This window comes from Arvicola amphibius, chromosome 13, assembly GCF_903992535.2.
Source record: "Arvicola amphibius chromosome 13, mArvAmp1.2, whole genome shotgun sequence".
NCBI lineage: Eukaryota > Metazoa > Chordata > Mammalia > Rodentia > Cricetidae > Arvicola > Arvicola amphibius.
The window spans coordinates 66909870-67054048 of record NC_052059.1 but is presented as its reverse complement, the minus strand read 5'-3'; the positions used below and the strand labels follow the sequence as shown (position 1 = coordinate 67054048).

The window sequence follows — 144179 nt, the reverse complement described above, 5'->3', positions numbered from 1 at the left end:
AAACAGGGTTTTTCTGTGTAGCCCTGGATGTCCTGGAACTAACTCTTATAGACCAGGCTGGCCTTGAACTCACAGAGATCTGCCCACCTCTGTCTCTGAGCACTGGGATTAAAGGCGTGCGCCACTACCATACTTGGCATCACACCAAGCTTTCTTTTTACTTTTTTGGTTTTTTGAGACAAGGTTTCACTGTAGTTTTAGAGCCTGTCCTGGAACTAGCTCTTGTAGACCAGGCTGGCCTCGAACTCACAGAGATCCACCTGCCTCTGCCTCCCAAGTGCTGGGACTAAAGGTGTGCGCCCCACCACCTGCTCACACCAAGTTTTCTAATTACTACAAATCCTTGAGCTAAGTTGCTCCTCAATTCATCATAAAATTAGTTATTGAAAATGTTCTCAGTCTAAGCAAAGTTGCTTCAAGCAGTTGCAAGCAGAAATGTTAACAGAAATATGAAGCTCCCTCTTTAATTCAGGTCGTCTCTTTAGTGGTGCGACTCATAAACACAGTCAGTGTCTGGGCTAATGTCTGGAGCTAGGCTGCAGTAGACCGTGCCTAGTCTTAGGGACGATCAGAAGGACAGTTAGGAATTAACAGGGTGGCATTCCATCTGGCAATGATTCGTGTGTGGTGTTTGGTAAATGATTTATCCTGTTTTTTTGCCTATAAAACTAGGTTGGTAGCCCAGATGGCCTGTGACTCACACTCTGACAGGGCAGAGTGTTTAAGAGAGACTGGCATGCAAACATCTGGGTTAGGGAAGTCTGCCAGTGCTGTGATGCTCAGGGCTCTCTCCAGCAAAGTGTCTGCAGGACGCTCTTCCTGGGCCTGTCACTTCCAACTTTTCTTCCAGAACTGTGCTTTAGAGGCCAGTGCTGACTTCTAATTCCTTAGTGCTATGGTCTGGATGCTTGTGTCCTGGTGCTCAACGTGGGGTCCAGGCCACAGGTTTTGGGATCAGTCTACCAGCCGCATGGCACATTGGGCACTGACTCTCCCACCGCAGCTCTAGCTGGCCCCCGGATACAGCAGGCTGGCCTTGAACTTACAAAGTTCTGCCTGTCTCTGCCTCCAAGTGATAAAATTAAAGGCATCTGCCACCACGGCTTGAACTCACAGAGATCTGCCTGCCTCTGCCCACTTGGACAACTGCATCCACATAAAGCCTGAAAGAGCTTGGGAAGTAATTCTAGACAGAAAAGAATAGATTTAAGCATAACTTATTGATAGTAGCATTTTTTTCAGGTGGGCTCTGTTTGCTAGAAGCAAATGTATCTCATTTAAGAGAGGCTTCCTGACTCAGCTTTAGCTGCAAAAACTTTGCAGCCCTTTTAAGAGGCTCTGCCACAAAAACACTTAAATGGTGTTTATAAATAGCCTACAGCATGTTTCTTGGTGGCTGCATAGACCTTGAAATGCCATAGAATTTTGGCAATCAATATAGCTCTGGCCATGAAGATAGGTTCTCAGAAAGCTAAGGAATGGGGTGGATCTAGCCATAATGGCTTTAATCCTAGCCATATTGTTTAGCAAATTAAAGACTCATGTGGTCAGAAAAAGAGAGATATACAGAGATATACAGTAAAGATAGATTCAGATGAAGAAAACCTCTAAATGGTTTACAGTGTGTTTAAAAATATATGTAGGCTTGGGAGAGAAAAGAAAAAAGGATAAAGTCCTTCAAAAAAAGAAAGAAAGAAGCCAGGCGATGGTGGCGCACGCCTTTAATCCCAGCACTCGGGAGGCAGAGGCAGGTAGATCTCTGTGAGTTCGAGACCAGCCTGGTCTACAAGAGCTAGTTCCAGGACAGGCTCCAAAGCTACAGAGAAACCTTGTCTGGAAAAACATTTTAAAAAAACCATTTTGAAAATGCCTTGACTTCAGAATTGAAGTCAAAAGATATGTTACTTTGGAGAAAAGGCTTTGCTTTTGTTTCCACAGGTAGTGAGAAACTGTGGATTCATTCTGGGTTAAGAAAAATCAGGTTTGATCAAGGAAGACCTCCCTGAGAAATCTCTGCTAGGAGCAGATGACCCAGATGTCTGAGTTCTACATCCAGAACAGTTTTAAGACTAAAACTGTTAAAACTTGGCTAAGATGATCAAGCCTTACAGGATATTCCATTCAGGACTTGACAATAATTCAAATTTTTCTTTAGGTCTCTGTAAGATTATCAGTGCCCCCCCAATCAGCAGGAAGTAGCCTAGAAAACTCAGCCCACATTCCCAAAAGTGGATTATGGATGTTTTTCTTTGTTTAGAGTGTTGGTTACAAGTTGTGTGGATAATGGTCAGAAAGAAAGTTAAACAAGGGAGATTCGACTCAGAGTTCTTGTTTTGAAAAAAAAGGGGGGGAAGTGTTGTGGGACAATGGTTTTACCCTGTAAAGATTTCTTTCTTTCTTTCTTTTTTTTTTTTTTTTTTTTTTTTTTTTTTTTTTTTTTTTTGGTTTTTCGAGACAGGGTTTCTCTGTGGCTTTGGAGCCTGTCCTGGAACTAGCTCTTGTAGACCAGGCTGGTCTCGAACTCACAGAGATCCGCCTGCCTCTGCCTCCTGAGTGCTGGGATTAAAGGCGTGCGCCACCACCGCCCGGCAAGATTTATTTCTTGTATTTGTTTAATAAAATGCTGATTGGCCAGTAGCTAGGCAGGAAATATAGGCAGGGTGACCATGTAGGAAGTAGAGGTGGGGCAATGAGATCAGGAGAATTCTGGGAAGAGGAATAGTCAGTCTGCAACTGTTACCCAAACACTGAGGAAGCAAGATGTGACTGCCTCACCTAAAAAGGTACCAAGCCACGTGGCTAAGTTATAAGAGTTAATAAGAAGCCTGAGCTACTAGGTCAACCAGTTTATAATTAATGTAGACCTCTGTGTGTTTCTTTGGGACTGATGGGCTGTGGGACCAGGTGGTACAGAAACCTCTGTCAATAGTGTCTCTTCCAAACTATGCTGAAATCCTATGCTGCAAGGTGATGGATGTTAAGAAGGAGATTTGTGTGTGGGAGAAGGGGTGAGAGGCAGAACTATGGCTGGAATGTAAAATGAAACTTAAAAAAATTAAAATAAAAAGAATTTAAACTACTTAAAAAAAAGAAGAAGAAGAAGAAGAAGTAGACCTGTGGATGATGAGTAAGAAATGAGATCAAAGCTCTCACAAATAGGGCCTGGAGAACTATCTGCCTCTTTCCACCATGTCAGGGTGAAGCTAGAAGGTGCTGTTGACAGAGAAAGGGGGTCTCCAACAGGGCCATCTCTTCGGTCTGGAGTTCCCACGCTCCTTAACTGTGAGATTGAAATATTTATTTATAAACTACCAGTTGGCGGGTTTATTTGTTTTGAGAGACGGTGTGTTAGGTAGAGAAACAGAACTGGTAGGATTAATCTATACATTTATAGAAGGGATTTATTAGAGTAGTTTACAGGGTATGGTCCAGTTAATCCTATCATGGCTGTCTCCTGATGGAAAGTCCAAGAATTCAGGAGTTGTTCAGTCCATGAGGCTGGATGTCTCCGTTGGTTCTCAGCATGCACCAGGATCCCAAAGAAGAGGGCTCTAAGGCCAGTGAGCGAATGAACATGCCAGCCAGAGTGAGGTCAAGCAGTAAGAGCAAGTGCCTCCTGCTTGCCTGTCCTTTATATAGGCTGCCAGTCACCAGGATTTAAGGCAGATCTTCCCACCTCAAAGATCCAGAATTAGGCTGGGTCTTCCTATATCAAATGATTCAGTCAAGAGAAATTCCTCACTGGTGTATGGCATCGGGTCTTAGTTAATTCCATATGTAGTCAAGTTGACAACCAAGAATGGTCATCACTGAGAGTCTCACACTGTTGTCCAGAGTGGTCTTAAGTCCTGGTAGCCACTCTGTTCCAACCTCCCACATGCCAGTATTACAACTGTGAACATTATGTGTCTGGCCTCAAAGTACAGAATATTTTCAGGATGTGTATGAAAAAACCCCAAAACACCCACCGTACCTCCTGCTAATCCAACATTATTGTGTTTAATTTGGGTTCCTGAAAATGTCACAAATTCTTTATAAAGACATTTTTCGGAACATTGAGAGAAATCTAACCTAAAAGAACAAAAGTGCTCATAGAGCTGTCAAGTTCAAGTAAAAACTGTGGTGAGCCTTTAAAAAATAGACTTCCAGGATGGCTGGAGAGATGGCTCAGAAGCTAAGAGTACTGTTACTTTTGCTAGGACCTGGGTTTGGCTCCTAGCACCCATATGGCAGCTCACAACCACCTGTAACCCGAGTTCCAGGGAATCCAATGCCTTCTTCTGGCCTCTGCGGGTACTGCATACATGTGGTGCACCTACATTCCTTCAGGCAGAACGATTAGACACATAAGAAAAGAAAGATTCTGGGCGGTGGTGGCACACGCCTTTAATCCCAGCACTCGGAGGCAAAAGGCAGGTGAATTTCTGTTAGTTCTAGGCCTGCCAAGTCTACAAGAGCTAGTTCCAGGACAGGTTCAATGGCTACAGCAAAACCCTGTCTTGAAAAACAAAAAAAGAAAAGAAAGAAAGAGATTTCCAGGGCCAGCATGATAGATCAACAAGTAAAGGCCACCAAACCTGATGAGCCCAACCCTAAACCCACATAGCAGGAGAGAACCGCCTCTTGTAAGATATCCTCTGACTTCCACATACCTCCATGACACATGTGCATCCCTCATAAAGAAATTAAAGTCACAATACTTGCAGCTGGGTGTAATAGCGCAAGTCTATAATTCCAGCACTCAGAGGCAGAGGGAGGAAGATTATAAATTCGAGGCCAGTATAGATTATATAGTAAAAGCCTGTCTCAGAAGACAGCAATAACAACACAAAGCACAAACATTAAAAAACACTAAAATGAGTCGGGTGGTGGTGGCGCAAGCCTTTAATCCCAGCACTCGGGAGGCAGACACAGGTGGATCTATGTGAGTTCGAGGCCAGCCTGGCCTACAGAGCAAGTTCCAGGGCTACACAGAAAAATCCTGTCTCGAAAAATTGAAATAAATAAATAAATAAACAAATAAGTAAATAAAAATAAATTTTAAAAAAGACACTAAAGTATTCACATTTAACTTCTCTGCATGCTCTGTTTCTAGTGGGCCATGCTTGAATGTCCACCACAGTTACCACTGAGCCACAGTAGGTCAAGATTTACTTTGTATTTGTTTTAAAAATGATTCCCTTCCATTTTTGGTCATCAAGAAAAATTTTTACGTCTAGGGGATTAATTTTAGTAAGTGCATTTGCAGATATTAATAGAGAGATAACCATATATACTCTTTTTATTCTTTTGGGGGTCACCACCCAGCTCCCAAATAAGTACACATGGGAGACTTATTCTTACTTATAAACTGGCTTATTTCTTGCCAGTTTTTCTTAAATTATTCTAACTAACTTTTGCATCTGGGCTTTTACTTTTTTTTTCTTTTTCAAGACAGGGTTTCTCTGTAGCTTTGGAGCCTGTCTCATAACTAGCTCTGTAAACCATACTGTCCTCAAACTCACTGAGATCTGCCTGTCTCTGCCTCCCGAGTGCTGGGACGAAAGGCGTGCGCCACCACCATCTCCCCACTACCTTTTCTTACTTCTGTATATCTTACTTTCTCTCTTACTTGGTAGCTGTCTGTGTGGTTGGGTGTCTGTGTGGTTGTGTGTCTGGGTGGTTTGGTGGCTGTGTGGTTGGGTGTCTGGGTAAAGGTTTGGTGGCTGTGTGGTTGGTGTGTGGGTGTCTGGGTGGCTGTGTAGTTGGGTGTCTTGGTGGTTGTGTGTCTGGGTGTTTGGGTGGCTGTGTGGTTGGGTGCTTGAGTGTCTAGGTGTCTGGGTGGTTGGGTGTCTGGGTGGATGATGGCTAGGTGGCTGGTCCCTGATGTCCTCCTCTTCTTGCTTCTCCTTCTTCTTTTCCCCCCAGATTTCTCCTTCTATTCTTTTTGCTTGCCAGCCCCACCTATCCAATCAGGTTTTTTAAAAGTTTATTTATTATGTATACAGTGTTCTGCCTGCATGTATGCCTGCCTGCCAGAAAAGGGCACCAGATCTCATAGATGGTTGTGAGCCATCATGTGGTTGCTGGGAATTGAACTCAGGACCTCTGGAAGAGCAACCAGTGCACTTAACCTCTGAGCCATCTCTCCAGCCCCCCAACCAGGTGTTTTAAACAAGCAAACAATCATAGCTTCACAGAGTTAAACAAATGTAACATAAATTAATACAACACATTTTTGTATCATTAAAACAAATGTTTCACAGCATAAACAAATATAACACATTTTAAAATAATATTCTACAACATAGCTCAACTTTTTTACATAATATTTTTATCAATTATTTGATAATTTTGTAGTGAGGGGCTGCGGGCCAGCCTGCTTTTCATCCTGCCCGGCTCCCGGCCACCGGCTAGCTTATGCCCCGAAATAACAACACACAAATTGTATTCTTTTAAACACTGCCTGGCCCTTAGTTTCAGCCTCTTACTCACATCTTGACTAACCCAGATCTAACAATCTGTGTAGCACCACGAATGGTGTCTTACGGGGAAGATTCAGCGCGTCTGACCTGGGGGCTGGCTCCATCGCATCTGTCTCCCTGGTATTTTCCATCTTATACGACTTTATTTTAACCTCTATTTCAAACTTTACATCATGAACCCTGGTCACACTCATATCCTAGTCCCCCCAGGTCCACACATCCCACCCTTGTGAGACCTCCTCTTGACGGGGTGGGAAGAAGAAGAAAAAGAAAAGAACAAAACAAGTCCAATTTGGGTTGCTCATATTCTCACTGGAGCGTAGTCAAACTCCCAATGGTGAAACCCTTAAAAAAGCTGATCCCTTCCCCACCACAGCCCCTGTTAGAAGCCATCAACTGTAGAGAGCTACACCTCGGCCTTCTTAATACACACGTTTTAAGAATTCTTTTCAATGGCTTTCTGTCTAGGCTGTAACTCTTTGGGGAGTAGGGTAGAGTTAGGGGTGACACAGAAGCTTTCTGGGTCCCTCTTTCTCAACTGTGAGCCTGCAGTCATCTATCCATACCACTGCCCTTTACAGTCAGTGGGAACATGGGTCACGGACTTCCACATGGCTTCTAGTGTCGGCACTTGCCACATACCTCATGGTCTCCGGTTGCAGTACAGAGCACGAACGTCAACATGGCCCTTTGCGGCAGCATGGGCCACCGACACCATCATAGCCCTAGGCAGCAGCACAGGCCTCAGGTCATCAGCCCAAGTCTACACAGCCCAGCCCTCCCCATGGCAGCGCAGACCACCGCAGACAGCCGCATGGCCTACAGTAGTCACATGGGCCACTGACATCAACATGGCCCCAGCTGCAGTAGGACCATGGACCCAATGTGGTCCTCAGTGGTAGCGTGGACTTTGGACATCAACATGGATAGCCCAACCTTTTAAGCAATATTTTTAATATGTGGGAGATTTTCTTTGCCTTGGCCTTATAAACTGTAAACAATACAGACTTCTCTAGATTCTTAGAGTCACTAGTGTTTGTAAACAGTGACGTTATGGCTTTTTTTTTTTTTTTTTTTTTTTTTTTTTTGGTTTTTCGAGACAGGGTTTCTCTGCAGCTTTTAGAGCCTGTCCTGGACCTAGCTCTTGTAGACCAGGCTGGTCTCGAACTCACAGAGATCCTCCTGCCTCTGCCTCCCGAGTGCTGGGATTAAAAGCGTGCGCCGCCACCGCCTGGCTACGTTATGGCCTTTTAACATAAATTTATCATTAAACTTAGCTTACTTAAATCAGTGATGGAAACAGAGTAGACTGAGAAAACAGAACATGATCATCCTATATACACATTGTTTATTATAATGTAACATTATCTGCCTGGGGCTTGTATAGATATAATCACAGTCTATTTATTGTTAGCCGGACTGAGGTCTGGCCAACACATTGTTCTAATTTATTTGATCTTTTCTGATTCCGCCTCTGTTTTGTTTTCATTTCTCTCTTTTTTCTTTTTTTTTCTTCTTCTTCTTCTTCTTATTTTTTTTGGAGACAAGGTTCCAGGTAGCCAGGCTGGCATCTTTATATGTTTTCAAAGCTGGTCTTGAACTCCTGAATCTCCTGTTTCCACTGCTCAAGTGCTGGGATTACCGGCATGCACCACCTCACCTGGCTCTTCCTACTATTCTTCAGAAGTGCTCCTGATGCTTTAGATGTCTACACCTTTATTAAAGTATCTGTTGGCTACCACTGTGCTTTAGAGGTTGTGATTGAACTTGAGCCATGCAGTTGAATAAGGCAAAGTCTCAGCGGGAGACCGTAACTCTGTATCAGGGGATTTAACATTCTCTTCTGACTTCTCCTCAGAAGGCATGAACATGGTGAACAGATATAAACACATATAAATACAACTTAAAACATAGTCGTCCAGGAAGACAGAGCAGAGCGTGCGGTACAAAGATGTTTCCATAGCTTCCTCAGGAAAGGTGAGGAATTCAGAAAGGTTGGGCGATGTTGGTGTGTCAGGAGAGTCGATGGGGGAGAATATAAATTTGCATGAATACAGTAGCTAGTGCTTAGATGCCACCACTGTAAACAGTTAACAGACTGTCATTTAGCACCATAAGGTATTACGATTTCCATCTCCATTTGTGGAGATTTGAAAGAAAATGGCCCCCACCAGAGTGGCACTATTAGGAGGTATGGTATTTTTTTTTTTTTTTTTTTTTTTTTTTTTTTTTTTTTTTTTTTGGTTTTTCGAGACAGAGTTTCTCTGTAGCTTTGAAGCCTATCCTGGAACTAGCTCTTGTAGACCAGGCTGGTCTCGAACTCACAGAGATCCTCCTGCCTCTGCCTCCCGAGTGCTGGGATTAAAGGCGTGCGCCACCACCGCCTGGCAGGAGGTGTGGTCTTGTTGGAAGAAGTGTGTCACTGTGGAGGTGGGCTTTGAGATCTCATATATGCTCACCCACACCTAGTGTCTCAGTTTACTTCCTGTTGCCTGCACACTGCCATGCTCCCCGCCATGGTGATAACAGACTGAACCTCTGAGACTGTAAGCTACCACCTCCATGAAATGTTTTCCTTATAAGAGTTGCAGTGGTCACGGTGTCTCTTCACAGCAGTAGAAACCCTAACTAGGACACCATTCTACATAGAAAGCTAATGTGGTGCCATTCAAATTTGCCCACAAAATGTCTGGTTCTTTTAAAGACATGAGCCCTAATCCCACCACCCTCTACCTAGTGAAATACAGCAGAAGTATGGGAAGCCTCTTCAAACATCACAATCAGCAGTGCTGATCCATGCGAGGCCAGAAGGAAGCCTGGTTCAACACGACTCAGCCGGTGTTGGTTCAGACTTCTAGAGTCTGATTTTGGCCATTTATTTTAGGCATATTTAAGCACAGCGCCATTTTGGAAAAAGTTTCCTGATGATAATTAACTCGAACCCACGTGCACAACAAAGCTTAAGACATGTTTACCTTGAAACTCTTTTCAAAGTACCTGTGACTTCTTCCATAAAGATGGATTCTATTGGCTGAGAAACGATGCTCAAGATATGAGTCTAGGATGGATGACTGAAATAAACAGGAGTCTGGGGTAGGGGACAGATGTGGCTTGGCTGTACATATAGTGCGAATCACCAGGCTGTGAACCACCTCCTCTCTTGTTTGGAAAGTACACATGACATCTCCCATCTCCTACTGCCTGAGACATAGTGCTTGAGATAAAAAGTCTAGGGAGGAAGAGTGGGGGATTAACATCAGAGTTTGGGAGAGCCAGGTGTGTCCTTCCTGGCCCTACAGATAACACGGGTCACTAGGCTATTAACCACATACATCCCCAGCCTTCTGGGACAAACAACCCTGCCTGCTTCACATCCCTGATTTTCATAGTGCTTATCTGTGAACGCAAGGACCTTGTGCCCTCTACACGGAGTGACAAGTTGTGACTCCTGAGACTAGGCTGTAAAAGGCACTGGGGCCTTCTTGTCCCCTCTCTGATGGATTGTCCACTCCAGGGGGAGGTTAGGGGCCGCAGCTGGAAACACTGAAGCAGCCTTCTGGACGGAGGAAAGCCCTTTCGCTAAGCCCGGCTGGACCTGCTGCTGCTCTGTCTTAGGAGCAGCGACTTCGGGAAAGTCTTGGAATCTCAGTGTCGCTTTCCAATGGCAGCAGCTCCAGCCTCGACTGTCCTCAGGACAGACCCTGAGCAACCAACCCAGTTAGGACTCTCCAGATTCCTGACTCAACCATAAAGGCAGTAGATATTGGCTGTTTTGTTGTTTTGTTTCCTTAATCTTAACCATTTTTTAACCAAGTTTTGGGCAATTTATGATGCAGTGCTAGATAATCAATTGCAACATTAGCACATTAAACTGTGCTTTCAAGCTCACATGACTCATATGTTATGTTAGATTTCTGAGCAGCATAAAGTGACAGAAGGTAGAAAAAAAAAACAGTCTGACCTTGACAGACTGGACTGTGTTTGTTAATGTACTCAGCAAGGGGCAGCTGCTCTCCCATGGAAACTTGAGTCTGCCAAGGAAGAAGCTGCCTGGGACCCTTTATAAGAGTAGGTGAAGGGCTTGGGAATCAAGGGGCTGTTGCAGCGGCAGGGGCTATGTGTCTCTCCCACCGTCCCAGCCAGCCAAGGAGTAAGAGTGGGAGTAAGGTATACATTGGTAAGAAAAGGAAAACACCCAGAGGAAAGGTAATCAAGATAATTTAAGTTAAAAGCTACCAAGAAACAAGCTAAGCTAAGGCTGGGCATTCCTACGTAAGAACAAGCCTCTATGTGTGATTTATTTGGGAGCTGGGTGGTGCCCCCTTCCCCAAAACAGTCAAAAGAGTGAAGGAGTAAAACACCACGCAACAATTCTCAACAGAATGTTCCTGGAGAATCAGAAGAGGTCTCAGAAGCTGAACAAGTCCATGGAACCTGCCTGTTGTGGTTCCAGACCTCTCTGGAAAGAGCCATAGGAAACCCTTCCCTACTGGCACAGCCGGCACCAGAGCCCCTACTTGTTCAACTCCAACAAACACTTAACATTTCACAGCTGACTGGCAAGATGGCTCAGCAGGTAAGGGTGCTTGTCACCAAGACTGACGACCCGCGTTCAATCCCTGGAACTCACATGGTGCAAGGAGAGAGCCAACTCTTGAAAGTTGCCCTCTGACCTCTTCACTTTGTGCACCTGCCCCCGCCCCCCACGCAATAAATGTGAAGTTTAGCAATGACTAGGCACATAATAAACAATTGTTGAATGAGCAAATACTTTCAAGTGCGTCGTGAGGTTGCTCAGGCTGCAGCTTTGTTTATGCATTACATACAGAAGTCACAAGACTGCTAAGTGAGTGAGTCCTCTTGACTCATGGCATTGCCTCGGATTTGAAAGGAAATCCCATGTCTCCAATGGTGCAACAATTTTTGCCTCTTCTATGGAAGAGCTGTTAACTTCAAGGGCTTATGATTCCAGAATGTTTCCAATTATTCTAAGATTGAGTTTAAAAATGTTTAAGAATTTGTCCGGCGGTGGTGCACGCCTTTAATCCCAGCACTTGGGAGGCAGAGGCAGGTGGATCTTTGTGAGTTCGAGGTCAGCCTGGTCTACAAGAGCTAGTTCCAGGACCAAAGCTACAGAGAAACCCTGTCTTGAAAAAAAAAAAAGCAAAAAAAAAAAAGTTTAAGAATTTGAGGTGCTTCGAGTCTGGGCTTCAGCAGAGTGGCGTGTGCTTCTCCAGCTCCAGCTGTCCATCTGGGAGTCATTGTTTTCAAAGCTCGCATTTAGGTAAAATGGAATCGTGTCAGCACCTACCTTTCTTGCTAATTAGCTGTGGTGATTAGAATCTCTTCTTAAATTATGCTCAAGCCATGGCAAAACCATAAAATAATAGGTCATCAATAAAGTTTTAAAGGTCTGAAAACTTAGGGAAAAAAATTAACAAAATTGAATTAATGTAGCAATTCTCTTCAAGGCAAAAAGTTTCCCACATATTTAAATAATTAAAACAATTAGACAGCTGTAAACCAGGTTTCCAATTCTGTGGTTTTTTTCAGTAGGAGGGTTCTGTTGTAAACGCTTTGTTATTCAAGGATGACCACTGAGAAGGACACAAAGCCAGTGCCGCCTGCTGAAGGGTCCTGTAGGCTCTTGTTTTAACTTTTTTTTTTAAGAAAGAATTAATTGATTACATCTGGGGAAACCTTGCTCCCCTACTCTTCAGGGAAACCTTATCCTTAACTTCCGCCTCCTCCTCATTTTCCAGGCCACTCTTTCCCGAGTCTTCTCGCCTGCCATGCCCCACTGTATTCGGTATCCAGCCCCTTGGCGAGGAGGTTTCCATGTTGGCATTTTCGGTGTTTCTGCGGTGATTTCCTGGGTGCTGCACATAGGCTTTGTCTCAGGAGTTAGCTTTTCCTTAAGGCCAAATGGAAGGTTAGCTCCATTTCCCACAATGCTTCACTACCGTCCTGTCTCCAGGTCCCCAATGGTTAATTTTTTCCATCCATTCAGCTCTGCTAAGGTGTTCAACTGTTTGGTTAAACACTAGTCATTGGTCATGGTATTGCTCTGAAGGTATTTTTAAGACGCAACATTTAATTCAGTAGAAACTAAGTGAAGCTTTTATGACAGGTGAGCCCCATCCAGTGAAAGCCACAACTGGAGAACTGAGTGTCTCTGCGGTGGAAGGAATCCCACGTAAAACTGCAGCACAGCATGGAGAAGAGAAAGAGGAAGGGAGGGAGAGGAGGGGAGAGAGAGGAGAGAAGAGAAAAGAGAGGGGAAGGGGGAGAGAGAGAAGAGAGAAAAGAGAGAGATTGTGTGTGTTTTGACTGCTCTGGAGAACTGGCTAATAAAATTATAGAAAATCTACCCAAAGGAGAGAGCCAAGAGAGTATGCTGAGCTCCCTGGATGGGACCTTCGAGGAAGCTACCAAGTAGTTAATCTGTTGTGATCAGATTGAGGTGTGATGAGGCACATCTGTTATTCCCAGCGCTGCAGAGACAGAAGGCTGGTTGGTGCATGATGGAGGAGGGTCATCTGTCTATGTGTTACTTTAATTGGTTAATAAAGAAACTGCTTGGCCTGATAGGTCAGAACATAGGTAGGTGGGGAAGACAGAACAGAATGCTGGGAGGAAGAAGGCAGTGAGACAGAAACCATGGAGCCAGCCACCAGGTCAGACATGCTGAATCTTTCCTGGTAAGCCACCACCTCGTGGTGCTACACAGATTATTAGAAATGGGTTAATCAAGATGTGAGAGTTAGCCAATAAGAGGCTAGAGCTAGCCGGGCGGTGGTGGCGCACGCTTTTAATCCTAGCACTTGGGAGGCAGAGGCAGGCGGATCTCTGTGAGTTCGAGACCAGCCTGGTCTACAAGAGCTAGCTCCAGGACAGGCTCTAAAGCTGCAGAGAAACCCTGTCTCGAAAAACCAAAAAAAAAAAAAAAAAAAAAAAAAGAAAGAAAAAGAAAAAGAAAAAGAGGCTAGAGCTAATGGGCCAAGCAATGTTTAAAAGAATACAATTTGTGTGTTGTTATTTTGGGTGTAAAGCTAGCCGTGCAGGAACCAGGCAGGATGAAAAGCAGGCCTGCCCGCCTCCTCACTACAAGTGCAGGCTTGCAGGCACCATTGTAATCTCTGGTCTCAAAAAAAAAAAATCAAAACAACCTCCCTAGAAGCAAGCAGGTACACTCTGCCTCCTCCAAAAGCTAAGAACTTGGCAGCTACCACCACTTTCTCTAAACCAGAAAAAATGTAGGTGTCACTGATTTTAGCTTTGTATTTGGTTGTAACTTCAAACTTTTGTAAAAACAGCAAGAATAAGAATATTGTGCATGTACGTACATGTGCACACAGACACGCACGCACATACACACACATACACATACACAATCTTGTAGCTTCCACCCAGCTTCAACTAGTCTCCCCATTTACTTTATTATCTTTTTCTTACACACGCTCTTCTTCCCTTTTTCCCATTTCTTTTCTTTTCTTTCTTTCTTTTTTTTTTTTTTAAAGATTTTGTTGTTTATTATGTATTCAGTGTTCTGCCTATATTCTGCCTTCAGACCAGAGGAGGGCACCAGGTCTCATTACAGATGGTTGTGAGCCACCATGTGGTGGGAATTGAACTCAGGTCCTCTGGAAGAGCAGTCAGTGCTCTTAACCTCTGAGCCATCTCTCCAGGCCCCCCCCCCCCATTTCTTATCCTTCCTTCTTTCTCTGTTTGTTTTTCTGTGCTTTGGATTAACCTATGGCTTCACAAATGCTGCTCCAAGTGCTCTACAATGGAGACACTCCCCACACCTTTCTCTTCCTGTGGGGCTAGAGAATTAGCTCAATGGTAGAGAGTTAGCCTACCATATACAAGCCCTGGGTTTGATTCCTAGCACTTCAATACACACACACACACACACACACACACACATACACACACACACACACTTTCTGAACCATTTGGAAGTCAACAGCATACACTATAACCATTTCTCTTCAGATGCCACAGCCTGTATTTCTTGAGGACAGAACTTAACATTGAACAAACTCATCTATTCCAGGAGCCATGTTCAAAGGAATCTGTTAGTGTGATCTTTTCTCTTAAAGTGTTAAACCTTAGGTTGGTAGATAAACCAGCCTAGGCTGTAGTTTTCCTCCTGGCCCCCTTTGTCCACTCACAGTCCTGGGCAGGACACATGCTCTCGGGAGGCTTTGATTAGCCAGTTCTCTGGCCCATCCTTGTCCTCATTCGCTCTTGACCTAAGCACAGTCGGGAGGCACCACAGCCTCTTGTCTAAGATTCTGTGTCGAACGGCTCATTTCGAATTAGAGATGGTCTTGGAAATTAGAACCAGATCTGGTTCTCTCTCTCCCCATGAATTTGTAACACAAACTCTAAGAGCAGGAGTTAACAAATAGTCAATGAGAAAGCACTGAAGCCACTGGGCATGGGCTTTCCCAACATATGCGCTCTTAGGATTTATTTAATGTATTTTGTAGAAAAATAATGCAATTAGAGTAGATTTGGCCCATATCAAAACTCTGGCTTTGTTTATCTAGAAAGGGGAGCGTTTGATTAAATTACTCTTCGTCTGAAAATAACACGGGGTGGGGAAGCCCCATTAGGTGTACAAAGATGGACACACTGAGCAGTTAATTGGGACCAACAACTCACATGATGTCACAGGCTTAAGCAAGGAGAAAGTATCTTCATTTGGAAATACTTTGCTACACCTGAGAGAGTGTCTGGTTAAAATGACTCGTCAGAGAATGCTTGTTTTGGATTTAAAAATGGAAGTCATGCAGTGAGCATGGTCTTTTCGGCTGACTCACATGGCATGGGTTTTCCGCAGATGCAACTGGAGAAGGTTCACCACACTGCGGAAATTAAGGGGACTTCTGAACTAGCTTTGTTTGTGTTAGTGTATATGAGCATGTGTGTGGTGTACGAGTGTGTGTGAGTATGTAGAGTGTGTGCGGATATGTGTGTGACTATATGTGAGCGTATGGTATGTGTATGTGCGTGAGTGTGAGGAGTATTATATGTATGTGTGCATATATGAGTGTGTCTGAGTGTGGTGTATGTGAGAAAGTGTGATATATGCGTGTTTGAGTGTGATGGTATATGTGAGAGAAAGAGAGAGAGTGTGTGGGGTGTGATTGTTGGGGGGGTCAATCAAAGGTTTTTCTTATTCTAGGCAAGGGCTCCTCCACTGAGTTACTGAGTACATCCCCACCCAAGTTACTTAAAAGCATTTTTTGGGAACAATGAAAAGAATTTAGTTCTTTAAAAAAAGGAGTGAGTTTAAGTTAAAAATCTGATAGGGAAGGGCACACACATTTAGTGTTTACTAATCAGAAGTCTGAAGAAGCCAATCCCCCCCTTTGTGGAAAAAAGACTTGTGTATTAGAGGAAGTGTTAGGAAACTTGATCCAGAAACGAATTGCCTCTTAGAAGCTGAATGTGGTGGTCCCTCTCCAATGCAGCACCTGGGAAAGCAAGAGGCGCCAGAATGAGCTCAAGGCTAGCCTCGTCTGTGGAAGACCCTGGCTCAGAAAACAAAACAAAATAAGGAGAAGGCCACTTGAAAACTCAAGACCAATCTTACCTTAGAAACCAACTAATAGGGGCTTAACCAAAGCCAGGAAGTTACTAATAAAGTTTATGGAGACAAATGGCAGTTACCCGGTCTAATCCACACCACCTTGTTCAGATGGCTTTGAGTCCATGGGAGGCCTGCTGACTAAGTGTGACCCTCCCTGATGAACCCTAGGACTCAGCACACTTGCCGTTAGCCACCACACCGGAGGTCAGGTCTAACGCCCACATCAGGCCGTTCACTTCCATTGGTGAGAGCCAGTGACACTTCCTCGGACACCCCCTTTCTCATCGCCTGAAGGAAATAAACTGTTTCCTTTTGAATGAGGTTGTAGAAAGTAGTCAAGTGCCTAGAGAGAGGTCCTGGATTTTTCCTTCCTTCCTTCTGCAAGTGGTTTTCTACTTCTTAATTTCCCTGGAATCCAGAAAGACTGTTCCTCACTTCCTCCCACGGTGGCGGCCTCAGCAGTAAGCCATTCAGACATGTGTTCCAATTGCTGGGCGTTTTCTCTGCTAAGAACAGAAGGGTTGCATATAGCACCCACACCGTGTGTCATCGGCAACATCAGCAGCCTCCTCCAGTTTCCCAGAGCAGTCTAGACTACACCCGGTGCCATGTCCCCACCAGCCAAGGCACAGTGTCCTGCAGGTGGGAGGGAATGAGGACAATTGTCTGCTGTGTTTATTTCACAAGAGCAGCAGAGTTGTGAGCATGGGCTGCTGTTCAAGACTGTATGGCCAAACCGTCATCACTAAGCTTCTTTTGTTTGTTTGTTTGTTTTTGAGAAAAGATTTCTCTGTGTGTTGTTTTGGAGCTTGTCCTGGAACTAGCTCTTGTAGACCAGGCTGGCCTCGAACTCACAGAGATCTGCCTGCCTCTGCCTCCCGAGTACTGGGATTAAAGGCGTGAGCCACCACCGCCCGGCTTCATCACTAAGCTCTGGATCTATGTTGCTTTCCTAAGAGTTTCAGAGTTAGCTCTCATATTGAAGTCTTCAATGCACTTTGAGCTCATATTTTCACATGGTATAAGGTCAGAGTCCACTTTCATCTACTGCGTGCAGATAACCCTTTTTCCAGCACCGCTGGTGGAGAAGTTTGTCCTTCTTGGTGTTGAGTGGTCTTCCACGGGCATTGTTTTATTTTACCTTGAGAAAAGGAAACTTGGTGAGTTAGAATTTATACCTCACCTTCTAGATTGCCATTCATGTTTCAGTAGACTTGTAAAATCTATTCACAACTTTTTTTTCTCAAGGGACAATGAGAGTAGTAGGTTGATCTGTCATAAAGGACCTGCAAGGGGTCTGCCAGACTCGGGCGTGCCTCCCACGCGTGCCTGTGCTGGAAGTGTGTCCAAACTTGGGCATCCCTCACACGCATGCCCGTGCTGGAGGTGAGTCCAGACTCGGGCACGCCTCTCCCGCGTGCCTGTGCTGGAGGTTGTCCTGAGTGCTGGGGTGTCCAGGTCGGAGGACATTTAAGAGGTGGAGTCTGGCGAGGGGCTGCTGTCTTTAGGGCCTGCCTGAGAAGGGATCAATCAATGTAGTTCCCATGGAGAAGGGTTAGTTTCAGAGAATTCGCCTGGCTCCCCGGCAGCCTCTTTGGCATCTCTCACACCTACATCATCTCTCTGTCACCTCGACTCCCATTATTGTGATGCCACCCACCATGAGGACCTCACCGTAGCCAAGCTCAGCCTCCAGAAGTGGGAGCTAAATAAACACTGCCCAGCCTCAGCTGTTCTTTTTCTTCTTAGTTCATTCTTTTTTTTTTTTTTTTTTTTTTTGGTTTTTCGAGACAGGGTTTCTCTGTGGCTTTGGACCAGTATTCTACACTTGGAGGTCTTCCCTCGTGAGGCACACATTCCAGGAGGAATAAGAAGCATTAGTTCCACCAGGCAGTGGTGGCGCACGCCTTTAATCCCAGCACTTGGGAGGCAGAGGCAGGTAGATCTCTGTAAATTCAAGGCCAGCCTGGCCTACAAAGTGAGTTCCAGGGACAGCCAGGGCTTCTATATAGAGAAACCCTGTCTTGGAAAACCAGCCTAGCAAAGCAAAGCAAACAAAGCCTTGCAGTACACACTTGCAGAAGCAGATGCATTCCTGGAACTCACTGGCCAGCCAGTCTGCATCTCTAGCTGGGTTCAAACTTGTTAAGTACACAACAGTGGTCTTGAACTTCTGGGCCCCCTGCCCACACCTTCCAAGCATGGAAGCCACCATACTGGCTTCATGTACTGCTCAGGTTGGAACCCAGGACCCCGTGTGCTAGGTAAGTGCTCTAGACAGCTCTATACCCCCACTTTCTTTTTATTGCTTAGAAAGGCCCTCACCATTGTTGCCCAGGCTGATTCATCTGGACTCTCTATCTTGGCCTCTGCCTCTGTCCTGCCCCCTTTTGTCTTTACCTTTATTGAGTTCTGGGGAGAAGTGAACAGATGGGAAAAAAATTCTGCTTTAGGGACAAGTCCATATTCCATGGAGTGCCGGCCAGTGTATGGGGCCACCCTGGTCACCCTGAGGCAGCAAGTTCCTCAGGACCCAGGAGAGAGGACCAAGGCTCAGAAGGGGAGGCAGGGGAGTCTCAAGATAGACTGTGCACAGCTGTACCAGGGAGAGGCCCTAGGATAAGTGGAATATCCCGAGAGGTGCTGGGGCCTGTCCTTTCATGGTTATTTTTAAGCTGCTCAGGCATCAGTGCGTGCTTTTCTATGCTAAGAAACACTGGTGTTTGTATCATCTAAGCAGGAAACATGAAGGACCAAAGTGCCAAAAACCTCTAACTTTTTTCCTCCTGTGACTCTCGCATCTACCTCTAACACACGTGTGCACAAGACAATTCTGTTTTAGGGAAAGGGTGGCATGATTTTATGATCTAATTGAGTAATTAATCGCAGAGCAAAAAAAAAGTGAGGAGTTGGCATAGGCTTTTGCTGTGCAGCCTATAATTGGGGCTCACCTTGCTGTCCAGGCTGACAGATCTCCCTGTGAAGCCTCCCCAGTTCTGTCACTACAGGGGTCCGGTAAATAGCATATCTTTGTTTACTTGAGATAGTGTCTCTCTACATAGCCTTGGTTCTTCTGGAATTCATTGTATAGACTAGGCTAGCCTAGAACTCACGGAGAGAGATCCACCTGCCTCTGCCTCCTATGTGCTGGGATTAAAGGCATGGGCCACCACGCCCAGTTAAACAGCAGATATTTAAATTGTAGATGAGTTACCGATATTGGGGCAAATACTTCAATTGTCTGTTTATAGCTTTCAAGAATGGGATGTCCTTGGAGTGCCAGAGGCTGGGGTTTGGCTTGGAAACATCTCTACTACATAAAAGAAATAGGTGATTTTAAATTTGGCTTTGGAGCCCATTGTGGTGGAACAAACCAGCAGGCCCAGCCTTGAGAAGCAGAGACAGATGGATCAGAAGCTCAAAGTCATCCTCAGCTATGTAGGGAATTCCAGGGCAGCCTTAGCTGTGCAAGACTGCCTAAAACAATATTAACACCAACCACAAAAACCAAAGAACTTTGTTTATCTCTGAGATTCCTTTTACTTGTGTTATATTTGGAATTTGTGTGTGATTAATATCTCTTTAATCATTAATTTGGCCATGAGGAGCCCGGCTAGTACTACATGTCAGTCTCCTACCACTAATGCCAAAGGACCGCTGTTCTTATCTTCCTGCTGAGAGCTCTCTCTGTAGCGCGTAGCTAGCCATGCCTCTCTTGTTCATCTCCATGTTGTTACAAAAGTTGACTTGAGACTCGGGTATAAGATGCCAGAGCTGCTCTAGCTAACACTTGTTCTCTTACACATCACATGACTGTTTCTGAAACCAAGAGAGGCTTCTTCTGTTATCGTTAGGAAGTTGGGGTTTCCCCTTTCCACTATTGCTCCTTCTATAGCTACTCTTTTTATGTTGTCCAGTGCTTCATGAACTTAAATCTTATAAAATTGTCCTCCTTTGCAGACAAGATGGTTTTGAGAACACCTTGGTTTGGGGAGATGGCTCTACGGTTAAAAGCACTTGCCATAAAAGTATGAGGACTGGAATTTGGGTACCCAGAAACTCCTGTAAATGTGGGGTGGGCACAGAAGTCTGCATGTAATTCCAGCCTTGGAAGGTGGAGCCAGAGCCATGGCAGCAAGCTGACTGCCAAGGTTACAAGAAGGGGCTGCTTGTTTGTCCCGGTTGCCCGGCTAGCTTAGCTCTGAAATAACAGCTCAGAAATTGTATTAATTAAAACACTGCTTGGCCCATTTGCTCTAGCCTCTTATTTGCTAACTCTCACATCTTGATTTAACCCATTTCTATTAATTTGTATATCGCCACATGGTAATGGCTTACTGGGAAAGATTCAATATGTCTGTCTCTGGTGGCTCCATGGCGTTCCTCCCAGACTCTGCTTTCTTCCTCCCAGAACTCAGTTCTGTCCTCTCTGCCTACCTCAGTTCTTCCCTATTAGGCCAAGGCAGTTTCTTTATTCATTAATCAATGAAAGCAAGACGTTGACAGAAGGACCTCCCACATCAAAGGTCAGCCATACTGGCAATCTCCGAGTGTGATGGAGAGACCCTACCTCACTAAGGTGGAAGGGCGAATGAGGAAGTTTCTTGATTTCAGCCCCAAGCCTCCATAGTCACAGTTTATGAATACACACACACACATTTGAGTCCCATCCACAGAACCCATGTAAAAGCTGCAGTACACTAGGCAGTGGTGACACAAGCCTTTAATTCTAGCACTCAGGAGGCAGAGGCAGATGGATCTTTGTGAGTTCAAGGCCAGCCTGCTCTACATAGTAAGTTCCAGGGACAGCCTGGGCTGCTATACAGAGAAACCCTGTCTTGAAAAACCAAACAAACAAAGCACAGCAAACAAAGCCTTGCAGTACACACTTGCAACCCTAGTGCTGGGGGAGGCAGAATCAGATGCATTCCCGGAACTCACTGGCCAGCCAGCCTGGCCTAAGCAGTGGGGTTCAGGCCACACAAAGGAGATCCTGTCTCACAAAGCAAGGTAGATGGTTCCACCATGCCTGAAGCTGACCTTTGGCCTTCACACACGTGCACACATGTGTGCTCATAGTCACACACAGACCTGCATATACACGCAACAAACAAATAGAATAATGGTGGAAGACTTTCATTTATGACTCACGATTTGCAGCGTAAGATATGCTACCAAAACAGAGATTCATGAAGCAAACTTCTATGGTTCAGATAGGTAGGACCCCATCTTTAAAAAACTATGGTAGATGTCAGGTGTGGTGGCACACACCTTTAATCCCACAACTTGGAAGGCAGAGGCAAGTGGATCTCTGTGAGTTCAAGACCATCCCTAGTCTGTATAGTGAGTTCCAAGATACTCAAGGCTATAAAGTGAGATCCTGTCTCAAAATAAATAATAAATAAATAAATAAAAATAAGATAAAAAGTCTAGATTATCTTTGAAGAAAGAAATCGAAGAAGATATCAGAAAAATGGAAATATCTCCGTTGTTCTTGGATAGGTAGGATTAACACTGTAAGAATGTCAATCTTATTAAAAACAATCTACAGATTCAATGCAATCCCCATCTAAATCCCAACACAATTCTTCACAGACCCCAAAAGAACAATTCTCAACTTCATACGGAAAAACAAATCCTGTACAATAAAGGAACTTCTGGAGGCATCACCATCCCTGACTTGAAACTACTGTAGAGCTACAGTAATGAAAACAGCTTGGTATTGGTGTAAAAACAGATAAGTGGAACAATGGAATCGAATCAAAGACCCTGATATTAATCCACACACCTATGACAAAGAAGCTAAAATTATACAATGAAAGAACAAAAGCATCTTCAACAAATGTTTCTGGCATAACTGACAGTTAACATGTAGAAAGAACGCAAACAGACACATATCTATCGCCATGCACAAAACTCAAGTTGAAATGGATCAAAGACCTCCATGTAAAACCAACCACACTGATCCTCATAGAAGAGGAAGTGGGAAGTATGGTTGGCCACATTGGCACAGGAAACTATAGTGATATTTTATTTATGTTTTATAAATAAAGCTTGCCTGAAGACTAAAAGGTAAAACTACGCCACTAGAGACCAGGTAGTGGTGTCATACACCTTTAATCCCAGCACTGGGGAGTCACATGCCTTTAGTCCCAGAACAAGAAGGGAATATAAGGCAGGATGAGACAGAAACTCCCTCTTTTTCGGTCTGAGGATTTCTTGGAGGTAAGAACTCTCTAGTAGTTTGGCTGCTTTGCTTTTCTGATCTTCAGGTTGAACCCTAATTTCTGTCTCTGGATTTTTATTACTCATGCTACAGGAGACCACTTCCTAAAGAAAACACCAGTAGCACAGACACTGAGAGCAACAATTAATAAATGGGACCCCCTGAAGCTAAGAAGTTTCTGTAAGGCAAAGAACATGGTCAACAAGACAAAATGGCGTCCTACAGAATGGGAAAAGATCTTCACCAACCCCACATCTGACAAAGGTCTGATCTCCAAAATATATAAAGAACTCAAGAAACTAGACACCAAAATACCAAATAATCCAATTAAAAAATAGGATGTTGATCTAAACAGAGAATTATCAGCAGAAGAAACTCAAATGGTTAAAAGAAATTTAAGGAATTTCTGCTCAACATTCTTAGCCATCAGGGAAATGCAAATCAAACACCTCTGAGATTCCATCTTATACCTGTCAGAATGGCTAGGAACAAAAACACCAATGGTAGCTTATGGAGAGGATATGAAGTAAGAGGAGCACTCATCCATTGCTGGTGGGATTGGAAACTTGTACAGCTGTTTTGGAAATCAGTATGGCGGTTTCTCAGAAAATTGGGAATCAATCTACCTCAAGACCTAGCAATACCACTCTTGGACATATGCCCAAAGGATGCTCAATCATGCCACAGGACATTGCTCAACTATGTTCATAGCAGCGTTATTCATAATAGCCAGAACCTGGAAACAACCTAGATGTCAACTGAAGCATGGAAATGGAAAATGTGGTATGCCTGGTGGTGGTGGTACATGCCTTTAATCCTAGCACTCGGGAGGCAAAGGCAAGTGGATCTCTGTGAGTTTGAGTCCAACCCGGTCTACAGAGTGAGTTCCAGGATGGCTCCAAATCCCTGTTTCAAACAAACAAGAAAGGAAGGAAAGAAGGAAGAAAGGAAGAAAGGAAAGAAGGAAGGAAGGAAGGAAGGAAGAAAAAGAAAGAGTGGTACATTTACACAATGGAGTACAACTCAGAGGTTAAAAAAACAATGACTTCTTGAAATTTGCAGGCAAATGGACAGAAATGGAAAAAAACCATGCTGAGTGAGTTAACCCAGACCCAGAAAGACAAATATGGTATGTACTCAGTCATAACTGGATATTAGGAATAAACAAAAGATGGTCAGTCTACCGTCTACAACCCCAGAGAGTCTAAGTAACAAAGAGAACCCTAAGAGACATACATACATGGATTCACCTGTTGGGGCGGCTGACCAATCCCTGCTCTGAGGGGCGTGGCCACTCCAGGGGCAAAAGATACCTTTAAAAAGAACCGGGTTTGGGATAGGCACCCCTGTTTTCTTCCGCTTGGTTCTCTACTTCGCTGGAACCTAGGCTTTGTAAGTGTACCCCACTTTCTCCTTTTATTGAAACTGATTCATTTTTAAAAGGCTATTTTGGTTATTTCAAATCTCCGCTGCATCATTCACCTAGGAAGGGGAAATAGACATGATCTCCTGAAACCTTCATCTAGTAACTGATGGAGGCAGATGCAGAGATCCACAACTAACCACTGGACAGAGCTCTCAGAGTCCAGTCAAAGAGAGGGGAGCAATAATATGAACAAAAGGGTCAAGACTATGATGGGAAACCCACAAAAAACAGCTGACCTGAACTAATGGAAGATCACTGACTCCAGACTGACAACTGGGGAGCCTGCATAGGACCGATGTAGGCCCCCTGAACGCAGGTGGGACCAGGAGCAATCCCTAATGAATGATCTGGCTTTTTGGAGCCCCTTTCTTTCTTATGAAGGGAAACCTTGCTCAGCCTAGACACAAGGGGGAGGGCCTTGGTCCTGCCTCAACGTGGGTGATGTGACAGAATTTGTTGACTCCTCATGGGAGACCTTACCCTCTCTGAGGAGCAGATGAGGGATGGGGTGAAGGGAAGATGTGGGGAACGGGAAGAGGGGAGGGAAGGGGAACTGGAATTAGTATGTAAAAACAATAAAAAATTCAATAATTACCAAAACAAAACAAATTCTATTATCCTTCAAAAAAGATCCTTTTTTTATATGGACAACAGAAAGGTAAGTCAAAAAGAAAACAACAGTATTTTCAACAAATATCTATATGCCCACAAATTAAAACAAAAAACCCTCCAGGGCCAGTTATTATAGCTCAGTGGGTACAGTGTTTGCCTAACGCATGTAGCCTTGGGTTTGGTCCTCAGTACAGAATGCGCCACGTAGGGTAGGTGGTGCCTATCTGTAATCCCAGAATTTAGGAGGTGAAGGCAGGAGGATCAAAAGCTAAAGCTCTTTCTTGGCTACATTGAGAGCAGAGGCCAGCCTGGGCTAGATGAGCTAGCTCCTATGTCAAAACAACAACAACATCAATAAACACATCTCCAAACAGAACAACACATTTGACCAACTCCAACATCAGTGGACAAAGGTTAACTTAAAATTGCTGAGACTTTCACAGGGAAAGGTACCTGTGTTGTCAGCAGCCCAGGACCCTCTCTCTTCAGGGAGATGAAATTACAGTCACTTCACACTGTTAGGGTGGCTACAGTGGAAGACTGATAGCCTCACAATGTAGGCACCCCAACAACGAGGAGACATTTAATATAGTGCATCTGTGACCCCCCCAACTGTTGGACCCCCTAGTAAGGATGAGATCTCCGTCCATGATGTCACAAAGCAAGGAAGATAAAATGAAGTTAAGCAACACAAGTTTATTCAAGTGGTCAAGGAGGGGAGAAGCAGGCAAGGCCCCCACACACCTTCTCCAGCACTTTGAGGAAAGGTCAGTATAGATAAAAGTAGAAGAAATGTGGAGGACAGGCTGATGGAAGGAAGCACAGGTCCTTATTTCCTTAGGCTGTGAGGACATCCGGAACTCCTTTTATGGTCCTGGCAGCTGGTAGTTACTGTGACTTAATATAGAAATTAGATTATAATGAGGTTGGAATTGATTTGGGGTCACTCTGACCTCATCTTACATCAAATTAGTTTTGGCTAGGCTACCTGAAGAGGAATTTCTGCCCTGCAGACAACTTGTCCTCAATGATATGCAAGATTAGGGCAGGGTAGAAATCCAGTCAGTTACCTAGGCAGAACACTGTAGGTGGACTTTCTTTGGACCACCAGTTCCCAAATGACAGATAGACTTCTTAGTAAGTATAAAAGCTTGGCCTTAGCATAGGCTTATTCCCAAGTAGCTCTTATAATTTAAATTAACCTGTTTATATTAATCTACATTCTGGCTCATTACCTCTCCTTCATACTGTACATCCCACTTGCTCTGTGTCTAGCTGGTGAAAATCCCTACCTCTCAGACTCTTCCTCAAAGTTCCTCTCTCTCTGGAAGTTCCACCTATCCTCTCCTGCCTAGTTATTGGCCATTCAGTTCTTTATTAAGCCAATCAGAATGTATTTATGCAGACAATGTAAAACAGTGACATATTTTCACACAGTGTGATCAAATATTCCAAAATAGAATACCGGCAACATGTCCACTTTGGAAAAATGTTTAGGACTTTTACATAAAGTCAGACATGTATCTTCCAATTTACAACTTCCATTTCTAGGGGAAATGGAAACACATGAAGATATACATACAGGGGGAGAGGAATATGAGACAGAAGGGGCAAGAGATTGAGAACAAGCTTGCACAAGAGGTTCCATTCCTAGCAGCCCATGTTGGAAGCATCCACCAATGGGTATCAGTAGGACAAAGCAAAAATGATGGTGCATTCAACAAAAGTGGATAAATCTCTAAAACATGCTGAAAAAAGAGAAAAGAATAGACTCAGAGAATACTTGGTGAAAGAAGCCACAGAACCTATGTAGTAGGAAGGTGAAGGCTGGGGGATGACCTCATGGTGGTTGCTTTGGGTATGAGGAAAAATGACTAGGAAAGGACTATTTTGAGAGAAAGTTTTAAAATAAAAGTGAACAAATGAGTTAAGTAATTTCTTGAAGGTGAAATACAAATGCCCAGCAAACATTAAAAAAAACGAATAACAGAGAGTAAAATTACAGAATTCCTTTGGAAACACAAAATACTCCAAATAACCGAATTACTCTTGGGAAAAAAAAAGAACAAAAGTGGAGACATCAAATTACTGATTTCAAAATATATTACAGAGCTGCAGCAAAGTCGCATGAAATCTGACAGAGACCAATGGATGGAAAGGAAAACCCAGACATGAGCGAGCATAGACATCTACAGCCAGGTGTTGTCTACAGAGGGGTCCACCAGGTGCACCTGAGTAGGACAGCATCTTCAAAACAATGTTGCTGGAAAACAAGACAACCACACTCCCTCCTTCCTTCTGAGTGGGATAGTTTAAAAAAGCTGTCTTCCAGTTCAGCCTAATGCTTGACCTGCTCAATTGTAGAGACCTTCACCTGTTTGTTTTTAATTTGACTATGGAGAGCTGTTGGAGGGGGCTGCTTAGCCCCGAAATAATCACACAGAAACTGTATTAATTAAATTACTGCTTGACTTCTTATTGGCTAACTCTTACATCTTAATTTAACCCATTTCTAGTAATCTGTGTATCACCATGTGGTTGTGGCTTACGGGCAAGATTCCAACCAGCGTCTGTCTCTGGCAGGGCTACATGGCTTCTCTCAACTCCACCCTTCTTTCTCCCAACATTCCCCGCCTAAGTTCTGCCCTGCTAATATGTCCAAAGCAGTCCTTTATTAACCAATGGTAATCAGAGCATACAGAGGGAGATCCCACACTAGAGAGCTTCATGTCCATGGTTTCTGTCTGAGTCCCTTTCAAAACCACTATCTCTGCTGAGGCTCCTGTCGTACCCAGCATCTTCATCATTTCATTGAACTGCTGGTGTGTGTTTTTGTATATTGTTGAGGTATTCTGTCATAATTGATATTTACAGAGATACTAGCTAAGCACTGTCTACAGCTTTTAGGGGGAAGTCATCTTGGTATTTTCTTTTCTTTTCTTTTGGAGCCTGTCCTGGAACTAGCTCTTGTAGCCCAGGCTGACCTCAAACTCACAGAGATCCGCCTGCCTCTGCCTCCTGAGTGGGATTAAAGGTGTGCGCCACCACCGCCTGGCTGGTAAGTCATTTTCTGATGTGCGTCTTGGAGCATCAGTTCCTTAGACAGTGTTGGCTTTGGAGCACAGTCTCTTACAGTTTCCTGGGCTGTATTATTAGTGATTTTGGACACAGCACAGATGTAATGGGTTTAGAGACCTATTGCCTCCGTGGGCTGTCAGTGTGGGCCGCCTTAGCAGTACAGGCAGACTGTGTGGGTGTTGGATATCCTTGCAATGAGAATGGTGGCCCGAGGCGATGATGATGTCCTCGGGTGCTGCTTATGTTGTCCTGGTATTAATAGGGCCTCTGGTAGTGCGGCTCTGGCACTGACGGGGAGCCAGCAGCACTTGGTCTCTGATGGGTTGGTAGTGCAGGCCCAAACGCTGCCAGGGCCGGGGGTAGGGGAGCTGGAGTTGCTTCCTTTTGGCACTCCTGACAGCAGTGTTTAGTAGACCAGATACCTGGATGAGGAAGTGGCAACCATAAGGGCAGGGCGGCGACAGGAACTGGTGTCCCTGGCTCCTGACTAGGAGCGGGACTATGACCAACACCGGTAAAGCTCCTGGCGGTGGCCAGGCTTTGTCTTGGCTTTACCGCATCGTTCGGCTGGTGTACCTCCCTAGGAACGCGTGGTTGCGGAGTACAGGCTGGGCAAAGTTGCTCTCTGTGTCCTCTAGCTGTGCAGGTCCAAGGGTGGACGCAGATTCGCTCAAGGTCTAAGAGTGCCGCTGTGAGCAGACCATCAGTGGAACAGTAAAGTTCCCTCTGCTTCCTGTCAGTGATGAACCCGGGGGGCGGGGCGGATGAACCCGGGGGCGGGGCGGATGATCCGGACCACAAGGCTCTTAATCCCGGCCTGGGGCTGTGAGACACGCAGTTTCCACACCCTTATTCTAAGAGGGCAAAGTACTCAGATCTTTTGGTTCTCATAGAGCGTGTCCCCTACAACGAACATGGCACACACAGTGGGCTTAGGTCTCAGTCTTTCTCCTGGGCAGCTGTCCCTTGAGCCAGGGCAGTGGAAGCTGCCCTGAGACCCCACAGGTGCGAATATGCAGGGGTTTCTAGCCGGGAGAGTTGCCCAAGCTCAGGTCATAGCTCAGTTCTCAAAATGGTTTCTGGCTACACCTGCTGGGACAGTGGAGTTCACTGGGGGATGATGGGAGATCTCCTCAGAGGCCAGGTTGGTGCACAGAGTCAGGGTCTTACCCAGGTAGCTGCACTGAGTTTATGGGGACTCTCAGGCCCCTGGCCCCCTTCCGGGGCTGTGGAGCCCGGTGGCAGACGTCAGGCTGCTCTGACTCTAACCAGGTTCTGGTCTGTCTTGCCTATTTGTGTTCATTTCGGAGTGTGGCTGGCCGTATATATCAGCTGCTTACTCCTTGGGGGTCTGGAGATGTGTTAGATGCCTCTTTCAGCCATCTGTAATTTTAAAAAATATATTCCTAAATGCCTTCGGGAAATCCTTTTGCTTAATTACGGCACGGCTTTCTGTTGCTTGTGGAGTGGGTGTGATACAGTCTTGTGGGAGCTTTGGTTGGGAGGAAATTAGAAAAGGTTTTGGAGTGGGCTCCTCTTTGGGATGTTAACTTGAGAATAAATGCCTCCGTCCAGATGAAAGTGCCCCCCCTTTTTTAATTTTTGTTTTTGTTTTTGAAACAGGGCTGTCTTGGAACTCACTCTGTACACCATGCTAACCTCAAACTCAGAGATCCACCTGCTTCTTCTGGGGTTAAAGGTATGTGCCACCACCGCCCGCTGAGAACGCCTTTTTGCATAAAACACATATCAGGATAACCCAGATCATCCCTGTTTTTGTGTCCCCCCCCTTGTTTGGTTTTGAATTTGAACTTGTGTTTTTCTCTTGGAAGCACCTGCCTCCAAAAAGCTCTGATGAGGCCATTATTTAAATTGGCTCAATTTCCTGACTTCAAAACAGTTAGTAGCAGGGAGGGAAGCTAAGATTTTGAATCTAAAAATAACAGGATAAAAAAACAAAACAGAAACAAAACCCTAGTTGGCTAACAAAAAACCAAGTATAAAGCTGTGTTTAAACTCGGCCTGAAGGCAGTTTCCTCTGAGCCCTCCGGCACTGGCTAGTTCTAGGACTGAACCCAGGCCTTGCGCTAGGGGCTCAGCAGACATACCACACCTCAGCCCAAGTAAGTCACCAGGCGCTTTCTTAAAGCTAATCCTTTTCTTTGTACCTGGATCCTGCCCTTTCTTCGCTCCAGAAGTTTGTGCCGAGCCACTTTGCATGCCAGACTGTGTCAGACCCTGGGCATGTGTGGCCCCGATGTCTGCTTCCTGCTTCCAGGGTGGATACTCTGAGTCAGCAGCAATGCCTTGTGGGACACCTCGTGGTGGGCTGTCAGTGATTTATCCTAAGAAGTCATGATGGTGGTGAGAGCTGCTTCCCTAGGCTTGGTTCTTTAGAGTCTACATGGAATGTGCCAGAAAGAGCTGTCTTTGAAGACTTGTTAACAACAGTGATCTTTCTCAGTCACTTCAGAAGTGTCCCTGAGCAAACAGGACTCCTCTTAGAGGAGCAGGGGGCCCAGCTGCTCCGGTTCCAAGGTCCCTGCACCGACCTCCTGTTGGGAACATTCCCACGATACACTGTCCCCCGTCGGGCTGTGCACCCTTCCCCTCTGCCCTCCTGGAGGATGAGCTCGGGGTGTGATGTTCCTCATACTCGATGAAGAACATTTTTGAAAAATGCAAGCTGGCTTTCCCACGGGTATCCCACGGGAACCTTGCTTCTGGAACCTCCACTCCAGGATCCTGTATCTCAGCCATAAAAACTCTCCGGCTGCTTTCTCTTCCATGTTCCTCCACTGCCTCTTAAAGCCACAGGCATTTAAATTGACTTCGGTTATAGCTGATTCTTACATGGACATATGATTGATTGGCTTTGTTTCTCCAGGATGATTTTTTGAGACAGGGTTTCTCTGTAGCTTTTTAAAAGCCTGTCCTGGAACTAGCTCTTGTAGACCAGGCTGGCCTCGAACTCACAGAGATCCGCCTGCCTCTGCCTCCCGAGTGCTGGGATTAAAGGCGTGCGCCACCACCGCCCGGCCAGGATGATTTTTTTTTAATGGATCCACTCCCTGGAATTCTGGTTTTCTCATCTGCACTTCAGAATCAAGCTAAATTTAGCTGTATTTCAGCCACTCAGACATCCCTCATTGCTCCCCATATTTTTTTTCTTTTCTCAAGCGTTCATTGAGGTTTTGAGGGCTATTTCTCCAGATTCTCTTTTTCCTTGGGGGGGATGGGCTTTGGGTTTTCTCATTTCCTGCCCTCTGGTCTTCACACCCTTCCTGCATGGCTTCCCTTGGGCCCTCGGTCACACAGTTTTCCCAGGGCTGTGCCTTGTGAGCACTTATTGGCTCCATTGCTGTAGTTAAGTCATTACGTGCTGTGACTCTGCAGTCCTTCTCAGCCTTACAGCTGTAGTTACAGGCTCCCAGTCTCTCCTCCTCCTTGCTTCTTACCTACCCACTTTCAGCAGTAGTGACATATTTGAGTCTGAATGCTTTGGGAGAATGAGCTGAGATCTCTGGGAACAAAATGAGCTGGCTGGCTCCTTCAGTGACCCGTGACCTTCCTTAGAGACAGCCCCAATTAACTAGATACCTAACAGCTATTTTGTTCCTCCCCATTCAGAAAAAGGGGAGGCCTACCCTACTGCCACAGGCATACCCTCAGGCTTTGCTGGGACACAGCTTCTCAGCTGGTTGCTCAACTATCAAAGAGCAGGGGCTCTAACCACACTTTCCGGGTCTAGACATCATTTCTGTTCAGAGATCAACAGGATTTGATCTGTAGCAGGTCTTAGGGTTAGAGGAAAGGCTGCCGGGTTCCTGGTGTTTGCTACTAAACAAACACCAAGCAGACAGCGCTCAGAAGGTCTCCATTCCAGCACTTCATCTTCAGTAGTGAAGATGAAAGGGGACGTCTGAGTTTCCTTTTCAGAGACCTTCACAGGAGAATTAGGGGCATGTGAAAGGTCAGGGTCCCAGTGTGGGTCCCATCCACCATACAGCAAGCATGGCAGGGAATTCAGTGCCATTTTCTAGGTCCAGGCAGAAGGTCCCTTCTGTGTAAGAGGCTCGAAGAGGTGTCAGCAGTTTCAGTGATTGCTCAGCTGTGGCTTAGGTGGCTTTGGCAGGTTTGTGCTGGTTCCCACAATCCTTTGGGAAGAAGGCCAGTTTGCATGCCAAGGCCGACTGTGAGCTTCATTTCCCAGTGTTCACTTGTCCTGGGAGTCTTGGTGTAGCCTATGAATATGAGGTAAGGTCAACTGGACCTTGAGGAACTGAACCCCTGATCCCAGGCTTACTAGCTAGCAGTCACCCACTCCCCCTGGCCTCTGGGGACTCAGGGCCACTCTGTTTCATATGGGACATCAGAGCTAAAACATCTTTCACTACAGTTTGGAGGTTGTCGAGATGGTGCAGTAGGGTGAAGCGCTTCTAACGGGAGCCTGAGAACCTTAGATTCCAGAATCCACGTGGGGTGGAAGTGGAGGACCTTCATGTGCTTGACCCCTCCTTCTCAATAATAACGAAAATTTGGAAGCACACTGTCCTCTACCATGAAAACTACATTTTGAAATCCTGCAAGTTTCTGCTGTAACTCTTTATTCTATTGTTACATATCTGTTTCCAAGTCACTGCCGCTTTATGTAGTGAGCTCCATGTTTTCTTTCTTCTTCAGGGTTAGACACTCATCACAGGACTCTGCATGCTGGGCAAGCACTCTACCACTGCCAGTTTGTTCTTTCTCTTTTCTTCCATCCTTTTTTTGGGGGGAGGGTGGGATAGGGTCCAGGAAGTGGGGAGAGACTCCTTCGTAGCCCAGATTGTCCTGAAATCCTGATCCCACTGTCTGTACATTCCAGAGTTACACAGCAACACACTTCCCAGCCCTTTAGGCGTTTTGACACAAGGTCTAGCTAATTTGCTCAGGTTGGCATTGTGATTCTCCTGCTGCCGCTTCTGAGTAGATGGGATCACAGACCTGTGCCATCATATAGCTGTGCCATGCCCTAGAGCGTGGTTCCCGGTGTGCGTGAGGATGCATTTCGTTTCTCCAGATACATAATTCATAATAATGGAGTCGAGATCCTCGGATGCGTGATTTTACCAGAGGACAACAGACGCTTCTGATGATGTTGGAATTTATAATTGCGCCAATAAATATCTTTGTTATCCCAGCAATGCTTGACACCACCAGATCTTAACTAAGTTACCAATCTGATAGACAAAGTGCTCAATTTCCATACTACTGTGAGGCTGGGCTGTTGCTCACGTCAGGCTTCCACTCCAGTGAAGTGACTATCTCAGGGTTTTGTCCATTTCCTTTTGGATTGGTGTGTGAGTACAGACATGCGCTTTTATGTTTATAGTCTGGGCACTTATCTTCAGTCAATTATGCTACAATACCGTCTCCACATTTTATTTCTTGTTTTGAGACGAGGTTTTACTATGTAGCCTCAAGCTGGCTTCAAACTCATTATCTTGCTGCCTGTCTTTCACTCAGTAGTTGAGAGCACCTCACACAGCGTGCACTGTGTGCTGCCCCACGGGAGCGTATACCAATATTCCTTCCCTCATTTCCTGTTTGAGCTTCAGTCCTGATCCACCCGGAACTTATTCAGGTAACCGCACAATGAGACGAAGTGTGGTCCCTCTGGGGAATCTTTTGTGGCTCCTCTGCACACGGTTCCAAGTCTCTTGACTCTTCAGTGAGTGTTTCAGTCATCTCTGCCAACATCAAGCTTTTTGTTGTTGTTTGTGGGTTGTTGCGTTTTTTTTTTTTTTGAGTCAGGGTCTGTGTAACCCTGGAACTCACTATTGTACATCAGGCTGGCCTCTTCATGTTGGGTGCTGGGGTCAAGTCTTGCAAAATGTGCGCCACCTTACCCAGAACTTTCTGTGTTTTAACTTTTTAAAGTTAGGGTACCTTACTGAAACTGTGAGAGGGAGTAATGGTAGTGTCCTACCTGTGCTTTGACTGTCCTACCTGTGCTTTATGACTGTCCTCCCTGTGCTTTATGACTGTGCTCCCTGTGCTTTAAGACTGTGCTACCTGTGCGCTTTAAGACTGTGCTACCTGTGCTTTATGACTGTCCTCCCTGTGCTTTAAGACTGTGCTCCCTCCTCCCCCACTGGCAAAGTTGGTCCCTTCTGCTCTCATTCCTCAGGAGCAGTTTTGGCTCTTGCAAGTGTTCTGAGTGCTGAGTAGATTCAGAGTGGATCTGTTCACCTCATGTTACTTGGAAGCCTGGAAACCTGGATGTTAGAAGTCCATGCTCAATGTTTTCTTTTCATGCATTTGCCAGCGATTCCGACACGACTGTAAGCTTGTTTGGTTCACTGTGCTGTCTGTAATCACAAATTTAATTAACATTGAACTTGGACCAGTTCCCAGAGCAGTAACATGAATAATTCCTGACCAGCGAAGCCACAGGAGACTATAATTAGATCTCATGAAATAATGGTCTCAAATTATTTTTAAGTGCTTGTAATTTTTAGTAATATTTAGGCCTAGGTACAAACAACAAAAGGAAAACTCAACTGGGAATGTTCTAGTAAGAGACGGGGCTCTTGACATACATGTGCTCTGCCTGGGAAACTTTATAATTTAATTAAATAGAGCAGAGGAATCTGCACAGTGGGAAATAAGGTCACCAGATAAGCTTTTGACCTCTGTTTCCTGTTCTGGGTGGCTCTGCAATCCACTGAGAATTTCACTGCCCTTACCCGGATTTCCCATTTCCTGTTGGTTCTCTCTCCCTCCTTCCCCCACTTCTTGAGCTGCCAAACCAAATCCTCTCAAACAGATAAAGACTCAGTTAATTTGCTGAACAGCTCAGTGCAACTGGGAAGGGACAGCTTCCTGAATTGCTGTGTAAAAAGCACGAGCAGAATAAAAACCGGATCGGTTTCTCCTATGACAGCCTTTCGGGGCTGTACCCATAGAGCAAGTCAACTCATCCTTGCCTCAGCGCTGCAGCTACATGGCTACAACAAGAGGAACTGGCACTGTGGCCACAAGTGTTCTGGACATGGCAAACACCTGAGCCAGTGTAGATGGTAGCTGTACAGGTCACGCTCTCTGGACAGGCAGTCCCGGTATGTGATGACATGAAGCAAAGGGACTGATTTAGAAAGCTCTCTCAGACTGAGGATGTGCCCATGTTTCAAGTGACTTGGATACAGATATAGCACAGAGAAGTTGGAGAAAAATGCTTTACTATTGTGTTCACTATTGCTAGTATCTACCCTAAAACACTGAACCGTGTCTTTTCGCTAAGGGTCGGAACCCAGGCCGGCCTCACACTTCTTTATCACTGCTAATTTACCCCCCCCCCCCACACACACTTTTTTTCCCCTAGACAGGGTTTCTCTGTGTAGCCTTGGCAGTCCTGGAATTCGCTCTGTAGACCAGGCTGGCCTCGAACTCAGAGATCTGCCCACCTCTGCCTTCAAGTGCCTGCACTTAGGGACAAAAGTTGTGCTTCACCACCACTGCCTTGCTCAGACCTTTTACTAAGACATAAACCACAACTAGACAACATAGAAAGAACTAGTCGGTCTTGTCTTTGCCTTTTGGATGTGTGACATTAAAGAGTCAAGAATTGCAAATGTCTTTCTTTCAAGATCACAAAACTGAAAGCAGTCTAATCCCAGCACTGGGAGGCAGAGGCAGGTGGATCTCTGTGAGTTCGAGGCCAGCCTGGTCTACAAAAGCTAGCTCCAGGACAGGTTCCAAAGCTACAGAAAAACTCTCGAAAAAATAAAAAAACAAAAACAACAACAAAAACCACAAAGCTGATATCACATCAGAAGCCTCTCGTAGGGCACTAGCCTGTTCACTGAGAACAGGATTTGTTTGGAGTTTGGATAGTCCCTGTTCCTGTGCCCTTGTGAACGTGAATCACAGGGAACAGAAACTCAAATGTAGGTCCCTGGGGGTTCCTAGACAGTGTTCTTACAAAGTGCCTCTCTGGTTTGAGGATGCCACCCACGGGTTTGCCCTCCCCGTGACTGGACAAAGGGACAGGAACCTGGGCTTGGCACCCGTTAAGTACATTTGGCAGCTCAGAGAAGGCAAAGTGCACGCGTGGCTCCAAGGCAACTTAGGGGTTATTTGTGGTAGAAAGGCAGACACAGATTCAGACAGGTGAGGGCAGGTGCAGGGCTGGGGGTAAAGATGGGTGAGGGGTAAAATGTCTAGGTGGCAGTTAGTTCTCAACCTGTGGGCTGCAACCCCTTGGGGAGGGGGTCAAACGATCCTTTCATAGGGTCACCTGAGACCATCAGAAAACAGATATTTATATCACAATTCATAACAGTAACAAAATTGCAGTTATGAAGTAGCAGTGAAAATAATTTTATGGTTGGAGGTCCAACAACATGAGAAACTGTATTAAAATGTCACAGGGGCTGGAGAGATGGCTCAGTGGTTAAGAGCACCTGGCTGCTCTTCCAGGGGACCAGGGTTCAATTCCCAGCACCCACATACCAGCTCAGAACTGTCCAGTTCCAGGGGATCAGACACTTTCACTCCAATGCACATAAAATAAAGCTAAATAAATTAAAAATGAAATACAATAAAGTGTCTCAGTGTTAGGCGGGCTAAGAACCACTGTAGCAGGCAGTGTAGGCTTTGCTTCATGTGCATAAGGAAAAAAGCACCAGGATTAGAGTCAAGGGAAGGAACATAATCCAAAGTTTGAAGTCTAACTGAACAATGAAGCATGCACCTTCGAGAGAAAAGCTCTTCACCCAGGACACGGCCTAGCACCAGCAGCCGTTCTAACAACGCAAGATATAGGTAGTGTTGAGAGATCAGAAATACAAAAGAAATGTTAAATAAAAGGTTTTGCTTTTATTTAAAATAAATTGCATTTATACAGTCTTTAAATCATGGATTATTGGAAAATACTGGTAGGTCCACCCCTCCCTGGCACCCTCTGGGCTCGTGAGCTAGGGTTTTCTAGCTAGCACCAATGCAGACCGTAACAGCGCAGCGACCAGAACAGAGCCAGTGCAGGCGGTAGAGTTAAGGACATCATGGCAAGTCATGACCATCATGAAGGCATTCTTAATTTAGCAGATACTGAAACTGCATATTCATTATATACTTTAAGAGCATTTAATTAATGCGAGGATGCTACACTTAAGCCATTTCCTAGATGTGAATAGTTTTTAAAAAAACTGTACAATTTTATAAAATTTGTGTTTGTACATTAGTTACACAAAATGCATACTTCATAGAACTTTCTTCATATCGGAACAAAAAGGTCGCATATTTTAGCAGACAGTGAATAGGCTGGTGAATACTAAGAGTGTTGTAATACAGTCTGGTGCAAAGTAAACACGGAACAATGTACAACATGCTTCTTCAAGGAGAGAAGATCAATAGCACTTCCTTCAAGGTCAACGATGTCACTGAACACCAAGCATCTACTGCAGACCTGATTGTATATTAGGAGAGGAGCTAACCGGCTACCAGAAGTAGGGTATTTGAAAAGAGGGCATCAAATTAGACATACATTAAACACATGCATTATACATGATAAATAGACTTCATATAGGTCACACCCTGGGTAACTTGAGTAGATGGCTTGTTTCTTGTTTGGCTAGTGTCAATCAGCGACAGCTGGCTCCCGGTTCACCTACTGCTTCAGATTTCAGTGTGTGGCCCTAGGGAACATTCTGTACTCCACAGTCCACATACTGCATCATGGTAGCAGGTTAATAACCATGCTTGTTAGTGTTCATATTAACCGGTCTGATAAGGCAAGGAATTTTCATGATAAAATGATAAATCTCAAGCTTACTTTATTAAGCAGCATATAAGAAACAATAGCTTTAAAGTTAAATATTGTCATGGCTGTGCAGTTTCTTCACACAGTTTCCTACTCACACCCAACCACTGGTGAGTTTGTAGAACATCTCCTCATCTAAGCTCTCATTCTGGTCTTTGGCCCGAGTTGAGAGAAATATGTAACCACCAATGAACTCATGGACCACCTTGCAGTCTACTTCAGTACAGATGAAGGACAACCGGACCTCATCTGCAAACTCCACGGTGACCTGGGACAGAGACAAAGAACCGTCAGCATCCCCAGCAGCTTCTGTAAGGAAGCACTGTCAGTCCCCAGAGGATTAGCCAGGGACAGCAATGTCTGTGTGTCCAAACAATAAAACAGTGCATCATCCCTTCCCCCATTCCTTTAGTTTGCAAGTTCTCAAGGGATTTAAGCCATTAAGTTCCCAAGCAGTCTCTGGTAATGCAATTAATAAGAATGTCTCTCTTCAGGTCCTGGGAGAAAAATCTACTTCCTGTGTTTTATTTAACATTTGCTTCAGAATTCAACCTTTAGATATTCTGATCAAATATTTCAGAAAGACGCGTTTTCCTGATAGCAACTGATACAACAGATCCAATTGCCAAGCCAAACAGCCTAACAGTAAGACTGTTGCTTTTTTTTGTTTGTTTGTTTGTTTTTTTCCGCCTGAAACAGGGCTTCTCTGTGTAGCCTTGCACGTCCTAGAGCAGGCTGGCCTTGAACTCGGAGATCCTCCTGTCACTGCCCCCAAGTGCTGGCATTAAAGGCTTGCAGCACCAGCACCAGCACCAGCACACCCAGTAAAGACTGTTTTATATGATGTCCATGTAACAAAGAAAATGGGCCCTATCGTGGCTACACAGTGCTACAGGCAGTGGGCACTAGAGTGCAAGCAACTCTTTCAAAGCTGAGCCGGCTACTAAGTGAGCACTCGGACAGTGACCACACCCGAGGCTTCCAGATGGGAGTGAAGTCCAGGCCACCTGCCTGCTTTAGAAGCTGTGAGGGGGCTGTGAGAGGAGCAGGAATGTAAACACCCAGGCCTGGCCAGAGGCCTAGAACATACTCTGACTGCTGCTATGGGAAGGGGCTTAGCTATTACAGAGAGAACATTATGAAATAGTTAAGTTTAAGTGAGAAATGAGTAACAACCATGGTCTAGACTTTAATCCTAAAGATTATTATTTTTTCTTTTTTTTGGATGCTAGGCAAGCACTCTCCCAGTACCCGAGCTATTCCTAGGTTGGCGCTTTCTCTTTCTCTCTTCCCAGTACCTGAGCTACCCTAGGCTCTCTCCTTCCTTCCTTCCTTCCTTCCTTCCTTCCTTCCTTCCTTCCTTCCTTCCTTCCTTCCTTCCTCCCTCCCTCCCTCCCTCCCTCCTTTCATGTCTGGAGTTGTAGATGGTTGTGAACCTCCATGTGGGTGTTAGGAATTGAACCCAGGTCCTTCAGAAGAACAGCAAAGTGCTCTTTGCTGCTGAGCCACCTCCCTATCCTATTCGTTTGTAAGCAAATGCAGACTACCCTGCAGGGCCCCATTTGGATGAGGCTGTAGCCTTGGAAGTTTGGCTACCCATCTAGCACAGGAGCCCAGCTACACTACACCCTGGGCAGAGAGGGCTGTCTTCCCCACCAAGTATGAGAAGTGAAGGGGGCACCAGAACCCAGCAGCCAGACCAACCAAACCAGCCCAGCAGTTAATGGGGATCAAATATCAGTCAAACGGCCTCACAGAACCCAGGGTTCAGAATTTATAGGGCTCCCCCTCTTTGTTTTTCTTAAGTGCTGTGGAACAAATCCAGACCCACTGAACTACACACCCCTCAGCCATCCTCACACTGCTGCCAGCTCACCATTTTGATCTCCCAGTTGACATTCCACTGCTTCATGTTGCTGAACCGCCATGTTTTGATGGCATCTCCCGTGCTGGCATCCATCCGAATCAATCTGTTATATGCAATTCCAATAAGTTCTTCTCTCTTGCCACCTTGAAATCTGTAATATTAAAGAAAACCCCTCAGAATACGGGAGGGGCTCCAACCTTAACAGCTGAACTACTACAGGTAAGGACAGAATCACAATTCTGTGAGCTGTTAAGGGAAGGCCTAGACAATACCATGTTTTAAATTTTGCTGTAGAAGAGGTTACTATGTAGCTCTAAGTAGCTTTGCCTTCAGTGTTTAAGATCTAATTACACGAAGTAGACAAACAACAGCTGCAGACCACAGCAGCACACTGACCTCGCGATGAAGTGTGTGATGCCGAACTCAGGCAGAGACTGCCAAGCTTGAATGAATCTCATCTTGGCTTCAATCAGACTCATCTGGGCTACATTCTGGTGGGCCTCCAAGATTCTTGCTGTTATCTAAACATGATTAAGTATTAAATAATTAGATATTATATCTTTTGTGATAGAAACCAGATAAAACATTTAATTATGTGCCTCATAAAATCATGTTGAATTAGAATTAAAAATTATCTAAAGTTTTTTTTTTTTCGGGATTTCAATAAAGTAATATTGTTAATTTCAGGTTTTATGTGTCACACAAGAAGCATTTAGGATTCTAGTGTGTGCCTGCCAGGACTGAGAGGTTCCTGTCAGGACTGAGAGGTTCCTGCCAGGACTGAGCAGACGCTGGCGAGCGATGACAAGAGAGCGTGTTCAGATTTATATTCAGATGATGGTTGGCATTTAGCAACAAAATGCACCAGGGCTCCAGTCAGGAGACCTGAACATGAAGAAATAGTGGGTACCATCCATGTTCTACGGCAATCAAACAGAATAAATAGTTTACCTACACTCACTTTAGGATGAATTCCCCCTTGGCGGAATAAGGGGTCAGGGTAGGGTGGCTATGAGTACGGCTTTACCATGTTTAATTTCTCTCTCTTTGTAAATATCTCCGTATTACCAACTTACCAAATCTCTTATATAGCCTGGCTGTAGATGGCAATGCGAAGAAAGAAAAAGGGAGCAGAAAGAAAAAAGGAAAAAAAGAAAAGAAGAGGTGATCAGGAAAACAGCAATGAAGCAAAGCAAAGGCCGTGGAACCTGCAATCCAAAATTCTAGCAGAAAACCATGCAGAAAAAGACACTCAGGTGAAACACAGTCAAGGCAGGAATGAGAATGGAAACCAGGAAGCAGCGATTACTGTGCATTCAGAACACAGAAGTGCACACTGCAGATAGTCACTCAGTTAAAGGTGGAAACTCACAGAAGAAAGGGCAAAGCCCTTTCTCCCCTCATGTGCTGTTCTTATGGTGAGGGCAAAGCTAATTATTTTAGTGGCAAAATAAAAATGAATAATCCAAAGCCACGACAGCTTCCTCAGCTCTAGGCGGAGGACATGAGGCATGCACAGGTTCGCAGAAAGATGCTAAGGCTGCACATGAGCGCAGCACCACACTGTTCCTTTATTTGCACAAAAAGGCAGCAGGCCCTCAATTACCATCTGCTTTTTGCATCCTTTTTCCTGGAAGGAGAAACACAAGTTTGCCAAACAGGGCCCTGGGAGCTGTGGCCACACATGTATTGTTTTCAGTTTGGTATGGCAGGACAATTCTTTATTTACAGCTAAAAACTCATACTCACTCAAAATAACCCTGGAAAAGCTCAGCTAAAATATGCATAATTTGGGGGGAAATGCAGATTAAGTATCAGAGGCTATGCTGATATGTGCCTTGGCAGGATCCCCTGCAGCCAATCATTTGATCTCGTGCCTGTGAGCACTGGTAGGGGTCAGGGCAGCCATGCAAAGGCCTGAACTTGAGGGGACAAGATCTGGGCCTACTTAGAGAAGGAGGGGTTGGAAAGGTCTGTGTATTTTACTCAGCTCAAAGTCCCGGAAAGGTCCTTAACCATAAGCCACACACCGCCTTATTGACACTGACAGAACAGAGGACTTTAGGTCACATTCCTGTCCACAACACAAAAGCAGAGAACTATCATCTGTGGACAACAGACACTGAAATAACAGAACCACTAAGGTTTGAAATCATTTGAAGGTAAATAAGTTCATCTGTAGAAACTAGTCTCTTTGCACACAGCTCTCTGGTGAGTAAGGGAAAGCCAGCACCTCCTCCCTTTCTATGGGACTCCCCTAGGCGGCACTTCCGCAACCCCTCACCACCCACTCCCACAGCCTTAACTGGACACACAGACCATTACTGATTAAAGTTCTGACCGGTTCTGTGGAAAGCAAAACTGTTTCAGATTCATTTAATAAAGTAACGTTTAAATTTAAGGAAGGTAATGTTCTATTTAATTTGAACTTTAATGTTTTAAAATGATCCCTTAAAGACAAAAACAAAACTTGATAAAAATGATTTATTTATTTTAGAGGTCTTCTCTCTCCCCCATCCACGCTGAAGCCTTTCCTTTTAAGGCCTGCTGTTCAGTGTAGAGAATCCTGGGGGCTCTCAAGTCAAATTCCCCTCCCTGCAAAGGACCTCGAGTAATTCACCAACATGCCATTCTCCTGGACAGCAAGCCTTTTATGGTATTACTCTCCAGGACAGGAATTCCAAAGAAAGTGGACAAGAGAGTGTTCTATTAGGGTTAAGACAGTGATGGAGATATAACATTATATTTCTCACACCTTTAACCCCAGAAGTCGGGAGGCAGAGGCAGGCAGATCTCTGCTACACAAAGAAACCCTGTCTCAAAACACTCTCCTTCACGACCCCCCCCCCCCCCAATTTATTTTCTCGGTGTTGGTTAATCTATCTCGGCAAACACAAGTATTAAAGATACTTTGGGGGAAGTGCTGAGTGTGCTTTTTTGGTCTTATCTTGGCAGGGACCAAAGAATCCGGCCTTTAAGAGCATTTCAGGTCTTGAGGGTCCTTTGAGAGTGCTCTCCTTGGATTGCGTAGAATAAACAGGCTGCTGATGCTGCTTCCCAGTATCTATCCTATTAACGTTATAGAAGATTAACAACATTTTAAACAGACCCTCACCTCCTCCATTTCCTGTTTTATACGCTACGAAAGCTAGTAACTTTCACTTAAGAGGAGAAACAGCATTTAAAGCATGAGGACACTATTATAAAACTAGCTAATTAAGTAGAATGAAATACCTGTTTGTTCTTGTACTTTTTTAGGTAGCGAGGGGATACCAGGCACTCGGGATTGATGTCAGTTGTGATCTGCTCTGGAATTAGCTGAGGATCTGGGTTAAGATGCTGCATCTTCAGGAAGGAGAGGATGTTCTGAACCTCTAAATTATAGGAACTGTCCGCCATGGTCTTGCCTTTGGAAGCTAATCTGCAGGCTGCCATCCAGTGTGCGTACTGCTTCTCCTGTGGAAAGAAAGAGGGGGATGAAGCCACACAGTGCTCGGAACCTAGGTGTAAAATGTAGGCACAGCTGGCCATCCAACTCACATGAGAGCCAGAGAAAAGTGACTTTAATTGGAAAACTTACATTATCACAACGAAGCCAAATTTCATTCATGCCCTCTGCAACCGGAATTAGGAGTTTTATGTTAAATTTTTGGCCCGAAATGTTTACATCTGGGGTAACTTCACATCCTGTAATAATAAATTAAATTATAAAAGTGTATAAAGGAAATCCTGAGCCAATAAAAATAGCCTCATTTTGTGAGATCTTAACACGGTGAATTCTGCCACAACACTTTAAGAACACCTCAATACGACGGATGCCACTTTGGCACTCACACTGGAGCCAAGGACTCAAACACATACATTTATCAACTCTAAGAATCCAAATGGTCATCTTGGCCTCCACGTAAATGTTTAAATATTAAAGGAAAGGGTACTGTAGGTAAAGAGATCTCTCTTCTTTCCAGGAACATTACCACATACAAACAGCTGTCTTGTAAATCCTTCTGTAGAACTTTTCAAACACGTGGGAAGCTGTGGTGAAATTAAAACAGGTGTGTGAAGACACACAAATCTCACTGGTCTCTCAAGGTGATTCTGCAAACAGTCTTTAAAAAACAGAAAAAAAAAAAAAACTGGCCAGGAGGTGGTGCACACTTTAATCCCAGCACTCGGGAGGCAGAGGCAGGTGGAACTCTGTGAGTTCAAGACTAGCTTGGTCTACAAGAGCTAGTTCCAGGACAGCTAGGGCTGTTACACAGAGAAACCCTGTCTCAAAACAAAACAAACAAACAAAAAAACCCCAAAAAAACAAAAATAAAAAACTGAACTGAATTAGGGAGTCTTTTCTACTATTAATTAATCATTTACCACTCATGCAGCCATGACATCAATATCTGGCACATTTTAACATTTTCTCCCTAAATCCTGTTTTATCCCAACCTCTCTATCCCCTTTTCTGTCCAAATGCACCAGCAGGGAGTTTCTGCTGGGAAGACGCTTCCGGCCAGTGCAGGCTGGATTTGTTTGGCGGGCCTCCCGCAGACTCAGATGGGATCCAGGCCTCTTCCACATTCCCAGTGCGTACAAGTGAACTCTACTAGGATCCCTTTTGCATCTTAAGCCAGACCCCATTAACACCATGACATTCACCACCTCACAGAAGAATAAAAATCAGCACCTCTCACCACCTCCTTCCCTCGGAACCTTCCTAAACTGTCACTGCCCACACTGGCAGTGATTTACAAAGGGTGCTAGGAACTGAACCCAGGGTCTAAAACACATTTGATACACACTCTACCACTGAATGTCACTCCTGGTCCCCAGATGGAGAGGTAAGTCTTCTTCCACCAGAGGCCCCCAACACGGTGCATGAGGTTCTTGCTCTAGTCATAAGCCTGAATGAGTAAGAGTGCTAGCTAGGGCTGGAGGAGGTGTGGCTGAGTAGTTCCAGATGCATAAGGACAGGAGTTCAGTTCCCAACTTACAACTGCCTCTCATTACAGCTCCAGGGGATCTGATGCCCTCTTCTAGACTACTCAGGCACCTGCACATACAACACACACTTAAAAATGAGATACTTTTAAAAAATATTAAATAAAAAAGCAGAGCTAACAGCTGAGCCCTCGCTGAAGCATGGCCCAGGCTGCAGGCACTCAATGAGGAGGCCCATATGCCTCAAGTTCCAGCTTTCACTGCTCACAGCTTTCAATCTGACAAGGCAAAAGGAAACTCATGCTGGCTGTTAGGAGCCTAGCAGGAACATCCTGGACTTGTCTCAGGAGCTGGGGGAAAACAGTGAAGATAGAAGAACAGGGATGGAAGAGGAAAACAGGCCAAGGCTCCGCCTGTGACCAGGATGAAGGGCAGAGGGTGAGACAAGGACTGCAGATGAGGGACCCGAACAACATCAGTGGTCCTCATGTTTTCTGACCTTAAAGATCAGGAGACATCACAAATTTACCTGATGAGAGAGCTAAATGTCGTGTACTTCAACTCGGGTCCACCCAGAGATCAGAACAAATACCCACATGCAACTGAACACACAAACTGGAGAACCAAGAACACGGCAAAGCCTCCAAAGGTATATGCAATTCCACAGGTCACACGAGGCCCCCTTACCTCTGAGGTTCATCTGATGAGCAGGTGTACCACTGGACTCTTCTCGGCTCTTATAGCAGGAGATGGATGTGTCTTTGAATGTGCACCAGTACTGCTTGTACCCTTTTAAAGTCAACTTTTTTGGCCTAGATAGCAAACAGAATTGAGACAATAACCACTTTGACGTGACTTTATCAGGGCTGTTCTAGCAGTTAAATTTCACAGTGCTGAAAAACACAAAGCCAGTTTTACAGGGCTGACATCATCTGCCTTTGGCCAGCTTGGCCTGGTGTGGCCCCCTTCTCAGTCTACTCCAGAAGATAGCAAACACCAAGGGTAGAGAGCCCCAGCCCGCACGTCACCTTTAAGCTGTCCATCTGGAAAACCCTGCAGATGCAGTGGTGCCCACAGCATCATGGCTGTGGAAATCTCTGCACATGTATACTCAACATGACCCATGACACGGACATGCCACTCCAGAGCTGAACACAGAATGCGGCACAGTGAAAGTGTGGAAAAGGGAAATGGGGACATAGAGAAGTTTTGAAATTGTCCTTTTCTCAGAAGCGCTCTATTCTGTGAGCTACAGCATTTCCAGCCTCCCTCGTGAAGTGCTTATCCCGCAAGTTTCCCAGAGCACAGCAGGCAAGTGGAGAATCGGCACCACAGCTGTCTCCCACCTACCTACTGCTCAGCTCTCAGCTTTGAAGATTACAAATGGATTGCTTCAAAGTCTAGACAAACTCACTGGGACCTTACAAGAGAGGGTCCAGCGGCACATGAACATAAGGCAATGGAGTCTGGAGCTCTGAGCAAGGACGTAACACTGGCATTCCCAGGACACCATGTGCCACTTTTAATGCAGACCACTGATGTCAGCCACTACTACCAACTATGATACAATCAGCCCTGATGACTTTAAGATCAAATAAAGCAATGATTTTTGTGGTTTTAGTTTAGTGAACATGATTTTAAGTGTATATCTAATTGGTAAATCTTACAGATTTATTTTATAAATAATTGACAATCGAATTACTGTAAATTTAAATGAGAACCTGATCATAAAACTGATAGTTCTTCTTGATATTTAAAATCCATCCCACTTTTGTACTTACTTGAAAACTTTAATATAGTCAGCAAGTTCTGGAATTGAAGTAATGTCACCCTAGGTAAAGGATTAAAATAGTATTTTTCTTAATCTTTTAAATTTAGTTTGGTATCTGATTTTAAAACTGCTTATTTAATATTAAAAATACAGTTGTTAAAGATATAAATGATATGATCATATTAGATGGTCTTATTACAAAGGCATTTTCAAATATTACACAAAGCTAATAAAAATTTGAACATGACATTTGTACAACTTCCAAGAATGTATTGTTACTTCTAAATATAGCTGAAATGGTTTACAGCAATATATGAAAAGATTATAAATCATAATGGCACCAAGAAAAATGTTTCTTCATCAATAACTCCTTCCTCAGTTTTAAAAAAAACTGAAAAAAAAGAAGCAATATTTAGGTTATCATGAGGCTCATTTCTCTTCCTTCTGTTGTGTATCAAGTAAGCTGACTTACCACGGCTTGATGATGCTTCCAAAACAAGTACTTAGAGAGGGCTTCAGAATGGGACGCCCTAGAGGTCAGTGACACTATTTCCTCAGTAAAGGTTTTCTGGGGTGGAGAGTAAGGCCCTGGCGTTGATCCTTCCACCACAAAAAACTTCTCTGAAAATCTATGACAAACTTCTGGAAAGAACTGAACACTTTTCTCCACCTTCCAGATGCCATAGCTGGCCATGGAAAACCCACAAAAAGGTGAGCCTCAACTAAGTCAGACATTAGCTGAAGAGCCGCTCACCAGAACGGTTGCTGTCTTCCCGCCTTCCAAAGTGATCTCCAGGTCGGAAAGGGCAGCGTCCACTTCGTCCACGTCTTTGTCACTGTTGTTCAGATGGTTCTCTGACGTCATGATCGACAGCTTATTGATATGATACTGAAACCACACAGCATGTTGTTGAAAAGATTGTTCAGCTGCAGAACTTTAAGATGGAATTACTACCTGGCTCTATACTGGATGCTTTTTTATCTGATTTGCAAAGACAAAGCATCAGGGGAGGATGCTGGAGAGCTGATGGCTCAGTAGCTAAAAGCACTAGCTGCTTACAGTGAATCCGGGTTTGATTTCTAGCAGCCACATGGCAGCTCACAACCTTCTACAACTGCAGGTCCAGTGAATCCAGCGCCCTCTTCTGGTCTCCACAGATACTGCACAAACATGTGCACAGACAAAACTGCAGATAAAACACCTCAACACTTAAAATGTCCTGAAACCTGAAGGGTAAAAAGCAAGGGCCATGGCACCAGGGAGCAGTGTGACAGACCTGATCAGAAAAACTTATCCAAAATGAGTGCAGTCTCTGTGTACATACAAACGGATCCAGTTTCTGCCTCCCTGGGTATGACGGGAGGCATTTACAGAGCTGAGTTTTGGTTGTTTTGTTGCGGGGTGGCTGGCTTTCAGTGCATTCTGTCCTGTGCCTTGAACAGATAGATGCACATCCCAGGAAGCCTCAAGTCACGCATGAAGTCTCCTGTAGAGACGAACTCACTAGCTTGTCTCACATCACTGAGAAAATGAGCCCTCATTGGCCTACAGTCCTAATCACTCAGAGCAAAGCATCACCATCCTAACTCCACTAGCTCCACTTTCCCCAGTTCTGTCTTCAATACTCCATAGTCTCAGCCATCGAAGAATAAGAAACCGTTCATATGTGTGAACAGAGAATGTGTAAGTGCAATCAGACTTCTATCTAGCTAGGAAACAGTCTTAGGCATAGAATCTTCTAAAATATAAAATAGCTGTTTTTAGGGCTGAAGAGATGGCTCAGAGGTTAAGAGCACTGGCTGCTCTTTCAGGTACTGAGTTCAATCCCCAGCAACCATGTAGTGACTCACAGCCATCTGTAATAAGATCTGGTGTCCTTTTCTGGCGTCCAAGCATACATGCAGGTAGAACACTATACATAAAGATTTATTTAAGAAATAGCTATTTTAAAATACACTTGGTGACTCAGAATATTAAAAATCTATTAAGTTTTGCTATCAAGTCTGAGAGATTTTATGAGAGATCAACAGCATCTGGTGTAATTCTCATAAGCTGCTACTCAAGGCATAAGCGGCTCTGAACTTCTAAAGTATCCATTTACTTGACTATGTGTGGGAACACCTCAATTCATGGACCCAAGGCCAACTACCAGTCCTGTATTCTAAGACTCAGTAGCAAATAGTTATACCTTCAAATTGGGCAAGCAGATCTTTGTGGGGACAGAACTGTGATAACCAATGAGAACAAGGGAAGCAGAGACTGTCAGGCACATGGACTTGTAATAACCAATGAGAACAAGTCAGGCCTGTGGCGCCAGGCTTTCCTCACGCCCACAGGAAGCCTGTCCCTTTGGGAATGGAGACAGAGGAGTGGATGGGGAGGTGGTAGATGAGAATCGGGGAGTGGGGGAGAATGGGAAGAGAGGAGGGAGGGAAACTGTGGTTGGCATGTAAAATAAACAAAAAAATGTTAATAAAATAAATAAACAAACAAATAAAGAAAGCAAAAAGGATTATGTAAAGAGCTGGTTAAAATGTAGACCCCCTTTCCTCCCACTATCCCACCACAGAGATCCTGACTCAGCAACTGTGTGGCTCAGCCTGAAATCCACATTTTAAAAAGCACTTTGGCTGATCCTGATACAAGAGGTCCTGTTATCATCTTAATAATTTTGCAGCTTTTTTTTAATCCAGTTTATACTAAATTATTTTATTTCTTCTTGCTATAATAAGCCTAATTTACAGAGATCTAGGTGCCCCAAAGACAGAGCAGTTCAATGTGTGGGTTGTAGGCTCCACCATACTTTGTTCTCAATGGTGAGGAGCAGAAAAATGAGTTCTATTCAGTGTGGTAACACTGGGAAGGACAAGAGTCCATCATCCATCCATCCACCAACCCACCTATCCATCATCCATCCATCCACCCACCTACCCATCCATCATCCATCTACCCACCCACCCACCCACCCATCAATCCATCCACCCACCCACCCACCCACCCACCCACCCATCAATCCATCCACCCACCCACCTATCCATCATTCATCTATCCACTAAAATGGTCCAAGAGAGCTATGCTTTGAGGCCCTTCAATTACTGTGAATAGAATCTAAGTTTTGCTGGGATATAGCCCAGTGGTACAAAGCTTGCTTAGCATGTGCAAGACTATGGGCTCAATTCCTAACACAATACCTAAACAACAACAAAATGATAAAGAATACTGTTATAAAATTTAAACCTATGGTTTTTCACAGATGTATTTTACACATCTTATTCTTGCTTTTGGCAAAATTTTCCACCAGAAAACAATGAGTCTGTATTCAAAATGTGAAAGATATATTTAAAGAGTCACTCAGGTAAGAGCTTCCCAGTGAACTGTGCCAGATTTAATTCAGGAATTTCTCCAGACAGCTGGAAGGACCTGAGAAATGTAAGATTTTTTTTTTTTAAAGACAGGGTTTCTCTGTAGTTTTGGGGCTTGTCCTGGAACTAGTTCTTGTGGAACAGGCTGGCCTTGAACTCACAGAGATCTGCCTGCCTCACCTCCCGAGTGCTGGGATTAAAGGTGTCTGCCACCATCGTCCAGCTAACTTAAAGTTTTTTTAAATTGATTTTTATTAAGTTCTACATTTTTCTCTGCTTCCCTCCCCACTTCAACCCTCTTCCAAGGTCCCCACGCTCCCAATTTACTCAGGAGATCTTGTCTTTTTTCTACTTCTCTAACTGTTAAGATTCTAAACCAGCTGCTTAGTCAACTCTCTGGAATAGCTGATGAATTCACCAACCCGCCAGCAAGGATGTGTGCCCTGTGTCCTCTACCTTCCAACGGTGACCCTGGGTTGTAGCTAAACTTTCTGGTGCTTTGGTGCATTTGGAAGGTTGGCAGCATTTTTGTGTTCTGAGAAAAGTGAATCCTTACAGTTAGAGATTTTTCACTGAGGACCAGCCTTGTGTCTCCCACTTCTATTTAAAGACTATTAATTGCGCTGGGACCTTAGGGAAGACTAGAGTCCCATCACAACCCAACAATACTTGCCAAAGCCCTACTCATACAGACATACTGAAATCTGAAAGAGAATCAAGCTGCTGACAATGGACCTCAGTGCTTCTAAGAACGCTGGTTTGTCTACAGCCATACTGGAGGGTGGATCAGTAATGGGAGTGGGGTAATTTAATTCTGAAACATGTGTTATCCAAGGCTCACATTTGGAGAAATACTGGCTTAAAGAAACATTAGCTTTCTACTTAATAATATTGTAAAACACATTTATCCTACTCTCCTGCCACTGTGCAATGTACCTTATCATCAACTTAATAGTATTAGTATTTTATTTCCAAGAGAAAACTGACTTAACTTCAGGTTACTATAGGCTAGAAGGGAAATGACATTTTTTCCCCACAAGATCAAAAGTACCACTGATTCCTTTTTCTTCTTTTATTTCTTTTTCTTTTTCTTTTGTTTTCTTCAAGACAGCATTTCACTATATAGCTCTGTAGACCAGGCTGGTCTCGAACTCACAGAGATCTGCCTGCCTCTGCCTCCTGAGTACTGGGATTAAAGGCGTGTGCCACCTTTGCCTGGCAATTCTTAAATATATATATGTATATTAAGATTTATTCATTTATTATATATATAATATTCTGCCTGTATGTATGCCTGAACACCAGAAGAAGGCACCAGATCTCATTCTAGATGGTTGTGAGCCACTATGTTGTTGCTGGAAATTAAACTCGGGACCTCTGGAAGAGCAGTCAGAACACCTTAATCTCTGAGCCATCTCTCCAGCCTTGTTTCTTTTTTGTATGTTTGTTTATTTTTTGAGACAGGGTTTCTCTGTATAATAGTCCTGGCTGTCCTGGAACTCACTTGGTAGACCAGGCTGGCCTCAAACTCACTGAGATCCACCTGCCTTTGCCTCTTAAGTGCTGGGATTGAAGGCGTGTGCCACCACCACCCAACTGACTCTTAAATATTTTATTTATTTATTTATTTATCTATCTATCCATCCATCCATCCATCCATCCATCCATCCATCCATCCATCCATCCATCCATTTATTTATTTAGTTAGTTTTTCGAGACAGGGTTTCTATGTAGCCTTGGAGCCTGTCCTGGAACTAGCTCTGGTAGACCAGGTTGGCCTCGAACTCACAGAGATCAGCCTGCTTCTGACTCCCGAGTGCTGGGATTAAAGGTGTGCACCACCACCGCCAGGCTGATTCTTAAATATTTTAAAACAAAATGAAACAAAAATAATCATTAGCTGGGCCTTGGCGGCACACACATTTAATTTCAGAACTAGGGTGGCAAAACAGGTGGATCTCTGAGTTCGAGGCCAGCCTGGGCTACACAGTGAGTTCCAGGACAGCCAAGGCTACACAGAGAAACCCTGTCTAGAAAAAACAAAATAAGAAAAAAATAATAATCATGCTTGTTTCACTTTTGTAAATGTCCACTTACGATGTTTACAAATTTTCATTAGTGTGTTTGCATGTCCAGGCACATGTGCACATGGAAGTGAGAAGACCACATTAAAACAAAGGAGTCTCACTACGTAGCCCTAGCTGCCCTAGCCTCACAGAAATCCACCTGCCTCTGCCTCCCCAGGGCTGGGATTAAGGGCGTGTGCCAATATGCCCAGCCTCAGATGATTTTGGGAGTTGGTTCTCTCCTTCCACCAAGTAGATCCTGAATACCAAACTTGGGTTACCATGCTTGGTAGCACACATCTGCTTGCTGGGCCAGCTTGCCAGCTTTGTGTGCCACTCCCTACACAGCAAAAACAACAATATCAAATGCTTGTATGGTTACTACAGCGCTCTCTTCTTCCCAGTTAAGAACCAGTCACTATGTTACATTACCTGCAAGGCTGCAAACATCATCATCTCCTCCTCGGTGCACTCAATCTCTTCCAGGAGAAGAGCCCACTTGGCCTGCTCATAAAGTTGATTGATTCTGATAGCATCGTACTGCAGAACGAGGGGAAACACGGGTTTTAACACACAATATTCAATACCAGAAAGTTTTCAGTGTTAAATATTCACTTTTGAGGCTTGAGAGATGGCTCAGCAGTTAGGAGTGCATACTATTCCTAGCACCCATGTAAGATGGCTCATAATTGCCTGAATTCTAGATCCCAGGGGTTCTGATATGTCTGGCCTCTGTGGGCTCTTGCACTCAAATACACCTAAATTTTAAAATAGTCTCCTTTTTAATAAAATTATTTTATGAGTGTTTTGTTCTTGTGTACATGTATACACTATATGCGTGCCTGGTGCCTGCTGGGTCTCCTGGAACTGGAGTTAATGCATGGTTGTAAGCTACCATGTAAGTCCTACCATGTAGGACTTGCCAGGTCCCCTGCAAGTGCTCTTAACCAGTAATCTATCTTTCTAGCACCCCTTCTCCACATTTTGAGACAAGGGTCTCACTATGTAGCCTTGGTTGGCCTTAGCTTGCTGTCTAGACTAACTAGTCTTGAATTCAGAGATCCTCTTGCCTCTGCCTCCTGGGTGTTGCCATTAAAAGCTTGCACTACGGCTTTAACACCATAAATACTCATGTTTAAAGCATGACAAAAAGTAATTTTTTTCAATTTTTTATTATCAAAATGGTTAATTCTAAAAAAGGAAGAGATCTATTATGTTAGATATGACTATAGATACATCTAATTTTCTATTTAAAATGACAAACTATGACAAGAAAATTACTCAGGGATTTAGTTCAGTAGGCAGAAGGGATTGCCTAGCAAGAGCGAGGATTTGACCCCTAGCACTGAAGGGAAAAAAGAAGGTTCACGTAACGACCATGTGTTCTAGTTTGAAGGAGGGCGTGGTGGCTCACGACTGCTACGCTGGCACTGGGAAAGCTAAAGCAGGAGGATCCTTGGTTTCTACGCCAGCCCAGGCTGCACAGCAAGGCACCATCTCAAAAACAGAACAAACCCCACAAAACTGGGTACTGATCTATGCTTGTAATCCACACCCAGAGTCTATAGTTTCATACTAAGTTCCACAGCCTATGCAGAATGGCTGGATTCTGTCTCAAAAAGCAAACAAAACACCAGATAAAGAAAGGAAGGGGGGGGGGGAGAGAAATCTAGTTGGAAAGAATTAAAACAAGGTACAAATATAGATTGATTTTAACATTATTATTCTGACTTGCCACAATAGAACTCAGTGAGTACAAATTAATTACTTTGGGAAATATCTCACTCACAGAGAAACACGAGAAGGGTAGACCCTTGGGAGGAGGAGCTATTTTAAATGTCCAAAACAGGAAGACAGAGAAACTTTTGGAAAGTATGTGTATCCATATCATTAGACTGTCCATTTAATTATATTAGCGAAAAGAAACACTCTCTTAAAACGCTAACCAAACATTCCACTCACTCCCCAACCTACAACTAAAAGTAGATATGATGTGGCCAAAAAATAAAACTTTGATAGTTCTGTACACACAGGTTGCTGTATACATGTTATACACAGAATTGTGTGAGCACATAATGAAAGACAAGACACTAGATCAGTGTTTCTCAACCTGTAGGCCTGCATAACTGTAATTTTGCTGCTGTTATGAATTGTAATGTAAATATTGGTTTTCCAATGGTTGCAGGCCACCCCTCTGAAAGGGTTGTACAAACCCCAAAGGGGTCAGGCCCACAGGTTGAGAACCACTGATGTAGTGTCTTATCTTTCATTATGTGCTCACATAATTCTGTGTATAACTTGTATACAGCAACCCTAAGAAAATACCAGATTTATTCAGAATACACACACTTTTGCTTAAAGGTCTGGGTTTTGAATATTATTCAAGACTTGCTACAGTGTCTTAACATTCAAATGAGAATGGAAACAGGCAGAAAAGACTCCTTGTGATCCTTGGTACCTTTGGATTCAAATCAAAAAAGCTGTAATACTTGAATCGGAGTAGCAAGGCCTCATTTTCCTTCACATCCTGCTCCATTAGCGATCTCGAGGAATCAAGCCACCTGAACAAATGGAGAAGAGCGCTGAGCAAAGCAAACACAATTAACCAAAACACCCCACCCCTACCAGGTACAGTCTTTCCTTGTGCCTGGCCCCCTAAAACTTACCCTTGGGTAGGCCTAGTGATGAATGCTTTTTAAAATCCCAGCACTGGGGAGGCAGAGACAGGTAGATCTCTGTGAATTTTGGGTCAGCCTGGTCTACAGATTGAGTTCCAGGACAGCCAGGGCTACATAGAGATACCCTGTCTCAAAAAACCAAAAACTTACCCTTGGTTCGTTTTTGCTTTATCAAGAAGAGCTTGAGGCTTGAACATCTTTGCCAGTATTTCTGGTGATGTTACCGGCTGACTGACAGCAAGTATCCCGGGATTGCCTTCTGACAGAGCACTGTCACCAAACCAGGCAGAAGTTGGTGACAAGGGGCTTCCATCATGAGCATCGTAAGTGGGCGTCATTGTTTTGCTGTAAAGTCCGGGGCTGGAGTATATGCCTCCTAGTAAGTGAGAGGAGACAGCTGTGAGGGGGACTCAGACTCAGCTCAGTAAGCACACACACTATGGCAGGAAGCACAATGAGCCACAAGCTTCAATCTGGAAGGAAAGCTTAGCACATTATTTGCCTGCCTCAAAACACAAAATAACTGTGCTCGTACAACAGAACACACAGTACCAAAGCCGTGATGTGATTAAAGTGGTGGCGGTTCTGAGGAGAAAGCCAGCTGAGGGAACTAGGATGAGGCCATAGCTGAAGCGCACAGACCAACACTGTGTGTGTGATTGTGGTGAGGCTCACCTTTCAGAGGGCCAATGTAAAGAACATCGATGCCTATAGGAAAGGAAAGAAAGGAGTTCAGAAGGCAAAGGAAAGGCAACATCAGAAGACAAAGGAATGAAGAGGAAACGGGGAAGAGGGGAAATAGACTTGTCCCAATTGTGGATCATGGGTAGGTGCATTAAAATCTCAGGAGCTTCAACAGAAATACAGTATTTTGTCCAATGCAAAAATGAAGCTGTCACCTCATTTATCTAAGGGTACCTCAGTGTGACAGGGCGAGGCATACAGGAGAGGCTACATAAATGAAGCACCCTAGCTAATGATACAACACATGCTCTTTCACCTGAAAAACAGAATTAAGGATATCAAAGACATGTCTCAATCTGTTATATTCTATCCGGTCCTGTCCTGTTTTTAGAGACAGGCTCTCACACTGTGGTCTAGGCTGGCCTCAGACTTAGGGCCATTGTCCTGACTCATTTTCTGCTGCTACACTGTCACTGGATGTGGAAAGAAGAGGGTTAATAATCCACCCTCCCCCAGTTATCTAACTGAAGAATAAGCTTAGGCATCCTCCTTCCTCCCACCCCTGTGAGACTGAAGGACTTTCACTGAACGTATCTTGTCAGCCATCCATATCTGACCCACTATCCCTGAGTCCTGTGCTGTGTCCATGGCAATGCTGTGGGGCCAGAGAGGAGGCAGGAGCACAGTCAGTTCTGAGGCACTGTTCTCTAGGGGGTCACTGGCAAACTTAAAATCAGGACCCCGTGGAAGGGTAAGGGTTCCCATCCTCACCAAAGGCAGGAATCTCTTCTCCAGCTCATCTGCTAAGGGAGTACACATAAACGCAGTACGGAAGAATATTAACTACTTGGCAGAAACTCCTTTACTTAAAAAACCTATTTGTTGAATAAATCTTTCACTAAGAATGTTGGAATACTGACATTTTTCCTACTAGATGTACTAGAATTACTTAGAGCTGAGCAGTTAAAATGGATGACTCTCAAGTTTCCAATAGAGAAAAGTATGTCAACAGAGCCCACTCTCCATCTACAGCCTGCATTTTACAGAGCACAGCTCCACTTGTCTACAGATACTACAGGACAACAACTCATTTAGTGTCTTGACAAATTTATTTTCACCCTGGAGAACAAAACTGAGAACAGAGGCTAAAGGACGCGTTCTCGGTCAAGAGCCAGCAAGCTGCCGGCCATGTTGGACTAGCTGGTGTTGCCTGTTTGCACACTGCCTTCATGCAATACAAGTCAAACCATTCCCAACCCACATGCGTCTGACTGTTGAGCGTCTCGGGGGCAAACGGAGCTTCTGTAAACAGTTCTGTGCTTATTTCCCAATGTTGGCCTCACCGCTGGGTCAGAGGACATGCATAGTTTAGATTCCATCAGGGCCAGCTCAAAGGCTAACCCTAACTTGTCTTCCTATGTGCCTGCTCTCATATCTATTTCAGGCAGAAATCAAACAGAGTGAGATGAAGAAAGAGATTCAGTCAGCAACAAAATATGGAGAGATAACTTTCATAAAAAGGAAATTTGTCCAAAAAGCACTATATTCTGGGCTACTCCACACAATTCACACATGGCTCTTGGGAGGGTTGCTGTATTAGAACACAGTAAAATGACCACAAACATAATGCTAACGTGCAGGTGAGACTCTAGAACATAAAAACAATATCACTAAAGACCAAAATATAAAGAAGAAGGAACAGTCTAGGCATGTAAAAAAAAGATCAATAGAATAAGAAGAGCTACTGGCTAATACAAGAAATATTCTACCATCCCAGTGTTTAAAGCATCTATCAAGGAAATGAGAAATAAAGTAACCCTGAGATACTATTAACTGTCAAAATGGTAAAAAAAAAAATGTATAAAGATTTACAATACTCAACACTGGGAAGGCTGAATGGAAAGGGTATATATTCATATATACTACTGATGGCGATGTAACCACAGCAACTTTCTGCAGTCCATGCGGTACAATAATACCACGCAGGTAGAGAACAGATAAATATAGCTTTTGTACATAGAAACTTTTGAGAGCATTTAAAAGGACTTGAAAGAACTCTCTTCTTTGCTGCAGAAAAAAACATCAAAATATTGGTCATTGAAAAAAAAATCAAAACGGAAGTACAATATGCAGTTAGTCTTTCTCTGGACAGAGTCTGAGGGCTATACAGCGAGACCCAAGCTAGCCATGGCTGTGCGGCCTCATCACAATTAGAAAAGAAAGAAAAGGAAGGGAAGGAGGAAAGGGTACTGTTAAGCTGTAGTCCAAACTGTTACAACACACTAATCAAGAAACAGTTCATTTTTGGGGGCTGTGGAGATGGCTCAGTGTCTAGGAACTCAGAGCTGCCTGTAACATCAGCTCCAGGGGATCCAACACCTTCTTCTGGCTTCCATGGCCACCTACACACATGAGACACACATGCACACACAAATAAAAACTGGAAAAAAATGGCTGAGAGGGAACAGCAAAAGAATAGTTTAAAAGGGATAGTCACATTTGGCTTGGCTTATTTTGTGCATTATTTGAGTTTATTATAATGAAATTATATTCAGTGTATGACTTCTGTAATAGAAAATATCAGGCTCATTAGAACATTTTACTGACAGAAGGAAACAAATATAATCATACTTTAGGTGGGTAAAATAATTTGAAGAAAATTTCAACCTTTAATATTTGAATATTTAATATTATCTACCTACCTATTTATCTATATAATCTTTTCTTCTTCAAAGAATGAAGGTTTTTTTTTTGTTCTTTAAAGAATAGGTTTAAGGTGCTAGAGAGATGGTTCAGTGGTTAAGAGCACTAACTACTCTTCAGGAGGACCTGGGTTCAATTCCCAGCACCCACACGGCAGCTCACAACTGTCTGTAACTACAGGGAACTCAACACCCATGGCAAAACACCAATGCATATAAAACTTTAAAAAATAAATATAAAACAAGAATAGGTTTAAAATATTTGATACTTAAAAAACTGCATCCTATGTTAATAATTTCCCTAATAAAGCGAAACAGAATATTGACCTAGACTTTTTTCCTTTCCCAGATGCTGTCCCCCAGTTTTTTTTGTTTTTCTTTTTTAAAGAAAATATTTTGTTTGTATGTTGAGATGAGGTTTCTCTGTGTAGCCCTGGCTGTCCTGGAACTCGCTCTGTAGACCAGGCTGGCCTCGAACTCACAGAGATCCACCTGCCTCTGGTCCTGAGTGCTGGGATTAAAGGTGTGCACCACTACTGCCCAGCTCTCAAGAAAATTTCTAATAAGATAATTTCTACTTGTATAAATTCTGATGTTACATTTCTTTGAAAATCAATGACTATGCTGCAAAAAGTGAAAAACTGCTTTCAGTGTGTGTGGTAGCGCACAGCTGCTGATCCCAGCACTGGGGAGTCCACGGTAGGAGGACCGTCCAGAGTTTGAGGTCAGCTCTGGCAACAGTGAATTCATGACAAGCAGGGCAATGTAGCTGTTAGAATTTACAGTGTGTAATAGTGTATAGAATTTATAGTGCCATGGCCAGGCAGCATGGACTCTGATGGATACAGGCTATCTATCTATCTATCTATCTATCTATCTATCTATCTATCTATCTATCTATCTATTAAAAATGACCTATTTGCATTGATTATAGATAGCTACAGGTTAGCCATTACAAACCAGACAACTATGGATAATAGAGCCCATTTCTCTACCAGACTATCTTCTAAAAAGGGAATATCAATCTGAACTACCATGGTTTAATCATGAATACTCCAAAGCCTAAGACTCAGTGAGAATCGAGCTGTTTGGCATGGGCTTAGCCAGCTCTCTTATACCGTCACTATGAGCATAACTGAGGGTAGCAGGGAGAAGAGCTTAAGCAGTAAGCCACGACAACATTACCCAATGCTTCCGACTCTACATAAACAGGGCTTTCTTCTCGTTCTCATACTCAGAGGCTACTTCTAGCCACTTCTGGATAACTGAAATGATTGTGTGTCTAAGAATTCCTATATACACTGGTGGCCACCATTGGTTTCTGGGCTACAAAGCTCACTGATAAGATCTTCCATGTTGCAGTTTCTAATGTGGAGGACCTCTAACTATTCTGATTATTACAGAGCGTACAGTATAGATTCCTTAAGGAATCAAAATGTATTTCTTTTCTTCAAAGTAATCAAAGTTTAAAAAAGAATCAGTAAATGCTAGACTCTGGCCTTTAGTTATTGAAACATTGCTAAAATTCAGGTACTTTGTGTCCTCAGGAAGGGGGGCAGGGGCATGTGGCTAGACAGTCAGAGCTTAAGTATGTATTCCACAAACCTTGGCTCTCCCTTTCCTGGGTGTCTGATCGCAGGCAACAGACTCAGCCTGAATTTCTCATGCTACCTCTTAGAATGAGGGGAGAGGCAAACATTAGCACTGCATGTCCTGTTTGGGGAAATAAGTTGCTCAGGGAACATGGCCTTCAACAGCAGCAACCTCTCAACACAACTCTGGTTTCCTCCTTAAAAAGATTTCCTGAATGAGAGATGGCTCAGTGCGTGAGACCTCTTCCAGAGGACCGAGGCAGATCCCAGCACACACATGGCGGCTCACAACTGCCTTTGACTCCAGCTCCAGAGGTTCTGACACCCTCTTTCTGGCCCCCGTGAGCCCCGCACACATAGTATGCAAAAACATGCATGTAGGCAAAACACCCATACATACATACAATTAAATAAATAAATCCCCAAAATGGTAATTTTTTTAAAGGTCTCTTGTAGGCAGGTGGCAGTAGCACACACCTTTAATCCCAGCACTAAAGAGGCAGAGGCAGGAGGATCTCTGTGAGTTCGAGGCCAGCCTGGTCTACAAAGTGAGTTCCTGGACAACCAGGACTATTATACAGAGAAATTCTGTCTTGAAAAACCAAAAAAAAAAAAAAAAAAAAAAAACCCAAAAAACCCAAAAAACCAAAACCAAAACCAAACAAAAACCCCAAACAAACCAGCAACAAAAACCAAAAAAGTGTCTCTTGCAAAGCTGTCCAGTAGTGTCCTTAGCATACTCGGAGCTTTCTGAAAATCAAGCCTGAGGGAAGAACTAAAGAATGACACAGTCCAGAAATAAGCAGCAGCTGCAGAGCTGTAGTCAGAGTGGAAAGGAACTAGCTAGACGTCAGGCAGGGGAGAAGATCATGAGGTCTAAGCTAGAGTGAGGTGTGTGAAGAGTTCCCAGAGAGGGCACAGATGCTGTAGTGTGTCTCCCATCCAGCCTGGATGGGCTCCTATTGTTAGGAGCCCCAGGAAAAAACAACAAAACAAATGACCCTCTATACCCTGCAAACTTTTGCAGCCAGTTTAGTTGTTGGAGTAAAGCTGAAAAATACAAATGCAGAAAGCACGGGGCCTGGGAGAGCTAAGTTTGTTCTGGGGATATGACGAAAATGAACAGCTAGAACAACTTCCTAGCTGGTGTGACGGTGTAGGTCTGCAGACTGCAGGGGTGTGAGGGCCACCCCTGCTATTTGTGAGAGATCAGAATGGTCTACACAGCAAGGTCCACTCAACTGAAAAACAAAACCAACTTGCTGGTTCAGGTGAGGACCAGTAATTACAAAAGACCATGAAGAAAGAGATGCAAAAAAATCCAGATTTTGGTGACTGGAGTATCTATCTCAGTGCTAAGAACTCTCGCTGCTCTGTTCTTTCAAAGGACCAGGGTTCTGTTCCAGCACCCATTTGGGTGGCTCACAGCTTCAGGAAATGTTCAGTGTTCTGGCATCTGTGGGCACTGCACACATGTGTCGCCGTCCCCACCTACATAAAAGGCTTCAGGACTCTGGCCAGCAGACACACACCAAAGGCTTCCAGCCTTACATAAAAACGTGAAAAGGAGTACGCATGTGTTTATGCTCTGAAGACATTACCTGGCCTAAAAGAACCCTCCTTTCGGTTGGAAGAGATCTTCCCCTGCTATCTGTTAAGATTGGGTGATCTCTGAGGCCACATGTAGTCCACGCCTCACCTGAACGTCTATCCTAGCTCTACAATTCCTTCATAATTTGTTAGTGTGGCTGACAGAACTTGGAAACTCTCTCACTACAACACTAACTCCTAACAATAGGTGCCCATCCAGGCTGGATGGGAGACACACTACAGCATCTGTGCCCTCTCTGGGAACTCTTCACACACCTGGGTAAGTTCACCAACCTGGAGGCTTAATTACAAAGGTACAATGGTTCCTAGTTATCACCAAGGGTTTGTGTGACTGTTCTCCAGAGACAAAAGGGAGGAAGTTTGGTTCCCAATGTGGCAACATTAAGAAGTAGCAAGACCCTGAAGAGACAGGGTCTAGGACTGAGTTTCTAAGGTCACTGGAACACCGCCTTCAGAAGGAAATGATATAATGCTTATAGAATTCTGAGAAGTCTTTTTTGAGGGAGTTGATTTAAAAGTCTAACCCCTGAGTCGTACTTTGGTATCTTTTCCTTCATGCATAGTAATGTATGTCATCAGACTCAAGATCCGTAAACATGTTTGCATCACGTCCTTGAATCACCACCATGCTATCAGCTAAAGAAATGTGTTTTATGAGCTACTAGCCACGGGTATTTCATAACTGTAACAATGCTCAACTCAGCCTCCTGCCCTTTTCCTTCCCACAAGAAGTCTGGGAGGTGTGGGTGGTACCAAGGCTTTAATCATATAGTTGGATTCCCAGATAAGCAGTCCTATCCTGAGGGGCTTTTCAAGCGTTACCTCATTCGGGTCTATAGAAGGTGCTTGTTGTTGCAATAACCTTCTTCCTGGCTTTTATTACAAGAGTTTTATTTAGGACCTCAATCAGTAACACTGGAGAACCAACATGTCTTTTTAAAAATGACATCACAATTCTTTTACTGTGTGCGAGCTACCACCCATTTCCTCCTCCAAAATAATTAGAAGTAAATCCAATAATCTTTCTAAAATATATTTTGCTCTGTAAATAACTCAGAAACTAACTCCTCTTTAATACACTAGTAACTTCATCGACTTGCCATCACATACCCTCCCATTATGGTCTTGAACTGCTCTGGAGGCTTCTCCCCCAAGAACTGGCTCAGCTGAACTATCTAACTTTTGTACTTTACTTTTACCAAGATGATCTTTGTTTCTGCCATTTCTTTGCAATAAAATTCTAATCTCTGGCACCTTTATAATCCAGGCACTTTATAAGGAGGCAGATGCAGGCAGATCTCTGGGTTAAAAAAAAGCCTGGTCTATGTAGAAACCTTGTTTCAAATCTCAAGCAATAGCAGGATGTGGTGGCACACGCCTTTAATTCCAGCACTTCAGAGGCAGAGGCAGGTGGATCTCTGTGAGTTTGAGGCCAGCCTGGTCTACAGAGCAAGTTCTATGACAGTCAGAGCAACACAGAGAAACCCTGTATCCAAACAAACGACCCAACCAGACCAAAAACCAAACCAGACCAAAAAACAAATAAACAAACAACTCACAAACTAAATTTCTAAACCCATAAAACTGAATATTCCCTGAGTAATGTTAGTCTCTGAATTCCTATCATGTTTTCTAATTCATTTAACATTTATGTATAACTTCTTTATATATAAAAACTGTTTTTCAAACAAGCAGCTTAAGAGTAGTAAGTGGCACATGCATTTAATCCCAGCATTCGGGAGGCAGAGGCAGGTAGATCTCTGTGAGTTTGAGGTCAGCCTAGACTATAGAGTGGCTTCTAGGACAGGCTCCAAAGCTACACAGAAAAACTGTCTTGGGGAAAAAAGAAAAAAAAAAGAGCAGTAAGTACAATGAATTGTTTGTATTTCTCGAATTACAGCCAATATATAAATATTACCAGAAAACATACTTTCCTAACTGTCTTGTGCCATAATCCCAACCTCCTTAAAATGTGGGCAGTTATACATCTACCTCAACAGGCTGGGGGTAGGAACCCAGTTTTTATAGGTAAAGTGCATTGCTGAGGTATGGACAGTGTGTGGTCTATACCTCATAAACGTTGGCTTTATCATCACCACACCAGAATTAAATGGCAGGAATGAATTACACCAGTAACCTGAGTTGCAACGCCTGCAGCAGGGAGGGACCCGTCCTAGTAATGAGTGGTCACTGGAAACGTGGCTGCCATGACATTCAGACATGTTGGTGTTCGGATGAAAGAAATATGCGACCTCTGTCTTCCAGTGACAAGTCACTGCCCTCTTGCCTGATGTGTGCCATTTGCTGAGCAGGTCTTGGTAGACAACAAAAACAAAACAAGTGGGAGACTCCCTTTCTGCAGGGAATGCACAATTATTAGGGTAGACAACTCTGTATATTACACAGAAAGGTCTTAACATAGGAGAACACCTAATCCAGCTCGGGGAAGGAAGCAGTAGGAACATGAGGCTGCTTCTCAAAGGAATGACTTTAAAGAAAAAGGCAGAGATGCCAAAGACCAGGACAGGGAAACCACAGAAAAGGTCTTCAGTAATTAAGACTTTAGGGATTAATGTGTCAACAAAAGAGGGATTTGGTTTTTTTTTGACAGTTCACCTGTCAAAAAGCTTTCAATTTTTGCAAACAAAAGAACTGAATCTAGTCGGGTGGTGGTGGTGCCTTTAATCCCAGCACCCAGGAGGCGGAGGCAGAGGCAGAGGCAGGCAGTTCTCAGAGACTTCTAGGTCAGTCTGGTCTACAAAGTGAGTTCCAGGACAGACGAGGCTGTTACAGAGAAACCCTGTCTTGAAAAACCGAAAACAAAACAAAAACAAAGACCTAAGTCAGTCTAACTATGGAACTATCCTTTTCAGACCCGAGAAGAGAACTAGGTTCTTCTTCACTGAGTCCATTATTAACATACGATGGCCAGCACACGAGAGGACCTGAATGGCACTAATATGGCTGAAGACGCGGTTGAAGGGGACTGGCCCACTCTCCCGACCTGCATGACCCACGTACCCTTACAACACACAGTGCAGGCCCTCATGCCCTGCCTCTGTTTAGCCAGGGTCTCACCTGATCCAGGAGTGATAAGCGGTCCTTCCAACTCAAGCGCTTCATCTTCAGACTGGTCATCTAGCTTTTTCTTTTTTTTCTTTGTGGGATCTCTGGGTTTTTTTAAGAGAGAAAGTTCTTCAGGGTGTCTTATATCTGTTGAGAAATGGATTAAATAAGTTAGTACAGTAAGTTTAGTTAGTCTATTTTGAAATGTGAATTTGTCATTTCCTTCTGCCCAAAACTGACATCACACAAAAGAGTGATGGACGGCAGGCCAGAAATCCCTAAAAACCACAGTAGGAGTGTTTGGCTAGCCCACATAAGGTGCTGGACTCCATTCCAGCACTGGAGGAAAAAAAAAGTCTACCCAAAGCACTAAATCATTATTAGCTAAAAGTATAGTGACCGCAGAGCAGGCAGAGAACCCACTGGGGCAGAAGGAAAGCCCACGGGAATGATGGTTCGTGACTTTTATCTTAGGAAGGTGGGTGCAAGCGACTTCAAGGCCAGCCTGGTTTACACAGCAATTCCCCGTCAGTAAGAACGTGTCTAAAAACACTTTCCAAAAGCCAGAGAAAAATTCTATAACTTTTCTTTATATACTCATTTTTATTTAAGAATTTATATTATTTGGCATCAGCCATTCTCCATGTCATAAGGTACAAAGCTTATGTAATAGATTACCTTAACAAACAGGTATTTTCTTTTAACTTTATATGTATGGGTATTTTGCCTACATGTATGTGCACTGCTTATGGGTGTGAGCCACCATGTGAGTGCTGGGAATTGAACCCTAGTGGTCTGGAAGAACAGTCAGTGCTCTTAGCCTCTAAGCCATTTCTCCAGACTCAAGCTGGTATTTCTTACACATTAAATACAGTATACGCCATGTTCCTGAACTACAAGTCTCAACATTATCACTCACCCCAAATCAGTGGGACCTCAGTCAACTCCCCCTACAGTTGAGAAGAAGGTTGTGTGTGTGTGTATGCACACGCCTGTGAGTGGATGTGTGAAGACCAGCGGTCAGTCAACATCAGTTATCTTCTTCAACTGTTCTCTAACCTTTTCCAACATAGTATTTTTATTGACTATTGAGAATTTCACATTATGCACCCCAATCACAATCACTTCCCAGTCCTTCCAAGTCAGCCAGCCCCACTTGCACCTATCACACTCCCCCAAAAGCTCAATTTGTGTTGCCCATGCACTCACTGGTGCTTGGCCAAACTCCTAGCAGCCAGCTGAGTCCTTCCCCACCTGCACTCATGCCAGAAGCATCAGCGGTGGAGAGCAGCGCTTCAGCATCCTTACCATGATTTTCATGAGTTCTCTTCCATGGCTTCCTCTCTAGACTATTTTTTGGGGGGTGGGGTTAGGTTAGGGGTTGTCACAGAAATGTTCTGTCCCTCTTTCTCAACTGTGAGTCTTCAGTCATCCAAACCACTGAAAAGGTAGCTTCTCTGCCCCTACAGTCAGTGGGTGCATGGACCACAGCCATCCACAGCCATCCACAGCCATCCACGAGCCGCAGACCTCAGCCGGCCTTAGGTGGCAGCACAGGCCAAGGACGTCACATGGCCCCTGGTGCTCTGCCTTAGTTTCTAGACAAGTCTCCCACTGAACTTGGGGCTTACTGCCTGGCTAGGCTGGGTAGCCAGTGAATCCTTGTGACCACCCAATCCAGGTCCCAGCATTGATGTTAAACGTGCATGCCAGCGGGGTGGTGGCGGAGCACGCCTTTAATCCCAGCACTCAGGAGGCAGAGGCAGGTGGATCTCTGTGAGTTTGAGGCCAGCCTGGACTACAGAGCGACCGGGACAGGCTCCAAAGATACAGAGAAACCCTGTTTCGAAAAACAAAACAAAACAAAACAAAAAACCCAAAAAAACAAAACAAAAAAACAAAACCAAAAACACACACACACAAAAACACATTAATTCTTAATGAATTATGGCCCTATATCCAACAGTGGAACTAGAAGATCCAGGTTGCTTAGAAAGGGGAGTGGAGTTTGAAGGAGACAGTCCCCCAAAAAGATCCTGTACTTGAGCACCAGGGTCCCAGCTGGCGACGCTGCTGGCAGAGGCTGTGGAGCCTTGATGAAGGCCTCTATCACTCTGAGGTGGCACTCACAGAGGGCTTTGAGGGTTTATAGCTGCCACACCTCCCTGCATGATGGACTCTTATCCCCTGGAACTATAAGCCAAAATAAACAATTTCACCTGTAAGTTGCTTTTGGTCAGCAGAAAAGTAACGAATACAGATGCAAACCCTCCCATCCCCACCCATAACCTGCCTTTGGGGCTGGAGAAATGGCTCAGCAGTTAAGAGCTCTTGCTGTTCTCTCAAAAGCCCCACATTTAGCCCCCAGCACCCATACTAGGTGGCTCACAACCACCTATAACTCTAGTTCCTGGAGATCTGATGCTCTCTTCTGGCCTCTGCTGGCATTGGCATACATGTGATACACATACACACATGCAGGAAGATACACATAAAATAAAAATTCATAAATCTTCCTTTGTAATTCTGGTTCCAGGAGAGCTAATACCCTCTTCTGGCCTCCGAGGGCACTGTATACATTTGGTACAAATGCATGCAAAACATACATACAAATAAAATAAAATTAAAAAATCAACCAACCTGTTCTTTGAAAGGTACTGTTCAGAAAATAAGGTAAGAAACACACAACCAAATTACTTGAATTCAAACCCCAAATCCATGTTCACTGGATCTCAGGGAGGCTACCCAGCCTGCCAGAATCTGGGCTTCCTTTATCAACTGCTATAAAAATTAAGGGACAAGAACTGTTTTCTCTTAAGACATTTTACAAGCCTCTTTTTGTCCATGAGACACACATTCCACAACCCCAATGGATACCCTGCAACTGCAGTGGTATCAAACTCTACAGTGACTATAAATGTTTCTTGTACAGACATACCTGTAAGAAAGCATACTTCTAAATAAGACACAGTAAGAAATTAAATGGCAGCCAATAACAAAGCTGAAGTTACTAGAGAAACACTAACAAATAAAAGTTACACAAATACAGTGTTGCCAATATCTGTGTTTGTTCTTCCTGTGGTATCTGAGATGTTTCAGGACTGCATCTCTCGCCCTCTGAGGCCACTAAGACAAAGGTTAAATGCGAACCGAACCGTGACAGCTGATCTGGAACCTTGACGGCTCCTGGCTGACTGGGGAAAGGGTGTATAGAGAGCAGACACACTGTGCAAAGGGTGATTTCCGGCCAGTGACACAGTGAGACTTACTGCACCGCTCAGAAGGGTACAAAAATTACAGCTGTCAATTTCTGGAATTTTTGGTTAGATAATATAGAATTGGGTCTGACAACTGGTAAATAAACTCTTGGGAAGTGAAACCACAACGTGGGAGAATCACCTTATATAATGTTTTCTTCTAATTGTAAAAAAAATATAGTCGTGGTAAAAATTAAAAATAGAAAAAAGTATGATTTATGCTTTCTTTCCTTTTTCTTTTCTTTAAGATGAGATCTTGCTATGTACCCTGACTGTCCTAGAACTCACTATATGTATAGCCCAGGCTACAGTGAACACAGAGACCTGCCTGCCTCTGCCTCCTTTAAAATCTTATTGAAGCATAACTATGCAGTAACTATACAGTATTCTCTGTAAATATAAAGACCGTTTCTTCTAATATTGATGCCATTACAAAGAATAAATCTGTCAACACCCATTTTAATCTTTTCCATACCACATTTTATCTGCAATTCATATTTGTGAATTACTGGATTACTACCAGAGCCCATGATGATTCTAAGGTGAAAGTGAGACAAGAAGGCTTCTATCTTCTTTGTCTGTAGCTGAGGATGACCGTCACTCCAGGTCTTCCAAGGGCTGGGTGATGGCAGGAGGACAGCTACTTGTTAACTTGACACAATTTAAAATTACTCTGGTTTCTCTTCAGATTGCATACCCCCCCATCTCTTTAAAATTACCTGCAAAGAGGGTCTCAATGAATGACTGTCCAGATCAGGTTGGACTACGGATATGTCTGTGGGGGGTTGTTACAACTGATAAGGAAAGACCCAGCCCACTGTGGGCAGCACCATTCTCTGGACTGGGGTCCTGGAATGTCTTATCTGATAGGGGCTCAGTACCTAGAATCTATAAAAACAAAACAAAAACTTAAAACAGTAAATGCCTCCCTTAAATCACCCAATAAAAATGGGCAAATGAATTCCGTAGAAGATATACAGAGAGGGCTGGAGAGGGACTCTGTGGTTAAGAACACTGGCAGCTCTTCCGAGGGACTGGTTGGATTCCCAGCACCGACATGGCAGCTCACAACCGCCTGTAACTCCAGCTCCGAGGGCTCCACTGCCCTCTATGACTTCCATGGACACTGAACACATGGAGTACATGGACATACACATAAAATAAAAATGAAGATTAAAAATTCTGAAGGAGAAATAGAGAACCAATAAATATTTTTTAAAAAACATTTAACATAGTGGGCAAAGAAATGAAAACAAAAACTACACTGAAGCTTGGGCAGTGGTGGCCCACGCCTTTAATCCCAGCACTCGGGAGGCAGAGGCAGGCAAATTTCTGTGAGTTCAAGGCCACCCTGGTGTAAAGAGTTCCAGAACAGCTAAAGCTGTTACACAGAGAAACCCTGTCTTGAAAAACAAAATAATAACAATAATAATAATAATAATAATAATAATAAATAATAGCTGGTTGGTGGTGGCTCACACCTTTAATCCTAGCATTCAAGAGGTAGAAACAGATGGATGATTATAAGTTTTGAGGCCAGTGTGGTCTACAGAGTGAGTTCTAGGAAAGTCAAGGCTACACAGAGAAACCCTGTCTCAAAAACTCAAATCAAACCAAACCAAACCCTACATTGAAATCCAATCTCACCCCAGTGAGTATGTGGTGCTAGAGAGATAGCTAGCAATTAAAGAGTACTAGCTATTCTTCCAGAGGACCCAGGTTCAATTTCCAGCACCCACATGACTCATAACTGTCTATATAAATCCAGTCCTAGGGGATTTAATACCCTCTCTAGCTTCCTCAGGCACCAGACAGACATGGTGTACACACGATGCAGGGAAACACTTACATCCACAAAAAAAAATAATTGAAAGAAGAGGACCCTTATTACTACTGGTAAGTGTGAACCAGTACAGTCACTATGGAAATCTGTGTGGCACGTTCTCTGAAGACTGAAAATAGAGTTACCATCCTGGCCCAGCTGTAACAGACCTGGGTATATACTCACAGGGTCTTTTAGTAAGTCATCATGCCACAGGGATGCCTGGACATCTCTGTTTACTGCTACACTATTCATTACAGCTGAGATTTGGAACTAGCCTAGATAATCACCAGGTGAATGGATAAAGAAACTGTGACATATAAACACAAGAGAATTCCATTCTGCTATAAAAAATAAAATTAAAGTCATTTTCAGGAAACTGAATGGAACTGTAGATAACCATGTTAAATGAAATAAGCCAACTGAAGACACACATTCTGTGTTTTCTTTCATAATCAAAATCTCTATATTTATATACATACATATGACTAATCTATAAACACATATATACTGATGTGTGGTGAACATGAAAGCAGAAGAGGAATATGTGGGAGAAAGAAGGAACTACAAGAAAGTGGGAGAGAAAATAAGGTAACGGGAGTAAAAGATAAATACTACATTTAGTGGAATCTAGATTTAGCAATATAGGCGCACTCATACATGCACACGTATTTGTCTGTGTGTGTGTGTATAAAATCATGAAAATAAAAGGAAGAGATTATTTGGGGAGGAGAAACAAGGGGGTCAGCAATGGGGTGGAATGTGAATAAGTACAATAATACACACCTAGGAAAATGTCATATGAAGTCCACTATTTTGTACAACTAGCAAAACCAATGAAAAGAATATAGCATATTTCAGCTACATAACTACAAAGCAAGGTTTTTTTCCCCCTTTTTGAGATAGGGTCTCCCTCACTATGTAGCCCTGGCTAGACTGGAACTATGTGGACCAGGCTAGCCTTGAGCCCACAGTGATCCGCCTGCCTCTGTCTCTGAGTGCTGTGATTAAAGGTGAGCATCACCATGGCTGACTCTTCATTCTTACAGTCTCAAGATGTAGCATTAACTCGTCCTTACATGTTGGTCTGGATCTGATGTATCACTAGTCTGACTGGTATGTTTAGACATCCAAATGTATTTCAAAACAACTTTCTGATCTGTACTTACCTGATTACTACATGTGAACATGTGGTGTGTATATGTGTTCTCATGTGTGCAGTCATGCATGGTGTGTGCATATGCATGCGGAGGTCCTAGGCTTGTGTTGGGACTCTTCTTCCGCCATTTTTCTACCTTGTTTATTGAAGGAGAATTTCTACATCATTAGCCAGTTTGCTTCAGACCCCTGGCCTCTTCCTTCCCAGTCTCACACAGGTCATTCACCAGGCCTGCCCAGAATGCACAGGGGTCTGCAGATCCAGAACTCTAGACCTCTTGCTGGTGCAGCAGGTACTTTCCACTGCTGAACTATGTCCACAGCCCCATACGACTTTTAACATCTGATACCTTATATGGTAGTCACTCTTGATTGTCACTAGTCGTGGTTTGAAAGAAAATGTCCCCCAAAGGAAGAGGCACTGTTAGGAGATGTGGCTTTGTTGGAGGAGCTGTGGCCTCCTGGGAGGAAGTGTGTCACTATGAGGGCGGGCTTTGAGGTCTCTTGCTTAAGCTTTGCTCAGTGTCCTAGTCTATTTCTGGTTGACTTCTGATCAAGACCTCACCAGCACCATGTCTGTCTGCACGTTGCTACACTCCCCGTCATGATAATAGACTGAACCTCTGAAACTGTAAGCAACCAACCCCAACCCAATTAAATGTTTTCTTTTATACACCTTGCCATGGTCAAGGTGCCTCTTCATAGCAACAGACACTAGTAAAGTACTCCTCTGGTCTGTATGTCTCTGTATGAGGACATCTCTGGGGAGGACTAACTAAGGAGGACTAACTGCCCAGAGGTAGATGGCACGATCCCACAGCCTGGGGCCTGAGTGGAATAAGAATAATGAAGAAAAGTCCACTACACAGGCACTCTCTGCTTCATAGTGCTCGACATGTGATCCACTCTGCTCCACCATGGACGAAATCTCTAAAACTGAGCTTTCTTCCCTTTAAGCTGTTTCTCTTGGGTAAGTATCACAGTCACGATGACATTAATACTCATAAATGCTTAGGAACTGCACAATTCTCAGGGCACCCTTGGATTTAAGTGTCATCGCTGCCATGTCTGGAGAAGAGAAGAAAACTCCAAGCTGAGCTGAAGAGATGGTTCAGCAGTTAAGATCATACACTACTCTTGCAGAGGACCCAAGTTCAGTTCCTGCATCCACATGAGGCAGCTCATATCACCCTTAACTCCACTTCCAGGGCAATCTGACACCTCTGGCTGTAGAAGGAACGGTGGGCCATCTGGCCTCTGAGGGAACATGTACTCATATGCTCACACCCTAAACAGATAGATAGTACACATAATTAAAAACAGTGACTCTTTTAAACAAGAAATTTCAGGCTTCTACCATACTTCAGTACTGGGGGCAGGTTGTTGCTGGTGGCAACTGCCCTCCCCATGGCTGTTTCCCCTTAGAGAAATCACACTAGTTATGGAAAAAAATTCAAAATATTGGATGACACAAAATGAGTCACGGCTGAGCTGTGACACATTTCCACCACCTCTCTGTGTCACTGTCCAGCTGGGTGAGGTAAGCAAGCATGTCATCTGAAGTCTTCTGAAGTGTTTCTGGAATGTCTCTTAGGTCCTGAGAATTTCTGCACTGCACACACAATTCATACACTGATATTTTGGTTCCTAAGTCATTTCCGGTCCAGCAAAAAAAATACTATTAACCGACTTTTTAGTCTGCCGTAAGTGGACACGAGTCTCTTAACCAGCTGGGTATTAACTAACTTTTCAGTCTGCTGTAAGCGGATGCGAAGCTCTTAACCAGCTGGGTAATGCAAACTGCTTGCCACGTCAAAGTAGTAAACCGTATGCTTGGGGACCTTGTTCTCCAGCATTCTCAGGTACTCAGCACTCCCTGTAGCTCATTCTGAGAAAAGTTCTATAGGTAAGGCTTTTTTGTTTGTTGTTTTTTCAAGACAGGGTTTCTCTGTGTAGCCCTGGCTGCCCTGGAACTCACTTGAGATCCGCCTGCCTCTGCCTCCCAAGTGCTGGAATTAAAGGCATGCGTCACCGCCAGGCTCTTATTCCTACTCCTAAAGTACCGTTAGAGCTTAGAGGAGCTCATCTCCTTTTCCTGGTGACTGACAGTCCCATCCTCGATCTGCACCAGCCATCGCTGCACATGAAACATGACTATGTGGTTTTCATTTTATTGTAACGATCTGGGACCAATACACATAAAATAAAAACAAATTATTAAAAAAATAATCTAAGTAAAAGAGTGGGACTAGAGAACACTATAGCACAACACATGAAAATGTCAGACATAAACATGCTGTCTCACTGAATAATTATTGTGTTCATGAATATCACATGTGTGTACATATACATACACATAGAGAATTATAGGGGTCTAGGGATAAAAGAGCTAAGAAATGAGCATGCAGAAGGGTGTATAAGGGAAATAATTTCAGATTTTCTTTAAAGAAACCGTTTCTTGTGAGTTTCTGGTTAAATAATCTAATATAATGAGTCTATGCGCTTATTTTTACTTTTCCAAAGGGACACGTAAAGACACATCTACCTGTAAAGAGTTTTCCAGGGGTATGTGTGTGTGGTGGGGGGAGAGACACAAGAGCCACAACGGCAGACAAGAATGTCAGAAAGTGGACATGATGGGACACACATAATCTCGGCACTCGAGAAGTTGAGGCAGCAGGCTGTCTACAAGTTCAAAGCCAGCCTGGACCACAAAGCAAGACCTTGTCTCGAAGACACAATAATACAAACCAAACTATAAGAAATGCCAGAAAACCTTTGGGAGAAAGAAGCCAGATAGAACAGCAGGAACTGTCTGACCAGTGTGGAGAAGTGTCAGCAGATGAGACCAGTGAGGGCCACCAACTCACTGTGTGTGCCCAATGCCCAGGAGTGAGAAGGCACCAAACGCAACACAGCAGGTAGAAAGTCTCCTGCTCCATTACTGTCTTTTAGGATCCGTCAATAGAAACCTCTAAGAGCCCAGCACAACGTCCTTGAGCTGCTGACACTTGAAAAGTTCAGAGTGGGGACTCTGCTCCCTGAGGGATGGAGACGAGCTAAGCTCTGCCTAGAGCTCCCATTAGTTGGTTAGGGTGTGTTATCACTGTTAGGTCCCCAAGACCTCCCTATTAGCAAGTTAGGGTGCGTCACCACTGAACTGTGAATGGATGTTTAAGAAAGGCTTCCAGGAGAGAAAATCTAGAGACATCCCTTAAAATTCTTACTCTTGGGCTAGGCTGTGGTGGTACATGCCTTTAATCACAGCACTCAGGAGGCAGAGGCAGGGGAATCTCTGTGAGTTCGAGGCCACTCTGGTCTACAAGAGCTAGTTCCAGGGCAGCCTCCAAAGCAACAGAGAAACCCTGTCTCGGGAAGAAAAAAAAAAGTTCTTACTCCTGGCTCTACATTCCAACAATGTGGACATTGCCATGAAGGTTATCAAGCAAGAGATCTTAGGGGAGATAATCCTGGTTTATCTGGATGGGCCCAATCAATCACAACATCTTTACAGACAAAAGAGGCTGAAGAAAGGCACAAGAGAGATGAACTTGGAGAAATCAGACAAACTTGTGGAAAACTGGTGGGAAAAATCATAGTCCTACAATTCCAAGTAACCAAACTGAACCATGAAAAACTCACTCTCCACCTGAAGGAGGCAATACAAACCTCAAGGACCTAAGCAGAGGACCTGAGCCATGCTGCCGTGACCAGGCTTTCAGCCTACAAAACGACAATTCTGTGTTGTTTTCAGTCGCTAAATTTATGACACTTTACAGTGGTAATGAAATTCTAACAGTTTCAAATATGAATGAATGTCAGAGCCATAGCTCAGTAGTAGAGTTCCTGTTAGCATGCACAAAACAAACAACATAGGATAAACATGGTACTGAGTACAAAATAAAATGAGCGTGGTGGTGGCACACACCTTTAATCCCAGCAGAGGCAGGCGAATCCCCGTGAGTTCAAGGCCAGCCTGATCTACAAGAGCTAGCTCCAGGGCGGACTCCAAAGCTACAGGGAAACCGTCTGGGGGGGAGGGAACAACAACAAAAATTAAAACACCCTCAATTAATAATGCTAATGAGAACGAGAGGAGGACAGCTGTGAGATGGAGAGGACAACAAAGAACCAGAGATTAGGAGTTCAGACATCAACACTGGGGAGGGTGTCTATGCATCTTCACGGCTCCACTGAAGTACAGCTACACCACAAGCTAACAACCTTAGATCTGTTGATCACCTATGCAACGAACACCCGGGGGAAAGCACAAACCCCCGAAAGTGAGAGTGTGGAGCCACAGTGAAACCCTAATAGAAAAGGTGTGGTCAGTAAGAGGGCCAGCCGAGAACACTGCCCAACAGCACCAAAGACAAATGAGAGACAAAGGGAGAATTCGTAAGGAAACAGTAACACTGCACACACAAACAGGCCGGGGGCAGGAGTCTCCAGAACAGTAGATGGAAATGAATCCCTAAACAGGGACATTGCTCTGGAACTTCAAAGTGGAGGGGGGAAGACGTTCAAGTTTCCAGAGAGAAAAAGCAGTCCAAAAATGAGATGAAAATAATTCACAGCGTTACTAAGACTTAATAAGAACATAAATCTCACCAGACAACTGAGCAGTGACTTCCAAACTCAGAGGGTAAAATAACTCTCAATTCAATAATTCTATTAAAAAGCAGAATGAAATCAGTTTTAAATTAACATTTTAAAATTATCCCATTCACTCTTTCCTTACTACATGGATGTTCTTATTTTTCTACCCTAGGGAACAAGAGGACAATGTAGGGATCAAATGTGACAGACATTTCAACTTAAGTGTACCTGCATGAGTTTATATGCACATGCCTACAGAGGCTAGCGGGTGACCAATCCCTGGAACTGGAATTACAGTCAGTTGTGGACCATCTAATGTGGATGCTGGAAACCAAACCCAGGTCCTCTATAGAGCAGTAAGGTCCTCAATCCCTGAATTATCTCTCCAGCCCCTTAAGAAAATATTGTAAATGTTTCTGCTTACAGAGTGTACCAAAAGGAACAAGAATGGACAAAAAAAAAGAACATTTAAAGAGGCTGCTTGGAAAAACCCACGAGGAGACAGTGGCAAATGGATCATTAGTGCAGCGCAGATGACATGGAAAGACGCACACACAACTGGAGGCAAGATCAGTATTTACATGTAATGAATCATCTTCTCATCCTACACAAAATACTTCACAAAATCAAGAAAGGAATGGTTTGTTTGGGCTCATGGCTGGAGGGCACAGTCCACCATGACAGAGAGGCCTGGCAGCAAGCGCATGAAGCAACTAGTCACACTGCAGCCATGAGCACGAAGCCGAGAAATGGACACTTTGTGCTGCCTGCCTCCATTGCCCCTTTATGCTTAGTCCCGGACCTCAGCCTATAGAAAAGGACTGTCCACATTTAGGGTGGGTTTTCCCACCTCAGTTAATCTAGACAATTCCTCACACGCACGCCTAGAGATCTGTTTCCACGGTGACTCTAAGGCCCATCAAATGAAGAGAGAAGCAGTGAAGAGGGTGGCCGCCCTGTTCCTGGTGTGCACCTGGGTGGTCGCTGGAGCCTTTTACTTTCAGGAGGGTGGGGAGCAGACCAGTCTGGAAGAGAATTCCATGAGCATGGCCTAGAACATGCTCAATTTTAAATTTCAATCAAAGAAATAATTTTGCACCTAAAAATGCTTTAATGAACAACGATGGCTTTCTGAAAAATACACAAGGCTAGGAGAAAACCTTCTGATAAATGAAGATGGAGTAGCAAGAACTCGGACTTACTATCCTTTATTTAAACAATAATAAAGGAAAATCCAAGGGGATGAATATGGCTTTACCTGTACCAATTTACTAGCTAAAAGCAGCTGGGGTTGGGAGGAGCAGAGGGAGAAGGGAGCCCCTCTATTAGCAGAGAAGTCTCCCAAGGTCTCAGAGAAATTTCCTGGAGTCTGGCTAAACTGTAACCTGCGTCTGTGAGCAGAAACCACTGAAGATTAGGAAACAGGAAATGACCCATGATTGAAACCATGTTGCCACCAGGAAGAGTGGAAGAACTCCCAAAAGACAACACCTTAGGAGTTAGGCTAAACTGGTCCCATAACTAGTTAATGATGGTTCTGGATCTGCCCTAATAAAGCTAAAAACAAAATCTAAAAGACAAAAACAAAACAAAACAAAACAAAAAACCCCCAAAAAACCAACAACCGATTTCCTTACAATCTGGTGAACAGAAAAAAAGTTGGCACCACTTAAAGGAATTAGGGGGAAAATCCAGCTATCAACCACATTAAATTAATAAAGCCTCATATGCAAGCAAGTATTGTCTCATAAAGAGGCAGGGAAAATACAATCCATAACCATGAGTGAAGGAAAAGGAAGAGGAGGAAGCAGGAAGGGAAACCGAAATGACCCAGATGAACAAATAAAAATCACAAAATCAAACTTGAGTGCTGAAAATATACCTGTGTGGTAAATACACTGGGTGGGATAACCAGTGAGTTGGCAGAGGAAAGAGCAAGGGACGCAAAGACATAACGAGAGACACTATGGAGACAAAGCACACTTAGGCATCACTAAGTGCGAACAGAAAGCATGCAGAAGAATGGCAGTCTTCTCTGAGACCACGCTGACCAGAAACTTAAAGACATCAATTACTGGGGCAAGGCAATGGGGAATTCTTTGGCTATTGTGTCTTTCAAAAACAAAGGCAAAAATAAAGATCTTTTTTTAAAAAGATAAAAACAAGTGAAAATCTGCATGTGCCAGTTTCATTTTTGCTGCTCTGGTAAAACAGCCCAACTCAAAACAACTTGTAAAAGAAAGGGTTTATTTGGGTGACTCTTCCAGGCAGAGATATCTTAGAGGCAGGAACTCCAGACAACTGGTCCTGTTACATACACAAAGAGAAATGAATTCATCCATGCTGCCTGAGCTCAGCTTAGGGAATGATGCTGCCCACAATAGGCTGAGCCCTCCTACATCAATGAACAATCAAGACAATCTTCTACAGACCTACTGACCTCTGTGATATTGTTATCATCTACAGAATTTTTGCTCAAGAGCTACACAAATCCAGTTACAAAAAAACTTTTAAAAAAAATCAAAGAAAAAACCTAATAATGTTCTACGTAGATGATTTTTGTGTCTGTGTTCAGAGCCACCCTGGAACACAGGTACAGGCTGACGGTTGGACACTCCTGTAAGCAATTACTATGAAGATGATAGTGGGAAGAGCTAATAAGTCACTGGTGGAGAGAACTACAGGCACAAAGGACAACTAGAAAACCCTTTAATAGAAAGCAAAGAAGGAAACAGAAAGAGAAAATAGAGATCACAAACTGTTTTTTCCCAAACATTAAAACTTTTCAATTTCAACAACACTTCACAGAAAGTTAGCCACACACTGAGAAATGCTTTCAAAACATGCCCAATAAAGTTTCTGCATCCAGAATATGCAAAGAATGCTTGTAGTTCAACCAGACAGCCCACTTAGAAGAGAAGAGCAAAGAATTCAAACATACCTTACCTGGAGTTCCCTTTTTGTTGCTTTGATTGCAATAGCAGAAAGAAATAAGGCCAAGGAGGAAAGACATACTTCTGCTCTGTTTCTCTCCACGGGAGTGGGGAAGCAAGCACAGCGGCAGGAGCCTGTGTGGGGTCTATTCGAATGGTTGTCAGGTTTGAAGGCAGAAAGGGCCCTGGAGTCAGTCTTGCTCCTAGTGACCTATTTCCATCAGCTAAAAGGTCCCAGAATAGTATCACAAGCTGGGGAGCAACCTTCAAACTGTGAGCTGTGGGAAACAGTTGAGATTCAAATCCTAACATCACCAAGGAGTTAGACACCAGCAACTAATCCCTGGACTCTCATCTACCAAAACGCTCGAATAAAATATTTCAAAGACACAGGGCATTTTAGCCATTGTTCTACAGCTGTGAAGAGGCACTATGACCAAGTCAACACATGAAAGAAAGCATTGAATTGGAAGCTTGCTTAGTTTCAGAGATTCAGTCCATTACATCATGGCAGGAAGCATGGCGCATACAAGCAGGCCCTGGAGCAATAGCTGAGAGCTACATCTGTAAGCAGAGGAGAGAGGCTGGCATGAGCTTTTGAAACCTCAAAGCTCACCCCAGAGGCACACTTCCTCCAATAAGACTAAACCTTCTAATCTTTTCAAATAGTGCTACTCCCAGGTGACTAAGCCTTCAAATATGAGTCTATGGGGGCTATTCTTATTCAACTGTCACATTCCACTTCCCAGTCCCTCCAGGTTTGTACCAATATCATAATGTAAAAAGTTCATTTAATCCAAAGTCCCCAGTCTTTCACAGTCTCAACACTGTTTAAAAGTCCAAAGTCTGCCAGATGGTGGGAGCACACACCTTATTTCCAGCAATCTCGGGAGGAAGACAGGCAGATGGATCTCTGTGAGTTTGAGGACAGGCTGGTCTACAGAACCAGTTCTAGGACAAGCTCCAAAGCTACAGAGAAACCCTGTCTTGAAAAACAAACAAACAAAACAACCAAAAGCAACAAAAAACAAACAACAAAAAAATATCCAAAGTTCAAAAGTCTCTTCTGGGATTCAAGACAATCTCTTTAACCATAATCCCCTATAAAATCAAAATAAAGAAGCATATCAAGCCGAGCAGTGGTGGCACACACCTTTAATCCCAGCACTCGGGAAGCAGAGGCAGATGCGTCTCTGAGACAAGCCAGCCTGGTCTACAGAGTGAGTTCCAGGACAGCCAGGGCTACAAAGAGAAACCCTGTCTTCAAAAACAACAACAACAAAAAAGAAGCATATGGCATACTTCTAACACAATAGTACATTCATTACCATTCCAAAAGCGAGGAAAGAAGCATACTGAGGAAATACTGGACCAAAGCCAAGTCCAGAGCCTGGGCAAACTCCAAATTCTTCAATTCCATGTCTGACGTCAAAGCACTCTTCAGATTGCCAACTCCTCCTGTTCAGTTTGTTGACTGCAACACACTTCTCTCTCTTGCTCTCTTGGGCTGGTTCCAGACCTCCTCTGCAGCTTTCCTTGGCACTATCTCACAATTCTGGCATCTCCGACATCTTGGGGTCTCCAGAGAAATCCAGGCTTTACCTTCACAGCTTAAGTAATGGTTTCCATAGGCCTCCATGCAGACACACCCGACACACACCTGGCCTTTCCTTGGTCATGGAAAAAGACTCCACAACCCTTTTGTTGTATCCTTGACTCTGAAGACAGAACCATTTGGCTGAAGCTGCCAAATCTGCTGCTTGGTGGGGGTTGGAATCTGGCACCCTGTTCTTTGTAGTGTAAGGTTTCCTTCCCTAGTGCAGGCTTTCCTCTAACTCCTTTTCCTATGTGGAAAGCTTAGCTGGTGGGGTCTTGCCCTGAGGTCATCACTCCCTTCATTCCATTTAGCATCAGGTTTTTCTTTAAACTTTTTATCTCTGAGCACTGGATTTAGCTCCATTACACTTCTTGAAGGCCCCCCCCCCAAAAAAAACCTTACATTTTGCATTTTTCCTTGCTCAGTTTACTCCTTTTCATTTTCAATATTCGTAAGAGTGAACACTAATAACCACACGACACAGTCTATACTAGGCTGTCTTACAATCTCTTCTGCCAAAACCATTAATTCAAAACTCTTTAATTTTGCCTCACACAGATTTTTTAGGACAAGTTCAAAAAACAGCCCCATTCTTCACCAAAATATTCTAAGAACAGTTTCTAGGCCACCCTCCCTCTGACACTTGAGCTGAGCTGATGCTGCTCTAGTACCACTATCCTTGCTCTACCAGGGTGGCCCAGTAAGCCCCACTTGAAGTATCCAACTATTGTTCAGTCCAAAGGCTCAGTGTTCCATATTCCTCCAATAAAGAGCATGGTCAGGTCTGTCACACCAATATGCCAGTCCCTGGCACCAAGTTCTGTCTTAGTCACTGTTCTACTGCTATAAAGAAACACCACAGCCAAGATCATTCTTATGAAAGAAAGCATTTACCTGGGGGCTTGTTTACAGTTTCAGAGGTGTGGTTCATTACCATCAGGGTAGGCATCCTGGTGGCATAGAGACAGGCACGGGAACAATAGCTGAGAGCTACATCATGATCCCTAAGCAGAGAGAGTGCCAGGGCATGTGTTTCTGAAACTTTAATGATACTCTTCCTCCAACAAGACCAAACCTACCTCAACAATGCCACACCTACTTCCATAAGGCCACACTTCCTAATCCTTCTAATCCTTTTAAATAGTGCTACTACCTGATGACTAAACATTCAAATATATGGGCCTATGAGGAAGCATTCTTATTTAAACCAACAGAGGGCAGGTAGAATATTCAAGTAATGCTGGTCAGAATGCAAAATAGTATGTCCAATTTGCAAGTAGAGCTGGAAAATTTCACTCTTAAATTTTATGTTTTATGACCTGGAATTCCTATAAGAACTACAAGTGGGTGGTCTTTGTGTCTTTATTTAAAATTCTTTTTTAAAGCATTTTATTTATTTTCATTTTGTGTGCATTGTGTTTTGCCTGCACGTATGTCTGTGTGAGGGTGTCAGATCCCCTGGAACTGGAGTTACAGACAGTTATAAGCTGCCATGGAAATTGAACCTGGGTCCTCTAGAAGAGCAGTCAGTGCTCTCAACTGTTGAGACATCTCTTCACCCCTATTTAAAAGTCTTATTCCATTTTATTTATTTTGCATGTATACATGTATTTGTGTGGATGTGTGTATGGGGGTCAGAGGACAACTTGCAGGAATTTGTTTTCTCCTTGTGCAGTAAGGGTCCCAGAAATTGAACTCAGGTTCCAAATTAGGTGGCAAAACCTCCCCCTGCTGAGCCGTCACACTGGTGGTGCATCCTTACTTTTCTGCTGCTGTGATAAAACACCACAACCAAAAGCAACTAATAGAAGTGGCTTAAGTTCCAAAGTGGTAAAGAGTCTATAAAGATGAGAAACCATGGCAACAGGCAGCAGGCACAGGAAGCTACGAAATCACATCTTTTACCATAAGCACACAATAGACAAGGTGAACTGGAAATAGGCTGAGGTTACATAATCTCAAAGCCCCATTTCCAGTGATATACTTCCACCAGCAAGCCTATGTGACCCAAAACTTCCCAAACAGCGCCACCAACTGGGGACCAGATGTGCAAATACCAGAGCCTGTGGGGAACATTTCCCATTTAAAACACCACAGGTAAATAAAGGGCAGAAAGCATTATGCTAAGTGGGAAAAGCCAGAGAAGCTACATACTGTATGGCTAAATGACAACTGAGAAAAAGCAGTCCTTACAGTGACAGAAAACAGATCAGTGATTGGTGGGGTCAGAACAGCAAAGGGGGCTGAGGAAACAATAGGATGATGAAACCTGCCCTAGCACCCTGCTGTAAATTGGTCAAAATGCACTCAATATTACCTGGAAGATTATATACCTTAATCAAACTGACTAGATAGTTAAGTGAGTGGCTAGAGAGATTGCTCAGATGCTAAAACCACTGGCTGCTTTTCCAGAGGACATGGTTTGGGTTCCCAGCAGCCACATGGCAGCTCATAACCATCTATAATTCCAGTTCCAGGGGATCCGATACCTCAGTCTGACCTCCATGGACACCAGGTACACACACAGTACACAAACATACATGCACACAAAACCCACACACAAAATAAATCTTAAAAGTTAAGTGAAACTACAGCACTGGGGGGCAGAGGCGGGCAGATCTCCGTGTGTTCAAGGCCAGCCTGGTCTACAAAGCAAGTTCTAGGACAAGCAGAACACAAAGAAACTCCTGTCGAGGAGTGGGGGAGGACAAAGGAAGGAGAAAAGTAAGTTAATTAAATAAAATGAGAGTTTTCACATAGTCACTCTAATAAAAATATCATTTGGTCTTTATGTTTTGCTCAGTTTGGCTCATTATGGGTTTAAGAGGAGCATGTCACAGACCTGCTTATGGGTGAATCCATAGTTCATTTCTCAGTCCTCTTCTCTGATTGTCTCTAATATAAGGAAACTGTAAACATGAGTATCTTTCTGTGTTTCTTCGGTCTCCCTGGTAGCTGAGACGGCACGTGGTCCACGTGGGCAATGAGATGTAAAGGAAGATTCTGGCAAGTTTCCGCTTCACTCATCAGGACAGCTGGGAAGAATGCTCAACAGACCCTACCCTGAAGGGGGCCTGTCCTGGGAAAGGAACCTCGAGAGAGAAAATGCCTCCATCAGACTGGTCTGTATGCAAGTCTGTGGGGCACTTTCTTGATTGACTGATATGGGCAGCCCAAGTCCTCTGTGGGCAATGCTGACCCTGGGCTGGTAACCTGTAGTTGTGTAAGGAAGCAGGCTGGGTGAACCATAAGAAGGAAGCCAGCATCCTCTATGGCTTCAGTTCTGGCTTCCTTGAGAGATAGGGTGTGACCTGAGGGCTGAGTGATATAGCCTTTTCCCCAGGTTGCTTTTGGACATGGTGTTTAATCACAGCAACAGAAACCCTAACTAATGCGGGGACCCCAAACAGGAGGCCAAGTCCACAGCTGAGGGGTGGAAGGGCCTTGTCCTTGGAGACAGGTTAACTAATCACTTCAGTTTCCTCCTGTAACGTCTCAGGATGTGAAAACGGAAACCTTACTCAAAACACAGTTCAACTTGGACTTCTAGTACTTACAGCCAAAATAAACTTATAAAGAACAAAAAAATATGAGAAAAATATTTTGAAAATAAAGTAACATAATAAGAAACATAAAGTAACAAGAATGAGAAAAATAATTTGAGAATAAAGTAACAAGAAGCACTAAATAATTTGCAGACTACAGAAACAAACTCTTCGCGGGTAGAAACAAGTATAAGGAGCTGGAGAGATGGCTCAGCAGTTAAGAGCACTGACTGCTCTTCTAGAAGACCTGCGTTCAATTCCCAGCACCCCCATGGCAGCTCAGAATTGCAATTCTGACATCCTCACACAGACAGGCAGGCAAAGCAGCAATGTACATAAAACAAAAATAAATTATTTTAAAAAGAAACAATCAGAGTATAGGGCAACGATCTGCCTGATTCTCTCCAGGAGACCCTCCAACCTGCTCCACTGTCATTGTACAAGTGTCTCTACCAAATACAGGTACTTCCCCGGGGGCAGGGCAGAAGGGAATATGGGAGTGGGTTGGCATGTGCCTAATGACATCACTAGCGGGCAGACCTGAACACCAACGTTAACGCACTGTGAGCACAGAATACTGTCAGACTGGGTGCACATTCATGAAGTCGGCACACCAGTATACAGGTTAGATAAAGAACTCAACATTCTCTGCCAATGATGTTTGTTTAAAAAAGGAAGAGGTAAGCCAGTCAGCATCATTAAATCATTACACGGAATTTTTGTATGAGTTAAATTACAGAAGAAATCTTTTTACCAATTTTGAAAACAAACAAAGACACCTTGGAAAGGTGAACACTGTCAGTGTTCAGTAAAATAAGATAATTTCCCACTCGGTCTGGGGTCGTCTGTACCGCTAACCTTTCAGGAGCTGGTGTCCTTCACAACCCTCTGGGCTCTGGTACTAACTGCACTGGTAACACTGGCCGCATCATTTTCCTTCCTTTTGATTCTACTTCTCTTACAGAAATCAAGAGCCAGAAGAATGAACCCAGAAGAGTTCAACTAATGAAACCACAGTGACCAGCACTTAAGTGAATTCATTTAATTTGAGGAAAATTACTCGGCTTGAATATTAAATGACTAACAGGAGAAAATCATTCCCAGGAGTAGTTACGAAGTGATTTCAGTGTTTGGTGTCCAGTGTGGAAAGATGAACAGAGTGTCTCCAAGTAAGTTAGCTCAGGATGGGCCAGCTCTTCCCACACAAGGCCAACAGAGGATACACCTCATGCAGATCCATTCAACTCTGCCTTGTAATCCAAAGGCAGCCAGACAGCAGCCAAGCAAGGCAGCCTGGCTGTACTCCAATACAAGTTTACTTATAGACAGGGGAATTCAGATCCCTATACTTTCCATGTATCTCAAGTATTTAGCTTTTAAAACCACTAAAACATACAAAATCCTAATCATAATTCACTCATAAATGATACAAATGTAGACAGGCAGTTTTGGCCACCAGATTTAACAACAGTGAATCGAATAAGCACACTTTCCTTTCCAATCCACACACTAATATTTTATAGTATTTACACTTTTAAACAAGAAGAACAATCTTCAATTACTACTTATAAGATAAGGTAAACATGGAGTTATTGAATTACTTAAAGCCAAGCAGCTGCCTTAGTTATTTCTAGAACCAACCCTTAAGTCCAGAGTGATTTAATTTTATCTTTAAGTCCTAGCTTCTTCTGGGCTCCTCCATCCTGCAGATGCTATGGCTTGAGTATGGGATGTCTTCCACACTCATTCTCCAGCTGGAAGTGCTAAAAACACAGGTTGTGGAGCCTCTGGGACTAGGGCCAGGATGGCGTCTCTTGTCTCGTCCCAGAACGCTAATGCAGTAAGGAGGCTGCTAGTTAGTTCCCGGCTGCTTAGCCCCAAAATAATCACACAGAAACTGTATTAATTAAATCACTGCTTGTCCCATTAGCTCTAGCTTCTTATTGGCTAACCCTTACATCTTAATTTAACCCATCTCCATTCATCTGTTTATTGCCATGTAGCTGTGTCTTACTGGGTAAAGTTCCCAGCGTATGTCTTTGGTGGGGCTACAAGGCTTCTCTCTGACTCTGCCCTTCTTTCTCCCAGCATTCAATCCAGTCCTCCCCACCTAGCTCTGCTCCACCCCACCCTGCTCTGCTATAGGCTCAAAGCAGTTCTTTATTCAGCAAGGGTAATCACAGCATACAGAGGGAAATCCCACATCACTCTAAAAATAAGAAATTCTAGAACACGGGGCCAGCAAGTCAGATGTACACAGGTATTAGCAGTAATAAAGACTGTAAAGCAAAGACAAACATGCACAGTGCTGTATTCAGGAAGGTAGAGAAATGAAGTACAGAAACTTAATACCACCTACACTCACCGTCATTCACAACAAGAGAAAACGGAAGGAAGCACGGATGCCTAAGACATTTACAGGTAAGATGTAGTGACAGCACATGGTTGATAAAGAGGGAACATGAGCAAGCTAGGAAGTGTTCTAAAGTTAATCAGGGAATGTAGGATCATTGTTCTACATATGACACTGACTTCCGTGACCTCCATTTAATTACATTTTATGTATTTTCATGAATTAAGGTATTCGGCATAAAATATAGGTGAAAAGTTCCTAAACACAACAAAATGTTGTCACTGCTGTCACTCAGCACAACTAAAAGTCTAACTCACCACAGTAAGACAAGTGAGGGACAAGGGTAATTTACATAAAAAGTAAAGATATAAGTTAAGATTTAAGAGAGAACTCAGCAGTGACCGATGAGAAAAAAAGTAGGGCTAGAAATGCTCAGTGGGCACAGAAGCTGCTAAAACCAAGCCTAAGTCAGGCATGCTGGCACACATAATTCTAGCATTTAGAAATGTCCTAAAGAAAGAAAAAAAAATAGACACCAACCCTACTCTGAAACACAAAGATCCTAAGAAATACAGAAGAACATTTGCTGGAGCTTAGCCTCAGCAATGACCATTCAGATAAGATATAAAAACACTAAGCATAAAAATGAAAGATCTGTCTAGAAATGGCTCAGAAAAAAGGCAGAGGACTTGCCGGGCGGTGGTGGCGCACACCTTTAATCCCAGCACTCGGGAAGCAGAGGCAGGTGGATCTCTGTGAGTTCGAGGCCAGCCTGGTCTACAAGAGCTAGTTCCAGGACAGGCTCCAAAGCCACAGAGAAACCCTGTCTCGAAAAAGAGAAAAAAAAAATAGGCAGAGGACTTGGGTTCAATCCGCAGTCCCTACATGGCAGAAGGCTGGAACCAGCTCTGGAAGGTTGTCCTTTGACCTCTGTGTGTACATCATCATGACATTTGCTCCACTGTCACACACAAGCAATAAATAAATAAATTAAATTTTTAGAGCCACGTGTACACAATTTTAAACACAGTAACAAAAGAGCAAACTAGCTCACGTGTGGTTTGTGAAGGAAGTTGGAAGAATGACACTCAAGAATTTTACCTCTACTACTGTGACTGAAAAATGATGATCAAGGGGGCTGGAGAGAAGGCTCAGAGGTGGAGAGCACTGGCTGCTCTTCCAGAGGGCCCAGGTACAATTCCCAGCACCCACATGGCAGCTCACAGCTGTCTTAACTTCAGCTTTAGGGCTTTGACTGCCTCATATAGACATATATGCAGGCAAACACCAATGAATATAAAATAAAAATAAATTATTAAAAATTACTTTTAAAAAATGATAATAATTTTAAATAACCTAAATAATGGGAATTGGGTAATTGTTATATAATTTTTTTGTACTTTTCTGTGTTTCCATTTGCATTATTCCATTAAACATAATGAGTAATCTCAGAATCATTAGGTAAAAACAGAGCTATTAACCTGCCTATATCTCCCCCTCTGATACCCTAAATTCCTTGAAATGACAGCAAAAGCTGGGCAGTGGTGGCACATGCCTTTAATCCCATTACTCAGGAGGCAGAGGCAGGAGGATCTCTGTGAATTCGAGATCAGCCTTATCTCTACAGTGAGTTCCAGGAGAGGCTCCAAAGCCACAGAAAAACCTTGTCTCAACACTCCCCCCCCCCCAAAAAAAAGAATCAGGAGGTGGTGGTGCATGCCTGCACATCTTATCCCAGCACTCAGGAGGCAGGTGGATTTAAACCAGCCTGCCAGGATAGCCGGCACTGACACAGAGAAACTCTGTTCCAACAAACAAACAAACAAACAAACAAACAAGCAAACAAACAGATTCTTAAAAGGCCCAAAGTAGATAAGTAGATACTGACTTGATCAAAAGAGCCTCTATCAGAACAACAAAAACAGGAAATGGAGAATCCGTGCCACAAACCAAGAAACTCAGGAGCAAGAAGCTCTGTACTGAGTGCGGCACATCCAGCCCAGACTTGCTTGCAGGTGCCTGAGACAACATAGGAGCATCTGCTGAGGAATTAATGAGGCCTGGGCATTCTGAAGCCATCCCAACTGAAAACTTGTCAACATGCTAAACAGAAACTAAACCTCATTGCAGTGAGTGAAACAACCTCAATGTCCACTGACAGGGAACTGATACTAGTACAATTGCACACAATTATTATAAAAAAGCAAATTGTAGTTTAAAAAATAATACATATAATGGGGCCAGGGAGATGGGTTAGTGGTGGGTAAGCCCACCTGCTGTACAAGCATGAGGCCATGAGTTCGAATCCCCAGCACCCATCTAGACAGCTGGCAGAGACTGCAGTCTCTGTGTGCTGGGGAGGGTAGACACAGGACTGGCTACTGGGGCCTGCTGGCTGCTAGCCTAGCTCTAGATTTGAGAGACACCGTTTCAGAGAAATAGGGCAGAAAAAGTAGGACAACCAACATCTTCCTATCTTTACACCTGTGAAGACTTCCAAACCTGCATGTGTACATGCCACACACCACACGTAAACACATCACACAGAAAATAGCCTTGAACGTGTGAATGTGTAACAAATCAAACTGTAGACCTGAGTCACTTTCGGAAAGGGGCCATTTACTGTGTGTCTGCAGTCTTGATTCTGTTCTAACAGCATGCTCATGAATTACTAGTATCACCTAGAAATGCAACATATACATAAAAGAATTCTGGTTCCAGTCAGAACTAAAATCTGGAGAATCATCAAATATTTCTAAGAATTATGTGCTAGCAGGAATGACGAAAATTCACATTTTCTCTGATGATTAAATGCTTCCTGTCATACATCATAACCAGGTCAGCCAAAGTGAAAAGCAATTCACATCTTGTTTCTGAAAGCCCAGGGTATTCACACCGGGTGAGGAAGAATCCTCACAGTTTCCTTAGGAGCAGGCAGACCTTCGTCAAAGGAAGTGATGCCATCTCTGAATTACTAAACTCAAAGTGATTTACGTGAAGGAAACACTGGAGAACCACAGCCCTCTGAAAATAATGCCTGCTCCCTTCCCCTCCCCAGCAGACAACGCTGTTGGGGCTGAAGGTGCAGTGCAGGGGAAAACCATATGTCTTGCATACACTGAGGCCCAAGGTTCAATCCCCACTACTGTCAAAGAATAAAAGTTATCAGAAAAAAACTTTTATATAATAAGAAACATGATATGATTCTAATCAGGGAAAAAAATCTAATTCTTCCTGTTCCTTCTTAACCCAATACTTCTTTATCTAAAATTAACACTAAAAACTATACAAATGATAATTTCAAATACAGATGCATACAGAGTTTATCTTAACCCCACCCCAAGGTAAGCTCACCACTGTGTCAGTCAAGCGTGCCCCACACTCTAGGGAGGCGGAACTTACTGAAAGTCTTGCAGATGTCCGACACTGCTTTGAAGACTCGGTCCGAGAAATTCACTTTCACCTTCACGTACTTCATGTTGGGAAGCTGTAGCCGGAGCAGCTTGTGCTGGGGTGTGAACTGAAGTTTGGCATCTGCCTGGATGCCATACTTATCCAAGGTCCAATGTGTCTTAAGCAGCCAAGTTCTCTTCTTTTCCCACCAGAGAGCATGGTCAGACCAATCCTTTTTTACATCTATAAACAGCAAACAGTAAACAACAACAACAAAAAAGCTTTAAAAAAATCACAGACTAGCAGGAGAGAAATTAAAGACAGAAAACAAAACCTGAGTACTTTAAGAAAAATAAATACTAGAAAACTAAACTGGGTACTTAAGAAAAACAAGAGACTGTTAGTGATAGGCGCAAAAAGTACAAATGGCAGAGAAAACACTTTCTTTGCTCTCAAAACTCAGTGTGTGCACACCAAGCCAAAGAAAAACACCCAGGGTCAATCAGACAGACCACTGTGGAGACAAAGAGTCCTGGGACTGAAATAGGAAAGATTAATAAAAACTGAGTGGCAGATTTGGAATTCAGCTTTGAAGAACAGGTAACAGAATTCCTATAATATACATGAAACGGTTCATTTGAAGCTACACACATGTGAAGGTGGGCTGGAGAGGTAGCACTTGTTACACATGGGCTCCAGGGGAATCTGAGGCCTCTGGCTTCTGTGGGCACCAGTACTCATGTGTACATACACCCCCAAATAGCTAAAATAAAATAAAAGTCTTAAGAAGAAGAAATAAAAATAATGTGTTAAGGGCTGGAGAAATGGCTCAGAGGTTGAGAACACTGGTTGCTCTTCCAAGGGACCCACATGGCAGCTCACAGCTGTCTAACTCTAGTTCCAGGAGATCTGACATCATCATACAAACATACATGCAGGCAAAACACCAATGTACATGAAATAAAAATAAATAAATAAATGTGTTAATACAGTAAGGGTAGGAACATGGATGGGGAATCAAAGTGAATGAGTGAATCAAAGTGACACTCTAGGTGAAGAAAGCGTGGAAAGAACTCCAAAACAAATGTGAACAGCCTGCAGCCTAAACACGTTTTCCCAAACATCCTGAGGAAGGTAACTCAGAACTGTCACAGTTTCTATTGCTGTGACAGAATAAAAATCAGGACCAAAATTGGCTCAGGGAAGAAAGGGTTTATTCCGGCTTACAACTCTCAGGTCACACTCCATCACTGAGGGAGGTCAAGGCAGGAACTATAAAGCAGAGGCCATGGAGGAGGGCTGCTGACTGGCCTGCTCCCCATGACTGGCTTACTCTGCACAAGGGTGGCACTGCCCACAGTGAGCTGCCCCTTCTACATCAACCGTCAATCAAGAAAATACCTTACTATAGGCCAATCAGATGAAGGTATTTTCTGAATCAAGATTCCCTATTCCCAGATATGTCTAGGTTTGTGACAAGTTGACAAAACCAAGCAGGACAACAATCACACAGCCTGGGAGCACGAGAGTCGGCTCAGTATTTAAGAGTACTGACTGCTCTTTCAGAGGACCGAGGTTCAATTCCCAGCACCCACATGGCAGCTAACAACTGTTTGTAACTCTAAGATCTGACACTCTCACAAAGAGATACATGCAGGCAAAATACCAATGTACGTAAAATAAAAAAAAAATAAAAAGCACACAGCCCAAGTTTTTTCTTTGAACATATTTCAGTACAAATATACAGAAAGCATTAATATCTACAAACTGTTTTTAGCAGCTTCAGAAACCAAATATATGGGCTGGAGAGATGGCTCAGTTGATAAAGGCACTGGCCGCTCTTCCAGAGGACCTGAGTTCAATTCCCAGCAACCACATGGTGGCTCACAACCATCTGTAATAGATCTAGTGCCCTCTTCTGGCCTGCAGGCATACATGCAGACAGAACACCGTGTACATAATAAACAATCTTAAAAAAAAAAAAGAAATCAAATACATGATACTTGGCTACAATCAGATAAGGAACACAGTAACAGTAAATCTGTAAGAGGAAGACATGCACCTAACTTCAGCTAGTGTTTATAGTACTATCTAAAGAAAAGTCTTTCCAGACCAACTGTATATTAAGCTTACTATATGGCAAAAAAGGGAGACATGATTTTAAAAAGCAAGAAAACAAGCAAACAAGTGTTCTAGAGGAAGAAAGGGCCAAACCAAAGAGAACTCAGCACCACCAACCTCAAAGAAACATCCTTACAAATAAAAATGGCTGAGACACTCGGAGAAGCTCTTGCTAGCAACCAGCAGGACTAGTATAAAGGGGAGGACACAGTGCCGTGGCCCAGCTCCCAACTCCCTGCTAAGGATCCAGCCATACTTTATAGCAGTGGAGATACAGTCTCTTTTATATGACAGTTGATAAATGTTATCTTATTCAAAGCAAAGATGATTCTCCAAGTTATTTCCCCATCAAACTGTCAATCACATTATTTATTTATTTTCTTGTTTTTATATCCTAACCGAAGCTTCCCCTCCCTTCCCTCTTTTTCAGTGCCTCCTCTTTGTCAATTGAATTTAATAAAAAGGTTTTATTCAATATTTGTTGTGCACAGTCCAGTCAATCACAGCGCGGAGAGCTCACCTGCAAACACATGTGGAACTGTGGTCTTGCAGCAGCCCTGTTACACATGTAGGTTTCATGTCTTATTTTCCAGCACAAAATCTGACAACTTTTGGAAGTACCAAGTTCTGAACTAGCTTAGAGCAGACAGGCTTTTTTATATATAAAGAGTTCTGGTCACGCATGCTTCTTTTCTCTTTAGGAACAGATTATGCTGATCAGGGAAAAGCTGAGCTGAGCCAGTTTATCTGTAGGAAGATATACAATCCTTCCTTCCCACACCTCTACCCAGGCGCTTCTGTAAAGATGCCTGTGACAACATCATCATTAAGGAAATGAAGTCAGGTATTTCCAGCAAGCAAAAGAAAGGTGGGAAGGCTGGAATAACAGTCATCCTGGGGCTAAAGGAATGGCTCAAGCATTAAGGGAACTTGTTGCTTTTTTGCAGAGAATCTGAGTTTGATTCCCAGCACCCACATGACAGCTCACAGAGATCTGTAACTCCAATTCCAGGGGATCTACTGATCTCTTCTGGCCTCCTTGTGTACCAGGAATGCCCATGGCATACATACATACACATGCAGGCAAACATCCATACACATAAAATAAATAAATAGATCTTTTTGAAAAAGTCACCGAGTCAAGCAGTGGCAGTGCATGCATGTCTTTAACCCTAACACACAGGAGACAGAGGCAAGTGGATCTTGGTGAGTTGAGTTTAAGTACAGCCTGGTCTACAAGGAAAAATCCTGTATCCAAACTCCCAACATAAATGAACTATTAATTAAATTTTAGAAAGCATTCTAATTCCAAAAATCCAGAAGATCTGGGTTCCTCCAAAGGTGATTTACTTATGGAGTAGGGGAGGGGCCCACTGCAGAGAAGGAGTGAAGCAGCTGCAGGGGGAAGAAAAAACGGCCAGTGAGTTGGCTGACTAACCAGTGTGGACAACTGCAGTCCATTCCTTCTGAGAACTAACCCGGGCTTGGTATTTCTCCACTTGCTAGGTTAAACACTGTTCTGGTGTCATTCAATGCCCCGAACTTCCTGGCTACCTCTCTAGTGGCCTAGGCCGTGTACTCCACAGGCACACACAGGCACACAGCAAGTCCAGAACTCTCTGTGCTGTAGCAAAAGAAGTTGTCGGCATGTCAGGAATCTGTCCACACAGCTGACAGTGAACTGGGAGTGGGGGTGGCTCCTCAGCACCTGCTACCAGCCTGACATGAATGCTGAGTGATATCAAGTGCAGCTGCCTGACAGGGCAGCAGGGCAGAAGCGGGGCTTTCAGCTGTAACAAAGGAGAAACTCAACAATGTCAAATGTGGTCCCGAGTAAGTGCTTAAGAGTGAGCGCGGCCTGAGGAGAAGCAATCTGAAATAGAAGCTACACATACATTTAGACTGAGAGGCAACTTGCTCCAGACCACAAAAGTTACGAGTGGTCAGAAAGTACACTTTTGAAGTAAGAAACACCCCAAATAAGATATAAAGCTAAAGGTGGAGAACTATGGATGGCTCTTTTGTGTCCCCAGGAACTAAGAATGGGTTCCAGTGTCCACAAGAACAGGGCCACACTCATCTGTTCAGACACAATGACTGTATCTGCCTTTAACATCAATGGCATCCTGACAGACAAGCTGTGGCCCTCCAGACCTGAAGGGCAGTGCTGTCTGGACTGTCTGTGAGCTCTCCACACAAGCAGTTAGAGGAGACGTCATCAGATTAGAATACACTGAAATCTCATGTCCCCTCCCCATGGACTATACCCTGAAACTGAGAGTTAGAATAAACCTAGCCTCTGTTAAGAAAGAAAGAAACCCACTTCCACAAAACCCTCGACTCTGCAGCAGCTGGTCTTCAGACTGGGCCCAGGGCACAAACACTCTCTGATGCCCATTTTCCTCGTTTCCCTGTTTCCCATCAGACACACAGCACACTGTTACAAAGGTCTGAGAGGCACAGCTCACACTGGAACATGGAAATGCAACAGGCCTGTTTATAGATCCCAAGTTGACTGCTGTTCTTCCTTCGAAGCTTGCTGACCTGGCTCTTCCATGAGGGAGCATGATAAACACAGACAAGGACAACAAGTAATACAAGGACGGGAAATCCTGTGTGGGCGCTATTCACCCACCTTACAATAGACACTCTCACCTATGGCAAGGCAGGCGGGACCAATGTGCTTTATCCACAAGAAAAGGACCTAAGCTGGGTGGTAGTGGGCAGGCCTTTAATCCCAGCACTATGGAGGCAGAGGCAGGCAGATCTCTGTGAGTTCGAGGCCAGTCTGGTCTACAAGAGCTAGTTCCAGGACAGGCTCCAAAGCTACAGAGAAACCGTCTTGAAATGCTCCCCTGTCAAAAAAAAAAAAAAAAAGAAAAAGAAAAAAGAAAGAAAAGAAAGAAAGAAAGAAAAAGAACCTGATCTTAGGGGAGGGAGGGCATATGTAGCGCACCTAATCTCAGTCTTGTGGGGGGAGAAACAGACATTCGGCTGGAGCTCCCTGGCTAGCCAGTCTTGTTAGTCAGTGAACTTCCGGTTCAGTGAGAAACTATCCAGAAAAACAAGGTGAAGAGAGATGGAGGTCAAGAGTGGTGGTGCACACATTTAATTCTGGGACTTGGGAGGCAGAGGCAAACAATCTACACAGAGAATTCCATTCCATAGTAGCTAGGGCTACATAGAGAGACTGTCTTAGTTTGGGTTACTATTGCTATGATGAAACACCATGATGACCAAAATCAAGCTGGGGAGGAAAGGGCTTATTTGGCTTTCACTTCCACATCCACAGTCCATCACCAAAGGAACTCAGGACAGGAACTAAAAAAAGATGGGATCCTGGAGACAGGAGCTGATGCAGAGGCCATGGAGGGTGCTGCTTACTGGCTTGCTTCCCATGGCTTTGCTCAGTCTACTTTCTTACAGAACCCAGGGCCCTCCTCCATCAATCACCAATTAAAGAAAATGTTCTAGAGGCTTGTCTGCAGCCTGAAATTATGGAGGCACTTTCTCAATTGGGGCTCCCTCCTCTCTGATGACTAAAGCTTGTGTCAAATTGGCATAAAACTATCCAGGACAGAAATTTGTTTCAAAGAAAAATAAAGGTGACAGAAGACACTTGACATTGTATCTGGAATGCATGCAGCAGCATCCAGCATGAGGGCAAACATGCACATGCACACACACACTGACATCAACTTCTGGTACACATATGTATACATGCACACGTACATGTGTGTATGTGTGCACACGCACACACAGACACACACACACCAAAAAGAAAAAGGTGTTGGAAGGTGGATAGAAGGGGAATTGTGTAGCCTGGAGCATATATTGAAACAGTGGACGCTCTGGTATTACAGGAGTGTGCACTACAGCATCTGTGGAGCTCCAGAGACAATTTACAAAATCAAGGGTTCACCTTTCTGTGGATTCCCATTATCACAGAGCATCCCCATCACCTCCAGGCACTCTTAAGGACAATAGGCTACCAGCCTAGTCCAAGGTATTCATCACCATTGCTACAGAGTATCAACCAGCATGTGTCAAACAATACATTAACAAGCATCTCTTAACCTGTGTGCCAAAAGGCACTGTTCCAACGCTAGAGAAGGTCGGTGGCACCTGAAGGAGGTTAATGACCAGGTGGCTGTTGTCGGCAGGCACAGATTCCTAGCAGCCGGAGCCTTGTTTGCTGTAGAAAGTTGTCCAGGTTTTACTGTGTGCATGAGATAAGTGATTTAGTGACTTTTAGTCTGGTCAGTATTGTAACCTTCAAAGTAGCATTTTAAAAAAATGCTTTTAAGTCTAAGCAATTTTTAAAAATACTGATGCCTAGACCCATCTGCAAACCAGAGTTATTCTGTCTGTGGGATGATGTCTATATTTGTTTTGAGTTTTGTCAAAACAGGTCTGGAACTGGTTTTAAGCAGGGGGACTTGTGCTTCATAATAATAAACTATAATAGTGTTCACCGAGAGGGTGCAAAGTGAACAAGAGCCCAGAAATGAACTGAATACTGATGGCTGGGCGGGGGCACAGCAACGAGAAAGACAGTGGCTTTGATGAGATGGTGAGGGGCAGAGCAACAGGTGACAGGAAAGGGATGGCAGGTCCAAGGAGCCCTTTAGTTTGGGTTTTCAGAAGGAAAAGTCACTACAACGTTACTGTAACTGAGTGGATGACCGTGGAGCATCTGGCTCCTTATGGCAGCAGCCAATCCCATCTACCCTAATCATGAAGACAAAACAAGGCTTCACATCCATGGAGAGCCTGAGAATGACACACTAACTGACAAGCACCGACACAGACAAGCATAAGAGCCAATGCACGTCAGAAGCGTGAGTCAGGGAGAGGGAGGTTTACCTTGCTGACAGGCTTCTCACTGAGAAAGGGGGACTCACAAAACAGGTTTCTAGGAAAGACAAATCAAGCTACCAAGCTGTTGTTATTTTATTACTGCTTTATATAAAAGAACTTGCTTTTCAAAGATTGCGCTCAGTATGGTAAATGACTAGATGTCTCCAGATAGAAGAAAGGTTTATGTAAGTTGTAAAAGTCTATGGAAGTGATTTAAGGTGTGTAAAAAACTGAGATTTAAAGATTATACATATGGCATTAAGTCTTCAAAATTCCAAGTTTTAACATTAATTAATGGAGTTCTGATAGACTGTTAATCTGGTCTTGGTAACCAAAGCACTGGCTACTATGATAGCCACAGGCTCAAAAGTTTTCATTTTCTTGGGTTGTAGATTTCTAAATAGACTTAAAAGTGCTTCTCTTTGTGCTGAAAACATCTCTGCTCTCTATACAGCCAGCCCTCAGGATAGGACATGCTTTTACCAGAGGGCCATCTTTTGGGTCCTCAAGCTCTTCCCTGCTGAGAAATTCTTACTACAAATGAATGTTTATGCTTCTACTATGTTGGTAACTTTTCAGGCTTTGTTTTGCTATGGCTCAATGGTGTGAGCCTATTCCAGCTGTTAATTGCTTATTCTACAAAGAGGATTTCAGTGCATGCTAAGATCATGCTAAGACTTTCTATCCATAAAAATATATATGTCTCAAAAGATTCCCACTCAGTTGACAGACAACATCCAGGAATCAACTGCAGAGCCCACCAGTAAGCCCGAATCATGATGAAAACCAGTGTGAACCAGTCCGGCCAATGTGATTTGCACCTTGTTTCTTCACGCTTGGTCCAGATGCTTCTGATGGAATTTCCATGTTTCCTGCCATTAGTTGACTCCCCTCCCCCTCCCCACCTTTGACCAGCATTCCAGCCTTTCTGGGCCCTCTCCAGCTGTGAAGCAGTCAGAGATTATCCTTTATCATCAACAAAAGGCTGAAATGTCTGGTCTAAAGGAAACTCTAATTCCCCAAAGCCCACTTCCTTGTGAGTAGGGACTGAGAGAGCTGGTGGTCGTTAGCACTGTCTTTGATATGTTGATAGGCATCAAAGATACATGTCAATGAAGAGCCATATATTTCCCTTCTGCCAGAGGTAAGGGAAGTGACTCCTTTTGGGTGACGGGAACCTGTTTCATAAGTTCCTGAGGAATGCTGGCCTTTATTTAGCCACCAGAAATCCTTCTAGAGCACAGTTTGAATTGGGTCAAGGCTGGCATTTCTGGACATATGCACTGCCCTTGGAGTTTCTTGGGGCCTGCCAACCAGTCTCGCTGGTATTTACTGTAGACAAGAGAGGACAGCTGGAGGGGGTAAAGGACCACAGAACTCTCAGATTGACTGATGCTCCTGAACACTTCCAACAGAAAACAAGAGCCATTCAGGAGTGAGAAAGAAGAGAGGCGGAACATCAGAGAAAGTTATTAACCTGTAAGATACCAGTGCTAGCCAGGCACGATGATGCACAACTTTAATGCTGGCACTTAGGAGGCAGGGGCAGCCTGGTCTACATAGTGAGTTCTAGGACAGCCAGGGTTGTCTCAAAACAACAACACAACAACCAAACTGCCCCCAAACAAAAAAAGATCTACTGGTGCAATGGTGGCAGAAATATTATGGGAGTAACCAATCACCTCTTGAGTGATTTAAGGCTCACTCCTTCATAAAGAACGCATACATGCCACTAAATTTGAGAAAAATAGGTCATAGGCTTAGGGGAAAACCTACTGGTACTGTTTTGCTAAAGGAACAAGCAATAACGTGACACATAATTGATGGAGGAGGGTCATCTGTCTATGTGTTACTTTCACTGGTTAATAAAGAAACTGCCTTGGCCTTTGATAGGCCAGCCCTTAGGTGGGTAGAGTAGACAGAACAGAATGCTGGGAAGAAGGCAATGAAGCAGATACCATGGAGCCAGCCACCAGGTCAGACATGCTGAATCTTTCCCGGTAAGTCAGAAAGCCAGCAGAGGGCAGTTGCTGCTTTTTTAAAGAAAGAGAGACCACGCCCCAATGGGCTGGTATCTCAGCAGCTATTGGCTGAAGGAGCAGAAGGAGCTCCCACAACACATAATGACCTACTGCTATACCCCTTGATCAGAGCTTTGCTCAGCCCTGATTCTTACTTCTTGCTGTACATGGGACTAACAGAGACCCACAACTACACCAATGTGCAGAGGGCAAGAGACTTTGGAGTTCTTAGTCCTAAGAGGGATGTTTTCATCAAAGCCCTCCTCTCAGGGCTCAGGGATCCATGCAGAGGGGGAGGTAGGAAGACTTTTTTTTAAGTCAGAAGTGGCCAGTTCAGGCATTCTCTCCTCTATTGCTTAGGGTCTTAGCTGGGGTCATCCTTGTGGAGTCCTGGGAATTTCAGTAGAGTCAGGTTTCTTGCTAGCCCCATAATGGCTCCCTCAATCAAAATATCTCTTTCCTTGCTCTCATCTCTGTCCTCCCTCCATCTCAAGTATCCCGTTCCCTCATGTTCACCTCTCCCTACCCCTTCTCCTGTCCTCTTTCCCTTTCACCCTCTCTTCTTCCCCCACCCCCACGCTCCCAATTTTGTCAGGCGATCTTGTCTATTTCCCCTTTCTAGGTGGATCTATGTGTGTTTTTCTTAGGGTTCACCTTGTTACTTAGCTTCTCTAGGATCATGAACTTAATGTCCTTTGTTTTACAGCCAGTATTCACTTATAAGTGAGTACATACCATGTTCATCTTTCTGGTTCTGGGTTATCTCACTCAGGACGTTTTTTTTCTAGTTCCATCCATTTGCATGCAAATTTCAAGATGTCACTGTTTTTTACTGCTGAGTAGTACTCCAATGTGTAAATGTGCTACATTTTCTTTATCCATTCTTCAGTTGAGGGGCATCTAGAGGATGCCTGAATTGGCTTTGCCTTGTAGTCAGATTGACAAATATCTTAAATCTCACAATAGAACCTTCATCCAACAACCAATGGAAACAGAGGCAGAGACCCACAGCGGAACAATGGGTTCTGCTCCCAAAGTCCAGCTGAAGAGTGGGAGGAGTGAGAATATGAGCAAAATGGTTAAGACCATGATGGGGACACCCACTAAAACAGTTTACCTGAGCTAATGAGAGCTCACCAAGTCCAGACAGACAGGAAAGGAACCAACATAGGACCAAACTAGACCATCTGAATGTGGGTGACAGTTGTATGGCTGGGGCAGACTGGGACCACTGGTAGGGGCACCAGGATTTATCCCTACTGCTTGCAGTGGCTTTTAGGGAACCTATTCTCTTTGAATGGATACCTTGCTCAGCCTAGATATAGTAGGGAGGACACTGGACCTTCCCCAAAGCAATTACCTTACCCTCTCTGAGAAATGGATGGGGAGTTGGGGGATAGGTGGCAGGAATGGGAGGCGGGAGGGAGAGGGAACTGGGATTGATATGTAAAATGAAAAAAGATAGTTTTCTTTTTTAAAAAAGAAAAATAAATGTAAAAAAAGAGTCGGAGGTGGTAGATGACTCCAAGGAAACGGACACAGTAGAGCTGATGTACACGTGAGCTCTCAGAGACGGTGGCAGCACTGCACAGGTCCAAATGGTCCCAGCACTGAGAAGGGTAGCCAACAACCAACTCTCCCACCTTCACCTTCCAAGTAGCTGTGGCTAGGGACTGGTACACACCCTCACACAGGGCTAGGTACAGCCACTTCTCTCTTTAATATCAGAAATTAGGCTTCATGGGTATGAAGTAATATATATTAATATAGTATATGTAATATTAAAAATAAGTAGATCTCTTCCAGGTCACTCCTTTCTCTTATGACGGCTCATCAGTAACTACATTCTTGAAAGAACTCAAAATAAATTCCTAAAGTAATCTTGTTCTAGAAGGAAAAATATTCAGAACAAAATTCAACAATATATCTCTAGAACTTAAGTTCTTATAATATAGTTCTATGAATGTACCAAAAACAAATGAAAAATTTAAAAAAAAATAAGGATGCCTTAAAAAGCAACTACAAAAACTTTAACTCATGGACTTTGCTGAAACTTCATCTAATACAATTAAAATAAAAAGAATTACCACTGAAATATGCAAATAATGGATAATACTGACCCCGATCTATATCCACCTCATCTGGCAAAAAGTAGACTATATGCATTATGTAATACACATATTAACCTATCATTCTTGTTTGAAACCTGATCGCTCTCTCGATGCTCCTCTCGGGTCTTTTTTTCCATCCAAGTATGACAGAGGGTAGGCACTTCAGCAGCTGCTATCTCTCCCTTACTCTCCCTTCTTACACTGCCTACTTCACACACCTCAACATTCCTACCTCCACCCCCAAACACCGGAGATCATGGCCTCTTGGAGGCAGAGGCAGAAGGGTCAGTCACAGATTCAAGGCCTGCCTGCACAACTTAGTGACAACCTGCTGAAATAAACCATTTCTACAGAGCTGAAGCTCCGTGGAGGTGTGCTTGCTTAGCAGCGAGAGGTCCTGGGCTCTCTCTCCAGTAGTCAGGGAAGGGCAAGGGGGAGCAGGATCATCAAGTACTTCTGAGATCATCTTTTATATACATGCACATTTGCTTTGTTGGACACGGGGACGTCTTCACCCTGTTACACTGTCTTCTCTTTATGTCAGTATGTTCTGTCTTCACCAAGTCCCACTGGCTACACCTGAGTCTCCCGACTAGGGAGAGCCCCCGGCGCCCAGGATGAGCTACCTCTGCAGTAGCTCCAGTTGCGCTGGGATTGAACCTCACATCCAATGCCTCCCTATCGCCACTCGTTGTACTTTTATCTTCCTTCCTCTTTCATTTATCCATTCTTATAAAATATCATAGAAGTTTATCACCTGGAGACAAGAGGCAACACAAGCACACATTTTGTTGTCTCTGAGTGAACAGAGCCAATCACAGAGAACATGAAGAAGTGTCATGACCGACATCACTCAGTTATCACAACTTAAGACCCAGCGGTACAAACTGTATGTTATGTAATCAGTCACAGTTCAAGTAGAAGTTAGGAAAATGTGAGCTGTGTTGTTGGGCAACCGGCACAATTTAAGTCACAGTAACGAAGTGTGCACTGAGGGCAAAGCAAAATCTATGTCTTAAGTTTAAAATGTTAATTTATTGACAGAAACATGAAGTGTTTCAAAGTTTACACACAACTCAAACTGACAACACATTTCAGCTAAAGCCTGGCATTCAATTAGAGCTAAAGACATTATTAGTTTACATTAAGGTTTGGGGGGTTAACTGATGGGGACTGTGTCCGGTGACAGGAAATATTTTGAAACTGCTATGGAATGAGGATTTGGGTCCCTTCACACTACATGTGGAAACCCTACTCCCCAAGGTGACAGCATCTGGAAACAGGGCTTCAGGGAAGAAATCTGGGCAGAGGGCAGCTCTGCTGGTGGCACTGGTAACCCCAGAAGTCAGGACAAAGCTGGGAGCCCCTCCGTCCAAGAGGAAAGAGATTAGGCTGGCTGGGACTTCTCAGTCACTGGAACTGTGAGGACTAAATCTTGCTAAAGACACACAATTCTGGATATCTATTATGATAAATGAAAAGAAAAAATAAACTTCTAATAAATAAACACTATTATTTCTTCTACATAACTAACAAAAATTTGTTAACAAAAGTTAGGAATGTACTTGTGGCATATACTTGTAATCCAGGCCAGCTGCCTCGGTTGTCACAGTCTGTCGTTTCATCCTCCCCTCCCCCCACCCCATGCCTCCCAAACTTAACACAAACTAGTTATGGAAACACAATTGAGAAAATGTCTCCATTAGACTGGCCTGTGGGCAAGTGTGTGGAGCATTTTCTTAAATACTGATTATTGTGGGAGGGCACTGCCACCCCTGGGCACTTGTACTATAAAAAATAGACTGAAATACCAGCACTCGGGAGGCAGAAGCAGGTGGATCTCTTTGAGTCAAGGCCAACTTCAAAGTGAGTTTCAGGACAGCCAAGCCTACATAGTGAGACTCAGACAGAGGGAGGGAGAGAAAGAGGGAGGAAGAAAAGCATCCTATGGGGCTGGAGTGACTGCTAAGTAGTTGAGAGCACTAGCTTAACTCCCGGCACCCACACGGCAGGTCACCACTGTCTGTAACACCAATGCACAGAAGAAAAAACAAGGTAAACTGAGTAAGACACGGGCCTCTGCTTCAGCTCCTTACTTCCCTCACTTTCCCTCAGTGACAGAATGTGATGTGGAACTGTGCGTTCAAATAAACCCTTTCTTTCTCAGGCTGTTTTTGGTCATGGTGCTTTATCATGCGACAAAAACTTTAATAACTAAAACACCAACCTGGCCAGGCGGTGGTGGACGCCTTTAATCCCAGGACTCAGGAGGCAGAGGCAGGTGGATCTCTGTAAATTGGAGGCCAGCCTGGTCTACAAGAGCTAGTTCTCCATAGCTGCAGAGAAACCCTGTCTCGAAAAACAAAAAAAAAAACAAAAAACAAGCAAAGAAAACCCAAATGAAACACCAGCCTGGACAATATAGTGAATTCTGGGCTAGTCTTATATATGGCAAAAACCCTATCTAAAAGCAAATAAAGCCAACCAACAAAAACCAAGACACAAATAATTTTTTGAAGTACAAAACCAAAATTATGCCCATTGATTTCTATTTATCTAATTTCTCTATTTCTACTTATTACAATATACTAGCTCAAAGTGGTTGATAAGTTTCTCAGATCAAATTAAACCATGCAACTACAGAGTGCACACAGTAGACACTACACAATTATCACTTCCAAAGGGTGGGTAACTTTCTACCCAAAATTGAAGGCTTACAGCTAATTTGTTCAATCTGGCTTAGTTCCTAGATGCCAGGGCTCTGACTACATGCAAAGTAAATGCCCTACAAATTTTCAAAGTGTGCCACTAGAGTATATATACTAGATAATAGTCAACTCACACAAGAATTAATGACATTTGTCCTTTTAAAAGTGGTCAAAGGCATTAACTATCTCAAAAGGTTATTTAGTAAGAATACATTACATAGCTTTGACATTTTAAACTTCTCTCGGAAGAAAATAGTAACAGATTCTAAGACATTCAGATCTGAGCTTCCAGGCCATGGTCCTCTAGAAATCCTTTGCTATATTCTGGCCAGGGTCTCCAGTACCATTCCTCTATTCCACTCGCACTGATTTTGCTACATTTTAGTAATTACAATGCAAAGACCATCTTTCCCCGTGACTGAAAGTGGAATGACGGCAAAAAGTGAGTTAATTTCACTAAGGCGTGTGCCACCACTACCCCACTTAAACTAAATTCTTAGCTGCTAGCAAAAAAAAGACAAGTCTACGTAGAATACTACATTTATATAAATACTCTTATGCCAATACAGTACATACTTGAAGCATAAAATTTACTGCTTGTAAATCATACTTAACTCTTTATAATATTACTACTAATAATACAAAGTAGTACAGTAAAGCTCAATATAGTTCTAATATGATAGAGAATAAGTGAGTACTAGTTGGCTTAAATTCATAAAAGACTAAATCTTTAATCTGTTACAAAATACGATGATTTCCCTAGTTCAGCTCGAGGGACAGCTGTACAAACCACTGATGTTCTGTATTGTGACGGGCTTATCGTTGTCACCACAGATGCTCTAACACTCTGCATGTGTCTGCTGATGTAGTCCTTCGACACACTCTGGTAGCGAGGCTGTGAATGAGGGGTACAGCCCGGCGTCACACAGCTCGTCTATGGCAGTCAGGATCTTGGCACGGGTGGCTTCTAGAGCAACAGAATTTAGCACCACACTGTCTAAAGCTTTTTAAAACTGATACAGCAATCACTTGCCTTTTTCAAGTTATTTTCTAATTTTAAGGCTTATAAAATTTTTAGGTCAGAACCCCAAAATTACATTAAGGAACATTACACCAGAAGGCACTTACCCAATAAAGGCACTACAATCAATAACCCAGCACCTTATTGGCGTTTTACTAATAACCCCGGGTGTTCTATTATGAAAAAGATATCAAAAACATCATTATATGGATGCTTCAAAATATCAACCTTTAAAACACCTGGTATATTTTTAAATTACAACATAATATAAGCTACAGAGCTGAGAGAAGATGATAAATTTAGAGATGGTCCTGCTTGTGTTTTCAGATGATGGGTAACCTAGCAAACTTTGAGGTCATCCCGGGGTTGTCCTTGTGTACCTAGACAGAAGACAAGTCTCAACGCTGAATCCACCACAAGGTGTGGCCCTAACGTCTGTAAACCCAATACTCAAAAGAGCCAAGGTAGGAGGGTTTCCATGAATCCAAAGCCAACCTGGGCGACACAGTGAGCACCAGTGCCAGGTCAACCTGGGTTACATAGTGAGTGCCAGCGCCAGGCCAACCTGGGAGACGAGTGAGACACTGATGTAAAATAGTCTCACATAAGGAGGCTGCAGAAATGGTTGAGTTTAAGAGCAACAGTTGCTCTTCCAGAGGTACAGAGTTTGATTTTCAGCATCCAGATAGTAGCTCTTGCAGAGGACTCAAGAGCAATTCCCAGCACCCATGCCAAGTGTCCCACAACTGCCTACAACAAGCCAGACATCCTCCGCAGGCGCCTGCATTTACACATGCACATACACACAGATACATACATATATACTTAAGATAAAGGAAAGCTTTAAAAAATAAAAACACAATCAAAATAAAAACGGGCTGGAAAGACAGTTCAATCAGTAAAACGCTTGCAATGAGTAGTGTGTGCTTGTCATCCTAGCACTGTGTGTGTGTGTGGGGGGGGGGGGAGGGTCCGGGGATCTCTGGGCCAGGAAGGCCAGTCAGCTTCATTTACTAATACACAGCAGCAAATAAGCACTTTGAAAAGCACACCAATGCCATTACTCATTCCAGACACTCAACCCAAAAGCAAAATTAGTTATGAGAACAGTTAGCATGACAGCAGATGACAGCAAGCCCTGGCTGCTGTGAACTGAGGCACACTGGGACCAACCAGAGCTCTCCCACAGGCTGACAGGTATGCAGACTTGGGACAAGGCCCAGCAACGCTACTCCTCACCAAAGAGAAATGGGAAACCATGTCCACACACATTTATGGCAACCCTATTCACAATCTCCAAAAATTGTGAACAACTCCAATGTCTTCAATTACTGATAAAACTATAGCACATATCCAAGCTGGTTGGTGGTGACACACACTTTTAATCCCAGCACTTGGCAAGCAGTAGCGGGTGGATCTCTGAGTTAGAGGTCAGCCTTGAGGCCAGCCTGGTCTAGAGAGCTCTAGGACAGCCAGGACTACATAGAGAAACCCTGTCTCTAACCATTCCCTACATAACACACACACACACACACACACACACACACACACACACACACACACCCCACACTATAGTACACATTCATTCCACAATAAAAACTACTGACATGTTCAAATTCAAAGGGCCAAACTGTATCAAAAAACCATGTTCAATGAGATACATCAGTATGTTCAATTTACAGGGCTCCCCAGAAAAGGCAACCCAGCAATGGTTTAAGGACCTCAGACTGGGGAGTAGGATGACTATGGAGGAATACCTATTTCTATTTACTGATTATGGTAGCTGAACATGACTATGAATTTGTTAAACACAGAACATAACAATCAAGGACTATTTTTGCTTTATGTAAATTATACCCGACAAAGCTTGCACATTAAGAAACATGGTAGGGCTAGAAATGTAGTTGGTAGAGTGATTGTCTCCCATGCAGAAGACCTGCATTTGATCGCTAGTACTACATTAGCTGGGTACACACACACTTGGGAGGAATTAGGATCGAATGTCCAAGGTCATCCTCAGCTACCCAAGAGCTCTAGGCCACTTTGCTGCATGAGACACTATCAAGAACAAACAAAACCAGCAGGAGTATGAAAAAGTGCTGGTACGCAGTGATTACAGTCTAACACAGTAACTCTGATAACAAACTATGTGTTTCAAGATGAATTACAATCTAAGAAAGAAATGCTGGATAGATGACTCAGCGGCTGAGCAGGGTTCAGTTCCCAGCACCCACATGGTGGTTCATAGCCATCCCTAACTCCAGCTCCAGGAGATCCAGGCATGCACACGATGCACACACAAAGCCAAAACACTTATATGCAATAAATTTAAAAAAACTTAAAAAGATAAAAGGATTATTTAAAAGCAACTTGCAGACTATTTGCTTCAGATTTACTTCAGATAAGGCATTAATATACTTGGATATTAATATTTTCATAAAATTATTAAATAAAAATTCTGTATCCATGACTGAAGGTCTGGCCCAGTGGCAGAGTGGTTGCTTAGTTAGCATCTGTGAGGCCGTGGTTTTGAGTCTCAGCATCAAAATAAACAAGGAATCTGAATACATTAGCTTTTTTCCTCAAAGTACTTTCATGAGTTCTGAAGAGGCTGTTTTCATTTGCCAAGAAATAATTATACTTCATTCCTTTATTATAAATGAATATAAAGCACCACTCTTATAAAACATATTAAGTAGGGAATTAATTTATCGCTGCCTACAAATTTTTCAAATCCCTGAAATACTATCATCCACTTATTGTTCAATTACATTTTCAGAAATCTTGGGAAACAGTGGTTAAGTAGCTCTTTGTTACATCACAGAGGCAGGTGTGTGGTTCCAAGTGCAGCGGAGAGCAGAATGGGGTAGCTGCTTTCCTTGTAGCTTAGGAGACGAGACCACAGTAATCCCAAACTAAACTCCTCTCACAAATATGAAACTAAGTATTCTACACCGTACTTTAGATACCCTTCTTCCACCAACAGTATATACCCAGAGACTTTCAATGTGGACAAAATATACTAACTGTATTTTTATAATAGTAGTAGCTTTTATAAAGCACTTCAATGTTTAATAACCTAGTTAGGTCTCAACAAAACCTATGAGAATTTGTCTTTTCAATTTTTTATTACATCTATTCTTGAAATCTATATACATGTATGTATGCTCCCTGAGTGTGCATATATGTGTGTGTGCGTGCGCGCGTGCCGAGAACAGCTTTTAAGAGTCAGTTTTCTCCTACCATATAAGTCCCGAGAACTAAACTCAGATCACTGGGCTAGGCAGCAGGTCTTTACCTGGTGAGGTGTGTCACTGGCCCTGTTTACTTTTTTGAGACAGGGTCTCATGGAGCCCAAACTGGCTTGCAGCTCTTTATGTAGCCAACTCTGGCCTTCATCTCCTGGGCTTACAGGCATAGACCACCATGCCTGGTTTAAGAACTTTGGTTTTTCCATTTTAAAGAAGTCAAGACCCACTCAGAAGATTGGATTGGTTACTCACAGATCACATAAATCGGGAAGTGGCAAGGTCAGATGTTGAAATCAGATCTTCTGGCAAACAGACAACACATTCTTTTCCTACTGATCTGTGCATTGATTAGCATCTAAAACAATCTGAGGACAGCTGGTATTCGGGGTAATCTATAGCCAATGATGTCTGGGAATGTTATTAACACTGCTGGGTGCAGGGTGCCACACATAATAATCCCTACAGTTGGGAATTCAAAGCAAGGCGATCATTTAAACCCAGGAATTGCAGGCCAGTCTGAGCATAAATAAGGAGAACCCAGCACAAAAAGAATATTAAGATTAAAACCTCCCCAACTGCCTAATAATAATCTAAGTTAAACTGAATGTAAAGATACAGTCTGCGAAAGAGAACTTACAAAAATACTGAGTCCCACATGAAGCCTTTGCTCTGGAAGGTAAAGAGGCGTCTTAACACAGGCTGAAGTCCAGAAACACTGTTCTATGTGTATCTCAACTGCATATGCTCTCTTAACTCTGCACTTTGGCATTTGGTGTATTCAAGAAGAGGCCAATTTGGCTACAATCAATGCTACTGGAACAAGTGAAATCTGAATGTATTTGAATATGGATTTATAACAGATGACAGTCTTAAATCAGTATTACATTCCCTGAATTTGATGAAATGTACTCGAATGAATTAAGAGCGAAGCCTTCATTTTTAAGCAGTATGTGCTTGAGTATTTAAAGACCAGAGGCTATAAGGGCAACAACCGGCTCTACTAGCCCTAGAAGCTGTGTTTCCCAGCAATGAAATCAAATGACAAGGGGAGGGAGCTGAAGATCCAAAGTCCTTACTGAGCCTTTGAAGTTTTTTAAAGATGAGCCGAAGACTAAAGTTAAAAGTTGCAAGTGTTTTCTTTTAAGTGGCAAAGACTTTTCTAACAAGGTGTTTTGTAAATATCTGAAGAAAACCAAGTCCAGCCTTTGCCCCTACCTGGAATCTAACAGACTGTTTAACTTTGTAGAAAACTGGGGCATAAAACACGGCAGAGGGAAAGAAAACCTCCGCGAAGGCACCACCTTTAAGCCCAGCACTTGGGAAGGCAAAGGCAGGGTGGACCTAGAGCCTGAACTTTTTTTTTTTTTTTTTTTTTTTTAAGGAAACAAATACCACAGAATACACCCAACAAAATAGCTCATACTTTATTGAGGTATGTACAGAGTACAATAAATTTATACTGCCCTCTATTCTTAAGGAGCTTAAAATTTTAAAAAAAATTTTAATATCTTGTTTTGGGGTACATGCATGCCACAGTACAAGTGCGAAGTTCAAAGGACAATTTGTAGGAGTCAGTTATCACCCGAGTTCCAGAAAGTGACCTCAGGCTGTGGTTGTCACACTTGGTAGCAGGCAGGTTCTTTACCTACTGTGAATCATTTCTCTTGCCCAAAGAACTTGCAAGTTTTTAAAAAACACAAAATCCAATACTGAATTCCTATGGATCAGTCACAGTACAGAAACACTGAGTATAGGGGCTATCAGATAGATATCTAGGGTTCAGTTTACTTTATTGATTTCCCAACTGCTCCTCTCACCCACCCAAGGACTTAAAACATGCCTTAGGGTTGGGTGGTGGTGGCACATGCCTTTACTGCCAGCACTTGGGGAGGCAGAGGCGAGCAGATCTCTGTGAGTTCTAGGTCAGCCTGGTCTACAGTGCTAGTTCCAGAAAGCCTGTCTCAGAAAATGAAAACAAACAAACAAACAACAACCACACCTTAGAACCCTAGCACACTTGGACTGCCACATCTGCATTAGGCAGACATTTACATTTCCTGTTTCAAAGGGGGAAATGTGATTTTCCAGCATGGACACCATTCTACAAAGTAAGCCTTCCTTCCTCAGGGAACTATGCATGAGGATGGGAAGAGAGCAGTCCAGTCATGTGGTCTCTCTCCCGGTGGACACCCACCCAACCTCTCACTTTAGTGTAAAGTACTTTGTGTAGTAAAGTCCCTAATATGAGCTAGCACCTTCATCTGGAACTCAACAAAACTTACATTTAGAGTTTCTGGAGGAAAAACTAGCTATTTGCATTTCTGGGAAGTGCAATAAATGCACACTTAGACATCACTTTGAAGCTGGGCAGTGGTGGTTCACACCTTTAATCCCAGCACTCAGGAGGCAGAAATGACACACACTTTTAATCCCAGCATTTAGAACACACAGACAGGAGGATCTCTGAGTTCCAGGCCAGCCTGGTCTACAAGAGCTAGTTCCAGGACAGGCTCCAAAGCTACAGAGAAACCCTGTAAAAAAACAAGAATTTGAAAAGCAAAACAAAACAAAATAGAAAAAAAAGAAAAGAAAGAAATCACTTTGAGTAATTCATTAATAACTTTATTTTAGATCATGCAAGCTAATTTCACAACTTAATTGGATAATGGGCTCCCCCTACACCCCCCTTTTTAAGACCAAGTCCTAACCTTGGGTGGCTTGGAACTCACTGTGTAGACCAGGCTGGATTCAAACTCAGAGACCTACCCACTTGCCTCTGCCTTCCAAGCGCTGGGATTAAGGGTGTGCGACAGAAAACCAGGCCCAACAATCTTCAAAATTTTTTTAATTCAACTCCATTCATTTCTTCTTTGTTACACCTGAATCCTGAAACTTGAGTTTTTGATCTATATTATCTGATGTGACTTAACTTCAGACTCAGAAGAAATTAGTCTTGTAAGTCAATTCCTTCTTTCCAGCTCACAAGTTGGCTGTTGGGCCATCCATTCAGTAGCTCCACTACTCCTTACACACCACTGAAAATGAGTACTTTTAGAATCGTCTAAAAAGATTGTTGTTGTTTGTGTTTTTCAAGACAGGTTTTCCCTGTGTAACCCTGGCTGTCCTGGAATTCGCTTTGTAGACCAGGCTGGCCTCAAACTCACTGAAATACTCCTGTCTCTTCTTCCAAAGTTCTAGGACCAAAGGCATGTGCCACCACTGCCTGGCTTTAAAAAGACGTTTGTAAAGTAACCCTAAAATTCAGTGAACAAAAACTCTGGCAACCGTTAGCTCAGAGTACCTAGAAAAAAGGGAAAAAACCAACCCAGTTTAGCATCCCTCAGTTAAGCATCCCTTTGGTCCTCAGAACCCAGTGCTGACTGGATTGCTGACAGGTCTGGGTCTGTCACTGTTTTCCAGGGATCTCCAGAGGAATCCCACTCAATTAAGCCTCCTTTCAGAACTTATTTTTAGATATAATTATTAAATTGTATCCTCTTTTATCTGATTTTCAAATCCTTATCTTTGATAATCGTTTTTCTTAAAAAAAAAAAAAAAGAGCCAGGCATGGTAGCACTGGCGAGGAAAAGGTAGACAGAGCTTGAGAGTTTGAGGTCAGCCTGGTCTATAGAGTGAGTTCCAAGACAACCAGGGCTACAAAGAAAAACCCTGTCTCCAAAAAAACAAACCAAAACAAAAACCCCACCCTATACATGCCAGTCTCTTGAAAGAAAAAAAAAAAAAACAAAGCAAAAACCAAAACCAAACCAAAACCAAACAAAAAACCAAAAACCCCACACTATACAGGACAGTGACAGCAGTGTATACATGGATCCTAGTACTTTGGAGGCTAAATTCAAGGTCAGCCTCGGCTACACAGTAAGTATGTGAGATGCTGCTTCAAAACAAACCAACATCAGCTCAACACATGTCATATACCTGCATGAAAATGTCCTCATATAACACATGTCATATACCTGCATGAAAATGTCCTCATATAACACAATACAATTTATAACATACACAATGAAAAGGATTTAATCTATGCACATTTAAAATGTTAATTTTAATAACAATTGTAGTAATAGTTAAAACATTCGTTATGGCTTTTTAAAGGGATGAAGAAAACAATTTTCCACATATACTGAGGTGTACAATAATGTGACTGCCTAGGATCAGCCTACACAGCATCATGATAAAAGTCTTAAGTCCCTAAAGCCCACATCCTGTCACAACATACACTCCTTGTTATCTTTTAAACGTCTAATGCAGAATGACAAATGTACTCTATACTAAGATGTGAGAGACTTTCAGATATTTGAATTAAAGAATCAGGTTTCAACAACATTCCCTAAAATGCAAATGTTCTTTTTTTATTAATGTTAACAATATGAGCTTTACTGGCCAAATACATAATCGGTGATTAAAACAGAAACCTCCTGATGTGTCTGAAACTGCCACCCTAGGTGAATGATAAGGTATAAAAAGAGCCCTAGTTTTATTGAATGCAAATGTTCTTTATGAAACACTGAAACCCAATACAAAGGTATCACTAAGGAAGCATCATTTACCCTTTTGTCTCAGTCTGTTCTCAGAGGAACATTGTAGCTGCACAATAAACCCTACTGTATGGTTGCTCGCTTTTTTGTACACATGCATTCTTGAGGACCTAATGACAGCCAAAGTACCCTCTTCCCAGAGTTTCCACACTTAGCACATCAAAGGGAGGGTTCATCCTGGGATCTATTAACTCCAGGGAATCAAGGGGTGCCATGAATACTGTATGGGGAAGATAGCTTTGAATCATAAAACCTTTGGTAATCATATACTCTCTGATGAGCATGAAAAGGCTATACCAGACAGGCAGCGCAAGCCTGAAGATACAGTGTATTAACTAGTCCATGGCCACATAGCCAGTAGGGCAGTGCAATCTGAAGACACCAGACACTGTCCCCTCTCATCGCTACAATGACCTCCATCTCTTATCTAGACTCTGTAGGCTGCTTTGATCTACTCAGCCACTGTGGACAAGCAGCCACTAAGTCTGCCCATTAATACCTTCAGTGATAACAATGCAGGACTTCAGATGGCAGCCCATTCCCACTTTAAGACAAACCTGATAAGCTACAAATTCTTTTCTAATTTGACTGCCCTGACTTGTGGACATTTTAAAATGGACCTACTCTATGTACCTTTCAAAAGTTTGGTGAAAAATATCTATTTGGATTCCTCTAATCAGTCCTGGTTCAACTCTAAGAAAGGTAAAAAGTTTCCAGCTGCTCCTTTTAGGTTTTTCTCTATGTAATTAATCGGCGTCAGCATTATTTATTAAGATTATAGTTACTCAAAAATAACCTCAGTCCTGTCTACAAACAGCTCATCTCCTACAATTCTATTTATAATTGTGATATCATAACAGTCAAAGTGATGTAAATATAGTAGAAATCATTATTTATTCATTAAAGCCTGTTTTTTTTTTTGAGAACTTCAACTCATCTAAGTCACCTTTAACAGATCCTTTATTGCATGATTTTTAAAAATCACAATGTAGAGCTGGACTCTGAGCATGGGTAGGGAACCCTTTTAATCTCAAAACTCAAGAGGTCAGCCTGGTCTACACTGCAAGTTCCAGGCCAGTCTGAGCTACACAGTGAGACTCTGTCTCCAATAACAAGAACAAAAATTAGCTAAATTTAAAAGTACAATGTATTAGTAAGGTCTGTCTGTCACACATGAGGAAATCGGATAGAAACGACTGCGTTCTTGTCAAAATGTAACCATACTGGACAGTTTTCATCCTCAAGTGGAGCTGGACAAAAAATGTTAGCAAATATTTTGTCAACAGTGATTGATTTACTTGAATCAAATAAAAACTGTAAACGGACAGTTACTTGGTTAAATCAGCAAAATCGAATTCTCAAAAGGCTCCTTGGGGGGACTCTTTCTTGGGCTGTCCCTAGAGTCAAACAATGGACCTTGTAGAGGAGAAGCCCCCCCCCTGCAAAGACCTCCTCTTTGGTCCCTCAATAATTAAATTCCCTGCAGCAGGTTCACCTAAATGAACTCAGTCTAACTTCCAAAATTGTATCGGACTATTTCATTTAAGTTTATATGGTAAAAATACAGCCCCCTCCCCCTTGATAAGAACTGCATTTCCTGAGAAACAAATATCCAGGATGACCTGAAGCATGAATGCTGATTAAAACCAACCAAGCCTGCCTAAAATGACGCCCCACTACAAAACAACTTAGCACAACTTCATTATACACAGCAGCAAGCACCACAGCCCAGGAAGGCAGTCCTTTGATAAAAGTTCTCCCGATAAAATCACCCATCTTATCTAGTCAGTTGATTTAGCCCGGTGAAAATGGTCTGAATGGTCACGAAATGCGTAGGGCCAAGTTTTCTCAAATATCCTGTGTGGTTGCCCTTCCAATCGGAGTCAGAATCAGTCAACTATTATGTGTACTGAAATTCTGTCAACCTCAAATTAGTTTAATAAAGTCTTATTTTTAAAAAACGAAGTTCTTTCACGGGCTTAATATAAAACTAAATGCTCGAAATAGCTTACTTCCAACTCAATATAGATACCAAGTTTTTCAAGCACTGCCCCACCCCTCCCAAGAGCGGATGAGTGGAACATTTCAGGGCACTCCATCACGTAGTCCGGCTACAGAAACTTCACGACCGACGCAATTCGCACAGTCTCCCCCTAAGCACCGGTATCAACCCAGGTTCAAGGAGGGTAAGACGTGGTGACACAGCCTAACATCACAGTCGCAGCTTTCACCCGCATGCTCTCCTCCTAGCCTTCAACAAGTCATCCCGGGAATCCGCAGTTAAGTATGTGGCAGGCTCGAATCACACTACTTTACGCAGACTCGAAATAACAAAACAGGACGCAAAGCGGAGCAGGTCTATGCGCCCTAATACTAACAAATTTCGCGTTTTAAGCACAGCACACGCCGGGTGCTAGGAACTCCCAATTCCACCCCTCCCCCCCGCCGCCTTTCCTCCCCACCCCCTCCTCCCATGCTGAGAAGTCTTTATTGGAGGCATCTGGGGTGCTACTCACCGAGTTTCTCCACCAACTTCAGCATCACCCCTCCGATGTGCACTTCTCCGGTCACTCTCAGGGTGACATCACGGTTCAGGTCCGTGACATGGACGCTCAGTTCCCACGTTCCGTCCGCGTAGCAGCCATCTGGCATCCTTATCCCGTCCAGAGCCATGGCTCCTTCCTGCGAGCGCGGAGGAAATGGCTCTCGTCAGCGTCACTCCCCCAAAGGAAGACAAACCCTACTGACTCCGTTGCGCCGGCCGCGGCGAGAGAGAAGGCGGAGGAGCCGCGTCTACGCGCGCACACCCGAAAGCGCCGGGGCGCGGGCGAGGCAGCACCCAAAGTTCCCGGCCTCCGCCCGCAGCGCCTGCCTAGCGGACTCGGACGCCTTCACCTGCCGCCGCTGCGCCCGCCCGGGCCCGCCCGTCCGCGCCCCGGCCCGGGTGACCGCGCCGCGCCCTCCGCGCCCCGCTCCTCCCGCCGCGCCCCTCACCGTGCTCCTCACGCCCGGCTCCCGCGGCAACAGACGAGGACTGCGGCGCCCGCGTCACTGCTGTGAGGGAAGCGAAGCGTCCCGCCGCCGCTAATGGAGTCCCGGCGCCCGCCGCGGCCCCCGCCCCACCCCCTCTCCCCGCCCCGCAGCACCGCCCGCAGCCGGCCGGCCTCCGCCCCCTCCTCTCTGTTCTCGGCCGGCCGCGCTCCCGCGGGGGCGGCGCGCGCTCTGGCGGGGCCGGGGCGGCGCGCGCCTCGGGGGAGCGCCGCGGGGGGAGGCGGCGGCCGCAATCTCGGCCCTTCTGAGCGCTGCCCTTTTATGGAAATGAAGGACCAGGCACAGGGATGGAATCCAACATCCGGGCTCTCGGGCTGCGGAGCTGGGGAGGGGGGCCGGGGCGCGCGCGGGGCCGAGGCGGCGCCTGCAGCGGGGTCTGGTCTGCGTGCGTGAAGAAGCTGCGGCGGGAAGTTCCCAGGCCCGGGACGTGTGCGGGGATATCGCACCGAGGAGCTGGGGAGAGGAGTTGGGGTGCAGAAACTTTACGATGTCTGTCTTGAACATCCCATCCCACAAAAGCAGGAGAAAGGCCAGAGGGGCGAATGAGTCACAAAAGTTGCCTGGCGAGCAGGGTCCCGCCAGTCCTCGGCTCCGCTGGACCCCCAGGCGTGGGCGAGCATTCCTACCCCTCGTACCCAAGCGCCCGCCAGATGCCAGAGCCGGCCCCTGCGCTCCTGCGGGAAAGCGGGAAAACATCCCCTTCCGGCAGTGGTTTTCCCGAGACCGCTTCTCTGACTTGCGACTTTTCATCCTCAACTTAGAATATTCAGTGGTTTGGGTGCACGCACATTGTCTTCCTCACCCTCTGCCACACCTCGAAGAGATCTAAGGAGCTTTGAACCGGTGCTCACAAAGGGAAGACCTTTACCTGTTGAAGACTGAGTGAAGATGGAGAACGGCCCACTCCCACCTCCCTCACTAACTGTTGAACTCTGTTAAAGGGAACTGTTCAGAATGAGCAAGCCAGGGAAATTGCCTCCTCTAGCAAATCCATGGCTCAAAATTATTTAGGTCAGGAAGACTCAGATAAGACACACTGTAAAAGAGAGTGGTTTTAAGTCTCTTGGACTTCTTGAAGTGCCACAGGCACTTCAAAGGGAAATCTACTGGGCAGATAACCCTTTGTTCATCGACAATACCACAAAAGAAAGGGCACAACCTCCAGAAAGGGGTGGGCACCCCTAAGGGAGTGAAAGTGGGGAAACTTAGTCAAATACCAGAGGTTTAGGGGTGGAAACAAAAGGGAAACCACTCTCCTTACACTAGCTATTCCTCATGGAGGAACTGATGCCTCTTGCCAGGCTTGCCACTCTAGTTATTTCTACGGTGCAAGGAGTTGACTTGGAATCAGTGTTGTTCAGACGGGAGAAGTGTTGATGAAAGCATAGTGTTGGGAAAAACATAGGAGGATTTTTTTTAATGATGTGGAGAATTACTTGCTCGAGTAAAAAAATCTGTACAAGCCAGGAATGCGCAGCACTCAGGAGGCAGAGGCCAGTGAATCTCTGAGTTCATGGCCAGTCTGGTCTGTCTAGTGAGTTCCAAGACAGCCAGGGCTATTACAGAAATTCTTCCTCAAAACAAACTACAAACAAAAAATCTGTAGAAAACTGTATTACATGAAGCTGTAAAATAAAAAACTCACTTATTTTTAAAATAGATTTAAAAAAAAGACTAGAAGGAAATCCCGCAAATGTTAATTTGTGTTGGAGTCATGAGGAGTTTTGTTTGGTTTGGTTTTAGTCTTTCTACCAACACAAAACCTGCCACATCATGGACTTTTCTGTCACTGCTAAGAACTGCATTCAATGTCACATCCTCTGTGGGATGGACAGAGTGGCTAGGGTAGTTACTAGATTCTCGGGCAGGATTTTCAGATTTTCTTCTTTGTGTGAATTTTAGCAGCTTCAAATACGAGTTATGTTATCTGTACATTTAAAGATAGATTGGTCAAAGGATATAGAAAACATACTGGTATCAATATCAGAGAATCGGTGATCTGGCCCATAGAGAAACCTCATTATTAAGGAACTCCTGTGTGAACATTTCATGCATCTGTTTGTTTCCTGACCTTATCACTAAAAGATCTGTGGCCTGGGCTGGAGAGATGGCTTAGGGATTAAGAGCACTCACTGCTTTTCCTGGGGATTGGGGTCCAGTTCTCAGCACCCACCTCACAACTGTCTGTAACTCCAGAGCCTAGCACTCACGCAGACATACATGCAGGCAAAGCACCAATGTAATGCAATGTAAAGGATGAATAAGCTAGATGGCAGCGGACATTAGAAGTGGCACAAAAGAAAAAGAAGATGCATATGGGTTGGAGGCTTAGAAGGTTAGGGCAGAAAATTAAAATGGAATCAGGAATGAGGCCCAGATTTATTCCTAATGACCTGTGTGTGTGTTCCGGTAAGCTTAGAGTGACTAGCTTTTCCTAACATGTCTTTAGAACCAAAAATATCCTTGTCCTTTCTGAATATTCCTTTTCCTGAAACTTGCTGAAGCCATGTGAGGTGGTTCATAACCCTCTAATGCCTCAGCTTCCACATTCTGTTTCCCAGTAAGCTATTTTCTGAACAACCTTCACTATAGAATATGCCACTTGGACGGACGACCATGTTTCCTCAATCTACTTCAGTAAGTGTTCCCTACAATTAGTGATGGGGGGGGTTAATATGGTAAATAACTGCCCCATTTAAATTATAGTTTTGAAAGAGATATTATGCTACCTTAAAAAGCCAACAAACTGTTTGAATAGTATAAAGCACCGGGAGGCAGACACCCTTGGTCAAATACATTTGGAAGAAGAATTAGGGTGGGTGCAGCCAGTTCTTTCAGGCCTTCACTTTGAGGATTTCAAGCTGTTGCTGCTTTGAAGATTAAAGAGGAGCCAAAACTCAAACCTTTGAAACTAGGACATTTCCCCCCCCCCCCATCTAGTTCATCAAATGAGGTCTTCAAGTGCATTTCTTAAATATTTACTTCTACCTAATGTTTTCTAAGATATTTAAATGTAGTCTGTTATCTGAACACCCCCCTCCTCAAGCCTCTAAGACAATGCAATACTTGTGGTACTTACATCATGCTGAAAAGTAGCCGAGAACTCCAGTGTTTGGAAGAACAGCTCAGGCTTTGAAAGCAGCAATATCCAAATAAGGTACCAAGCACTGGACTTAGATTTAGACCAAATGATACCTCGCAGATCTGTCCTCAGATGCAGCCCTGGACTTGGTAATACTCAGGTTGACTTCGGCTTTTTATCTGGACCTCCCCCGTGGTGTACTTTCAAAGTTATTTGAGTATTGATACAAAACATAATGATGGGGTTGAAAGGAGGTGCTTTCAAGCATGAACATATAAGATGGGGCTTGAAATTTAATTGGAAGCATAATGGATTATTCCTTTCGAATACCTGGTAAGCAGATTGCCAGGAATGAGACGCTACCAAGGAGACAGAAACCAGGGAATGCAGGGTAGGAAGGAAGGTTACACAGCCACTGTTTTCAGCTAAGAGGTTAGGCCTTGTGGAGGGGGACCGGAGGTGGGGGAGGGGAACGTGAAAAAACTGGTAAGCTATGAAGCAAAGAAAAATGCGTAAGCAAAAGCGTAGTTCTGGTTTTTTTTTTTTTTTTTTTTTTTCTGTCTTTATTTCCCCCCAAATTTTATTTTTGTTCAACATAGTGCTAACAGTGTAACAAAAGCATCAATTTCTTTTTTTTTTTCTCATGGTTTATTTTTTTTTATATTTAAAAATTTCCATCTCCTTCCCTCCTCCTCCCCCCTCCCTCCCCTCCTCCTCCCCCTTCCCTCCCCCGTAGTTCTGGTTTTTACGGCAACCAAAGGAGAGCTCTGAGATAACAAGGCAGTCTCTGCTCCACGGGAAAAGAAATATGCACTCCTTGCATTTGTTATTCTCAGTTCGGTTTTATTGTATTTGTTTATTGTTTACTTCTAGAAAATCATGTGGGGTTTTACGTTCTCTTGCTCTCTCTCTGATTCAGTTTGAGTGTTTGAACATCAGGATAGGTCATGAACTTTGTAAAAATAAATACCCGAGGTTGATATGTGCTCCTAAGAGCATGGTTGTAGTTGTGTGGTTAGCAGTGTAGGGCACTGAAATAAGCAGGCAGGTGCGGAGCACAGCACACCCTCTTCAGGCCGCAGGCTTATACTGAAAATGCCAGAAAAATTATCCACCCAGGGACCAAGTTAGACCCACGCCTCACACTATACACAAAAAGTGAGCTGAAATGGATTGTAGACTTGAAATTTAAGTTCTAAAACTACAGCATTCTTAGAGGAAACCCAACATTAGCCCTCCAAAGCCGTGGGTAAGGCAGTGGCTTGTTGGGTTAGACATGAAAACATAACACAAAGGAAATTAGGTGAATTGGGATTCTCTCACAATGTGAGGGGCAGGTTCATGTAAGTCTGTGGCAGAATACTGGTTTAGCATGTGCTCCAACATAGGTTCAGTACCAGCACCCACATGAAAGCTCACAAGTGTCTGCAGCTCTGGTTCCAGGGAATCTAACACCCTCTTCTGGCCTTTGTGGCATGGGGCACACATATGGTACCCATGTGTGCAGGCAAAACACCCACCACACATATAAAATAGTTTTTGTTGTTGTTGTTTACTCAAGACAGGGTTTCTCTGTGTAACAGCCCTGGCTGGCTGTCCTGGAGCTCGTTTTGTAGACCAGGCTGAGCTCGTACTCAGAGAGGTCTGCCTGCCTCTGCCTCCTAGTAAAGGTGTGCGCCACTGCTACACAGCCATAAAATAATTTTTTTAAATACAGGGAACAAACTCTACAGAATAAGAAAAATATTTGAAAATAATCTCTAAGAAATTTGTATCTAGAATATGCAAAAGCCTGTTATAATTTGAGATAAATAGATTTGTTATTATTATTACCATTATTATTGTTTCCTTCTTTAGATAAGGTCTTATTGTGTAGTCTTGGCTGGTCTGGAACTCTCTATGTAGGCCAGGCTGGCCTTGAACTCACAGAGATCCACCGGCTTCTGCATGCTGAGTGTTGGAATTAAAGGCATGTATCCCCATGCCTGGAAAGAGATAAATAAATTTGGTGGGCAAAGGATATTAATAGACAGGAGATGAATGACCATAAATATCTAAGACGATGCTTAGTGTCATTCCTCATCAGGGAAATGTAAACCAAAGCTATAGGGAGTTAATACTTCATACTTACTACAATAGCTACAACTTAAAAAGGTCGTGTGGGGCTGGAAAGATAGCTCAGCAGTTAAGAGTACTAGCTGCTGTTTCGGAGAACACAGGTTCAATTCCCAGCACCCACATGGCAGCTCACAACTGTCTGTAACTCCAGTTGCAGAGTACCACACACTCTCATACAGGCATGCATGCAAGTAAAACACCAATGCACATAAATAAAATAAAAAATAAAAAAATAGTATGGTGGTTTGAATAGGAATGGCCCTCATAGACTCATGTGTTTGAATGCTTGACCCATAAGGAGTGGCACTATTACGAGGTGTGGTCTTGCTGGAGTGGGCGTAGCCTTGTTGGAGGAAGTATGTAACTGCGGAGGCGGTTTTGAGGTCTCATATGCTCAAGCTACACCTCATGTGAGACACAAGTCTCTTCTGCTGCCTGTTAATCAAGATGTAGAACTCTCAGCTCCTTCTCCAGTACGTCTGCCTGTGTGCTGCCATGTCCCACCATGATGATAATGGACTAAACCTTTGAAACTATGCCAGGCCCGATGAAATGTTTTCCTTTGTAAGAGTTGCTGTGGTAATGGTGTCTCATCACAGCAATAAAGACAGATGACAGTAGGAGGTGTGGTCTAGGGTCTGGGGAAACCACAGTGCCTTTGTTTGTTTATTTGTCTAACAATTGTTACTTATTTTTTGACAATGTGTATACAACATTCTGTCATTATATTCACCTCCATTTTCTTCCCTTACCTTCCCCAGCTCCCTCTGAAATTCCCCCTTCCCAACACATTCCCCTCTACTCTCAAGTTTAAAAACCTAAACCTATTGAATTTAATTAGGGTTGCTTGTATATGCATGAATGTGGGATTGTTTATTGAATCATAGGCAATTTACTAGTAGCTACACCCTGGAGAAAAATTAATCTCTCTCCTTAGCAATCTTTACCTGCCAGTGGTTCCTCAGCTAGGGGTAGGGTCTAATGTTCTTTTCTCCAACTGATGAGGGGATATTGATGGCTCCATCTTATGCAGTTCTTTGCAGGTAACCACAACTACTGGGATTCCATGAAAGCAACAGATGAATAGCGTCCAGAAGAGTGTTTCAAAGATTTCCGCCCCACCCTCTGATTTCTATAGAAACTGCAGTTCACACAGATTGCCGAAAAGAATGCACAATGGCCAGTTGCTTGTAACAACTTGGCAGTTCCTTTATAAAGCTAAACAACACAGGTTTATTGTAAGATACCCACCAAATTCCTAAGTTGAAACCTTACCTCCAAAGTAATAGTATTAAAATATGGCACGTCTGATTAGATCACAAGTTCTAATTAGACTTTGATTAGCTCATTGTCTCTTATACATGGACATAGCTAGAATATTCCATTTATGAAACAAAGGGGTTCTGACCAGACACAAATGGACTTCTTAGCATCCAAAACTTGAAAGATAAATTTTTTTTTATTATTTTTAAGCTGCCTCCTTATAGTATTTTGTAGTCCAAATAGGCAAAGACAGCATATAAGCCTGAAAGTCTATTCCTGGGTATATAGCAAAAATGTTTAATACATAGAAAGTTGTAGTCCCCATCTGAGGGTGAGTAGCTCATTGTCAGAGTGCTTGCCTTTGCCTTTTCTAAGCTCTGGATTCAAACCCCAGCACTGTGAAACAAAACAAAACAAAATTCCTGAAAACCCTAAAAACCAGCTGGGTGATGGTGGCACATGCCTTTAATCCTAGCACTCTGGAGGCAGAGGCAGGCAGATCTTTGTGAGTTCAAAGCCAGCCTGGTATAGAGAGTGAATTCTAGAATATCTAGAACGCAGAGAAACACTGTATCAAAAAAACCCAGCAATAATAAAATAAACCCCTAAAATCCTTGTATGTGAATATTCATAATGTTTAAAAGATGAAAATAATATGAATGTCTTTCCAGTAATAAAATATGGTATATCCATACAATGGAATACTTTTAGTTTTTTTATTAGCACACATTAATTATATATGATAATGGGTTGTGTTGTGACATTTTCATACATGTACAGAATGTATTTCGATCATATTCACAGACGTGTTACTCTCTCTTGTCCCTTCTACTCCTGGCAATCTTTCTTCTTCTCACTCCCCACCTCTATTTTCATGTTTTCATGTCTGTGTGACATGAAATTTGGAGGGTAATTTACAGGATACAGAACTGTGGGTAACTCACCAGTGACTACTCCACAAAAGAAAATCCCCCCCCTCTGCTATCTACCCATTAACTTGTATGATAATTCTTCAGGAATGGGTGGAGCCCATGAATGCTGCCCTCTTCCATGAAGGGATATTGCTGCAAAGGAATATGGTTCAGTCCTGGGGTGGGATGGGGGAGACACAACAAACAAACAAAAGAACTTTGTCTGCCATGTTTAAGGTCCTGGCTTTGATTCCTGCAATGGTTTAAATATGAGATGTCTCCTGTGGGCTCACATGCTTGAATACTTGATTCCTGATGGTAGCGTTGTTTGGGGGAGGTTGTGAGAGTTCGGGGATATAGTGCCTGGCTGGTCGATGTAAGCCGTGAGGGTGGACCTCCAAACACACAGCCCTACCTGTTTCCATCCTGCTCTCTGGTCCACAGACATGCGAGGAGTCCCAGTTGTACCATACATGGTTCTCTACTACAGGAGCTGCATAGAGCCTTCCCGGTGCACTCCAACTCCGAGTCACAGTGTATCCTTCCTGGGGCTGGAGAGATGGCTCAGCAGTTAAGAGCATAGGCTGGCCTTCCCGAGGACCCCGGTTTTTTTGTTTGTTTGGTTTATTTTGGTTTTTCAAAACTGGGTTTCTCTGTGTAGCTTTGGTGCCTGACCTGGAACTAGTTCATGTAGATCAGGCTGACCTCGAACTCACAGAGATCCACCTGCCTCTGCCTCCTGAGTGCTGGAATTAAAGGTGTGCGCCACCACCGCCTGGCAAGGACCAGGGTTTAATTCCCAGTGCCTACAACAATCTTTAACTCCAGTTCCAGAGTATCCAATGCCCTCTTCTGACCTCCTCCAGCACCAGGCACATGTGTGGTGCCCAGACACACAGGCAGGCAAAACACCTGCTGTAGAACAATCCTTTTGTATACTATAAATATGTGTTACTCTCACTGGCTAATAAAAGCTGATTGGCCAATAGTCAGGAAAAAGGTATAGGTGGAGTGATCAAATAGAGGAGAAAGAAGGGTGGAGTTGGATAGTAGAGAGGAGATTTGGAGAAAACAAGATAAATGTGCCATGATAATAAAGGTACTGCCATGTGTCAGAGTGTAAATTTACAACATAGGAGCTAGTTAGTAATAAGCCTGAGCTATTGGCCAAGCTTTTATAAAATATTAAGCCTTTGTGTGATAATATGGAAGTGGTTCCCATAACAGAAAAACTCCACCTACAAATACCCATTCACATAAAATTAAAAAAAAACAATAAAAGATTTTGAAAATGTATCCTAATCCTTCCTACCTGAGTTGTTTCTGCCAGGGTCTTTGGTTTCAGTGACATAAAAGTAACTCACAGTCCTGGCCATTACACGCACACACACATACCTTCACACACACACACACACACACACACACACACACACAGCACTGATGCATGCTCATTTGAAATCATGCCAAGTGAATAAAGCCATATACCCACAAAAGATGATTCTATGATTCCATTTGCATGAAGTATCCAGAACAGGGGCAGAGCACAGAGGGAGAATTCTCAGTGACTATCAGAATGAGACTGGGGTGTACAGAGAGATCAGGATGCACTGGTGGGCACAGTTCTTTATTTACTTAAGCTTATTTTTAGGGCTTTTTTTTTCTTTAGACAGGCTCTTTCTTTGTAGACCTGGCTGTACTGGAACTCACTATCTAAACCAAGCTGTCCTCGAACTCTCCATAATCTTTTGCCTCCTGAGGGCTGGAACTAAAGATGTGTGTCACCACACCTGACTACAGTTCATATTTAATTACCGAAAGTTAATTGTGAGGGCTGCACACTTTTGTAATTGTGCTATGTCCTACTGAATTGTACTCTTCAAAAGAGTAAAATTTAGAACTTGAGTCATCTCTTACTAAAGCTATTGTTTTTTCAAAATGAGGAAGGAGGGAAAAAAACCTGAAAGGCTAAATTATGAGGCCCCGGGCACAGTTTGAGGGCAGAGACAGCAAGACCTGGAATGAAGGCCCGTCAGCGACAGGTGATCTTTTGGAGACCTGAAGCACTCACTACACAGAGCTAGTTCTGTCCTGGAGCGGAGTGGGCCCTGGTATTGCAGAGGGAGCAGTGAACCAGGAGGAGGCTGGAAGAGAAGCCTGGCGAATTCTGGGGGAGAATTAGTGGAGTAAAGTCATGGAGGACAGAAAACTAAGCTCTTAGGTGGAGACCCAGAGCTAGTTGAAGGTCAATGCATGTCTCAAAATCATGAAAGCAATGCTGAAATAAAATCGACCTAGTAAGAGCATGCATGAGGGATGGAAAAAGGTAGGTACTAGAATCCAAAGCTGATTACATCTGTTCATAGCTTAGGTGTGGGAAGGGGCAACAAAACTGAAAATGTATCTTTGACTTTGGCTGCTAAGTGGCATAGGTGAATAGTGAATGCAGAGGATTTAAGAAGAATTGTTGCTAAGGCCCGTCCCCAGTAGTTGAAGCATTTCCAATGACCCAAGGTGCTGTGTTACGCCAGTTGAAACATTCCTCCCAATAACCCGATTGTTTTTCCTTGTACTGAGGATTGAACTCAGGGCTTTGAACATACTAGACAAGCACTTTACCACTGAGTTACATACCCAGCTCTCATTTGGTTGTGGCTGTTGTTTTGTAACCTGGAGTCAGAATCCCACTAAATTGCTCGGGCTGGCCTTGAACTTGCTCTGTAGCCCTGGTAGGACTTCAGCTCATGATCTTCCTAGTAGCTAGGATGAGAAGACTGTTCCCATACCCACTGTGTGAGACTGTGCTTCTTTCTCACTCTTCTCTCTTACACACACACACACACACACACACACACACTTTATAACCATTGAGGTTATAAGACCAGATAGGTTACCTGGTTACACAACTCATCCTGAACCACACAGCTAGCATAGCAGGTGGCTTTAGGTCTACATACAGATGGTGGGAAGAGCGATGGAGTCCCTGGATTGGGAGATGCTGAGGGAAGACTTCAGGGTGCTGGGGAAACCTGGAAAGATTTTGTTAAAAAGGGTGGGGGGAGGGTGCTCAAGCAATGACTCAGCAAGTAAGAGCTGTTCTTGAAGAGGACTTGGGCTCGATTCTCAACACTTTGGACCTCCGCAGGCACGAGGCACATGTTTGGTGCGTGTTTATACACGCGAGCAACACACACACATAAAATCATATATACATATATATATATATATATATATATGTATATATGTATGTATATGAGATGTTGAACTTGGGGGTGAAAGCTTTATATCCAGTGGGGAATTCTACAGGGCAATTAGAAAAGTATGCCTGGCAGTCTTGAGAAAGGATCAGCTCACACAAGGAATTCATTTAGGTAGAGGTGAACCTTAATGGATGGCTCAACCTTCCCAAATGACACTGCTCCTTGAAGAACAGTTGGAATACAAGAGTCATCCAAGGTGACTGAGGACAGAGAAGAAAGGACCAAAAGGGTGGGGGGAAATGAGGTCAGTCTAATGCCAGGCATGGGGGGGGGGTGCAGAAGCAGAACGCACCCATTTCAAGAAAGAAAAGGTCATCAGCAGTATCAGTTGATGCTACAAGACTTGGAAGAAGTGGTACACTGTGCAAGACAATGATGAAGGGAAGGTTTTTGTTTTTTTGAGACAGGGTTTTTTTAGTGTAACAGGCTGGCCTGAAACTTGCTTTGTAGACCAGGGCTGGCCTCGAACTCACAGAGATCAAAGGGAACGATGTTAAAGGAAGATTTGTTTGGAAAAGTTGAGCAAGAAATAAATGAGGATTTGTGGCGAGAGTGGGAATAAAGATTCTTTTTCAAAACAAATGAAGCCTGGGTGTGAATCAAGGGAGGTATAGGGGAGGTCCTGGCAAGTCAGAGGTTAACACAAACCTTTACCAAAAAGACAAGGTGGCCTGAGGGCCCCCGAACCATTTATACCAGTGGAAAGGCGCTGCCGGACAGAGCAAATCAGAGTCTAAACATATTGGAGCAGATACTGTGGCTACTGGCCAATGGAGGGTGGGGTTGCTTGGGTTATTGTGTGGCTCTGATGGACTCTCTCCAGGAGGTCAGAGCTGGGCGGGGATGTAAGAGGGGAAGGATGTGATTGAAAGATTATTTCAGTACAACTAGGACAGAGGCCCCTAAAAGAAAGCCAGCAGTGACCTCACACATGCAAATGTGCCTGGCCTACGGAAGCTGGCCTGGGGACAGTGAGGAGGGCTCCTATTTGTGAATGATTAGGAGCTTCGGGATCTGCCTTCAGACTACAGCAACTCCACCTCAGTTCTCGATGTTTGTCAATAGCTGTGCTAGGCTCCTCCCTGATTTCCAGTGTTATTGTCTAGTCGGTTTCTGCTAGTTGGAGTGGCAGGGCCAACCTTCCATTCTGAGAAAATGTTCTCTAGCCTTGTCCTTTGTATCCCAGTGTCCTCTGCAAACACAAACACCCTTTGTTGGTTCTGAGGCAGGATTTTTCAGGGCCACTGAGAGCCAAGCCAGAAAGTCACCTCCCGATACCAATTGCCCTGAGGCCAATTTACAAGGACAAAAGTATTTTGTTTTGTTTTTAATCTGCTAGGTCAAAAGGAGGTGCTCTCAGGTGAGAGAGAATGACCCAGCAGCTGAACGGCGCCATCTGGTGCCTGGGAGGTGTCACTTTGAAGCTTCTCTCCTTTGAACTAATCTCAACAAAACATTAAGGCTTATACTAACTGTAACACAGTTCTAGGGGATCCGACGCTTTCTTCTGGCCTCTGTGGTATCAGGTATGCACGTGGTGCACAGACATACATGCAGAAAAAACACCCATACGCAAAATTAAAATAAAAAACAACCCAACAAATTTAGCCAGAGCTGGGGTATAGGGCACTAGATTTGAACCCCAACACTTGGGAGGCAGAGAAAGGCAGATCTCTATGAGTTTAAGGCCAGCCAGGGCTACATAGTGTGTCTATTTCTCAACTTTTTTTTCCAGTCAGGAACTGGTGAGATGCTTGCCATTAAGTCTGATGACCTGAGTTCCATTACAGAATCCACACGATGGACCTGATTACACAAGTTGTTCCCTGGCCTCCATGTGCTTGCCAAGGTATGTGTGCACCCCTCCATAAGTGTGATAAAAAAGCAGATAAGATGGAAGCTTTCATGTTACATGGATTTCATCATAATAATGATTGGGAACTGATGAGCTTCTGCTGAGACGGGATCCTCTTCAAGACTCCCCGCCACCACGTGACTGGCGTTTTCTGCTTCAGAGCCTCCCCATAGCTATGCAGCAGGCTCCATTATCTGTACCTCAGAAGCAGAGAGAAAAGTACATCTTATCAGATGCGTGCTTCTAGTACCCACTCATAGATAACGGTCCCTTAAGCATGAAACCATCTGAGCACCACACTTGAATGCTATGTTTCTACTTTCTCAATTCTTTCAAAAATATTTATATTACATTTTATCCCCCACCCCTGTGTGTGTATGTACACATATCCTCTGTACTTTAGTCGAGGAGGACGATTGGAAGCTGGTTCTCTCGTTCCCATATGCGAGACCCAGGGATGGAACTGGGGTTGCCAGGTTCGGCCTTGTCAAGGGTTCTCCACTTCAATTCTAAGTTACTTTTTCCTTTCAGTCCCAAACTGGCTCAGAAGAAACTGAAACGTATCATCTTTGATCTGAAGTTCTCTCTTGAACGAAAGGAAATGGAGAAGCAGCAAGCAGAAGAAAGGCTCAGTCTGTTCTCTCTTCTCCTGAGGCAGGATAGAAATTCTCCTTTCCAGGTGGCAACCCTGCACTGGAAACAGAAGAATGTGTAAACACGTTTTATTCATTCTGTCTGGGTTGGAAGCGTCACCCCAGCCCCTGGCAGTCCATCCTTGGGGTGCCAATGGAGTGCCAATGGAGCAAAAAGCTCCATCTCAAGACCCCTCCCCCTGGCCCTGGGAGTTGGCTTGGACCGGACTCCACCTCTGGAAAAGCCCACCAAACGCTGACCCCTCCCCAGGGAGGGTCAGGACCACTCCCACAGGCTATTTAGGCTTGTGCCAGAAAAAGGAACACATGGTCTCGGGGGTTTGTGTGTGGACTCCCTCCTCCCTGTCTCCCCACCCCACCATGCTTCCGTGCCACCTGGGAGTGCTGCATTTATTAAACGTGGGCATCTTTTGATTTGGTCTAATCTGGTCTAATTGGAGTTATTTTGTGTCGGTGGAGCAGCTCCTCTTAAGGATTTTTCCTAACACATTCATCTTTCCACCATTTCTGACACTTGGAAGCCTAAAATTGTTCTCCTTTGTCATTCCATTTCTTTATTCTTTCTTTTAACTTTTTCAAGACAGGTTTTTCTGTTTAGCTCTGGCTGTTCTGGAACTCTACCTCTACCGCCGGCCTCTTCCTCATGAGTCCTGGGGTTAAAGGCATATACACCACTGCCAGGCATTATTTCTTTTTCCATTTGGCAGTGCTGGGGACTGACCTCCAGTGTTGTGAATGGTAGCAAGTGTTCTTGCTACTGAGATTTACTCCCAGCTCTGTAATTTATTATTGTGTACTTTCTTTTATGTGTGTTAGTGCTTTGCCTACATGTATGTATACCATGTGTGTGACTGGCTCCCATGAAAGCCAGAATAGGGCATTGGGTCCCCTATGACTAGAGCTATAGGTAGTTATGAGACACTTCAAAGGTGCTAGAATTCAAATGTGGGTCCTCCAGAAGATCAGCCAGTGCTCTTAACTGCTGAACCATCCCTGAAGCATTAGTTTAAATAATCTTAATAAAAACCAGGAGTCAGAGATCAGGGTAAAAATCTGGAAGATCAGAGAACCAGAGAAGAAGCCAGAAGATGCTTCCTTCCTCTCTCATCTGTTACAGTGTAAGTAAAATGCTATGGTTCCATGAGGGAAGCAGCGTCAGAAATGCTGCAGGTCCCCGAGTGGCGGCAGTGGGCAGTGGGTCCCGAGACCACGCGGGCCACGAAGGCAGCCAGTCCCGGGCAGGGAATTGTGTGGTGGGTAAGAGATCAAGAGGGATGGGCACACCATGCAGAATGAGGTTGGATATTTATTTAGTGGGTTATGGAAGGGAAGGGGGAGGGAGGGAGAAGGGGGATGAGGAAACAGAGAGAGAGAGAGAGAGAGAGAGAGAGAGAGAGAGAGAGAGAGAGAGAGAGAGAGAGAGAGAGGAGAGGAGCAGTTACCTCTTTGGGAGAGAGAAGGAAAGGGAGAGGCTCAGGCTGCAGGCAGGAAGGAAGATCTGCTTGCCTCTGCAGTGGAAGGGGGAGGGAATAGGTGGGGCTTGTCTCTTAAAGGGTCAGGAAGACCATTACCTTCCCATATCTTTTTTATAATAAAAAGGTGGGAGATTAGGCACAACAGGTTAAAGGAATTGGGGCAATGGATTATCAAGATTGCTTTCTTGGGCGTCATCTTTGGGGGGAACCTGAGAAAGCTGGGTGCTGGTTACATCCTGGCATAGCTGGTCTCTTTGCTCCTATCCGGTGTTTGTGGTATGGAAATGTCTGGTGTCTCTTTCACCTGTTTAAGGTATTGGCAGAAGAGAGGACAAAGTTAAGTTTAGAAAAAAAAATTAGGAGCAGGGAATTGAGAGGGATGTATTTGACCTGTTTAAGGTGGATCCTTCAGTTCAGCTCCCTGGATTTGTGAAAACATAAGTTTATATCAGAATGACTGTGACAGATATTTTTTGCACAATAAAAAGTATTTTTAAGACTATGGAAGGCAGAATGAGAGAGAAATTTGATTAACTTGTATTTGTCTTTATACCTTTACAACTTGCAGATACACACCTTATTAACTTGTATATTTTATTTTACTGAAATTTGGTGAGGCTGTCCTTTTAAACTGACAAAACCTCTCAGCTGTCAAACTGCACCAGAGATCTTTGAGGACAAAATTTCACTTGAGGAGTTATTGATTAAAAAATGACAGAGGACTTATTTGGTTGGCATCACTCCTCAGGGTCCGCCATGGTTGCTGAAGGTCGTATTTGCCTTTTGCTGTTTAGCACAGGGCCTGTCAGACTCCAGAAGATCCTGTGGGCTAAGAAGTCTATAGGAAGACAAGCCTATGTTGAGCAGCTAGGCTGTAGATTCCAGTGATTCTATCCACTGTCTGGTGATCTTCAGTTTAGATAAAGGCAGTTTTGCCCAGTGGTCAGTGCTTAGCAGTTGAAGCGAATTGCAGAGGGACGTTGTTCTGTGCCCAATTGTCTTCTGCCTTCTTTGGAGGAAATAGAGAGCTGCTGCTAGGAGCCAACCTGTCTCTTTTTGTTATGAAAATTCTTTTAACAATTAAATAATTAATGCCATATTCCCCAGATCTCTGAGCAGTTGAGGGCTGTTTATCAGATATAACTACAGTATAGAATCTGCTTGGAGAGCTGGGTATGAGCTTGACTGTACTGGCTCTCAACAGGTAAGATTTATACTTGTAAAAAGACAGAAAGAAAAAACTGCTTTAATAGAAGGTTAATGGCAGAACTGACAATAGTAATTTATTTTAAATCAGGGTGGGATTAAATATACTGTATTTTTGTAGGAGACTTAAAAGTACATACCAATTTAAAACATGAACCTTAATTGCTTTGTAGTCTGGAATGAGATACAATAAACAGGCAATTATAACATTTAACAGTAAACATAGGTGCATCTAAGTTACATGTGTGCCCACACATACAGAGTGAACAGTAATTGGGTGAAGAGAACACTCTTGGTGGGCCCTACCAAAGGCATGCCACTGCACAAAACACACAGGTAACAGAGTCAACACTGGGGAACCAGGCAGGGAATATGTCAGTAAAGATGGTGGAACTTGGTCACCTGATTTGGCTCTCAGTTAAGATGGTGGTGAAGTTACCTGACCTCAGTTAAGATGGTGGTACGGTCACCTGACCTCAGTCAAAATGGCAGCAGTCACATGTTGTATAGAAGAGAGACCTAAAGGCGTGATCTGCTCTGTTGCTGAGCCACCTTGCCACAAGCCACAGCAGGGAGCAAAGGCTGGAATTGAAAACAGCTGCCTGGTGGATCTGACTAATCTTGTCAGCAGCAGTGGTAGCAGGGGCAGTTGAGGAAAAGTAGAGCTGGCGGGACACCAGTGGAGCATAGTTTGAGGGTTTATACCATAGCTGAAAATGTGAAAACCCAAGAAAAACACCACAGGGCCTATAGAAGAGTGTCCTCTCTCTACAGTGGGGTGTTGAAGTCTGACTGACTCCCATCCAGGCAACTCAGAAGCCAGAGGGGCTAGAGGCTGCTCCAAATGGTCTCTCACTCATAAGTGGTCCAAAAAGAAAGGAAAAGAAAGGAGAAAAAAAATCCAAGGGACCCTGGGCCCCCAAATTGAATGCACCACACAGCGTGTGCAGTGCTAGCACAGGAGGACCAACCCTGGGTTATCCGGTCATGTTTTAGCTATGGAGAGCAACCAGAGGTGACAGAGATGAGTGTTAGCAAAGGGTTGCTCCATAGCCGAGAAGGCTGAGGTTGGGGCTGGAAGGGGAGAACTTACCACCAAAGCTGCTGATGTGTGTAGAGGTCGGTGTTCAGGCACATAGAACGCAGAGCTGTTGTGAAGAAACCTGGTTCCCGAGCCCAGGGTTCCACGTGTCCTCAGCCGGCCTGCCCACAGGCAGGAGGGAACGTGGAGAGCCTGGCCAAGTCACAAACACCAAATGTTATGGTTTAAGTAAAATGGCGCTGTTTCCCCGAGGGGTGCAGTGGCAGAAATGCTGCAGGTCCCTGAGTGACAGCAGTAGGTAGTGGGCACTAGACCACGGCCAGCCATGAAGGCAGCTGGGTCTCAGGCTAGGAGCCCCCAAGTGGCCTGTGGGCCATGAGGACCAGCAAGTCCCAGGCAGGGAGCCACGTGGCAGGGGAGAGACCTCAGCAAAGCATCAAGTCCCACGAGGAGCTGCATCCATGGCGGGTGAGAGACAGATGGATAGGCATGCCATGCAGAGTGGGGTTGGATAGTTATTTAGTGGGTTATGGAAGGGAAGGGAAAGGGAAAGGAGAAAGGGGAGAAGGGAGAAGAGCAGAGAGAGGCAGAGACAGAGACAAAGAGAGAGAGGTAGGAAGTGGAGGGGGAGAGGAGAGGAGCCATGGCAGCAGCTACCTCTTTGGGAGAGAGAAGGAATGAAAAGGTTCCAGGCTACAGGCAGGAAGATCTGCCTGCCTCAGTGGTGGAGGGGGGGCGAGGGAGTGGGCGGGGCTTGTCTCTTAAAGGGACAGGACAGACCATTACATCATCCCTCAGTCAGAAAGGCATGTACCACCACTGCCCAGCTTCTATGGTTAACTAGTGGCTAGCTCAGCCCTCTGATCTCCAGGCAAGCTTTATTTGTCAGAACACAAACTATCACACAACACATTCCTTCAGCCCTTATTGTTCTTGTTGTTTGTTTAGTTTTTTTTTTTTTTGAAAAGGTCTGACTATATAGCCCCAGACTGGCCTCTATCTCACAATCTTCACACCTCTATCTTTTGAATGACATTATCTCTCCCTAACCTTCCCCTAATGCCTACAGGCTGGGATTATAAGTATGTGCCACTGCCTGGCTCTAACTTCCTTTTGCTTGACAACGCTGTATTAGCCAGAGCGCTGGACCTCTGCTTTGAGTTGTTTTATACAAGGCTTCTCCTGTGTGATGCTCATGGAGTCTGTTGATAATCCTGCTTTTTGCTTCCTGATCATCTTTATTATTTGTGTCTCGGCTAAGAGCTACAAGGGGTTATGAGAGAACTATTTTGCCTCTGACAACTGTTTTGACCATCTAGCTCAAACTGTTTTAACATCCCAATGACCTCCATGATAGTAGGCAAATGGTTTTCCTCAGCCTTCTTCAGCCGTTCTTAGACATTTGTCCCTTCTCTCTTCCGAACTCTTATTCTTCCTGGAGAGTTCTCATTTTGCTGCCCTCCTCACAGGCTCTCCTATGGCCAACTGTAGCCCAGCCTGCTATGGCTCTCCATATGCTCCCCCATCCGCCGCAGGCTCTCCTGTGGCTGACTGTAGTTCAGCCTGCTAAGGCACAGGATCCTTTTTCGTCATTTTCTTCTTTTTCACAAATCCTCTCTCTGACTTCTCTAGTTTTGAGATGCCCACGCTGATGAGCCCCAAGTCTCTTGGGGCTCCAGAATCGTGGAACCATGTGAAACATTGCAGAGCACTACAGTTGGTGTGAGACTCCCGACTTTCTCTCCGATGTCTGCATCATTCATATCTTCAAACGGTGCCATACACTCACGTGTGCAACTTAGAAAGGAGGAGCCAAGCTTACTCTTCTACTTCCATCTACTGCCCTTTTTCCAGTGACTAATTTGACACCAACCTCCTCCAGTCCGCCTCTGGAGGAGACTCCAATTTATCCTCCTCTTCCCATCTCCGCCATCCCCCTAGGGTCTAAACTATGGTGATCTCACTGGGACTGTGTACTGAGTAGCGTCCTGTGCGCTCACTCCAATAACTCACATGAGCTGCCTTCTATCAGGCTTCAAATGAAAGCCAGAGCTAAAAAGGACTCACGTGACCAGGCCTGAATTGACCTCCTGACCTCTTGTTCTCTGCGTCCTCTCCCACAAGCTTTCTTGTTTTTTTGGCTTGCCACACACCATTCCCCCTGCCTGCGGGCTTCCCTGGATCCTTTGTGGCTCTGTGTGTCTCAGCTCGGAAAGGCTCTCCTGACAGCACACACTTCCTTTCTGATTGCCTTTTATTTCCCCATCTGCTTCTGCTGCCTTAGAAGGCACACACAACAAAAGATGCAAGTATCATACAATTGCATATTTGCCCGCTCATCTCTGCGCCACTCGGGTTCCCTTTGAATGTACAGGGAGCGCTCTTTAAGGGGAGGAGTCTCCTGGCCCCATCCCACAGGCACCATTCTTGCCTTGTTCATAGCCACACCCCAGTCGAGGGCCTGGCACATGGCTAGTGCTCAATAAATATTTCCTGCATGAATAAAAGATGGGAAGAAAGTAAGTAAAGAAACCCGCTCTATGCCTTGCCTTGCTATGCTTCCAAGAAACTTAAACTCTCTTGGAAGGCCATTAGAACCAGGAACATACACATCACAAATAAATATTGATGGGTTTCTCCACATGAATATTCAATAGCGTGGTGCTTCTGATGATTGTGCTGTAAACAAGCCTATCTGCCAACACAGATATTGCCCCCATCTCCCCATATACTGTGCTGCAATCCCTCACATTGCCCTTCAATAATCTACCTCGGCCCCTGACAACCCAGCCTTATTGTTCCCCCTCGCATGACCTGTGTACCTCACTGAAACTGAAGCCTTCAGGGAGCAACCCCCTTGCCTTCTCTACCACCTCTCTTTCAAGCCCCTTGGCAGAGATGCAGCAAAGGGGAGTCCACGTCGTCATCAAAGATGCACGCACCTGTCGCTGTGTCCTGTTCCCTCTTAGTTTCTATTCATGAATTCTGGACTGTTCCTCAGATTCTCCCCGTAACCTAGAGATGCCTCGCAGCATTTAAAACGCCCAAATCTTCCCTCTTGTGCTGGGTGGAGGAAAGGTCAGGACGCCCCGCCCCTTCCCATTTCCCTGGCAGCTGTCCTTCATAGTCAAATTTCTCGAAGAAATTTCAGGCCAGGCACTGCCTACGCACTCTGCTTATCCTTGTTTTAGCGTTATCGAATCAGTTTTGTTCCTTACTCCACAGACGGAGCTCATGAGGGGGATCATGAATTGCCCAAGAGCCATTTTAATTGATATTTAAAAAAAGAAAAAAAAAAAGGAAGAAAGGACTTTTGTCACAGGCATGAAGGTTGTTAGAGAAAAACAGCTTACCAGTTCAAGTCAACTGGTAAAATAGTTACCATCACAGAGGCAAGACGCAGGCCCTTACTTCCATCTGAGGAAATGTGGTGCAGGTTTGAGCTTGTGAAGCAACGTTTATGGCAGGCCATTGTTTGGACTGACCAAGCCAGAGTTGGGCCGGAACTGGTGCCATGCAATCAACTTGAGAAGGACCAGCTTTCTGAAAGCAGGCACTAACAACAGTAATCACCCGATATGAGCTGGCATGAAAATTCCCTGTGAGCTAACTCCATAACCCCTAACTGTGGGGCTGGGCATGGAGTTCAAGCATCAGCAATGATGATAATTAAATACTAGTGATAATAACTGTTGAAGTATAACATTAAAAGTTTTTAAATGCTGCTAGAAAAAAGATTAGATCTTTGTGATGTCCTTTTTTTGTTTTGTTTTGTTTTTTGAGATAGGGTTTCTCTGTGTAGCTTTGGAGCCTGTCCTGGAACTCACTCTGTAGACCAGGCTGCGAACTCACATAGATCTGCCTGCCTCTGCCTCCCAAGTGCTGGGTTTAAAGGCACGTGTCACCACCGCCCAGCATGATGTCTATTTTTGGTTGTCAATTTGACTTCATCTGCAATGAACTGCACTCTAGAGATGGAGATACTCTGCTTGGTTTGAAGTTGGCGAACCCACTTCGAGTCTGGACCTTTGGGGTAGGAAGACACACCTTTACCCTGGCCTCCCCTTCTGTTGGAAGCCTATATGGACATGGAAGAAGGAAACTTTGCTCTTTACTTGCTTGTTCTCGCCTTTCTTGCATGTCCATTCCTCAGCGGGAATTAGACCCTACTTTCTCAGAATTCCAGTGTCTTCTGCAGACCAACCGAGACAGTCAGCCTCGTGGGCTGAACAGCTTCTGGCTTCTTGGGCTTTCCAGGTATAGCCAACCACAGTCTGTAAGTCATTCTAATAAGTCCCCATGTGTATATATGGAGATTTATTCTGTAAGTTTTTCACTCTAGGGAACCCCGACTAATATGACCTTTGACCACTTTTTCCGAGTGGTGTCATAGTTCTTTAATAGGCTTCAAATGAGTAAGAGTTAGGGAATGAGCAAATAAAAGACGATAAGGATTGCGTTCCTCGTACATATCTTGGTGAACTCTTTTCTTGGCAAAGGGGTCCAATTTTCAGACAGGTAACAGAAGCACAAGCATTCCTCCTGCAGCTGCTGTACTTCAGCTGCCATTATTTCAAGCAGTCCTGATGCCAACACAGCACATTTTGGGGTGGCATATTCTGTCCCCCAGAATTCAGACTTATTACAGCAGCAGTGAGCCCCAAGCAAACAGCCAGCAACTTAAATAATATTAAAGTTTAATGAATGTCATCCTGCAATCTCCCCCACTGCCCTTCAGTAGTCAGCTTTGGCCCCTGCCAGCGAGCAGCATTGCTCTGTCTGCAATTCGCTCCTATACTCTGAGTGGGGATTTATTGCCCGTGTTAGCATCCACCTCATGGTCGCTTTTCCTGGAAGATGTCAAAGGGAATTTTCAACTTACATTTTTCTGGATCTTTTGGCAAATTTTGGTACTGAAAGCCAGTTTCCCCTCACAGCAGTCTTGTTGGCTCCAGCATCACTGTGTTCCCCGGGCCTCAAGCACAGACTCCACACACACACCTCAGTTCTGTCAGAGGCCAGGCCGCATAAAGCACAATCCATACCTCTTTTCAGTCCACTACTAAAGCCTGTTCGTTTCTGGTTTTCTCCTACATTCTTATCAAACTCACCCACCTCTCTTCTTCTACCAGCCTTTGATTTGCCAAGGAAACTTGATGGATCCCCACATTTGCTGTTGTGCTTTCTGGTGCCCTTAATACTGTAGCCCAATGAACAGGTAAATAATGAATTTAAAGTCTTTCAGGAAAAGATCAGGACTTAGCAAGTGTCCCAACACCCCCTTCCCCGAGCTGACTCTACCAGCTACATCCTGTTCTCAAACATCCTTCAGCTCCTCCAAGCAGACCCTTTCCTCCCTCAGGATCCCCAGGGGTTTTCCCTGTCTGAAATCTTTCTCTTCTGACCCTTTCTATTTAACCCTCCATTTCTTCCTCCTTCCTTAGGCTTATTTATTAGTTTATGTGTGAGTGTTCTGCCTTTGTCTATCTGTGTGCCCCATGTATGTTCCAAGCGCCTACTGAAGCCAGGAGAGGTCTTAGATCCCCCGGAACTGGAGTTACAGATGGTTTTGATCTGTCATACGGGTGCTGGGCACCAAAACAGGTCCCCTGGAAGAGCAGAAAGTGCTCTTAACCTCTGAGCCATTGCTCCAGTCCCATGTGGAATTATCTTTTAAAATATCTCCTTTCCAATCCAAATATTTGCCTTATTAACTTAATCATAGAAAAGTTTCAAATCAGGGCTCAGGATGCAGAGGCAGGAGGATTGCTATAATTTCAAGGCTGGCCTGTCTAAAGAGGCGACTCCAGACCAGCAGGGCTACATAGATCCTGTCTTTTAAAAATAAAGTCTTTCTCTGAAAAAGGTGTGTGTGTGTGTGTGTGTGTGTGTATGTATATATGTGCTGTGTGTGTATATGTATATACATGCTGTGTAAATATGTATATACATGTGCTGTGTGTATATATGTGCTGTATATATATGTATACATGTGCTGTGCATGTATATATGTTCTCTTGCATATATGTATACATGTGTTGTGTATATATGTGTATATATGTGCTGTGTGTATACGCATACACATGCTGTGTATGTATATATATGCATATATGTGCTGTATATATATACACATTGCTGTGTATGTATATATATGTATACATGTGCTGTGGGACAATGGTGTTGTACCCTGTAAAGGCATTTCAGTTGTACTGGTTTAATAAAAGGCTGATTGGCCAGTAGCCAGGCAGGAGGTATAGACGGGGTAACAAGAACAGAAGAATTCTGGGAAGAGGAAAGGCTGAACCTGAAGTCAAAATCCAGATGCAGAGGAAGCAAGATGAGAATGCCTCGCTGATAAAAGGTACCAAGCCACGTGGCTGACACAGACAAGAATTATGGGTTAACATAGAATGTAAGAGTTAATAAGAAGCCTGAGCTAATAGACCAACCAGTTTATAATTAATGTAGATTTCCGTGTGTTTCTTTAGGACTGAACAGCTGTTGGGCCGGGCAGGACAGAAACCTCTGACAACATGTGTGTGTTTATGTACATACCAGTATGAACTGATGTGCACCACATGAATGCAGGAGCCAGCAGGAGTTGGATCTCCTGGACCTGGAGTTACACATGGTTGTGAGGTGAGTGCTGGAACCGAACTCCCAGGTCCTTTGCAAGAGCACTCACTGAACACCTTAAACCTCTGAGCCATCTCTCTAGCCCCTTATTCCTTTTTCAATTTTCAAATACAACTCAGGGTTTTTGTTGTTGTTGTTGGTTTTTTTTGCGACAGGGTTCTCTGCATAGCCCTGACTACCCTAGAACTTACTCTGTAGGCCAGGCTTGCCTCGAACTCACAGAAATCTGCCTGCCTCTGCCTCCCTGAGTGCTGGGATTAAAGGACTGGGCCACTACTGGTGACATTTTTATTTTAAAACCCCAATATTCCTTTATGTCTATCCTCAAAGCACTAGGAATACCTTTGTTCAGTCTGTTCACTCCTGAAGAAAGTGATTCTGAGGAGTAACAGATGTTATTGTGTGTCTGAGAGGAACCGGAAGGAAGCTCAGTCAGGGGCTGAGCCTTCTGGGGCTCTAGTTCAATACAGTAAGAACAGCCCAGAGTATGCTTGGAACCTCTCATAGCCTGGCTCTTCAGGAGCAACTTCGGAGCTTCTGTCGTGTGGGTTTTGCTTCTTGGCAAAAATCTTTAAAATAAATAATAGAAAAGCCCCAAAAGGTTTTTCAGCCTCTCTCCCCCAAACCAGAACAGGATCATTTCCTACATTAGGCCAAGCTAATGTTTTATCTGATTTAATTTTTAATATTTTGGATAGTGACTCTTGCGATTTTCCCGAGGAGGCCATTTCATAATTCAATATTTCTCTTCCAGATAGGGAGTGTTTCCAGTAATCAACCCAAATGTTTAAATTTATTTTGTTCTCTTGGAGATGAAGTGCTTCCTCTCTGTGAAAGGTAAAATCTTCCAAATATGGTATTAGTATACAATAGCTCCCCAAGGGGCAACCTATTTCCTTAGTCTGCTCAAGGAAATTAATATCCCCAACCAACCATTCTGCAAACCTATAATTTTCTGTAGTCTGTTATTATCTCCATGAACTTATTATTTACTTAAAAAAAAGATAGCCATGGACCAGAAAGATGGTTTAGCAGGTAAAGGTAACTACTCCCTCTAAATTAAAAAAACAAAGTAAAACAAAACAAAAAAAAAACAAGAAAAAGGAAAAGTTACATTAAAAAAGTTGCCTAATTTTTTTGTAGTGGATTGGGACACACAATTGTGAAAGCATGAAAGAAAGCTCAAAGGGGGGCAAGGAAAACATGTTGGGGTGCAGAGCTGGGGGGTGCACAGTGGCCCCACTCATTCACGTGACTCGAGGTTGCCGAGGGAGCGGGGTGGGCATTGCCAGGACCACAGCTGTAGCGATAGACTCTGGAAAACCCAGATGGAGTCACGTGTCAAGGGCATAGGACCTATGCTCCTGATGTGGCCGAAGGACGGAAATCAAGGGCACATTAGAAGACCCGTACTAGGCACGCGTGTCAAAACCGGGTGAGATAACTGACAGGGACCATGAGAAATGTGGAAATGGCACAAAACACCCCAACTTTCAGCACAAAGAGCTGGGTATGTGGGAAGATCCGTTAGTGGTATCAGGGCCTATACTAGATTTTGAGAAAGAAATGACTTGAATTCAGTTTTGATATGTTAGACCTGGGATGGTATCTTCAAAATACCCAGATCTCCCCGGGTTAAGATGGCAGAGGCTTACTCGCCTACTTGCTAAGCCAACCAACCTTTCTGAGTTCTAAGTCAAAAGGCCTAACTTTTTCCTTCCCACCTTTCAGTAGCATCTTAAGACACTGGCCCACATCCTAAGTACCCTTGCTCTGACACTTGAGGCTGAGACATTCCCACTGACCTCCTGTCCCGCGCAGCTGCTCGCTGACCTTCACTGCCCACCTGCCAGCCCTCTTAGACCCCTCACTGATAGGCATAGGTCTCGGGTCTCGGTCTTCACCTTGTAGCCATTCCCTCCTCTCAGCAGCTTGCCTGCCCCGTTGTTAGTTTTTTCTCAACATAAAATGACCCTCAAGTTTCAGAAGAAAAGGCGGCATCGTCTTTGTAGGTCTGGAGTTTGAGGACGTAGAAGGGACAACTCTGCATTTGTGAGTCATACATGCACACGTATATACAACCATATGATAGAGACATAGTAACTTGCAAGATATTAATATCAGCTACATGAGTGAAAGGCAAGAACGTTTGAGATCACCCGGGCAGAATGACCAGCTGCGTAAAGAGCCCTGGGGTTCTGCACGAGGTAAAGGTCAGATTAGGGGCTACAGCCATGAAACAGACCAGGAACAGGGAGGTGTGGGGAGAGATGGAGAAAACAGAAACACACAGAGTCCGAGGAGCAAGAAACAGGCGCAGCCCAAGGAGCAAGGTTTCAGAGTGTGTGTGGGCCTGACGGTTCTACAAACTGCTCGGCACCATCCTTTCTGCTTCTTAGCCTGTTTAATCCAGTCCTCAGGGGTTGCTATAAGTTCTGCTTGCTCTCTGTGTTAGTGAATTCTGGGTGCACTACCGAAGCACCTTCTACCGAATGATCTTAAGTGCAGGAGTTTATTACTCACGCTTTGGGAAGCTGGGAATCCAAGACCAATGTGCCAGCAGAACTGGTCCCTTTCCTCACAGATGTGACAGCGACCTGGCAAGGCGGCTTCATTTGCAAGGCTCTAGACCGCGTGTAGGAAGATGGAGCTCTCATGGTGTGAACGCTTCCTAAGGGCACTTCCGACACTGTCATACAGTGATGGACCTCATGGCATCAGCGCTTCCTAAGGGCAATTTTGACACTGTCATACTGTGGTTGAAATCTCAACACAGAGGTCAAAACCGTATCTGGAATGTCTGGGATAAAACGTTTTCATATTTGCTTCTCCCCCTCATCCATCCCTCCTTTCCTTCCTCCCCCTTCCTCCTGTCCCCCTTCTCCTCTCTCTTCCTTTTCCTCTACCTCCACCCCCCAAGCCTTTCTTTAGATTTTGGGATATTTGCTTACAAGTGAGCACCCCATCCCCTCCCGTAAGATCTAGAATATTTGGTTTGGGACTGAAATTGCAGGTTTCAGAATACTTTCTGTTCCATATTTTTAGATTGGGGACACTAAGCCTGTGTGAACGGAGTCTGTACAGACATCCAGGCCACAGCATTACCTGTGCTGGAAAATATTTTGCTTCATACTGCATGTTCTCAGTGCTCTCACGGATGCCAAATTTAGGTAAAGGTCCTGGTGTTTATTTAGCACAGCCTCCCCTCTGTTGGAAAGAGGTCCTAGTGAGCTTTTCTGTCACTGTGATAAAACATTAACCGAAACAGCCTGCGAAGGAAGGTTTATTTTAGTTAACAGGTTAGTCTATCATTGAGAGTAGGCAGGGCAGGAACTTGGGCAGGAACCTGGAGGCGGCAGCTGAAGATGAACACTGCTGACTGGCTTGTTCTCCATGGCTTTCTCAGCTTGCTTTCTTTCATGGTGCAGGACTACTTACCTGGGACTGGCACTGCCCAAAGTGGGCTGGGCCTTCCCACTTACATTATTCATAAATAAATAAATAAATAAATAAATAAATGGATGCCCTACAGTGTAAGCAGAAGCTGCTCTTGCATTTTCTGGCTGCCCAAGCCCAAAAACTATATTAATTTCAACACTGTTTGGTCAATGACTCAAGTATTTTCCTAGCTAGCTCTTACATCTTAAATTAACCCATTTATATTAACTTGTGTATCACCACAAGGCTGTGACCTACTGGTAAAGTTCCAGCATCTGTCTCCTTCAGCAACTACATGGTATCTCCCTGACTCTGCCTACTGTCTTTATTTCTTCCAGCCTGGCTATATTCTGCCCTGCCATAGGCCAAAGCAGCTTCTTTATTAACCAATGGTAATAAAACATATTCACAGCATATGGTGGGGAATCATATATGGCTACAGCATCCGTTCTCAACCTGTGGGTCTTGGCATATCAGATATTTACATTTCAATTCATAACAGTGACAAAATTGCAGCTATGCAGTAGTAATGAAATAAACAGAAGGTGTCCCAGCATTAGGAAGTTTGAGAACCACTGCCTTACAGACATGCCCTACAGGCTAATCTGATGGAGGCAACTTTTCAAACGAGGTTCCTGCTTCCCAGTAGACTCTAGTTTGGAACAGGCTGACAAGACAGCACAGGGAGTGAGCTGAGCTTCTAGGCGGAACTGAGGCTTCCAGGCGGAGCTGAGGCTGCCAGGAGGAACTGAGGCTTCCAGGAGGAGCTGAGGCTTCCAGGGGGAGCTGCTCTTGTAAATAACAGGCAGCAAACAGAACGAGCTGTACCAACCTAACTGCATGAGAACGGTGGAGGAGAACAACTTGGGAATGTCTTGTTTTGCCTTTGGTAGCTTGCATCATGTGTGGTGATTAGGTCACATTATGCTTTAATTACCGCCATGATTGGTAATAATAGTCCATGACTTGACAGGCAGAGGGAGCCAGCTGGGGGTAGGCCTAGGTCTTGAGTTCTGGTGATGGAAGTGAGAGGGCACGTGGGTATCAGGGAAGCCAATCACCCTTTCTTAGTACGTCCGGATGACGTGTACTAGGAATAGGAATAAGAATTGGTCCAGCTCTGCTCTGTCTCTGCTACTTCCTTTGTTGTTCAGACAAAGTCTCACATAGCCAGGTTGGCCTCACAGTTGCTGTGTAGCAGAGAATGACCTTGAATTTTGGACCCTCCTGCCTCCCTCTCTAAAGGGCTGGGATTTCAGGTGGGCACCACCACCCCTGGTTTATGTGGTGCTAGGGATGGACCCGGGACTTTGTGTGAGCTAGAACTGCACTCACTAACTGAGCCACATCTCCTCCCCTGTTTTTGCTCCTTTTGTTAAGGTCTTTTGTTTGTTGAGATAGGGTCCTGTTAGGTAGCCCAGGCTGCCTCAGAATTCTTGATCCTCCTGCCTCTACCTCCCTGGGATTATAGGGTTTAAAAGTGTCAGCACCAATATTCTTTGAGTATTTGGTATTTGAGTCCAGCTATTAAAGCTGGAATTATAAAAACGAGGCGTCTAATCAGCTGTAGAGGTCCTGGAAGCTGGGACGTAGCTTTGTTCACAGTGCCTGGCACCAGGTGCTCAGCTTCTTAGGGACAGTGAATGAGTGGCTGCACTCGAGACAATCACCATCCGGTCCATAAGCAGGGGAAGATGCTGTTCACTGAAAAGGACCGTCGAAATTGCCCTCCCAGTCAGGACACAAAAGTGCAATCAAACAAAGAGCCTGCAAAGACCTGTTGGCCCCTCCCCCTCCCTCCTGTTTGCCAGATACACACTAAATGCCAGTGAGAAGGCTTGGCTCATGCTGGAGAGCTTCTGCAGCACCAGCTGCTCTGGGGTCCCAGGAAGTGCTTCCTCCTCACAGATCCGAGGACCAACGAAGCACTTGATGCCCAATGTGCTTCATCATTGTCCCAGGCGAGGAAGCTGTCCTGCTGGCTGCTCCCAGGCTGCCTCTGAAGAGGAGTCCCCATCTGTCTGAAGGAAGGACATGTGCATTCCTAGGCTTGCAGAAATACCTGGAAGAGCAGGGCTATGAGTCAGCAAGCACACAGAGCACCAGGCAGGGACTCCAGCATCAAGGCTCCCTGTCTGACTTTTCTAATCTTCTCTGAGTGGATGCAGAAGCCTTCACCCAGGAAAAGGGACGATAAATAAAACATTTACTAAAAACCTATCCCAAACTCCCATTTTGTCTTGTACTACAGTTTAAGATGAGAGGAACATATTGCAGGCTGATACACTGGCAGGATTAAGTTCTAAGAGAAATCAGTGTCAACCACATGATAAACACTTCAAAGTTCAAGCACAGCGGCACTTTCAGAAGTACCTTCACTGAGGGAGCATCTTCCCCCAGGGAGCACCTTCCCCCAGGGAGTGCCTTTCTTCAGGAACATTCTCACTGGGAGCATCTTTGTGGGACGGTTCTAAATACTTACGATACAACCCTGAGCAAAGCAACTAAAATCCTTACCCATGTAGACTAAGTCTTCCTGGGGAGCTTACCTCTAGAGCAGTGGTTCTCAGCTTTCCTAACACTGCGACCCTTTACTATAATTCCTCAAGTTGTGGTGACCCCAACCATAAAGTTATTTTTGTTGCTACTTCATAACTGTAATTTTGCTACTGTTATGAATCATAATGTAAATAGCTGTGTTTTTTAATGGTTTTTGGTGACCCCTGTGAGTCATTCAACGCCCCCCCCCCAAGATATTGTGACCAAAGGTTGAGAACCACTGCTCTAGAGAGAGAGAGAAAATACATCATAAGAAACATTAGATAGCTGGAGAGATGGCTCAGAGGTTAAGAGCACTGCCTGCTCTTCCAAAGGTCCTGAGTTCAATTCCCAGCAACAGCATGGTGGCTCACAACCATCTGTAATGGGGTCTGGTGCCCTCTTCTGGCCTGCAGGCATACACACAGACAGAATATTGTATACATAATAAGTAAATAAATTAAAAAATAAAATAAAAGTCAATTGTTTAAAAAAAGAAACAATAGATAAAGGTAAGTATGGAGAAGTAAAAAAGAAGGTGGATGCGGGGGAGACTGTAAAACTTGGGGTGGAGGATTATGATTCAGACAGAGTGTAATGGATTAAATAAAACGCTGCAGACCCCCGAGTGGATGCAGAGGCAGAAACACTGCAGGTCCCCAAGCAGCAGCAGTGGGCCATGTAGTGGCAGGGAGCAAACAGCAGGTCTTGAGAGCAGCCAGGCTCAGGCAGGGACGGTGCAGTTCTTCAAGTGGCTGCAGCAGGCCACAAGGAGAGACAGTCGGATGGGCACACTAC

At 44.0% G+C, this 144179-nt stretch overlaps 1 protein-coding gene across 2 annotated transcripts; it reads right to left on the bottom strand.

Annotated features, from left to right (window-relative positions):
- Window positions 1–37211: 37211 nt before the first annotated feature.
- Fermt2 (FERM domain containing kindlin 2) lies at window positions 37212–113988 on the bottom strand. Of its 2 annotated transcripts, XM_038309890.2 has the most exons (16): window positions 113851–113988; window positions 113373–113538; window positions 88214–88447; window positions 63560–63694; window positions 54568–54600; window positions 54043–54268; window positions 53673–53775; window positions 51647–51754; window positions 46540–46674; window positions 45796–45845; window positions 44702–44826; window positions 42663–42769; window positions 42317–42538; window positions 39479–39603; window positions 39092–39233; window positions 37212–37483 (listed from the first exon to the last, which is right to left on the bottom strand). In XM_038309890.2, the coding sequence occupies exons 2-16, from the start codon at window positions 113527–113529 to the stop codon at window positions 37310–37312; spliced, it is 2076 nt and encodes a 691-aa protein (XP_038165818.1). In that variant the 5' UTR covers window positions 113530–113538; window positions 113851–113988; the 3' UTR covers window positions 37212–37309. The 2 variants fall into 2 exon arrangements, with proteins under 2 accessions (XP_038165818.1, XP_038165819.1); XM_038309891.2 differs by lacking the exon at window positions 54568–54600.
- Window positions 113989–144179: the final 30191 nt, after the last annotated feature.

What these genes read in the sequence shown, in the direction of transcription:
- Fermt2 (XM_038309890.2), bottom strand. Translation starts at nt 113,529, where the DNA reads ATGGCTCTGGACGGGATAAGGATGCCAGATGGCTGCTACGCGGACGGA. An exon ending in TTTGGCTTCGTTGTGATAAT is followed by an intron (nt 42,539 to 42,662) that starts GTAAGTTTTCCA and finishes TTCTTTCCACAG; the next exon opens with GAGAAGCAGTACGCACACTG. An exon ending in AAAAGTACAAGAACAAACAG is followed by an intron (nt 39,604 to 42,316) that starts GTATTTCATTCT and finishes AATCATGTTTAG; the next exon opens with ATAACAGCAAGAATCTTGGA.